This window comes from Schistocerca cancellata, chromosome 5, assembly GCF_023864275.1.
Source record: "Schistocerca cancellata isolate TAMUIC-IGC-003103 chromosome 5, iqSchCanc2.1, whole genome shotgun sequence".
Taxonomy (NCBI): domain Eukaryota; kingdom Metazoa; phylum Arthropoda; class Insecta; order Orthoptera; family Acrididae; genus Schistocerca; species Schistocerca cancellata.
In genome coordinates, this window is record NC_064630.1 from 12,295,351 (window position 1) to 12,439,529 (window position 144,179).

General features: G+C 43.0%; 1 protein-coding gene across 1 annotated transcript; it reads right to left on the reverse strand.

Annotated features, from left to right (window-relative positions):
- Positions 1–39,293: 39,293 nt before the first annotated feature.
- Positions 39,294–112,730, reverse strand: LOC126187747 (UDP-glycosyltransferase UGT5-like). The gene is made up of 5 exons (XM_049928999.1): positions 112,490–112,730; positions 71,355–71,935; positions 59,056–59,278; positions 45,411–45,630; positions 39,294–39,603 (listed from the first exon to the last, which is right to left on the reverse strand). Exons 2-5 carry the CDS (start codon positions 71,856–71,858, stop codon positions 39,294–39,296), a joined length of 1,257 nt encoding a protein of 418 aa, XP_049784956.1. The 5' UTR covers positions 71,859–71,935; positions 112,490–112,730.
- Positions 112,731–144,179: the final 31,449 nt, after the last annotated feature.

Consider the following 144,179-nt stretch of genomic DNA (forward strand, 5'->3'; position numbering starts at 1 on the left):
CATCTGAGTCTGCGCGTTAGGCCGCCACTCTGCTCGAGTTTGCTCATGCAGTGGTCATTGGCGGTTGGGAAGATTGGTTGGTCGGTCGCCCACTGAGACACAAGATGACTTGTTCGTCTTGAGCTCGGCGCATGTGAGGTCGCCACGTGAGTCCAGTGGGCCGCGGTGTATAGCGAGGGGTAGTGACTTCGCGGTCGACACGAGAGTAACAGGAGCCAACCCACGACATTGGTCTGGCCGGTGCGAGCTGCGACGCCGTGAGACGGGAGATCGGCGCGCCTTCCTGCGTCCGTTGAAGCGGCTGGCAGCGGACGGTCGGGGAGAGTGATTCGGGGGTGCTGCGCCAGGTCTGCTCGAGAAATCGCAGTTTATTGGAAGTTAACTGACTGGTGATATGTTGTTTGATTTACTCTTATTAAATTCTACTAGTTTTCTAAGTGAGGTCACCGGCCGTTTTGCTTTGGGGTAGTCCCACCATTCTTCTCCGTTTGCCCACCCGTGGGAAGGTGGTTGTTTATAAATTGGGTGGTCCGTTTTTCCCTTGTGGAGTAGGGGCGGGTTAGAGCAACCTGCGGTTCTGGTCATTCGGTAATGTCCCTATCAATCTACCGTACGTTAGTAACTGCCTCTGTCATGTTTGTCGGATTTGGTGTGTTAACGAATTTATTGCTTGGAATGTAATACCTGAAATATGTTTTGATCTTTGGAAACTTTGATATTATTGCCTATGATCTTGAGAGGTGGTATCTGTGTACTGTAGAGCATTTTAACTATTGTTTGGCCAACAATTTTATATAAGATTGCGTTTCATGGACTTATTTAAATGATCATTTTAGTATATAAAGTTGCCACCCTTTCACCGTAAGACTTTTCTTACAAGTTAAAATCAAGTTGCACCTTCGGTCGCAAGGTTAATATTTTAATTGTTAGTGTTTTGTACCATTTCCATCGCTCCTACGGAGGAGGCATAACTTGTGTGCTTGTGTAAATTGTTAAAACTCTTAGTTTGAATGTTATCTGGTGTGTTGCAGATTTGCACCAGTGTAGTCTTTTGGAGGCTGTTGTGAGCGGTCGTAACTACGGCCGTGTCAAAAGGGAGCAGCAAGGTTGTCTGCCCGAAAGCTCATACAGTCAAAACTTGTTTCTTTCTGCCTCTGAATAAATTGGAACTTTGATATTTAGAGGGTGGTTTCTGATTATAATTTTAAATCTGTTTCTTTTAAAAAATACTTTTAGGCACTATTAAACTGAATAAAATTCCCATTTGTTAAAAGGAATTTGGGTATGATTTCATCATTTACTCCCTGGCAACTTCTTCCATGCTAACATAGTGTGATTAAATGTGTTAATGTTCTTGATAAATCGCTAGTAAATAAAATAAATTCTTAAGAATATTCTTTGAAAATAAATCACGGTTCACTGGGTATAAGTGAATTTTAAACATCGATTTTAACAAGCAACACTCTGATCTCGATTCCATATTCCACAACTTTCAGGACTCCAACCTCTGATATGTTGCTACACTCCTGGAAATGGAAAAAAGAACACATTGACACCGGTGTGTCAGACCCACCATACTTGCTCCGGACACTGCGAGAGGGCTGTACAAGCAATGATCACACGCACGGCACAGCGGACACACCAGGAACCGCGGTGTTGGCCGTCGAATGGCGCTAGCTGCGCAGCATTTGTGCACCGCCGCCGTCAGTGTCAGCCAGTTTGCCGTGGCATACGGAGCTCCATCGCAGTCTTTAACACTGGTAGCATGCCGCAACAGCGTGGACGTGAACCGTATGTGCAGTTGACGGACTTTGACCGAGGGCGTATAGTGGGCATGCGGGAGGCCGTGTGGACGTACCGCCGAATTGCTCAACACGTGGGGCGTGAGGTCTCCACAGTACATCGATGTTGTCGCCAGTGGTCGGCGGAAGGTGCACGTGCCCGTCGACCTGGGACCGGACCGCAGCGACGCACGGATGCACGCCAAGACCGTAGGCTCCTACGCAGTGCCGTAGGGGACCGCACCGCCACTTCCCAGCAAATTAGGGACACTGTTGCTCCTGGGGTATCGGCGAGGACCATTCGCAACCGTCTCCATGAAGCTGGGCTACGGTCCCGCACACCGTTAGGCCGTCTCCCGCTCACGCCCCAACATCGTGCAGCCCGCCTCCAGTGGTGTCGCGACAGGCGTGAATGGAGGGACGAATGGAGACGTGTCGTCTTCAGCGATGAGAGTTGCTTCTGCCTTGATGCCAATGATGGTCATATGCGTGTTTGGCGCCGTGCAGGTGAGCGCCACAATCAGGACTGCATACGACCGAGGCACACAGGGTCAACACCCGGCATCATGGTGTGGGGAGCGATCTCCTACACTGGCCGTTCACCACTGGTGATCGTCGAGGGGATACTGAATAGTGCACGGTACATCCAAACCGTCATCGAACCCATCGTTCTACCATTCCTAGACCGGCAAGGGAACTTGCTGTTCCAACAGGACAATGCACGTCCGCATGTATCCCGTGCCACCCAACGTGCTCTAGAAGGTGTAAGTCAACTACCCTGGCCAGCAAGATCTCCGGATCTGTCCCCATTGAGCATGTTTGGGACTGGATGAAGCGTCGTCTCACGCGGTCTGCACGTCCAGCACGAACGCTGGTCCAACTGAGGCGCCAGGTGGAAATGGCATGGCAAGCCGTTCCACAGGACTACATCCAGCATCTCTACGATCGTCTCCATGGGAGAATAGCAGCCTGCATTGCTGCGAAAGATGGATATACACTGTACTAGTGCCGACATTGTGCATGCTCTGTTGCCTGTGTCTATGTGCCTGTGGTTCTGTCAGTGTGATCATGTGATGTATCTGACCCCAGGAATGTGTCAATAAAGTTTCCCCTTTCTGGGACAATGAATTCACGGTGTTCTTATTTCAATTTCCAGGAGTGTATATAGACTTGGTCCATATTCAGATTGGGGAGAAATGTGGTGCATTGTCATGACTTACGTCGTACTCCCAAGTTAGGAGACACAGACGTGGATGTGAAAAGTCGAGAGCGAGAGCCCATTCAAGACATACCAGAGCGGAGATTGGACCAGAGGGAAGGAACAGTCTGTTCACCGCAGGGAAAAGCAGCTGCCCCGTAATTCGAAAAAACCATAAGCTAACGCAAAATGGTTCTGCAGTTAATTGCCAGTTATGAGTGATACCAGAAACGAAATGGATATAAGATCGAACGGCCCGCAGCTCGTGGTCGTGCGGTAGCGTTCTCGCTTCCCGCGCCCGGGTTCCCGGGTTCGATTCCCGGCGGGGTCAGGGGTTTTCTCTGCCTCGTGATGGCTGGGTGTTGTGTGATGTCCTTAGGTTAGTTAGGTTTAAGTAGTTCTAAGTTCTAGGGGACTGATGACCATAGATGTTAAGTCCCATAGTGCTCAGAGCCATTTCAACCATTTAAAAGATCGAACGTCAGTTATTCAAATATATTCATCAAGAGAACTTTACCATTAATCATATTGTAGTGCATAACAATAAATAATCAACTCTTTTCAAGACTACCGGCGCCAGTAGCGAACACCATGTATGAAACGAACAGCCGACCGGTAAGGAGTGAAGTTCCGGCAAATAGCACAAAACAAACAGGATTGGATGTAATGATCGGCTCCACTGTACAAGTGCACAGCAATAGGAAATTTTCTGAAACCTGCTCACCAGATCGAGTACTTTTTGGATGACTGGGATCTATTCGAAGTGGTAACTGGTCGCACTCCTCTACTCGGCGATTCCTTTGCTCCGTGTTCAGCCGCTGCTCCGCCTCCCTCCTACACTTTCGCTTAGACTCCGTTTACGTGTTGCGCACTAGACCCCAGTCTGCTCTGGAGGCACCCGCTCACTATGTCCACTCACAATCGACTTCATGGTCCTGTTGCCAGGTGGAGCCTTCCTTATTGACCGCCAGACAGACAACCCTGTCTACGAGTCCAGTACACCAGTAAAGGGCTCGCATGTTACGCCAAATGTTTTCTTGTACGGCACACGCGAATCTGTTGCTGGGTAACAGCCAAAGAGTCTAGGTACTCGCAATATCGATAACGACCGACACGGTTCAATTTCCCCTTAAACTAAAACACCCCTGGAGTGAAGTTTACAAAATTTTAAGTAACAGTATCAGTCTTAACTAGATTTACGCGTACTCAGTTTATCTTACCGGTGGAATGGTCTTCAACCAGAATGTTTAACTGGGATGAGTAGTTCCACTATTTGCCAAACCCCAACAAATGAGTAACAGTTTATTTGAATTTTTTGTCGGCTTTCCCTTGGGCATCATAATTCTTAATAAAAACTATGTCTCCAATATTCAGTTTGGTAGGGTACCCATTCCAGTTGTACCGCTCCGCATCTCTTTGATTATTAATCTTCGCTCTTCTCCAGTTATCTGTAATGGCTTCAACAGTCTGCTGTAAAAAGAGGAGGCTGCTCACAGACCAAAGAATGGACAGAATAAGCAAACATTAAACACACTGGGATCGCCTTAAGGGCCTCGTGAGTATCAGTATTAAATGCTAGATTCCACAAAGGAATAGGTTGGCCCATTTTGTCTGAGTTTGTGTGTTATTAGAGGAGATGACGATTCACCCTTTCAGAGCAAGAAGGCCTACACTACCGAGGAATGGTTGGAATATGAAATATATTCCATTCTGAAAGCAAAGTCTCTTAAATTCTCTTGAAACAAAAGCAAGTGCAGTGTCAGTCATCATAGCCTCAGGTGTCTCAAATATGGAAAAGATGTTAGCAAGAGGGCTAATCGTAAATCCTTCTGATACTCTTCCAGTAGGTATTATCCACAAGAAATGCAAAAACGCATCAATGACGACAAGTACATATTAATAACCATTCTGCATACAAAGCAGTGCCCCTACATAATCAATGAACACATTGCCCACTGGTATCCAAGTCCATTGGAATGAAGAAAATCCTTCGTGTGTGTTGCAATCTGGTTGAGAAACTCACAATCTTGACACTGATTCACAAATCTCCTCACGTCTTCGATTAGTGATAGCCAAGTGAGATGTTCCTTAACTTTCTGAGTAGTCTTATATATCCCCAAGTTCCATCTGAGTGCCGAATTGTGGAAATATTTGAAAATTTCTGGCACCAGCTTCCATGGAAGGCAAGTTTTCAAAAACTAAGCCATACAGGCAGGGTGGCAGAGCAATCCCTTTAGTAGATAGTAACCAGGCACTTCCTCCACAGCAGTAAGTGACAGTCTCACCCCATGGTGGCTATGGTCCTGTTCTTGTCTTTCTTTGAGGGCTCCAAATAAGGAGGGGATCTCAGCTGAAACGTCAGAACAGCACCCTCGATGTCTTAGAGATTACCAAGATATCCAACATCATATTCCAATATGCGGCTTAGAGCATTGCACCGGAGTGTTCGAAACAGTTATGACTTTAAAAGAAGAACAGAATGCTGAAATACGAATGACCCAATGACAACGTGATCTGTTTTACGTGCTCGAGCTGGGACTCTTATTTCCCATTTCCAGGAAAAACTCTCGATGCTTAAGACAGAACTTTAATTTTTCTAGTGCGAACAGGATCGCCAACTTCCCTAGTTCATAGACCGAATATTTTACCTCTGCGGTAGGAAAAGATCTGGAGGCATATGCAGTAGGACCTCTGTCACCGTATTGTTAATTCCCTCGTGCCTGAATTAGATGCATCGAGCTGGCCTATGAATGGCCGATCAGAATCCAAGATAGCCAGAACAGGTGCGTGACACGAGGCGGATTTAAGTGCATGAAATGATGTAGCCTGCCGGCTTTCGGTCCAGTGAAACGCCTGCCCATTCTTCGATAACTGGCTCAATGGTGCAGTTAGGTGGGCAAATATAGGTACGAACTACCTAAACACTTTCACTGTTCCTACCAAGCGGTGATCCCGTTCCAATATTTAGCTGGTTGAAACTCTCAGTTCGGCTCATTTTACTTTCTGTCTATTGTAACTACACTGGCCACCAATAAACGTCCCAGAAAGGAGATTTCCTCACGGGTGAGTTTAACATTAGGCGGTTTTACTGTGGAACCAGCGACAGTTCTTGGTAGACATGTTTGAGATGCGCAGAAAATGTGTAACTATATATATCACAATTTCGCCCGGATCATTATAGACAGATTTAAATTCCATATCCCCCAAAAAAGAATTCTAGAAAGTAAAGGCACACCAGTAGATTAAACAAGAGAACCTGATGAAGTTCATGTAAGTTACTATCAGAGAGTTTAAGAACTCTCATGGATATGACGGGGTATCTAGCAGAATACTGAAGTATTGTTCTATGTATGTTAGCACAGTTCTCAGCCATATCTGTAATTTTTCCTTTAGGAGTTGTCGGTTTCCTGACCGATTAAAGTACTCGGTAGTAAAGCCACTTTATAAAAAGGGAGACATTGATAATGTTGACAATTTTAGACCTATTTCTATGCCATCGGTGTTTGCTAAAGTTATCGAAAAGGTTGTATATACAAGGTTACTGGAGCATTTAAATTCACATAATTTGCTGTCAAATGTTCAGTTTGGTTTTAGAAATGGTTTAACAACTGAAAATGCTATATTGTCTTTTCTCTGTGAGGTTTTGGATGGATTAAATAGAAGGTTGCGAACGCTAGGTGTTTTCTTTGATTTAACGAAGGCTTTTCACTGTGTTGACCACAAAATATTACTGCAGAAGTTGGACCATTATGGAGTAAGGGGAGTAGCTTACAATTGGTTCGCCTCTTACTTTAAGAACAGAAAGCAGAGGGCAATTCTCCGCAATATTGAGAGTGGTAGTGATGTTCAGTCCCATTGGGGCACTGTTAAGTGGGGCGTTCCTCAAGGGTCGGTGCTGGGACCACTGCTGTTTCTTATTTATATAAATGATATGCCTTCTAGTATTACAGGTGATTCAAAAATATTTCTGTTTGCTGATGAGACCAGCTTGATAGTGAAGGATCTTGTGTGTAATATTGAAACAGTAACAAATAATGTAGTTCATGAAATAAGTTCGTGGCTTGTGGAAAATAATTTGATGCTAAATCACAGCAAGACTCAGTTTTTACAGTTTTTAACTCACAATTCAACAAGAACCGACATTTTGATCAGACAGAATGGGCATATTATAAACGAGACGAAACAGTTCAAATTCCTAGGCGTTCAGATAGATAGTAAGCTGTTGTAGAAAGCCCATGTCCAGGATCTTGTTCAGAAGCTAAATGCTGCTTTATTTACCATTAGAACAGTATCTGAAATAAGTGACACTTCAACACGAAAAGTAGTCTACTTCGCATATTTTCATACGCTTATGTCGTATGGTATTATTTTTTGGGGTAATTCTTCTGATTCAAAAAGAGAATCTTTGGCTCAAAAACGGGCTGTTCGAGCTATATGTGGTGTAAGTTCGAGAACCTCTTGTCGACCCCTATTCAAAAATCTGGGAATTCTGACATTGCCCTCACAGTATATATTTTCTTTAATGTCGTTTGTTGTTAGCAATATTAGCCTATTCCCAAGAGTTAGCAGCTTTCACTCAGTTAATACTAGGCAGAAATCTAATCTGCATGTAGGATGCACTTCCTTAACTCTTGTGCAGAAAGGAGTGCAGTATTCTGCTGCATCCATTTTCAATAAGCTACCACAAGAACTCAAAAATCTTAGCAGTAGCCCAAACTCTTTTAAGTCTAAACTGAAGAGTTTCCTCATGGCTGACTCCTATTCTGTCGAGGAGCTCCTGGAAGAGCTAAAAAATTAAGCAAATTGCAGTGTTACATTGTTGATTGTCTTCATTTAAACTTACGACTTGTCTCCTGAATGTTTTTTTTATATTTCATTTTATCTGTTTCTAATATCATATTATAATTTCATGTACTGACTCTTTCCATGACCATGGAGACTTCTCCTTAATTTGGTCCCACGGAACAATAAATAAATAAATAAAATAAATAATAAAATCACTGCAAAAGACGGTACGAGCTTGCATGGGAATTCTGTCGCAGTCCTAGTATCCAAGGAGTCGGAGACTAGTTATAACAGTTCTGAAACAGGTTGCCTTAGGAGATAAAAAGGCTTTATGACATCCTTCCCAGTCGAATCATTGCATGCATGGAGCACAGAGGGGGTGCAATGTAATTCTGATGAATGTCTTCACTCTGCTTAGTTTTATAGAAATGTGATACTTCAGAGCGCTCCTCTTTGTGTCAGGCTGTGTGTGTGTGTGTGTGTGTGTGTGTGTGTGTTGCGGCGTTGCTGGGTTAAAATTCGCGTAACTGCTTACTGCTTCTCTCGTCGTATTGCCAACCACAGGAGTTCCACCTACCTCAGTACGGCGTCTGGTCACCAACCCGCGTCTCTGCAACGTATATATTGTTTTGACGATGTTAAAAGCACGGACTGGGTGGCCGTGCGGTTCTAGGCGCTACAGTCTGGAACCACGACACCGCTACGGTCGCAGGTTCGAATCCTGCCACGAGCATGGATGTGTGTGATGTCCCTAGGTTAGTTAGGTTTAAATAGTTCTAAGTTCTAGGCGACTGATGACCTCAGAAGTTAAGTCGCATAGTGCTCACAGCCATTTGAACCATTTGCTTTAGATGCCAAATGAAATAGGTGTCATCAGCCCGCATTTAAAACTAACAGCTAATTTCACTGTCCTCATCTCACAGCTCATACTACCCAGTACACATGCAAGACAGCCAGAAATGAACCGAAGTTCAACCCGAATTGTTAGGCGATTTTCACAGTTTATATTCAGCTACAATATGAGTTTTACATTCGGTCCTTTTCAGTGGATTTCTTTAAAAGAAGTTGCTCGCCAACTATTCCGTAAACGATTACGAAATATGCCACGTGTTTATCTCTCCTACTAATTCCTTCACAAAGTTCAAATTTTCACAATCTGCCCGTGAATACATTGCTTTCACGGCCATACAAACCGAACGCGAACAGCCAATCAGATAAGTCTTTCAAGATCATATTCTCGCCTAAATTGTTTTACTCTAGTCAACAATCACACAGGCATTTACGTCATTTTATGCTGCAAATATTGATGAAATGTTCCACCAAAACAAAACAAACGAAAACTAATCTTGAAATAACTTTAGAAAAACATTACTCTACAAATAACTATTCTGGCTGCCTTCTTACAGAAACAAGCACACTTGTACATACGTCAACAGGTAAGGGAAATTACAGCTTTCGTTGCAACAGTTTGTTGCACACTTTCCCAAGACCAAGTTACATAATGTTTAACAGGAGATAATATTGAATATTTACGTATGTCCCGCATACACTCATTTAATTACACAACAAGACAAATAGTTATTAAACGAATATTAATTCTTACTGAATTCTCTATTACGAAAACGAAAAATAGTGAACGTTATTTAAGTATAAGAACTCAAACATACTGACCTAACATTTTGTACACTTCAATGATGATTCCAACTGATAGCAAAGGACGAACTGTTATGCATCCGACGTGACTTTAATCTTACTGCTGTCCGTTTTTGATATTTTTGATAATTTTCTCTAATTTTGAAAGTATCTAAGCCAGAAAGATGAGATTTTGCAACCAGATTTTTTTATAACAAAAGGCTAAATATAAATTTTTTTCGAAATGGAATAAGATTTAGTATAGTTTACTTAGGTTGTTAAGGTTCTGAATATTCTGTCGCTGGTAGTGACACATGTAGCGCTTTCCACGGTCGTGCTAACGACAGGGGCGAGTGAATGACGCCCAAATACAAGCGACTGTCACCGCCACCGACTCCGACTCCAAAGCTACTTTGCTTACTGCAATAAAATGCTATTGGGGTTTGACACGTGACGTTACAGTGTGTGTGTGTGTGTGTGTGTGTGTGTGTGTGTGTGTGTGTGTGTGTGTGTGTGTGTGTCGGGGAGGAGAGAGAGAGAGAGAGAGAGAGAGAGAGAGAGTGTTTTGAAATGTTATCCTTTCTTTTATTCCAAATACAAACAAAATAACGCATTTTTTATGTCACTGTCACTGTCCAGGGCCAGACTGGCTACACTGGGCGCTGGTGCAGCCAGACGTGGCTCCCAATTCTGTGCTGCTTGTAATGAGTAAATCGGTTGTGGTCTGCGGCCCTGCTGCTCCTGTGGCTATACCTTGGCAGACCACCTGGCTCCTTGTACCGGCTGTCCCGCCAAACATCCTACACCGACATCGTGATGTGAAACGAGGTCATCAGTGTCCAAGAAATCGTGACGTCTCCGACACCACTATTAATCACGACCCTTCGTGCTGTCAATACACAATTTCTCCAATTCACATCCTTCTTCCCGTCTAATTTGAAATAACGTTTTGCCGCATCAAAGTTCCTAGTTTTACAGTTCGTCCTTACCAACTTTTGCGACAATCAAACTATGTTCTCTATCTTAGATTCGTATTGTCATTGAAACACTTTTAGTGAAATTCAAGCGAATGGCCGAGATATTAGATTACTTTCGAAATGCAGAACTGTCTAACACAGCAATCGATAAATGCAGCATGACCATTTCGTAAGAAGATGCCATATTGAGAGAAAATGGACACAGCTTGCACAAATGAAAGAAAGGTTGTAAGACGTAAGAGCATGTCATGCATCTTGTTTTATATTTCAGCCTTTGTACAAGAATTGATAATGGGGTAAAGCTGCTGTTTCCAATCAATTTCTTCGAGCTCTTCAGTAGATATGTTAACTATTTCCTTCGTCATATGTGTTGTGACTTGGCAAGACTGCCAAGCCACTATGATTGGTAGCCGAAAAGCACGCGTTATTGCTCACGCAGGCTGGCGTGAGGTCTGGAACAGGGCAATGTAATTAATATAGCCAATAAGGTACGTTGCTGCTGGAATACTTTAATCCACAATTGGTGTACATCGGTCTGACGGTACAGGCATCACAAGATAAATAGCAATTGATAATGGCGTCTTGCTAGGTCGTAGCAAATTACGTAGCTGAAGGCTATGCTAACTATCGTCTCGGCAAATGAGAGCCTAATTTGTCAGTGAACCATCTCTAGCAAAGTCGGCTGTACAACTGGGGCGAGTGCTAGGAAGTGTCTCCCTAGACCTGCCGTGTGGCGGCGCTCGGTCTGCAATCACTGACAGTGGCGACACGCGGGTCCGACGTATACTAACGGACCGCGGCCGATTTAAAGGCTACCACCTAGCAAGTGTGGTGTCTGGCGGTGACACCACAATATGTTGTTTGTATCAGGCACACTGTTAAAAACAGTAGTCTTTCTATAATAACAGGTACTAAGCTGATAATAAAAGAACTACCCTGATGCAGAGTTCACAGCTTTCACTGACCGATATTATCTCGGGTAGCCAATGACGTTCCCAGAATATTGGATTCATTTCTGCAGCATCTCGTGTAGCGTCTAAAATGATTAGACTGAAATTAAAGTGAGGATCATCGGATACGAAAATTTGTTGCTAATGGGCACACAGCGCCATAAGTTGTTCTTAGTGATAAGAGCGGATGCTCTAGTGTCATTAGAAACTTCCGTTTCGGTCATCGGTTTACCGACGTATCTTATGCGATCCGCCTCGACTTATTCCTCTACGTGATGCAAAAGATATAACCAGTGTTTTAACTAAAATGGATGTTTATTTATTCGTTGACTGGTTTCGAGATACGCCCATTCTCAAAACAACCAATATTTGCCAAGTAAAATGTCTTTCAGAATAGCAGTAAGCAAAGTGCATTTGATCCTACCTAGCGTTCCTCTATGCTAACCTTTTCATCTGGGGCTTACAGCCGGAACGAGTGGCCTAGGTTATTTGTTAGACATATTATTATCCGTCCTATCATCCTGTTCATTGCTTTAGTCAGTTTTTCTTCTTTTCTTGCAATTTCTGCGGAGTACCTCTCAGTATCTTATCAGCCCAATTTATTTTCAACATCCATGGGTAACAGTACATCTAAATCGTTTCGATTATCTCCTGCTTCCGATTTTTCGACATTCTATGATTCACTACCACAGATTGCTGTACTCCAAAGGTACATTATCGTAATTTATTCCCCAAATTATGCACACTTTTTTTGTAAGCAAACTTACATAAGTAAGAGAAGACATTTTACCTGTAACATTCTGCTTTCGATGTACTCCTTGCTTGGTCCGTCGACATGTTACACTACTGGCCATTAAAATTGCTACACCACGAAGATGACGTGCTACAGACGCGTGATTTAACCGACGACAAGAAGATGCTGTGATATGCAAATGATTAGTTTTTCAGAGAATTTATACAAGGTTGGCGACGGTGGCGACACCTATAACGTGCTGAGATGAGGAAAGTTTCCAACCGATTTCTCATAAACAGCAGTTAACCGGCGTTGCCTAGTGAAACGTTGTTGTAACGCCTCGTGTAAGGAGGAGAAATGCGTACCATAACGTTTCCGACTTTGATAAAGGTCGGATTGTAGCCTATCGCGATTGCGGTTCATCGTATCGCGACATTGCTATTCGCGTTGGTCGAGATCCAGTGACTGCTGGCAGAATATGGAATCGGTGGGTTCAGGATGGTAATACGGAACGCCGTGTTGGATCCCAATGGCCTCGTATCACTAGCAGTCGAGATGACAGGCATCTTATCCGCATGGCTGTAACGGATCGTGCAGCCACGTCTCGATCCCCGAGTCAACAGATGGGGACGTTTGCAAGGCGACAACCATCTGCACGAACAGTTCGACGACGTTTGCAGCAGCATGGACTATCAGTTCGGAGACTATGGCTGTGGTTACCTTTCACGCTGCGTCACAGACAGGAGCGCCTGCGATGGTGTATTCAACGACAAACCTGGGTGCACAAATGGCAAAACGTCATTTTTTCGGATGAATCCATGTTCTGTTTACAGCATCATGATGGTCGCATCCGTGTTTGTTGACATCGTGGTGGAAGCACATTGGAAGCGTGTATTCGTCATCGCCATACTGATGTATCACCTGGCGTGATGGATGGTATGGGGTGCCATTGATTACACGTCTCGGTCACCTCTTGTTCGCATTAACGGCCCATTGAACAGCGGACGTTACATTTCAGATGTTTTACGATCCCTGCGAAACCTTACATTTCAGCAGGATAACGCACGACCGCATGTTGCAGATCCTGTACGGCCGTTTCTGTGTACAGAAAATGTTCGACTGCTGCCCTGGCCAGCACATTCTCCAGATCTCTTACCAATTGAAAATCTCTGATCAGTGGTGGCCGAGCAACTAGCTCTTCACAATACGCCGGTCAGTACTCTTCATGAACTGTGGTATCGTGTTGAAGCTGCATGGGCAGCTGTACGTGTACACGCCATCCAAGCTCTGTTTGACTCAATGCCCGGGCATATCAAGGCCGCTATTACGGCCAGAGGTGGTTGTTCTGGGTACTAATTTCTCAGGATCTATGCACCCAAATTGCGTGAAAATGTATTCAGATGTCAGTTCTAGTATAATATATTTGTCCAATGAATACCCGTTTATCATCTGCGTTTCTTCTTGGTGTAGCAATTTTAATTGCCAGCAGTGTATTTTGCTCCCAAGGAAGCAGAGATCCTTCAGTTCGTTCACTACAATGTCCATAATTCTGGTGTAAAGCTAGTCGCTAATCCTAATTTTTTTCTACTTCTACCACTGACACAAGTCAGTGGGTCATGTAAAATGAATTATGGAGGTACGCAGCAGTCCTCTTCGCCGAAGCAACGTGCCCAATTTCAGTGCATCATTGAGTTCGAAGTACACAGATTGATCAGCCTCCTGGAAATGTGTGTGGCATACGAGCTTATCTCTCAGTTTCAATGGTGCTCGATTTTCAAAACGATGCATAAAAAAGCTGACGGCGTGGTGGTCATTAAAGTTAGTCGGTTGTATAGCATTTATGTGCCGTATCTAGCTCATTACGGGCTGTATAAATTCTCTCATGGGGTAAGTGAGAATAAAAGATATAGAACTCATTGAAATGGTAATTAAAAGCTCACGCTGGTTCGCACGCGGCACACAAACAGATACAAAAAGAAAACTGCTTTTTGTTGATATCGTGTATCGAAAAAATAACTATTGGTTAAAAAATTATGTATCAAAATTATTTGTGTTTCTCTGTTCAAGAGCTCACACGAACTGTTGCTCCCATACACTACGTTAAGTGATGATTGTGTACTGCGCCACCGTACGGGAACGACCACCCTCGTAGAAATAACAAAACGGTAAGGCACCACACAGGCATAGAGACAAGTGAGCAACGTCGCACAGCAGAAATCAAGACCTTAGCTTCGCTGCAAGAAGCACGACACAAGAATCCGCTATGTTACTTCCGTGGTGGAATTACGTTACTCGACTTCACAGGTAAGACTACGCCTAAGATATCCAGCGAGCGTAAGCTTCTGTATTGGAAATATAGTCTGTGCAATTCTACATGTAGACAATTTTACTTCCATGTTGAAATTTTTTCGATATAGACCACACTACGTACCACTACGAAGATGTTGTGCACTTCAGAATTATCACAGATACTACAGGATTCTTACGATAATGACACAACAGACGTGACTATCAAATGATCTACACGGTTCGTACGAATCACTACCACCAAACATGATCTTAGCCTCAACGGGCAAGAAATCAGATACTCAACACCACTGCTCACAGCAACGGAATAAAAACTTCCAGTGTGCGATTCTAATAGACGAAAACGGCGCTAGCTAAACAACGGCGTAACATTAATGTTCAATTCTTTAGTAAAAAAAAGTACGAGCTATCGTGCTCATAATACTATAAGAATATTAAAAATATCTCTCCAATTCAAAAGTGCCGTTTTAAATAATAATTATTTTAGGTCCCAGTTTCAGAGATATAATTTACTCTTGTGTAATTAACGTTATTAAACAGGGATCACTTACGTACATAGCAACCACGCTACAATAATTTCGTTGCATAATTTTAATACCAACGTATTAATTCGTTTTAAAATTCTCAAACTCTCGAAAATGAATAAATTATCTTTTGTTTCAACAATTAATTATCTTCCCCTTCAAATAAAATTCTGGAGATAATTTGTTTCCTTTACAATTTAAGAAAGAAAGAAAGAAATAATTCCTCTCTTTGCAAGTTAACAAATCTGAACTGATATTCTTATTTCTTTGGGAATTAATATCTTTGATTTTTATGACGTTGCAGACTTTTCTTTATCTAATTTTTAACTTCCTTTTACTACTTTACAATATTTACAAATTATTCGTTTGCTATAAAACTGAACTTTACTTTTAAAATTCGCTTGAAAACTAAATATATGGCACATGAAACTTCGGACACTATTTATATTTTTTAAGTGGAATCTTTTCTGTTTTTATTGTCTTGTTTTCTTTCATGTACAGATACAAGTCAGCTTTGATTTCACGATGTCTCAAGACCCTCTAAGAGGAAAAGTAAAAAACGAATGGAACAAAACTCATTGGTGCCGCCGCCACTTTTAAAATGCTTCGACTTTATAACAGACATAAAATTAATCCCACCTCAGTCGTTGGCATTCTGCGGTCCCACTACTATCGAAATAATTTAAAACAGCTCTCGCACAATAGGAGAGAGAATTAACGTGTCCTCAATAACAGTGGTTCTGGCTTTGTCGTTTAGGATTTTATAGGGAAAGCTACTAAATTGGAGACCGCGCGTGGAGATCTGCTACTAACTTAGATTGATGCTCAGTGTATCACAAACAACCGTAGGACGTCCATTCTCCTAATTACAAAGGCAGCACAGTGCGTATATCTATACAGAGATATCCTGACATTAACTAAAATACTTCCACGCTCACAATGAAGTCACAAAATAAGCCTGAACCCGATGTCGCAAAGTCTCACTTTAAAATCCACTAATACAACAACGCAGAGGCACTATTTTCTAAGAACGTGCTTTCTCCACCTTCAAATTCAAATAAAGGCGTCACGCATCTCGCACAACAAAATGGAAAATCTCCAATTTAACCGAGACACGGCTCGTCTGAAAACGACTGGCTTTCAAGCCAGTAACTGTTTTGGCATAAAATAACCAACCCTAAACTAAAATATACCGCAGCCACTGCTACTACCGCACACAAAATTCTAAGTTACCGCAGATCAATCACTTGACGCTTTTCGTCTCACAAGGTGAGATCAAAATTATCACAGATCGACGTAAATATATTTCAAACAAACCGTTAAAAATCTCACGGAATTCTCCTGAATGACAGTACCGTTTGACTCAAAACACTCCAAAGTTTCACCCCGATTCGGGCTGACCTTAGTCCGGTTACAAACCAACAACGACTGAGTTTCTCAAGGGAGAAATCAGGAACTCCTTAGGATGAACAATCATAGGACGCTAATTCTCCCTTGTAACAACAGTTGGTTTTTCTTTGCTCCTGTCGTTGGAATCACCGGATTCTGCAGCTCATATTTTCAGACGACTACCTATATAAAATTTTACAAAAAATCATACAAGAACACTCCCAAAACAACTAATTAAACGCTTTTCCTAACAGCAAATAATAATAATAATAAAATGAGGTGACACCTGCTAGTAATACCGATTTAACGCAATACAAATTCTGGTGCATTACAATTAGCATGCGTCAAATTCGACGTAAAGGAGGCTCAAATATCGCACCAAGAATTCCTTTCATGTTTCACAGTATCTGTACCACAAGAAACATCAGTAACGACGCATTTTTACATGTTGACGAAACAGGGTGTTACCTGTAGGATGCAGAAAATGATACACATTAGTCGTCAACTACAAAACATCTTAACTCAAAGGACTTAACTTCTGGAATTGTTTCCGGGAAGGCATCCTGCGCAAAATATTGCTTGGCAGGAGGAAATACATTTACGAGTATATTAGAGCCAGCTTTCTACCGTTTTGTTGTGAGTGCAACGGATACCTATGTCAGTACTGGGCTAATGTGAAATCTGTAAAGTGTTGCATTCTTCCCAGGATCAAGTAAAACATTTATACACCATCAAGCGATTGTATGTGCAACTAATGGTTGTTTCTTGTTATTCAGTAATACATGTACGGAGAATGCTGGAGAATGGAAGTAAATTTTTTTGATGACGAATCCTTTAAGTTCGTTTTCGTTAAGAACTACATCTCTTTTTCCAAAAGGGACATTCTTCTGTCACCTGCACCATTCCGAAAATCTTACACGGGCTTTAATACCGTATTTTTCCGTAGGGATGATGAAACAGAATTTCCCCACCCACACTTCCCCAGTATTGCTGTGAGGGGTTACCGTGGAGTTCCCAGGTGGCGCGTTCGGTCGCAAAGTGGTCGGTATGTTTTTCCGTCTGCTCCAGACGGAATCCAATAAAGCTACGAGTGAAGGGGAGCCACCATGTTTTTCGTGTGGCCAGCCAGAGTCTGGAAATTGTTACGACGTCCCCTCCCACCGTGTGGAGATGAGGAGTAGGAACAGGGGGGAAGTAAATGACGAAAGACGTCCACCCGCTGCACACAGGCTGACAGACATATGCTATAATCCAAGAAGAAACAGTTTTACAGCAAGCAAAAATCTAAACGATTACTTCACATGGTTCTGAAACTGTCTGAGAACGTGTTTGTTTCTCGTTAGGCAGTAAAATGGTTCAAATGGCTCTGAGCACTATGCGACTTAACTTCTGAGGTCATCAGTCGCCTAGAACTTAGAACTAATTAAACCTAAACAACCTAAGGATATCACACACATCCATGCCCGAGGCAGGATTCGAACCTGCGACCTAGTGGTCGCTCGGCTCCAGACTGTAGCGCCCAGAACCGCACGGCCATTCCGACCGGCGTTTGGCAGTAAGACAATTTCATAAATTCAGTGGAAAATCAATAAATGTATCAATGAGCTATGGTAATGGTTACATTTATTTTCTACAAGATAGCAGTAGAGTTTGTACATAATCACAATTGCCTTTCTGGGACTAATATTACACATCATCTACGCTTTACACTAACTGAGAATTGGGAGGAGAAAGGAGATGCAGTTCACTTTCATAATATGTAGTATCAGCAGTATATGTTCGTTTTGTGGTCTTATATTAGAAGGGTCGTTTGATGCAGGTCTTCACGCTATTCTGTCCTGTGCAACTCTCTTCATCTCCGAGTAACTACACTCTAAACAATTGTCTTCAGCAGACACTTTCTGAAACTTAAATTTTTATTCCATGTTAGCAAATGTCTCTTCTCCAAAAATGCGTTTTCCTTTCCATTGCCCGCCTGTATATATATATTTTATCCTCTATCTCGCCCAACATCTGATATTTTACTGCCCACACAGAAGAAGTCATTACTACTTTTAGTGTCTCATTTATCAATCTAACTCCATCATCAACACCTAATTTAATTCTATGTTCCTTTAGCTTTCCTTTTCTTTTGATGGTACTCGTTTTATAAGCTTTTTTCAAGACACTAACCACTCAGCTGAGGTGCTCTTTCAAGTATTCTGCCATCTCTAACGGTATAACAATGTCATCGGCAAACCTAAAAGTTTCAATTTCTTTTCTCTGATCTAAAGATCCCTTTCAAATTTTTTTTCTGGGCTTTCTTCACAAGATGCTGAGTGCACAGATCGGATAAAATGGGGGATAATCTATAACCATATACTACTCTCTTCTTCACTCCTGCTTCCTTTTCATAGACTTCGATATTTACAACTGCGGTTTCTTTTGTCTATAGGCTGTAGGTAACCTTGTCCTTGTGTTTTATTCATGATGCCTTCCTAACCTCAAAGAATGTCGTCCAGCCAACGTCGTAGAATGCTTTAAAACTACAAATGCTATAAACGTACGTAACCCATCATCTAAGTTAAGTCCTTGTACCACAGACGACTCGCGTTTTCCTGCATTTCTCCCGAATCCAAACTGCTCTTTCCCGAAGACTGCATCAGTTAGTGAACTATTTTGTAATTAATACATATCAGTATTTTACAACCTTGACTTTGGAACTGTAATTATTACATTCGTTGGTATTTCACCTTTATCGTGTATCTTGGAGAACAGGTGGAATAATTTTGACATAGCTGGCTCTCTCAGGGACCTCGGTAACTCTGAAAGAATGTTGCTATACTCTAGGGGACTTGTTTGGAGTCAGGTAAGCAACACGGTTATTAGGTCAGGGTGTTCAGTGCATTATACACAATCACACAGACTACTACGAAAATGAATTTTGTGGTTGGCAAACCAGTGACAACTTTGATCGAAGATTTTTTAGTGTTTTAAGATATTTCTGCCAAATTTATTTACGCTTTGTCTTTTTATTTGCCCTGTAGTATCAGCGGAGAGTTTCAGAGCATTCTCTTCAACTTGAGGTGGGAAACTACCCTTAATGGTGGAAGAATCAGCTACGATCTACGGTATGAGGCTGCAGAAGGCAATGGAAACCACTGCTTTAAAAACGAATAATATGTGTCCATTGGACATGTGGCCTATAGTTGAAAAATTAAAATGATGATCTCTCTATTGACTGAAGATTCCGGAACAGTCTCGCATTCGGATCTCCGCAGTTAACCATGAGAAAAATAGTGAATAACCAACGAAAGGATAACGTTCTACTAGCCGGGGAGTGGAATGTCAGAAGTTTGAACGCTGAACTAAATACAGAAAATCTGAAAATGGAAACCGCTAAGGATACAGTGGAGGTCAGTGAAGTGAAATGGAAAGAAGACAAGGATTTCTGTTCAGATGAGTACAGGGTAATATCAACAGCAGCAGAAAATGGTATAATGGGAGTAGGATTCGTTATGAATCGGAAGGTAGAAGTTAGGGCAGAGTTAGTTACTGTGCACAGTTCAGTGATAGGTTTGTTCTCATCAGAATCGACAGGAAACGAACACTGACAACAACAGATTAGGTGTAAATGCCGACATCGGAAGCCGAATTAATGGATAATTCAGTACGTAAAGGGAGATGAAGATGGCGGAACGGAACGTGGTTATGGGGGAAGCAGTAGAAAGAAGGATTATGGAAGGGTTTGGTGTTGGTACTAGGAATGAGAGGAGAAAGACCAATTGAGCTCTGGAATTAGTTTCAGCTAGTAATCACGAATTCTCTGTTCAAGTATCGCAAGGGCAGGAGGTATACTTGGAAAAGGCTGGGAGATACAAGAGGAATGGACATCTCTAAAAAAGGCAATCGCGGAAGTCAAGTAGAAAAACTTATGAGTAAAGAAAGTAACTGAAGAAACTGTGGGTAATAAACGAAGTATTTAAGTTGATCGACAAAGAAGGAAAAAATTGAGAAATGCAGCAATACAAGACACACAGGAATGTAACAAGCAGAAAGTGCAGAGAAGCTAAGGCGAAATGCGTGCATGAAAAAGTGAAGAAATCGAAAAAGATTTGATTGTCGGAAGGAATGACTCAGCCTACAGGAAAGTCAAAACAATATTCCGTGAAATTAAAAACAAGGGGGTAACATTAAGAATGCAAGCGGAAATCCACTATTAAATGCAGAGGAGAGAGCGATTGGTGTATGTACTTTGAAGGCCAGTGGGAGGTGAAGGAGCTGCCTGAAGACGTAATAGAAAGGGAAGCATGAGTTAATAGGGAACAGCTAGGGGACCAATTATCACCATCAAATTTTGAAACGGCTTTGTAAGACGTAAGGTCAAATATGGCAGATGAGACGGGCAAAATGCCAGCAGAATTTCTTAATCCATTGGGGGCAGTGGCAACGAAACGGCTATTCACGTTGGAGTGTAAAACGCATGATTCTGGCGATATACCATAAGAGTTTCAAAATACCATCAAAATTTCGAATATTATAAGGTGAGTATGAGAATTATCGCACAATCAGCTTAACAGCCCGTGTATGCAAGTGGCTAACAAGAATAATATACAAAAAAATGGAAAAGAGAATTGAGAATCTGTTAAATGACAACCACTTTGGCTTCACGAATTACAGAGCCACCAGAAACACAATCCTAATGTTGCGGTTTATATTGGAAGCAAAGCTAAAGAAAAATCGAGACACGTTCATTAGAACTACCACTGTGAAAAAAGCGCTCGACAATGTAATTGGAGCAAGGTGTTCGAAATTCTGACAAAGATAGGGGTAAGCTGTAGTGAAAGACGAGTAATGTGTAATATGTACAAAACCCAAAAGGGAACAATAAGAGTGGAAGACCAGAAACGAAGACATCGAATTAAAACTGGTGCAAGACAGGGATGTAGTCTTTTGCCACTACTGTTGAATACATACATCAAAGAAACAATGACGGAAATAAAAGCAAGGTGCAAGGATGGAATTAAAATTAGAGGTGAAATATCAGTGATAAGATTCGCTGATGAGACTTATCCTCAGTGGAAGTGAAGAAGAATTACAGGATGCCATGAATGCAACGTCTGAGTGACAATGTGCTGACCATATACCTAGAGAACTCATATGCAGGTAATATTGAGGCGTTGCATTTATTTGTTATGAAAAAACGAATGAGGAAATACAAATTGCTGTTGTCTTCTTATACAGAAACTGAGAAGTATCATTCGCTTTCACAGTCAACAATAAAAACCGGAACATACAACAAAAATAAATCAAAATAACGCCATACGTTGTCAATAAGTAGTTGATACTACAGGTCGCTCACTGAATACATATCCCCTCTTTTTTTTAAGTAAAGCAACACGTAATGGAAGTGTAACCATTCTCAAAACATTTTACGGCATATCCTTAAGGAAGCTCACAGGACAAATATTAGTCACGCAGAGATGAATATTTAAACCTTTACTGCTGGTGCAACGGTCGAATCAAACACTGAACCCGCGCGCGCACTGCCTTTACGTCAACATAGGGAGTATCGGTCAGTGAGACATTTCTGTTTCAAGAGGAAAGTCTACGGACACATCGCAAATGGAACGACGTGGCAGAGTATCAAAAAGCGACAATCGTGTTTGGCCGTGTCCATGACCATGCGGCGTCTGAAGTCGCTGCATTTTTTGCTCTTTTACGGAGGACTCTGCAGCGTGTCTATAAACAGTGGTACCACTCACGTGGCCACGAAATACGACGTCAGAGTGGCCGTCGGAAAAATATTCTGGCAAAGAGGGACCGGAGATACGTTTCACGAGTTGTGAATAAAAATCGCTTCCAGACCCGACAGGAAGTGCTGCAGGCAGTGAATGAAGGGCATCCGGCTAGCGAGAGAAAGTGTCGACAAGAGCTGCATGCAGTGAACATTTGGAGTCGGTCACCTCGCAAGAGGCCACTGCACACACAGGTACATAAAAACGGCAACAACGAAGTTCATGACTGTTTTTGATGAACAATTCGACACAATATTACGTCTCGATTGCCCTGTAAAGTCACCTAACTCGAACCCCCATGGAAAATCTTTGCCGAATCAAATCGGCTCCAAGACTTACATTTATTAGTTATACCTGACATTGTCAGAAGGAGAATATGATCATACATATATTTCTCAAACCTCCGGCTTGCGCGCCTAATGTTACCAGCGATGGAATATCTTAAAGTGGTGTCGCAATAACTCAAGGTTGCGGCATTGATAAGGCAAGAAAACAGCTTCAGTTATGCTTTATATGAGAACGCATCTGCTGGAGAGTTAATTTTTTTTTAAAATTGCCAACATCACGTACAGTGCGAAACATTATAATGTGATGACTAGTTTCAAGCGACTAAGCAACCACCTTCAGATGGTGGAAAAAAATTAACGCTATTTCCATTCTTTGCTTGTTCTCAGAATTGAAGATGATTAGTCAAATGAAATGGTCATCACATTTTAATGTATTGTACTGTACGCAGTCTAGACAGCTATAAAAAGATTATAAATAAATCTTTAATTTTAATACACTTATTTTTATACGGATTGTAAAATAGTAAATACAATTGACACCACGATATAATCCCTTCATTTATGTCACTGTGTTTTGGAGCCCAGCGTTGATAGAATACTTATTTCCATATTTTTATCTTTTCATGAATTCATAACATTTTGACGCCCAATGTAGGTAGATATGAATACTAATTTCCATAATTTCCAAGCTAATTTTCCAGTTTACGGCATCTTTCGAGGCCAGTATTGGGCGTTCTCATTTGTCATCTACTGTTCATTACATCGACAACAGAAAGTGAATGAAGAATGGCGACGAAAGAGCATCTACGTAACTGGGTTAAACGGCCGGCACTACTGCATCGTTTTCCGTGACGATTCACTTGTCGCCGCCCCTGCTGAGGGAGGCTTACCCAAAGAACAGCGGTGTGGGACGGTTCAGGATGTTTTTAATAACAATTGGCCGGATCTGATGCTGTGGTGAGTAATACGAACTGTTCTCAAGCTTATTTAGGATACAACATTTTGCTTGGGGGATCTGATTAATCGCTTCATTGAATAATGTAAGTAATTCGTACGGTAATTAAATTCAGTTATCGAAGGGGTTACGTAGACAAACTTTGCGTGTCAAAATTTTATTGGTTTTTTAATGTAGTTCTTGGAAGGTCAACCTTTTTTCTTTAGGCAGCACATTAGGATTTTTTTCATTGTGCTCCACGTATTTTCTTGAGAAGTATGAGTTTTTGACGGCAACCGCTCGCAGTTCGTAGGAATTATTCGTGAATTTATCGTACTTTCTAGCAATCTTTCTTCCACTGTTGTACCAAGTGCTTAGGTTTTTAACGCATTTGCAGGAAAATCGTGTCCCATTTTCCAATAGCACAACCGTTTGCTGACAGACTAATGTCCACAGAATTTGTTAAGAAATTAATCCCATTAAATAGCCATAACATTATTTTTTCATCTTAAATGCTTCTTGCCGGCCGTTGTGGCCTAGCGGTTCTACACGCTACAGTCTGGAACCGCGCGGCCGCTACGGACGCAGGTTCGAATCCTGCCTCGGGCATGGATGTGTGTTATGTCCTTAGGTTAGTTAGGTTTAAGTAGTTATAAGTTCTAAGGGACTGATGACCTCAGAAATTAAGTCCCATAGTGCTCAGAGCCATTTGAACCATTTTTTTTTTCTTTTTTTTGCTTCTTAAACTCTAGGAGAGCTAGTCTTCCATTCGTAAATAAGGAAATGAACCCGTGGGCTCATATTAATGGTCGGTTAAATTGGAATTTTGTTCCAATATACTGTTGTTATTCGTCATAAAATGTTCTTTTTCATGGAATGTGGTTCGCTAGTCTTTCTGCCTACGTGATTTCAACCACTCCTTTCCACCTCCTATGATTAGTCAGAATAACTGACCTGCTTGAGAAACGTCTTTTATAATTATCAATGGCATTCGTTCCCTGATCAGTTACAATGAAGACGTTGAGAGAGATTCCGTTCACGAGTTAGATACACCATGTATCAAAAACTCATTATATTCCTTTATTGACTTCAGACGCCATTGCAGACAGTGGAATTTGTCAATGGAGGTGCACTGCGTGCTCTTGGAAGGAAGCACAATAGCTCAGACAAGTCACTTAGATACGGCTTTAGGTGTAGCCCATATTTGGAATGGTGATAAAGTTCTGATTTATGGATACAATAAATTAAAAGAACAGAGCGGAACCTTTTAGTGAAAAAATTAGTAGCCGATGAGCTGTTGGACATCTACGCCTCACCGCAAACTGTGGAATTTGGAGGCTTTCTCGCTCACTCTAGGTGATACCTGTGGCAGGTCTGTTGACACAGTGCTGCGGCAGGCACAAGCATTTCAGAGCACTTCATTCAGCACGCAATGCTGAACACTGGCTTCTGCAACAGATGACCACTGCCTGTTTCTATATTCACCCAGCGACATAATCAGCTGTGATTCAAGTGGGCACATGGTCATTTATGTAAGTTATCATGCCACATGGATTGCTTTTGTTATTTATACACCAACATGTACATGGATGCTCTGCAAGGCAAACTTAAGTGCGTGGCAGAGGGCTCATCGAACCACCTTCACAATAATTCTCTCTTATTCCAATCTCGCCGGCCACGGTGACCGAGTGGTTCTAGGCACTTCAGTCCGGAACCGCGCGACTGCTACAGTCGCAGGTTCGAATCCTGCCTCGGGCATGGATGTGTGTCATGTCCTTCGGTTAGTTAGGTTTAAGTAGTTCTCAGTTCTAGGGGACTGATGACCTCAGATGTTAAGTCCCATAGTGCTCAGAGCCATTTGAGCCATTTCTTATGCCAATCTAGAACAGAGCGCGGGAAAAACGAACACCTGCATATTTCCGTGCGAGCTTCTATTTCCCTTATTTTATTTGATGATTGTTTCTCTCTATGTAGGTAGCATTCGAAGGAGAAAGTTGTAGATTTAAATCTCGTGAGAAGATTGCGCCGCAACGAGGAACCTCTTAGTTTTAATGATGTCCGCCACAAATCCTGTATCACGTCAGTGACATTCTCTCTCATGTTTCGCGATAATACAAAACGTGCTGCTCTTCTTTGAACTTTCTCGGTGTACTCAGTTAACCCTATCTGGTAAGGATCCCAGACAGCGCAACAGTACTCGAAAAGAGAACGGGCAGGCGTAGTGTAGGCTGTCTCTGTAGTAGATCTGTTACATTTTCAAAGTATTCTGCCAACATAACGCAGTCTTTGGTTTGCCTTCCCCATAACATTTTCTGTGTGTTCTCTCAAATTTACGTTGCTCTTAATTGCAATTCCTCGGTATTCAGTTGAATTTACTGCCGTTAGATTTGACTGATTTATCGGGTAACCGAAGTTTGAGGGATTCCTTTTAGGAATCATGTGGATGGTCGCACACTTTTTATTAGTTAGGGTTAACCGCCAGTTTTCGCACCATTCAGATATATTTTCTGAGTCGTTTTGCTATTTGTTTTGATCTTCTGATGACTTTAGTATACTATAAATGACAGCATCATTTGCAAACGACCTAAGACGGCTGCTGAGATAGAAAAAATGGCTCTGAGCACTATGCGACTTAACTTCTGAGGTCATCAGTCACCTAGAACTTAGAACTAATTAAACCTAACTAACCTAAGGACATCACACACATCCATGCCCGAGGCTGGATTCGAACCTGCGACCGTAGTAGTCGCTCGGCTCCAGACGGTAGCGCCTAGAACCGCATGGCCACTCCGGCCGGCTGCTGACATAGACGCCTAAATCGTTTACATAGAGAAGGAACAACAGAGGCCTGTAACATTACCTAGCGGAACGCCAGAAATCACTTCTGTTTTATTCGATATCTTTCCGTCAAAAGCCTTCTTTAAATCTAGAAACTTGAAATCCCTTGTCAGTAGTACTCAACAAGGTGTATGAGTAAAGAGCTAATTGTGTTTCACAAGAACGATGTTTTCTAAATCCGTGTCGACTGGGTGTCAATAATCAGTTGCCTTCGAGGTAATTCATAATGAAACTTCCTGGCGGATTAAAACTGTGTACCGGACTCAGACTCGAACTCGGAACATTTGCATTTCGCGGGCAAGTGCTATACCATTTGAGCTACCCAAGCACGACTCACGCCACGTCTTCACATCTTTACTTCCGCCAGTACCTCGTCTCCTTCCTTCAAAACTTTACAGAAGCTCTCCTGCGAACCTAGCAGGACTCCCACTCCTCAAAGAAAGGATATTGCGTTGACATGGCTTAGCCACAGCCTGCGGGATGTTTCCAGAATGAGATTTTCACTGTGCAGCGGAAAGACAAAAGTCCCGAGTTCGAGTCTCGGTCCGGCACACAGTTTTAATCCGTCAGGAAGTTTCATATCAGCGCACACTCCACTGCAGAGTGAAAATGTCATTCTGGTAATACATAATGTTCGAACACAATTTATGTTCTAATATGCTGCTGCGTATTGACATTAATGACATGGGTCTATAGTTAGCGGATTACTCCTACAGCCTTCCTTTACTGGTGTCTGTCCTTGTGTCTGGGTTTGCGGTCACACTCGCAAACGGTTGCTCGAAACACTGAGTGAATGCAGTTTAGTAGGAGTAGTATTATCCTCCGAGGTACATTCACATGTGATTGTGTGGGACGTACTGGAGTTATCAAAGACACCATTACAGCTGTGGGCTCCATAAACATTATGATAGACCACATGCACTCTTTAATACACGATGTCTTCCACAACAGTCCCTATAAGAAGGTCAGATTCGTGCTAAAAAGGTTCGACTGATGTCTTGGCAAGCAAGTTCGCTTAATCTGAGCACAATGGAAGAGATTTTGGACGCTATCGGGTGACTGCTCCAGTTGTACTGCCCTCACAGATGAGGGGTTGTAATGTGTCAGAATGACCGAGAGATATGGTTTGGGAAAGAGGGATGACTGACGTCGAAGCATGCAGAGAAACATAAACAAGTGTGTCATTATGTTTATTACATCTAAATTTACGTCCATACTCCGCAAGCCACCTAACAGTGTGTGGTGGAGGGTACCTTGAGTACCTCTATTAGTTCTCCCTTCTGTTCCAGTCTCGTGTTGTTCGTGGAAATAAACATTGTCTGTATGCCTCTGTGCGGGCTCTGATCTTTGTGATTTTATCCTCGGCCTCTTCGGGAGATATACGTAGGAGGGAGCAATATACTGCTTGATTTCTCGGTGAAGGTATGTTCTCGAAACTTCAACAAAAGCCCGTACCGAGCTACTGAGGCTCTCTCTTGCAGAGTCTTCCACTGGAGTTTATCTATCATCTCCGTGATGCTTTCGTGATTATTAAATGATCTTGTAACGAAGTGCGCTGCTCTCCGTTGGATCTTCTCTATCTCTTCTATCAACCGTATCTGGTACGGATCCCACACTGATGAGCAGCATTCAAGCAGATGGCTAACAAGTGTACTGTTACCTACTTCTTTTGTTTTCTGACTGCATTTTCTCTTCCAATGAATCTCAGTCTGGAATCTGCTTTACCGACTATTAATTTTATATGGCCATTCCATTTTAAATCACTCCTAATGCCTACTCGCAGATAATTTATGGAATTGACTGCTTCCAGTTACTGACCTGAGATATTGTAGCTAAATGATAAGGGATCTTTCTTTCTATGTTTTCGCAGCAGACCTCAGCTTTTCAAACTTTTAAAATTGTTGCATCACAAAATTACAGCTACTTAGCATGAATCTTTGTTGCTCATTGTCCCAATTGTTTACATTGAGATTCAATTGCCATTTTCTGCACCATGCGTCAACTCGTTGCAGGTCCTCCTTCATTTCAGTAGAATTTTGCACTGTTACAACCTCTCGATGTACTACAGCATCATCCGCAAAGAGCCTCAGTGAACTTCCGATGTTATCCACAAGGTCATTTATATATATTGTGAATAGCAACGGTCCTACGACACTCCCCTGCGGCACACCTGAAATCACTCTTACTTCGGAAGACTTCTCTCCAATTAGAATGACATGCTGCCTTCAGTTATATAGGAACTCTTCAATCCAATCGCACAATTGGTCTGATAGTCCATGTGGTCTTAGTTTGTTCATTAAACGACTGTGGGGAAGGTTCACACCGAAGGTACACAGCCGGCCTTGCGCTGAGCTCGGCTTTGGCGCCGCGCAGCGTGCGTGGGTCAGGGTCAACGAGAATGCAGAATCTGTAGCTTCGGGGTCTGGTTGCCCAGCCTTGCGGATGTAGGGGTCCTCCTCGCGCTACGGCCTAGTGGCCACCGCGTGCGTTAATTGCGCCTATGAATCAGAGCGTGGCTGACTGCTTCCTCAAGCGCGACTTGTAGACGCCATTTAGGGCGCCGAAGGGGAGCAGCCGACCGCCGTCGTCTCAGTGATCCTCAGCAGCTCCGGCCGTCCTCTCCTGTCATCTCGTTCAGTGCCCAAAGACAGCTCTGCCGTCGTGGTTGGAGGCAGCTTCAGCGGGCCGGTTGGACGCCGATTACCACCACCAAAAAATCATCATAGTTGGCCTGCAGGTTAAACAATCGTCGTTCTATCCGGATATAGGTGCAGACAAAATGGCTACATGACTGCCTGCTTTGATCCTTCCGGCTCACTTATTTCTACGTCTTTTCCCTATGTCTCTGACGTAGTTCCTCTCGAGAGTGCCCTTTGATAATTACAACGTCAGCTTTCCTCGGGCCACTTTGGCCCCTACACACAGGTCACTAGGCGCTATCGAAACTGCAACGTATGGGCCCTTCACAGCTCGGCGGCGTCCTGTGCTGCCCTGGATACTTCACATGTGTATACAGTGCCCATTCGTGCGTGCCTCCTAGCCTGCGAGTCGTGTCGTAAACCTGCCTCTCTAAACCGTTTGCAAAATATCAGCATCGCTCACGCCTGCCATCCCATCTACATCTACATTTATACTCCGCAAGCCACCCAACGTTGTGTGGAGGAGGGCACTTTACGTGCCACTGTCATTACCTCCCTTTCCTGCTCCAGTCGCGTATGGTTCTCCGGAAAGCATCCGTGCGCGCTCGAATCTCTCGAATTTTACATTCGTGATCTTTACGGGAGGTATAAGTAGGTATAAGTAGGGGGAAGCAATATATTCGATACCTCATCCAGAAACGCACCCTCCCGAAACCTGGACAGCAAGCTACACCGCGATGCACAGTGCCTCTCTTGCAGAGTCTGCCACTTGAGTTTGCTAAACATCTCCGTAACGCTATCACAGTTACCAAATAACCCTGTGACGAAACGCGCCGCTCTTCTTTGAATCTTGTCTATCTCCGCTGTCAACCCGACCTGGTATGGATCCTACACTCATGAGCAATACTCAAGTATAGGTCGAACGAGGCTTTTGTAAGTCACCTCCTTTGTTGATGGACTACATTTTCTAAGGACTCTCCCAATGAATCTCAAACTGGTACCAGCCCTACCAACAAGTAATTTTATATGATCTTTCCATTTCATATCGTTCCGCACGCATACTCCCAGATATTTTACAGAAGTAACTGCTACCAGTGTTTGTTCCGCTATCATATAATCATACAATAAAGGATCCTTCTTTCTATGTATTCGCAATACATTACATTTGTCTATGTTAAGGGTCAGTTGCCACTCCCTGCAGAAAGTGCCTATACGCAACAGATCTTCCTGCATTTCGTTGCAATTTTCTAATGCTGCAACTTCTCTGTATACTATAGCATCATCCTCGAAATGGCGCATGGATCTTCCAACACTATCTACTAGGTCATTTGTATATATTGTGAAAAGCAATGGTCCCATAACACTCCCCTGTGGCACGCCAGATGTTACTTTAACGTCTCCATTGAGAACAACATGCTGTGTTCTGTTTGCTAAAAACTTTTCAAGCCAGCCACACAACTGGTCTGATATTCCGTAGGCTATTACTTTGTTTATGTGCGAATCGGTCCCTTAACTACTGCCATCCAGCCATAGCTGCGTGAAATGTACAAAAATTCCCCAAATGTACGGTTCTACTTATTCGTGGCGCAGCACCGCACTCTCAAACGACCAGTCTTTAACGTGCAGTAATTGTGTAACGTGTAAGTAGACATCTGGGGCCATACAACTCCAGAACCAATCAAGTATTTCTGCAGGGTTCGCAGGAGAGCTTCTGTAAAGTTCGGACGGTAGGAGACGAGATACTGGCAGAAGTAAAGCTGTGAGTCCCGGGCGTGAGTCGTACTTCGGTAGCTCAGATGGTGGAGCACTTGCCTGCGAAAGACAAAGGTCCCGAGTTCGAGTCTCGGTCGGGCAAACAGTTTTAATCTGCTAGGAAGTTTCAATCAAGGATTTGTCAAAAGGCTGCTGTACTGCGTTCTAAAGTTGGATCAACACACCAGCGAGTTAGCTGGCCACAAGGTGTTGGATCGGCAGTGTGCGCCAGTATGTGACTCGCCCAGTGGGTACGGGAGCAGAAGAAAGAAGCTGCGCAAACAGACTGAGGTAAGTGAGACGATGGAGTTGAAGTCTCGATGCGGCCGCGTGTGAGGAGCCGGCCGGAGTGAGTACGGCCCAGACTGGCAGGGCAGGCGTCGCGGCGCTAATGGGTGGCGCGAGGCGTCGCCTCTGGCGTCGGCGGCGGCGTCGGCGTCGCTCCCCGGATTTCCCTAATGGGCGGCGGCGCGAGCGCCAGCCTTTCTCAGGGGAGGGCAATCTCCGGCGGAGCTGCTCCTCGCCGCCATTCAGACACCTAGCCTTCCTCTGCTGGCGCCCGTGGCTGTGGGCTCTCTATACGGCCGGAGGCTGCGCGTTAACATCCAGGAAGGACCCGTCACAAGCCACGGTCTCCTCGCGAGAGATGAGGATTATACGCGCCAGACGTACTCCCTCGACGACTCGAGCCCTCAGCGACCTAACGGGCGACATTAATAGGGCCAGTTTTCGTTATAACAACACTGGGACCAATTAGTAAACACTGAATCATTTAACAAGATTTAGATATGAGGGAGGAAAACTTCCCCATACAACCAGCTGTAAGTTCATAAACCCACCGTACAAAGCCTTTTCCGTTACCTGTGACTTCATTACCATAAGCAATTAAATTCGGAGCCGCTGCATACTACACCGCAAATCCATGTTATGGATTTCATCGATAACAACGATGAATGAAACATGGTTACAATCAGTTCCTGTGATCACAGAGATCAGATGTGCTAAAACTACTGTTCCACTAATCAACTAATAAGTCAAAACATTTATTGAAGGTACATGGTTTGTTAGCAAACACAATTCACAGACATTACTGTTCACTATAAGAACCATCGCTCATGTACCTATACTGCTACCTATTTGATTGTGGCACACCTTGAGAATAATAAAGTGTACGGAGCCGTAACGACCTACATCAACGTCAGGTGGAAATTGTCTATGGCTTCCTTCAAAAACCCGTATACAGACACGTCTCTCTCCACCAGGTTAGAGGACGTGGGGTCACAAAACCGAAGAATAGATATGCACTTCATAGTGCCTGGTGGTATGAACTATTTTCATCATAATACTTTTAACATGAAACAGACTGTCACTTGTGTGTCCAGTCAGTCTGAGAGCAAATATTTGAGTCAGATACTCCTTCCACGACTTGTTCTGCGTCGTAGCAAAATGAAATAAACGTAATTTTTACGAACTTTAGAATGACTGAATGACTGTCAGGTGATATGTAAAGTGTCTCATCTTAAAGCCACAGTGTGTTGATTCCAAAACTGGTCTCAGATTTTGTGAAACAGCAATATTTTCAAAGTTAGGAACAATCCCATATTATGATGAATATTTTGGTAAGATTAACCAATCTCATGTGTTTGGGCTCGAGCTGCATTTACAAAGCATTATCTTTTGTCCTGTAATACCATTTCAATGAACTTTACTTTTGAAAACATCGTTTAATTGAATTTAGACGTTGCATAACTGATCCTTTACTCAGTAAATGATAAAATTTACTGTTTAGCCAAAAGGTTAGGTAGCCCATGACAACCATTGTTGTCTGGTGACCTTTAATTGTTATAGATCTCCAAATGGGTAGAAGTATATGGGATAATGGCCTTGTACGGTTCCAATATTCTAAACGTGGATTTCTTAGTGAGATTTTAAAATACGGCTTCCGAAAGATCGTATGGTGCCTACGAAACCACGAAGCACTCTGCATTGTCGTGCTGTTTTTAAAAGCATATTTTAACTATAAGGAATATAGAATTTATGATTTGTCACTTTAGGTTAGGGTGTAAGATACTGTTCATAGAATTATTAAAAATGACTGCTCACTGGCAGGAGTTTAGCGTGGTTATATTGTAACCACCACTTAGAAGGCACCTGTGTTTGTACTTAGTAACTGATTTCAAATGTTTAACAAAATGTTTCGTACTCAGTGAGTTAGTATAATCAAATAACATCAATAAGGAATCTGTATGCAAGTTGTTGGAAAAAATGTGAAAATGAAGTTGTTACTCCAACTTATCTTCGATACAACAATTATTCAAGTGCAAGCTACATCAAGGAAAAATACGGTACAGTTATCATAAGGTAGGTTAAGCTAGAGGAAAACAAATTGAAGTGTGGAGAATAAGCTCAAGAGTCAGCACGAATTATGTGGCGGAAAATATTAAACTGGATATGAAAGAGAAAAACTGAGTGCGTGAGAAAATAATCTAGGTGCTACTTCGTAAGTTTCATGCAACTATCTCGATTCAATAATTTGACGTACTTTCCGTTCCACTTGTAAGAAACGAACGCTACACTCTTGAATAGGAATTTTTTACTTCCCGTCTCGTGATGGAGACCTAACACAGAAAACCAGGTAACTACATTCATTTAAGATAGACTTAATTACTTAGTAAGGCTTGTAAACCAAACACTCTTTTATTTTGTCCAACTTTGATTCCACAAGGAACCTTCGTGCACAGCGACCGTAAATTGTAAGGAGAGACACCCAGCGATGAGTCTCAGTCCCATTTGTTTCTATTACTCTAGCATATCTAGATTTTGGCTGTAAATAGTCATCTCCAGTGCTAAAATACAAGGAAAGTTACAGAATAAAATCGATCTAGTATGTAACTGTATTTTATCATGAGTATCTTCAACAATATCTTCTAAATGCGTTAATTTTCATTTCTAAAGTGACGCACTAATTTTGTATAAGATATTATATGAACAAATAATTGATCCTTTGTATAGGTATTCATGGATCGCTTCAACATAAAGATATTCGAAAGTACTTTGTAATTTGGCATTTCTTGAACATTTCAAAGTAATATAGAAATACGCTTCTTGATTTTAGATCTTATAAAAAATATAGAAAAAGGTGATTTAAACTATTGTATTGAAACAAAGCTCTGTTTGTTCGTGATATACTTGCACTACATGATGTCAACTAAGACCGTTCTACTTGTTGTAAACAACCGCCTCAGTTTCCTTCTGTCTATACACCTGTAAGAACGTAAGGTAAAATGCACTGCCGCGGGTCAGTTGAGTTGTAACGCAAATGGTACGTTGATCAGAATGGATTGCTGCTGCTGGATAACATGGTGTTTTCTTATTGTTCTATGTAAAGTAAATTAATTTTGATTCTGTTCTTTTTCTCGTGTTTTAGTGATGAAGATAGCTATTGTAGCCGAAACCTAGATTTGTAAGAATAATAAAAACTAATCCGATTGCTACTGACTGCTGTGCGCCTCTCCTTATAGTCTTCATTTCTTTTGCTCTTCGGGTTCCTTACGTTTTCTCTCATGTCCTTTAAATAACAGGCCAGTATCAACAGGCCGGTCGTAGTGGCCGAGCGGTTCTAGGTGCTACTTTCTGGAACCGCGTGACCGCTACGGTCGCAGGTTAGAAACCTGCCCCGGGCATGGGTGTGTGTGATGTCCTTAGGTTAGTTAGGTTTAAGTACTTCTAAGTTCTAGGGGACTGATGACCTCAGAAGTTAAGTCCCATAGTGCTCAGAGCCATTTGAACCATTTGGTATCAACAGTCATACCTGAAAATGGCAATCTTGATTTCAGGAACAGTTACCCCATTTCTTCGCTAAGGGGTGAAGGGAAGCTTGCGTCTGTCGCAAGGTAATGGGATCGGGTTTTCGTCGTTAATTGATAATCGGTTACCTAAATTGTGTATCATTCTTTTGGAGACATCAAATTCATCATGTGTATTGTCGCCTCTGTTCTTTGACGGTGGTCTCGGTTCAGTGAGGCAAAGTGCCCGCAAGTTTCTTCAAATATGTCGTATCCAGCCGAAGCCACAAATTTGTCATTATATTCAGCAGAGCTACCAAGGTAAGCTGATGGCAGCTTTTCACCCACTGATCGAAACCGAACAGATATTTCTATAAATTGGAGATAGCGTGATTTGTCGGGTCAGCTGAGGATCGATATGTCGGCTGGGTGTATGCACACAATCGTGTGAGGCCGGAAGTTGTCATCTTGGAAGACGGGAGTGTGCACAGCAAACGCACAATAGAGGTGTAAAATAAATGGCAATACCTGGGCATCGAATATGGTAAAATAATCCTACTGGTTCATGATAAAAGGTAACCTGAATTAAACTGCCGAGATCATGGTGCAAAAAGCACCACCAAAAACATCACAGAACCACTTTTGGGCTAAAGAACCGACACCAGACACTGAGGGTTAAACATGTTAATTCGGCCGCCGGAGCACACTACTCCTCGTATCATTTGAAAATAAGAAAAATTGGGATTTTACGGAACCACACTACACGTTCTCAGCTTTTGTCCAGATCAGCTTTTATGTTTTTCATCCCAATGAAAATGTGCGATTTTAAATCGCGCGCAGTGCATTTACATTCAGTGCGCTGCCCGAATCTAAATGTCCGATGCATGCAGATGCTCTCGGAATGTTCTCTCGGAAACTGGCTCACCTATGGTAGACAATTTTTTTTAAATAAAATGAGGGAGCTCCTTAGATAATTGACAAGAATTAAGGGAGACTGAGAACACGGCGAAATTTCATCAAAGGTCAAAGCAGCATTTGTAAAAGTTAACTAATTACACGTCGCAAATATTTACACAAATCATGCAACAGATTTTGCCTCAGTCAGTAGTTTTATATCATTTTTAGCAAATTCGGAGAATTCACTGCATGAATAAGGAAAATTCATGGCAACTTGCAGTTCAGATTTGATTGCGTTTGTAGTCCTACTCCTTACATCTGTCCACTTATTATTCATAAGAGAAAATACGCTCTCAGTGTCTACGTTACTTTCTAATGTGCTCATAACATAACCCACCAGCTTACCCAAATTTTCAAAAATCACATTTCTTGATTTCAAAGTAGTTAAAACTTTTTTAAAATTCTGACTAAGAGCCCATAAAACGACGACAAATTTAATTTGACCATTACAACTACACAATTTCTCATATAATTCACCTTCATTCACACAATCCAGCTTGACACATATCACAACTTTGTGCATGTCATTAAATGTTAATTTCCTTCTTAGACATTAGATTAAGCACTTTAAACTATCATCAAATCTGTTAACTAAGTAAGAATTTATAGAATAAATAAATTCAGTGAAGTTTTTCTCAACAGCAGATTTCAAATTTCAATCAAGAGCAGTGGCTAACAGTTTATCAGTATCACTACCAAAAATTTGCCTTCCTTCCTCTGTCTAACTTTACCAATTATTTTAACTGCACAACTTCAAGAGATTCCATAATACTAAGGTTGGAATTCTCCAAATGCTTTGCTTTTTGAATGAAAACATTTCCAATATTCACAGAGAAACTAATGTTAGTGTGAACGGTTGTGTCTACTTCTGTATTTACATTGCAAAAATACTCTATAAAAACTTTAGGACTTACGCTTTTAAAACAGTTTTTCAGAGGTTTCAAGTTTACTAGAAGCCTTTCTAAAATAGAAGTGAGAGATAACTATATAATATTTAAAAATTACTTTATGCAAACACAGTCAGAATTTTTTTTTTTATTTACCCAGACTTGTTTCGACACCTATGTGTCATCTTCTGTGGATGAAATTTTTATTTCTTAAAATTGCATCGCTAAATGTACTTCATTATTATACACTGGTATTTTGTGCTCTTTCTCGTCTTTTTTTTTTTTTTTTGGCAGCATGTCATCTGCGAAATTTTTCGTTCTGTTTCGTGTCTCTGGTTGGTGTCTGGACCAGCTGCTGTTCAGTGCACTGTTTCCAAACAGTTTTTCACTACATTTTCGCTCACTAGTTCACCTCCCATGAACTTTCACAAAATTTGTCGAAACGTGATCTGAACAGACACTTCAGACTCCATTCTCATTATATAAGTTACAGGAAGGAAAAGTGATGGACGTAATGGAAGAAATTGAAATTTACGTCCATCTGAAAGATCAGTCAGACAGAGTTTTAAAGGAGGAAAATGATCTGCGAAATGGGAAATTCCTAGACAACCAGCTCTACGACGAAGCATTACAGAAACATAGAATGTAAAATTATCCATACACCTATTAATAAGTATGACTGTATTGCGAAACATTAACCGACCATAAAGCAGTTTTTACTCGACTCTCAGTTTTCAGTAGTGATTCATTAGAGTACTGTGACAGATTCCATACATAATATCTTTGTACCAACTACTCACAAAATGACGTGCTCCAGAAACAAAAGAACAAATATTTATAAGTTATTTTTAAGAAATTAAGTAAAGCCATATTTACAGCAATGACGAACGGTAAGTAAACATAATTGAGAAGAAAAGCATATGCAGGTTTATTAACAAATTTCTGTAAAATAATTCTAATTTTCCTAGTGTTAGGTACTCTAACACATGGGCTTCATACACAAGAACTTTGCAGCAACTGCTCCTAAAATAGCGTGAAACATCTCGGATTTATTTTATGAGCATAACATGGAGTCATAGGAGCAACGTCATTCATAGCAAAGTTTACTACTAAAAAATCATCCATAAAGTAAGTTATAATGCGCCTAATATATCTACAGGTATGACTTGTTTCCACATCAAAATCGCAAGCTTCGGTAATGTATCCAACGTATAACGCTTCGGTTTTAGACACTTGAAAATGGCCTAAGGCCGAAATTGTACAGTCGTACTGTAACGCCGGAAATGCATATCCTCCTATTTCCATCTATTGTACTATAATTTTTTTCCTTGTTTTGTTACCTCAAGATATGACATTTCTGTCTCTTTATATATTGTAATTGTCTTACTGTTTGTATACATATATATGCATTTATGTCGACGTATAATTGGTTGTTTTGTAAATATTATTTGTATTTTTACGCTGGGTCTTGCCTAGGGAAAACTATGCTATCGAACGAATACGTCGATAGGTCGTGTGGAGAACCAGAGTATTTAGGATCTTTGGTAGTGTTAACTCTGCCGCGTGGAGCGCGGGCTGAGCAGAGAGAGTCTGGCTGGAGTAGCGAGTGGAGCGGGTGCGTTGTGTGACGCTCCCACGAGTTGCCGCACTTTCGGGGTTGGGCAGCACGTAATTGCGCTCGACTTGCTACGATAGTTTCTGACATGGTGTCGCTGATGGGAAGCATTAGCTGATGCACATCAAGAGCCCGTTTCATCTGGTGACCGTGTCGAGAAGAAGGCGCGCCAACATCCAGCTTCTGCAACAGCGACGGCCGACAATGAGTGACTGTCGCCACCTCCTCGATCGACGGCTTCAAACCTTCAATCAACCGACAAGGAAGACTGGACGCACGTAAAGTTTTAGAACTGTATGGCAGACCTCAGCTTTTAAAACTGTTCAAATCACAAAATTACAGCAACGTAGAAAGAACCTTTGTTGCTCATTTTCCCAATTGCATTACCAAGCAGGGTCCCTTCCTTTTCCGGAATGAACCCGAGTGTCGTTGAAATTCAAACGCCAGCATTAAAGCAATATTATTCTGTTTCACTGCTTGAATTTCAAAGTTCAGTTAAAGTATTCATAGCTGGCTACAATATTTAGATTACACAAGCACAAATTATGAGTGCGAGTTTTGTTACCGTATTTTAGCTTACCTGTGACTGCAGCTCAGCGTGGTACGTACTAAATTTTGCTATTGTTAATTGTTCAGAATCATTTAATTCAAGTTCAAAGTTAAATCTGTTATTTGTAAATTGTGTAGTTTCAAGTAGCTTTTGAAATGATTGTTGAGGTAGTCCAAGACTAACCGTATTGTACTGAATTTCGATGTGCTTCAGAAAGAAAGCTCACTATTAACTTCAGTCAGTAAATTAACTTTCGATTTTCCCGTTTTATTAATTCTTTTGCTAAATTAAGTCAGAGTGTTGTGAAATTTATTACTTCTGACAAACTTTCAGTTTTCACACTACACGTGTCAACCTTCAGTTGCCACGCTTCTAGTGCTAATTATATGTGTAATAACCTTTCTTTTTCAGTTACTATAGTAATTGTCCTTAGGACTGGCGACCATAATTTCCCCCAAATCTCAAATATCTAATTAACGCTAGTTAATTGTTAGCTTAACGGCCGCACATTTACTTTCTTTATTAATTTTACCCCTTTTCAAAATTAATTTCCACCAGTTTCATTAGCATTTTTCCTTTCATTAAGATGTAAGCCTTTCCTCCCTCTTTACCGACAGATTAACTGCGGTGACGATTGCTTTCCCCAAATTTCCATTAGGTACACGCGGTTTCATTTTTCACTGTCATTAAGGTCGATAAGTGAGGGGGAGGTTACAGTACGTCAAATAAAGAGAATGGCAGCTGAAGGCATCATGATATTTTTCAAAAAAATCTCTATGTATATTAACGATGAAATATGTCTGACTGTAATAAGCTGGTGTTGCTGTTTTAATTGTGAAACAATCCGTGGATGAATAAACAATAAGTGGATATGGTTTTCTGTCCAATGTTAAACCGCTGTCGTTGGAAGTCCATAGTTGTATAAACCCATTTTATTCGGTTGACTAGGAAATATACAAATCATATACACACAACAGATAAATAAATAAAAAGCCGTCAGTCCCTCTTGGTGGACTTGCTGCTAGACCTCTTAGCTTTGGATCCACCGTCAGTCCCCTTCAGTAGCCGCAGTCCAGCTTTGAACGCTGCCCCTGTGATGAGGAGCACCAGCAGTACCACGGCGAGCAGCGCCGCGACGACATCTAGCAGGAAGTACTGGTACCAGGCGAGGTCCAGCGCGGCGGACCTGAGGTGCGGCGCCCCCTGGTGCCTAATGACGTACTCTGTCCAGTAGACCGCCTCGTCCAGAGGCTTCCTGGGGCGATCGTTGAAGATGCGCGACAGGCTCTGGGCGTTCTCTCGGTACCTGCACACCGAGGGTCTACAGTTACACAAATATGGATGTCCAAATGAACTGCAGTTGCCAATACTGGTTTATATAGTTCGTCCACATCGTCCTGAACGAAAGGTTTCTAGTCCTGGATCGGATGAAGTCACTTCGACTTTGGGCGACGAGTGTTTTGTGCCCGGATGCTGCCAACATTGGGAACGTACGAATATATATGTGTATGTACCGTGGCCATTATGAAGTGATTATCACGCCACGCTCAATCAGCGAGCACATATGTACGGAAAGAGGAACTTCTTCCCTCCGACCACCCACTTTCCCCACGTCTGTCTATCTTCCTTCATCACCCTCTCCCCTACCCGCCCAGGAAACTCGGTCAGGGGCGTCAGGAATGAAATATAGAAGAATGACCATTGAGAGGGTGAACTTTCTGTTTCACGAGGTGTTCTATTAGATGCGGCAAAATACATCCCTTCCGTTTACGGCAGGTATATCATATATATTTTTTATGGCTCATATTCTGCAAAATTTTTGGACTGCATTTTTTATATTATCTAAGTTTCGATTAGTATCACTGTATCCCTTAATCTATCCTGTCTTGGACCGAGCGAGATGGCGCAGTGGTTACCACGCTAGACTCCCATTCGTGAGGACGACGGTTCGCAAGTCCGGCCATCCTTACGAAGGTTTCCTTGATTTCCCTACAACGCTTTAGGCAAGCTCCGGAATGGTTCCTTCGAAAGGCCACGGCCGACTTTTTTCTCTCCATCCTTCCCTAACCCGATAGGATTGATGCCTGCGTGTTGGCTCCCCTCCCCAAAATCAACCAAGCAACCAAGCAACCTGTCTTGCGGTATTCTTTTCTTATCTGCATAGGCACTACAGTCTATATCCCAATAAGTTCTTTTGAAGATCGTATTCCTTATTTATTACCATTGTCACCCTCTAGTGCTCATTGCAGCAGCGAGTTAGCACAAGTCTCTCCCCTCTAGTAACAGACTCCTATTGCCTTTCTTCAGCTATTCGACTATATAATTCTTCATTTAATACCTCAACTTTATTATTTATTTTTTTTTTTTTTTGAGAACATCACATTTGAGATGCTTCCATTTGCAGTACCCAGAGTTGAAAAGCATCTCACTCATTGTACAACGCTTTGGGCCTGCAACTCTGGACGACAGACGACTACAAGATAACAATATCCATTGGAGTTATGGATTTGTGAAATTTGCAGTGCCTGACAAAAAGAAAAGAAAAAAAGTGAAGCGCCCAGAAAGGACAAGAAAAGGAAAGGAAATTTCACAGGTTCGGAGGAAATACAGTGTTCCTTCAGTGATTATAAAATAGTGTAATGTTGACAAAATACTGGACAGTATGACCTCGTTTGTCGGTATGATACTGCACCCGTTCTGGCCAGGAACCATGCAGTGATTGGTTTGGGAAGGGTGTCATAGGGCCATTATACCTTGTCTTGAGCCCATAACTATTTTATCTTATCCACATTGTCCTATGCACTGGCATTGGGATGGAATTGACGCCCAAGTTAGTCACTCATACACTCCTGGAAATTGAAATAAGAACACCGTGAATTCATTGTCCCAGGAAGGGGAACCTTTATTGACACATTCCTGGGGTCAGATACATCACATGATCACACTGACAGAACCACAAGCACATAGACACAGGCAACAGAGCATGCACAATGTCGGCACTAGTACAGTGTATATCCACCTTTCGCAGCAATGCAGGCTGCTATTCTCCCATGGAGACGATCGTAGAGATGCTGGATGTAGTCCTGTGGAACGGCTTGCCATGCCATTTCCACCTGGCGCCTCAGTTGGACCAGCGTTCGTGCTGGACGTGCAGACCGCGTGAGAAGACGCTTCATCCAGTCCCAAACATGCTCAATGGGGGACAGATACGGAGATCTTGCTGGCCAGGGTAGTTGACTTACACCTTCTAGAGCACGTTGGGTGGCACGGGTTACATGCGGACGTGCATTGTCCTGTTGGAACAGCAAGTTCCCTTGCCGGTCTAGGAATGGTAGAACGATGGGTTCGATGACGGTTTGGATGTACTGTGCACTATTCAGTGTCCCCTCGACGATCACCAGTGGTGTACGGCCAGTGTAGGAGAACGCTCCCCACACCATGATGCCGGGTGTTGGCCCTGTGTGCCTCGGTCGTATGCAGTCCTGATTGTGGCGCTCACCTGCACGGCGCCAAACACGCATACGACCATCATTGGCACCAAGGCAGAAGCGACTCTCATCGCTGAAGACGACACGTCTCCATTCGTCCCTCCATTCACGCCTGTCGCGACACCACTGGAGGCGGGCTGCACGATGTTGGGGCGTGAGCGGAAGACGGCCTAACGGTGTGCGGGACCGTAGCCCAGCTTCATGGAGACGGTTGCGAATGGTCCTCGTCGATACCCCAGGAGCAACAGTGTCCCTAATTTGCTGGGAAGTGGCGGTGCGGTCCCCTACGGCACTGCGTAGGATCCTACGGTCTTGGCGTGCATCCGTGCGTCGCTGCGGTCCGGTCCGGTCCCAGGTCGACGGGCACGTGCACCTTCCGCCGACCACTGGCGACAACATCGATGTACTGTGGAGACCTCACGCCCCACGTGTTGAGCAATTCGGCGGTACGTCCACCCGGCCTCCCGCATGCCCACTATACGCCCTCGCTCAAAGTCCGTCAACTGCACATACGGTTCACGTCCACGCTGTCGCGGCATGCTACCAGTGTTAAAGACTGCGATGGAGCTCCGTATGCCACGGCAAACTGGCTGACACTGACGGCGGCAGTGCACAAATGCTGCGCAGCTAGCGCCATTCGACGGCCAACACCGCGGTTCCTGGTGTGTCCGCTGTGCCGTGCGTGTGATCATTGTTTGTACAGCCCTCTCGCAGTGTCCGGAGCAAGTATGGTGGGTCTGACACACCGGTGTCAATGTGTTCTTTTTTCCATTTCCAGGAGTGTATGTTCTATCAGGGAACAGATGTGGGGTCTTGCTGGGTATGGAGTATCTCAACACCTGGCACACAGTTCAGGGCGTCACGTGGCGTGTATGAACGAGCATTATTCTGCTGAGAAATGACACCACCGTACAGTCAGATTAGAGGAAACAGCTGAGCACACAGGATGTTGGTAACATAAAACTGTGCCGTCGGAGTTCTCGCAGTCACTACCAGGCTTGGGCTGTGGTCATACCCAGTGGTTTCCCACACCACGACGCCAGGAGCAACACAGCTGTGCCTCTCCAAAGTCATTGGAAGAGTGAGACCCCCTCACATTGCCACCATAGTCACCAACAGTGGACATGCACGATAGTGCAGTCCCTTGGTTCATAAACGAACACAATGCGGCACTATCCTCTGGCGTGACAAAAAATAAAAACACCTACAGCCGTCCTTATGATTTTATTTTGTCGCTACCAGTTTCAACGCTTCATTGTGTCATCTTCAGGCTCTTTTTGATGCGGTACAGGTTCATATGATCCCCATGCATAACCCATAAGTAGCCAGCATTACTGGATACATAGATAATGTGTCAGCACTGCACCTATCAACTGCGTATCCAGTAATGCTGTCTGCTGATGGGTTATGCATGGGATCATATCAACCTGTAGCACATCATAAAGAGCCTGAACATGACTCAATGAAGCGTTGAAACTGGTAGCGACAAAATAAAATAAAATCATAAGGACAGCTGTAGGTGTTTTTATTTTTTGTCACGATAGTAAACGGCCGTCGTCCCAGAGACCTCCTGCTAAAAGGATTGACATACAGAAGCTATTCACTGGCAGTCCGTGCTTCCTCGTTATGTCACCGGTACAAACACAGCTGTTCGTGTTGTGTGCACAATACGACTGTTCTCCCTTGTGGTGTTCTGTCGTCGCCGACCAGTAACTTGACAACGAGTATGCCAGCCCCCATGTTCCCAATGCAGTCCAACAACAGACCACTGCCACATATGAATGCCTCCTCCCTCAAAAATAAACAAATTAATTAATTACTTAATTAATCTAGCTAATGCACTCTCTGAGGTGCCAGATAAATGGAGGCATACAACGAGAGCCCTTTCAAAATCTGTTACTCAGTTCCAGCATGCTGGATGGCAATAGACTGCAACTTATTATGGTTCAGTGATATTATAAAACCGTGAAAATTGGACAGAAGTTAGATTTTTTGTGTAACTGACTTCCACTTTCGGATTCCTTCCCATTATCAGGTCATCCTCCAGAAAAGAGTGTACTGCGTTACAGGTAACGTATACGATACATAAGGTTAATAAAAGTGCAAATAAGTTCGACAAGATGATTACACATCACATACATCCTACCATAAGGTATCTAGCGTGGCCATATTGGTTGCACAAGTAGATAAGTTCAGGATACTACTTGCATACGGCAGTACAGAGCTGCGTACAGGAAATAAATTTGCGTGAGTACTGAACATCGTTAGGTAAACTCAGGTGGAGTCACTGAAGAGAGTGTGCCATTATGGGTTATAAGTAATCGTTATTTCGCAATTTTGCAAAATAAAACAAACAACCTCAACAGGGCGGAATTCCTGGACTAATGCCGTATGTAATCACCTTGTCAAATGCGGTTGTACTTCGATTGGCCTTATATATTGCATATGTAAATTGTAAGGTGGTACAGTCTGTTCTACAGCGTGGTTTGATAATGGATTAAAGTCTGAAACTGATCGTCATTAAAGAAATGAAACTTCCTGGCAGATTAAAACTGTGTGCCGGCCGAGACTCGAACTCGGGACCTTTACCTTTCGCCGCAAGTGCTCTACCACCTGAGCTACCCAAGCACGACTCCGGTCCCATCCTCACAGCTTTACTTCTGCCAGTACCTCGTCTCCTGCTATGCAAACTTTACAGAAGCTCTCCTGCGAACATTGCAGAACTAGCACTCCTGAAAGAACGGATATTGCGGAGACATGGCTTAGCCACAGCCTGGGGGATGTTTCCGGAATGAGATTTTCACTCTGCAGCGGAGTGTGCGCTGATATGAAACTTCCTAGCAGATTAAAACTGTGTGCCAGGCCGAGACTCGAACTCTGTACCTTTATGCCTTTCGCAGGCAAGTGCTGTACCAACTGAGCTACCCAAGCACACTCACGCCCCGTCCTCACAGCTTTACTTTAGTTCGAATCTCGGCCCGGCACACAGTTTTAATCTGCCAGGAAGTTTCATATCAGCGCACACTCCGCTGCAGAGTGGAAGTCTCATTCTATTAAAGAAATGTGTATGTGCAGCTTTGACGGTTTTAGAATTCCATTGCAGTTTCACTCCTTCATAGTCATTACTCACCATATAGCGACGTTCATGCCTCCTGTATACCAAACCAGTCCTGGTAACAACACTAATGCACTCTGGTGTCTGTCCTACCTGCGACAGAAAATTGCAGCTCTAATCATTTACACAGTCTCCTATGATATGTACGTGAACAAAGTTACATCGCCATTCAACCTTGTCTTTTGGGAGCTTCACTTTTTTTCGTCAGAGAGGCTATGTTATTAGCGGGAGCGTGAAATAGTCCCACTGAGCAGAGACTATAGATAGCTTTCGCGCTCCTTCCCATGCCATAAGCTGGCTTGGGGAGTGTAAACATATAGCAACACTAATCTCTAGGCACACAGCTATTTTTCGTAGGTAGTTGCAGGAAGAAAACATCTCCAGACTGGCGCAAACGTCAAACAATGAAAGATGTGGTTCAGTGTGTTCCAAACACAATAGTCACATTTATGTGCCAAATCAGTGCTCGCCATACTGCGAGGCTCAGCTTGCTTAAAGAGCGCCGGTTACCTGGGGACGCTGAGCACCTCGTTCAGCGCCCACTGCAGCGATGCCTCGGTGATGTTGCTGATGGCGAGCGTGACCGCGTAGCCCTGCCGCTGCGCCTGCGCCATGTTGAGCGACTGGTCGCCGAACACGGGGATTCCCACCAGCGGGACGCCCCTGGCCGTCGCCTCCTGCGTGCTGAGCAGCCCGCCGTGCGTGATGAACGCCCGCACGTTCTTGTGGGCTGCAACACAGGGGGAGCAAGGCCTGTAGCCGTCATGCTCGGCAGTACACAGCTGGTACACCGCAGTCGTTCTACTGTGTTGCCTGATGTAAACTGCAGCCGTGGTACGGTGTTGCCTTATTCCATCACACCGTCTCTACAACATCTCTCGACAACAAGAGTTGTTCATCCAAAAGACGATAGCCGTACAGTCACTTCCACTAGAAAGTGTACGCCGTTATCTGTACGAAAAAAGACACTATTATAAAAATATGTCAACATTAGAATACATGTTATTACTAACTGCGCAATTACCTAACAGTTAATCCAATCGCCACCATTATCAATCATTGCTTAGCACCTTTTTGGCATGAAGAATTTCCGCATATTCTCTCGATATCGATCTTCGTATCGTCCTGATTTCATATGACAGCTGCTTCAAAGTATACACTGAATATTTTTAAGCTTCATCTTAATATACGATCAAAGATTCCGATCGGATTTGCATCTGGAGACACTGCAGGCCAATCCATAGTCGACATCCCCTTTGTTTCCACGCTGTACAGAGACGGCTGCGATGTTTCAGGTCATTATCCTCTTCACCAACTATGCCTCGTTTGAACCAAATACCTACTTAACGGACCTCAGGAGTCATTTGTGATGAATATTTCACCTTTTTATCGTTTAAACTGGCTGTAAATAAGTGTAAATACCCAAAACTGAAACCGACAAGACAAAACATTCAAGTCTCACACTGTGTATCTACACACTGTGCAAAAGCACATTGAGTACAGATTCGAGACAGCTACCAGGAATCTCGCTGCGGACGTTACATTTAAAATTACGGTGTACACTTTCTTGTGCAACTGACTGTATAATGTAGGAAATTCTTTCGTCATTATAGCGTTGGGCTTTTTGAGAAAGCACTCCCCCCATGAACCATGGACCTTGCCGTTGGTGGTGAGGCTTGCGTGCCTGAGCGATACAGATAGCCGTACCGTAGGTACAACCACAACGGAGGGGTATCTGTTGAGAGGCCAGACAAACGTGTGGTTCCTGAAGAGGGGCAGCAGCCTTTTCAGTAGTTGCAGGGGAAACAGTCTGGATGATTGATTGATCTGGCCTTGTAACAATAACCAAAACGGCCTTGCTGTGCTGGTACTGCGAACGGCTGAAAGCAAGGGGAAACTATGGCCGTAATTTTTCCCGAGGGCATGCAGATTTACTGTATGATTAAATGATGATGGCGTCCTCTTGGGTAAAATATTCGGGAGGTAAAATAGTCCCCCATTCGGATCTCCGGACGGGGACTACTCAAGAGGATGTCGTTATCAGGAGAAAGAAAACTAGCGTTTTACGGATCGGAACGTGGAATGTCAGATCCCTTAATCGGACAGGTAGGTTAGAAAATTTAAAAAGGGAAATGGATAGGTTAAACTTAGATATACTGGGAATTAGTGACGTTCGGTGGCAGGAGGAACAAGAGTTCTGGTCAGGTGACTACAGGGTTATAAACACAAAGTCAAATAGGGGTAATGCAGGAGTAGGTTTAATAATCAATAGGAAAATAGGAATGCGGGTAAGCTACTACAAACAGCATAGTGAACGCATTATTGTGGCCAAGATAGATACGAAGCCCACACCTACTACAGTAGTACAAGTTTATATGCCAACTAGCTCTGCAGATGACGAAGAAATTGAAGAAATGTATGATGAAATAAAAGAAATTATTCAGATAGTGAAATGAGACGAAAATTTAATAGTCATGGGTGACTGGACTTCGAGTGTAGGAAAAGGCAGAGAAGGAAACGTAGTAGGTGAATATGGAGTGGGGCTAAGAAATGAAAGAGGAAGCCGCCTGGTAGAATTTTGCACAGAGCGCAACTTAATTATAGCTAACACTTGGTTTAAGAATCATGATAGAAGGTTGTATACATGGAAGAACCCTGGAGATACTAAAAGGTATCGGATAGATTATATAATGGTAAGACAGAGATTTAGGAACCAGGTTTTAAATTTTAAGACATTTCCAGGGGCAGATGTGGACACTGACCGCAATCTATTGGTTATGACCTGTAGATTAAAACTGAAGAAACTGCAAAAAGGTGGGAATTTAAGTAGATGGGACCTGATTAAACTGAAAGAACGAGAGGTTGTACTGAGTTTCAGGGAGAGCATAAGGGAACAATTGACAGGAATGGGGGAAAGAAATACAGTAGAAGAAGAATGGGTAGCTTTGAGGGATGAAGTAGTGAAGGCAGCAGAGGATCAAATAGGTAAAAAGACGAGGGCCAGTAGAAACCCTTGGGTAAAGGAAGAAATATTGAATTTAATTGATGAAAAGAGATTATATAAAATGCAGAAAATGAAGCAGGCAAAAAGGAATACAAACGTCTCAAAAATGAGATCGACAGGAAGTGCAGAATGGCTAAGCAGGGATGGCTAGAGGACAAATGTAAGGATGTAGAGGCTTATCTCACTAGGGGTAAGATAGATACTGCCTACAGGAAAATTAAAGAGGCATTTGGAGATAAGAGAACCACTTGTATGAACATCAAGAGCTCAGATGGAAACCCAGTTCTAAGCAAAGAAGGGAAAGCAGAAAGGTGGAAGGAGTATATAGAGGGTCTATACAAGGGCGATGTACTTGAGGAAAATATTATGGAAATGGAAGAGGTTGTAGATGAAGATGAAATGGGAGATACGATACTGCGTGAAGACTTTGACAGATCACTGAAAGACCTGAGTCGAAACAAGGCCCCTGGAGTAGACAACATTCCATTGGAACTACTGACGGCCTTGGGAGAGCCAGTCCTAACAAAACTCTACTATCTGGTGAGCGAGATGTAGAAAACAGGCGAAATACCCTCAGACTTCAAGAAGAATATAATAATTCCAATCCCAAAGAAAGCAGGTGTTGACAGATGTGAAAATTACCGAACAATCAGTTTAATAAGCCACAGCCGCAAAATACTAAGACGAATTCTTTACAGACGAACGGAAAAACTAGTAGAAGCCGACCTCGGGGAAGATCAGTTTGGATTCCGTAGAAATACTGGAACACGTGAGGCAATACTGGCCTTACGACTTATCTTAGAAGAAAGATTAAGGAAAGGCAAACCTACGTTTCTAGCATTTGTAGACTCAGAGACAGCTTTTGACAATGTTGACTGGAATACTCTCTTTCAAATTCTAAAGGTGGCAGGGGTAAAATACAGGGAGCGAAAGGCTATTTACAATTTGTACAGAAACCAGATGGCAGTTATAAGAGTCGAGGGACATGAAAGGGAAGCAGTGGTTGGGAAGGGAGTAAGACAGGGTTGTAGCCTCTCCCCGATGTTATTCAATCTGTATATTGAGCAAGCTGTAAAGGAAACAAAAGAAAAATTCACAGTAGGTATTAAAATCCTTGGAGAAGAAATAAAAACTTTGAGGTTCGCCGATGACATTGTAATTCTGTCAGAGACAGCAATGGACTTCGATGAGCAGTTGAACGGAATGGATTGTGCCTTGAAGGTAGGATATAAGATGAACACCAACAAAAGCAAAACGAGGATAGTGGAATGTAGTCGGATTAAGTCGGGTGATGCGGAGGGGATTAGATTAGGAAATGAGACACTTAAAGTAGTAAAGGAGTTTTGCTGTTTGGGGAGCAAAATAACTCATAATGGTCGAAGTAGAGAGGATATAAAATGTCCATTGGTAATGGGAAGGAAAGCGTTTCTGAAGAAGAGAAATTTGTTAACATCGAGTATAGATTTAAATGTCAGGAAGTCATTTCTGAAAGTATTTGTATGGAGTGTAGCCATGTATGGAAGTGAAACATGGACGGTAAATAGTTTGGACAAGAAGAGAATAGAAGCTTTCGAAATGTGGTGCTACAGAAGAATGCTGAAGATTAGATGGGTTGAACACATAACTAATGAGGAAGTATTGAATAGGATTGGGGAGAAGAGAAGATTGTGGCACAACTTGACCAGACGAAGGGATCGGTTGGTAGGACATGTTCTGAGGCATCAAGGGATCACCAATTTAGTATTGGAGGGCAGCGTGGAGGGTAAAAATCGTAGGGGGAGACCAAGAGATGAATACACTAAGCAGATTCCGAAGGGTGTAGGTTGCAGTATGTACTGGGAGATGAAGACGCTTGCACAGGATAGAGTAGCATGGAGAGCTGCATCAAACCAGTCTCAGGACTGAAGACCACAACAACAACAACATCAACTCTAATGTTCCAGTACAGTGCAGACAAAACATGTTTCCACTCTTCTCGAAATAGATTCAAGACTTGTGGATGAGCCCTTAGTCGATTTGACTTCGCACATACCACATACATACTAAATATATTAGATGGTGATCGAACATATTCTGAGCAAAGCAAACAAGCAACCTGTGCACAATGATTCTCGATTTGTAGACAGGGCAGTGGTATAGGCAAAGCCTAGTTCCAAAATATTACCACGGTTTTGGAAGAATTGTGCTGAAGCTTTTCATAAATACCTACATTACTTTTGTCACTGTCAAATATCTAATAATTTACAGTTTACACAACACTCCAATCATCCTACATATAAGTACTTATGATGAAACACTGTAATAACTACTGAAAATTTCATTCATTGATTGTAACAGATCTTTTCTATCAGTATCTGCTGACTTATGGGTACTTGATATCATACATGGTCACAATCTTGTTGTGTATTATTCCATTAGTTAACTATAGCTATAGTACATACATATCATGTACTCTCTAGCCTATAAAAAAATCCGCAGATTTGTCGGTTATCCGAATGGAAGGGAAAAGCACCAGATGTTCAGATCACCTACACTCAGTTTCATTGTTGCCGAAACATACACTACATAAACAAGGTGGGCGGCAAATCCATCAGATACACACATTGTAGAGTGGTATCAACACTTCATAAAATCATCTTTCAGTGCCTTACCTCTGTATGCAAAACTCTACTAAGTATCACACATACTCATTCATTTGAGGAACAGCTGCTACACAGCATCAAAAACACGAAATAAACTATGTCGCCTGTCGGTAGATGTGTTTTTCAGCATCTTGGTGTCACGTGTCTGTGATTGTGAAACACAACCAGCTCTCTATGTACATAAAGTAATGAGTGCTATCGACAGGGGATTTCAAATTGATTCCATATTTTTAGATTTCCAGAAGGCTTTCGACACCGTTCCTCACTGGCGTCTTGTAACCAAATTGCGTGCCTACGGAGTATCGCCTCAGTTGTGCGACTGGATTCGTGATTTCCTGTCAGAAAAGTCATAGTTCGTAGTAATAGACGGAAAGTCATCGAGTAAAACTGAAGTAATACCCGGTGTTCCTCAAGAAAGTGTTATAGGCCCTCTATTGTTCCTAATCTACATTAACGATATAGGAGACAATCTGAGTAGCCGTCTTAGATCATTTGCAGATGGTGCTGTCATTTACAGTCTTGTAAACTCATCAGATGACCAAAATGAATTGCAAAATGATTTAGATTATCTATCTGTGTGGTGCGAAAAGTGGCAATTGACCATGAATAAAGCAAAGTGTGAAGCTATTCACATGAGTACTAAAACAAATCCACTAAATTTAGATTACACGACAAGTCACACAGATCTGAAGGCTGTAAATTCAAGTAAATAGTTAGGGATCACAATGACAAGTAACCTAAATTGGAACGATCACTTAGATAATGTTATGGTAGAGCAAACCAAAGACAGCGATGAATTGGCAGAACACGTAGAATATGCAACAGATCTACTAAACAGACCGCTTACACCACACTTGACCGCTCTGTTCTGGAGTATTGCTATGCGGTGTGGGATCCGCATCAGGTGGGACTGGCGGATGACATCGAAAAAGTTCAAAGAAGGGCGGCTCGTTTTGTACTATCGCGAAACAGGGGAGTTAGTGCCACAGACATGATACGTGAATTGGAGTGACAATCATTAAAACAAAGGCGTTTTTTCTTCTCATGAAATTTCAATCACCGGTTTTCTCCTCCGATTCCGAAAACATTCTGTTGGTACCTACCTACATAGGACAAAATGATCATCACTATAAAGTAAGAGAAATCAGGGCTCGCAGAGAAAAAATTAATTGCTCGTTTTTCCCGCGAGCCATTCGAGAGTCCCACGGTAGAGAGACGGCTTGAAGGTGGTTCATTGAACCCTCAGCCAGGCACTTAATTGTGAATAGCAAAGTAATATCGTAGGTGTAGATGTAGATTATAGCCTATTATAGCCTACTAGGCGGTGTAGCAGGGTTTTCCTCAATGATGTACAAAGGAACACCCTCTGCCACAAATAAACCTCTTCAGTATCCTATATTTTCATAAAGTCTTATATCAGTAATGGTGAATAATTTTTTTTGTAGTGCCTTTTGGAGAAGCAAGTGAAGGGACGTTGTACGCGGAGAGTTGTACAGTTATGGAACAGGTCCAGTGCACCAGTACAGGGTCGGTGAGACCCACGTGGGGACAGTTTGAGTATTTTGTGCTGTTGTAGTTATTCTAATCAGACTTTATAGCGGAGATAAGAGGGAGCAAAACCACCTTGGTTACTTTGAGTTCGCGACTGGCGACAAAGAGTTGATTTTGGCAGGAACGGTCTGCCTAAGTAGAAAGTTAAACACATTGTGATGTGAGGTGTCCGATCAGCTACTCCTAATATCCTATAGATTCAGCCCCTCTCAGGACGTTAACTCATATTACACCTGAATTACTATTTCTATCAGAAACGTGTGTTCTTACTGTCATCCATTCTGCGAACTAATGATTCACTGGATAGTTGGCCTACCTCATTAACGGCTGGACCCTTGGCCTATAAGGAAATAAGTATTAATCAGTGACTTTTTCCTGTTATTAACCGAAATTCTCAACAGCAACTATTTGAGACACGGACCAGCTGCCTCTGGATAAACAAAGGAGTATATGTAAACGAACGCCGGCCTGTGTGGCCGAGCGGTTCTATTCGCTTCAGTTTGGAACCTCACGACCGCTACGGTCGCAGGTTCGAATCCTGTCTCGGGCATAGATGTGTGTGATGTCCTTAGGTTAGTTAGGTTTAAGTAGCTCTAAGTTCTAGGGGACTGATGACCTGCGATGTTAAGTCCCATAGTGCTCAGAGCCATTTGAACCATTTTTGTAAACAAACGTCTGTGTTAATCTCAATGTGTGATGAATAGCAGTGTGAAATGAGGTTTTTGAAAGACACTCACATAACTGGTAATTTTGTGAAGAAAATAATTTTGTCAAACAGAAGTTTATGGACATAGCTAACGGCTAATGAACAGTTACATGTATTGCCTAAGGTGGAAGACGTCACATTTGATTGGAACACAAATGCATCTGACGATACTAAACGGAATGGTATGCGAATAACCAAATTATCACCGAGGTGTGGCGAACCTACAGTTGTCGAATGCTCTGAGGACATTCTCATCACGACAAAGACATCCGTAGGAATACATTATTATCATGAAGGGGAAGTCGGCATAACTAGTACAACCTGGAAGTTGTTAACATATGTGCATCTCAGGACAGCAAACGCGAAATTTCACCCTGTGCAACAGGTAGGACTGAGGGCAGTACTGCATTGTAAAGATAGGTTTTAGTAACTAAGCATTAGGAATGTGGCATGTAATGTATTAATTAGTGTGGCTACAGATAACGTACAGCTGTTGGAGGAAACCAAATCCCTAATGCATGATTTAACAAGGCCAGGAGGGCAACGGAAGGGGAAAACTGTCAAAAGAATTGTAAGAAATACAGATCGCATATATACAGGGTGAAACAAAAATGCACAGCACAAACTGCGGGACTTTTCCCACATGTAGACGAATAAATTTTTATGTCAACATGGGTCTGGAAACGGTTTGTTTCCATGCTATAACTCATTTTCTCCAACTCATTAATCATGGGAAACACACAATAACATGGGGAACATGCACTCATAGTGACATCTGGTTAAATGTGCACCAGCAATGTTTTGTTTAAATGTCCCTGTTGGAAAGTGACGTACGTAATTGGTTTTTTACAGGTAACTTTAACTGTTCCAGCGATCAGTTCGACCGTTGTACGCACATGACCGTCCATCATGATGTCTTTCCTGCCTCGCTGCTTACAACCCCAATTTAGGCCATTTGACGATGGTGATGCTTGGCTGCTATGCAGACCACCGGCTTTGTTTTCCATCTTGTGTCTTTGTCGTCCTCTGAGCTTTTTCATACACTGATACATCTACATCTACATCTACATCCGCAAGCCACCTGACGGTGTGTGGCGGAGGGTAGCCTGAGTACCTCTATCGGTTCTCCCTTCTATTCCAGTCTCGTATTGTTCGTGGAAAGGATTGTCTGTATGCTTCTGTGTGGGCTCTACTCTCTCTGATTTTATCCTCATGGTCTCTTCGCGAGATATACGTAGGAGGGAGCAATATACTGCTTGACTCTTCGTGAAGGTATGTTCTCGAAACTTTATCAGAAGCCCGTACCGAGCTACTGAGCGTCTCTCCTGCAGAGTCTTCCACAAGAGTTTATCTATCAGCTCCGTAACGCTTTCGCGATTACTAAATGATCCTGAAACGAAGCGCGCTGTTCTCCGTTGGATGTTTTCTATCTCTCCTATCAACCCTATCTGGTACGGATCCCACACTGCTGAGCAGTATTCAAGCAGTGGGCGAACAAGCGTACTGTAACCTACTTCCTTTGTTTTCGGATTGCATTTCCTTAGGATTCTTCCAATGAATCTCAGTCTGGCATCTGCTTTACCGACGATCAACTTTATATGATCATTGCATTTTAAATCAGTCCTAATGCGTACTCCCAGATAATTTATGGAATTAACTGCTACCAGTTGCTGACCTGCTATTTTGTAGCTAAATGATAAGGGATCAATCTTTCTATGTATTCGCAGCACATTACACTTGTCTACATTGAGATTCAATTGCCATTCCCTGCACCATGCGTCAATTCGCTGCAGATCCTCCTGCGTTTCAGTACAAATTTCCATTGTTACAACCTCTCGATACACCACAGCATCATCTGCAAAAAGCCTCAGTGAAATTCCGATGAATATCCACAAGAAACACATAGAAAACATTTAGTTCTATAGTCCTTTGCATTATGTCCATACCTCTTATAGGCTGTTATTTTGGTACGGATTGCATGTGTATGCTCTGACTCATCACGATGGTAACAAAAATCTTTTAACTTACTCGCTCTTTTTGCCCAGTTTGGTGTCTACACCCATCTCATCTTGGTAGTCTTTCAGTGTCTGTTACAGTCTTTGGCTACATGGTCCAGATTACCACAAATGTAGCATTCCGTATCCCTTGTTTATTACTATTATTATTACACTGCCAATGATGTTGCCCTAGAAACTTCATTTTTTCTCCCGTGGATATTATAAAGGTCACCTCCTCTTGTGTTATTTCAGCTGAATCGCTTACGCTACTGTGTTCGCCTCTACTGTGCACCATGTTCTGTATTCTTAAAATTTTGTATTTATGGGGATCCACAGCCTCTAGATGTTTAACACACGTGAACATGGTCCGTAGTACGCTGTATTTTCTCATTTGCCATTCTCTGAATGAAACAAGCATAACGTAGTGCTTGAACTAACTCCACTGCACCTTTTAACTGCTTTCTTTCATCTACATCTACATCTACATCTACATTTATACTCCGCAAGCCACCCAACGGTGTGTGGCGGAGGGCACTTTACGTGCCACGGTCATTACCTCCCTTTCCTGTTCCAGTCGCGTAGGGTTCGCGGGAAGAACGACTGTCTGAAAGCCTCCGTGCGCGCTCTAATCTCTCTAATTTTACATTCGTGATCTCCTCGGGAGGTATAAGTAGGGGGAAGCAATATATTCGATACCTCATCCAGAAACGCACCCTCTCGAAACCTGGCGAGCAAGCTACACCGCGATGCAGAGCGCCTCTCTTGCAGAGTCTGCCACTTGAGTTTGTTAAACATCTCCGTAACGCTAGCACGGTTACCAAATAACCCTGTGACGAAACGCGCCGCTCTTCTTTGGATGTTCTCTATCTCCTCCGTCAACCCGATCTGGTACGGATCCCACACTGATGCGCAATACTCAAGTATAGGTCGAACGAGTGTTTTGTAAGCTACCTCCTTTGTTGATGGACACATTTTCTAAGGACTCTCCCAATGAATCTCACCCTGGTACCCGCCTTACCAACAATTAATTTTATATGATCATTCCACTTCAAATCGTTCCGCACGCATACTCCCAGATATTTTACAGAAGTAACTGCTACCAGTGTTTGTTCCGCTATCATATAATCATACAATAAAGGATCCTTCTTTCTATGCATTCTCAATACATTACATTTGTCTATGTTAAGGGTCAGTTGCCACTCCCTGCACCAAGTGCCTATCCGCTGCAGATCTTCCTGCATTTCGCTACAATTTTGTAATGCTGCAACTTCTCTGTATACTACAGCTATGGCAACTCTGAACGATCTGGGTACCTCATGTGTCCTATTTAAGGAGAAGGATATTGATTTCTCTGAGTGTAGTCAGGCTTGAAATAACCTACACGCATAAAATTCAATCGTTCTCTTGACAGAATAATTCTTCTCTAAAATGATTCATATCTCAGGCCAGTAACTCGTCGTATCTCTTACCGCCATCCCCAGTTGTTTTGGATTTGACATACCGGAATAAGAACGTCTCATTCTCGCTTTTTACTATTTCAAATGCGGCGTTCAAGTTCTCAATGAACTCTTGCATCTCCCTTTTGTTCGCCTCAGGTGTATTTGGTAATATGACTGGCTTATCCTACGCGCTTACACCGCTTCTTTCACTACTCGAGGACACAATTTTGTGCCATCACAAGAGACCTTTTATTTAATTTGTCAAAATGTCTTGACTGTTCTCATCTCTTCATGCTGATCTGTTGGACTTTGATGGTCTTCAGTGTCTTAGGCACCACTAATCGTATCACTCTTACTCTGCTGGGCTGGCCAGGTCACTCTCAGCAATGAAATGTCATGGCACCTGGCACTGCCCATTCACCTGGACCTTTGATCCCAGGGTGGGTGAGACGGACGACGCCAACGCACTGCACTAGAGCTTGATCAAAGGCGTGTTACTCTTGGGACTCATGGTATTCGATGTGTGTAGGTACATGTCTTCTGCCAGACATAGCACAAAGAGTTTACCGTGAGACCTTCGACTCCGGGTCGCGGTCGAACATCGGATTTTTATAGCGGCTAATCATGAAGCTTAACATAAGAGTGTGTTGCTGGTGGAGAACAGCCCGTAATAAAGTAAGAGGAGGCTAGGGAACGTCGAATATGATAAAATTTTCTAGATAACCATAGCTGGGAAGATGACCTCTATACCCGTACCTCACGGTGCATGCAGTGTTACATGAATGCGGCCGGTAGAAGCCGAAGCATTCGCTCACAAGCGTGCTCTTGAGAGGTGAAGAGCCGGAGTGGTTTTGATGTGAAAGAAGGAAGGATATGCCAGCATGGTCCAAAGAAGACATCAGTGCTTTAATTGCAGAATACGAACTAAAACTGTGATTTGGACTTCAGAAGGAAATATTACCTCAGCCGGTACAAACGAAATATTCCATCTGTTAAAAGAGTGTAATCTGCATATAACAGTGGTGAAAATTAACAACAAAATTATAACTGCTTGCACGGCGCTGTCGGAAAGGAATGTCATAGAGACCTCTCTATGAGAGATTGTGCTGGCAGTGATAACGTTTACGTGCCAGAAAGTATAGTTTCTAGACAGAAACCGATTCAGTAATGACATGAAATACGAGGGTTATTCGGAAAGTAAGAAACGATCGGTCGCGAAATGGATACCCCAGTGAAAATGCGAAGAAGTTTTGCACAGTTGTGTTGGGCAGTGTCTCTGGTATGCCCATCAATAGCGTTACGTCGTTCTTCTATTTAGATCTGAACACACAGGGAGCACATAAAGATACCTAGAACAATAGTGTCTCCCGCCAAGTATGAGGACCTGGTGAGAAATTTCGCCTGAAGCTATGCAGCCAACATTACATAACTGTCGTGCGTTTTCTTTTTCAAGACAATTCTCAGCCGCATTCTGCAGGAGCAATGAAGATGCTCCTGCATCGTTTTGAATTGGAAATGTTTGATTACCCACAATACAGCCAGTAGTTCCCTCCCTCTGAGTTTCATCTCTGCTCGCGTGAACCGCTGCTTATGAAGATACATTTTGGCACAGACAACGAGCTCTAGGCCAGCGTAGAACAGCGGTTCCCAACAGGTGGTCCGCTGACCCCTCAGGGGTCTGCGAGCTGTGCTAGAGGGGTCCGCAAGGTGCTACTAGAATAAAAAATATATTAAATATATTTCGTATGATAACATATTTTTCGTTTTGGCTGCTCAATATGTTTTCAATAATGAATATGTTAATGTTTTTTTCTAAGTACCAAAAATAGAAAACGTATAAAAAGACTCTTAATTTGGCTTTTTGGCTACTTGAAACTGTCATATGACAAGGTACCAATCATGCTCGATGAGGGGGTACTCGAGAAAATTTTGTTGGGAAACTCTTGCGTAGAGAATTGGCGGAAAGCACTGGCAGCGGCTTTCTGTAATGAGGGTACTGAAAAGGTGCTACAACGCTACAACAAACGTCTAAGTCGGATCGGCGACTATGGAGATAAGTATCTGGAAGTTGTAGCTAACTGTAGCAAATAAAACAGTTTTGGTTTTCACTGTGGTTTCCATTTCGCGACCTATCGTTCCTTACGTTCCGAATAGCCCTCTTATCATGGTATCGGGTAACTTCTCGGATGACGTAATTGTTTTCCGCGTTACAGAGTCTTACTCTGCATATTTCTGGAGCTAATAGTCCAGTAGAAATTAACAATAATCTTCGTCCACATTCAGTTTATCCCGAAACAAGTATTCGTCGTCTAAAATATGTTACTTTCGAACACATATCAAGCTTCCACTAGACTATAGTTTCCTTGTCCATTTCTTCTCCTTATTACGGCTTCTTTCCTCTTTTTGAGCTGTCCACTGCGGCCGCAGAGAAGGGAAGAGAATTTAGTGTTCTATTTTTTAATTCATGACTCTTATGACCGGTTTGATGCGGTTCTCCACGAACTGACCCCCTCTGCCAAGCTCTTCATTCCTGGAGTACCACTTGCACGCTATGCCTTCAACAGTTTATTGTATATATGAGCATTCCGATCTCTGCCTTCCTCCGCGGTCTTCACCCCCTGCACTTTCCTCACGTATCGTAGCATGGTTGTTATTCCTTGATGACTTAACTAATCTCCTGTCACACTGTTCCTTCTTGTCAATGTTTTCCACATCTTTGTACAAGTGTAAATAAAAAAGTACCATATAAAAGGTGTAATGGCTACCGCTGCTTACTTATTGCGTCGTGGTCTGGTTCAAGAGGCGGTGCGACTCACCCAGTATGTCGGACTGCGGCAACCACTTTCCCGTCTTCACGTTGGGCGGCTGGCCGGGCATCGAGTCCGTCTCCCACTTCCACAGGACTCGCTGCTTCAGCTGCGAAAACACCTTCAGGAAGGCGGACCGCTTCTCCTGAGGCCAGTGAGCACTTTGCAGGTTAGAGCCCATACTGAAGTATATCGCTCCGTCCGTGGCCTCGTCCAGAAACTTTTGTATATCCTGCATCAGAGGGAAGTTATTTCAGCAGAATATCTACATATTTTCACAGCTAGTGATAGGTACATATTTATCTGTTGGACGCTTTAATATTAACTGCAATTTTACCTGTGGTGCTGGGTTTAATGTGGTATACGTTGCAGGAGATGCGTACACTTTGCAACAGAATCAGAGGATCGCTTTTCCCAAATCTGGCAATTTCCTTCCATTATGACGCATAAGTTTGAAATTTGGCTCGAAGGTACCTACGGCCTTCCTTTGTGACACTGCAGAAGCGCGGCGCCCTGGTCCGTTGACGCTTCAAACGCCGAGGTGTCGACACGTGTGAAACAAAGGCCACAGCTCAAAAGATCAAGTTAACTATAACATGGATCTGTGATGTCACAAGGGCACCAAATTTCACCAACAATGTGTAACACCATGGGAAGATCTTCACAGCTGCTCTTATCCGTTTCACCACTTCTTTGGACGCCTCTGCGATGAGGTCAGAGCCGTGACACCCAGGGTTAAAATCACGCGGGTTTCTTATGGGTGGCAGAGGAAAACATTTCAGACACACACACAGTGTGTCCAATAAAAGGCGTCAATGAAACCACCTCATTTCCCTGGGAGTTGATTCCTACACCGTTCGCTGTTGAAAACGACAGATCGCAGTGTGATGCCCAAGAGGAAGATGTTGTTGACAACCTTAAATACTGCGTAGTTTTCGGACGTTTCCACACTTCTCTAAGGACTCTGTGGGGCTACATCCACACTGAACGTGGACGCACCCATTTGGTGTGCAAAGTGACCGCCGCCTTTGTATCGCTTGCAACACTATCATGTGGGTGGGTAAAGCAGTGAAGTGCCCTCTAAGAAGCCGCCTCCCCCCCCCCCTGCCCGCCAAGTTCGACAGTACCCTCGGTGCACCCACGCAACTTTGTTGAGAAAGTTACGAATGTGCCTCTCAGACACTTCGACACCAGCCTGGCACGTGCTCTAGCGCCGGAAATTGGCAAAAGCAAATAAAAAATTAAGAGTAAAATGATAACTTGTTGTACGACAGCGTGGTGCCTGTTCTTTCGCTGGTGATTCCGCACAAAGTGCCGATGCAGGTTAGTTAGTTAGTCAGTTACGCGTTCTATTAAATTAGATTAGATTAGATTTACTTTCATTCCAATTGATCCGTAGTGAGGAGGGCCTCCAGGATGTGGAACATGTCAGAAAAACAACAATACATGACAAATATTTACAAGTAGAACAAATAAGCTAATGTACCATTCCACAGGTCCCAAGTGGAATGATCGTCATTTTGTAATGAACACTAAGAGTCATTTTACAAATACTAAAGAACTGAATTTAAAAAAAAGTTTTTTATTTATTTATAAGGTAATAAACATGTAATACAACTACTGTAATACTTATTTACAATGAACACATTACTGCACTGAAATGGTGCAGAAGTTAGATTATACTTACACACAACCACACACACACAGACACAGACACACAAATTTTCAGTGAACACATTACTGCACTGAAATTGTGCAGAAGTTATGTTGTACTTAAATACAAATCACTTGGTTTTACTAAGATATTCATCAATGGAGTAGAAGGAGTTGGCCACCAATAAATCCTTTAGGCTTCTCTTAAACTGAATTTCATTGGTTGTTAAGCTTTTTATGGCTGCTGGCAAGTTATTGAAAATGTGTGTTCCTGAATAATGCACACCTTTTTGTACAAGACTAAGTGACTTTAAATCCTTTTGAAGATTATTCTTATTTCTAGTACTGATTCCATGAATTGAGCTGTTGGTTTGAAAAAGTGATATATTTTTAATAACAAATTTCATTAAGGAATAAATACACTCCTGGAAATTGAAATAAGAACACCGTGAATTCATTGTCCCAGGAAGGGGAAACTTTATTGACACATTCCTGGGGTCAGATACATCACATGATCACACTGACAGAACCACAGGCACATAGACACAGGCAACAGAGCATGCACAATGTCGGCACTAGTACAGTGTATATCCACCTTTCGCAGCAATGCAGGCTGCTATTCTCCCATGGAGACGATCGTAGAGATGCTGGATGTAGTCCTGTGGAACGGCTTGCCATGCCATTTCCACCTGGCGCCTCAGTTGGACCAGCGTTCGTGCTGGACGTGCAGACCGCGTGAGACGACGCTTCATCCAGTCCCAAACATGCTCAATGGGGGACAGATCCGGAGATCTTGCTGGCCAGGGTAGTTGACTTACATCTTCTAGAGCACTTTGGGTGGCACGGGATACATGAGGACGTGCATTGTCCTGTTGGAACAGCAAGTTCCCTTGCCGGTCTAGGAATGGTAGAACGATGGGTTCGATGACGGTTTGGATGTACCGTGCGCTATTCAGTGTCCCCTCGACGATCACCAGTGGTGTACGGCCAGTGTAGGAGATCGCTCCACACACCATGATGCCGGGTGTTGGCCCTGTGTGCCTCGGTCGTATGCAGTCCTGATTGTGGCGCTCACCTGCACGGCGCCAAACACGCATACGACCATCATTGGCACCAAGGCAGAAGCGACTCTCATCGCTGAAGACGACACGTCTCCATTCGTCCCTCCATTCACGCCTGTCGCGACACCACTGGAGGCGGGCTGCACGATGTTGGGGCGTGAGCGGAAGACGGCCTAACGGTGTGCGGGACCGTAGCCCAGCTTCATGGAGACGGTTGCGAATGGTCCTCGCCGATACCCCAGGAGCAACAGTGTCCCTAATTTGCTGGGAAGTGGCGGTGCGGTCCCCTACGGCACTGCGTAGGATCCTACGGTCTTGGCGTGCATCCGTGCGTCGCTGCGTTCCGGTCCCAGGTCGACGGGCACGTGCACCTTCCGCCGACCACTGGCGACAACATCGATGTACTGTGGAGACCTCACGCCCCACGTGTTGAGCAATTCGGCGGTACGTCCACCCGGCCTCCCGCATGCCCACTATACGCCCTCGCTCAAAGTCCGTCAACTGCACATACGGTTCACGTCCACGCTGTCGCGGCATGCTACCAGCGTTAAAGACTGCGATGGAGCTCCGTATGCCACGGCAAACTGGCTGACACTGACGGCGGCGGTGCACAAATGCTGCGCAGCTAGCGCCATTCGACGTCCAACACCGCGGTTCCTAGTGTGTCCGCTGTGCCGTGCGTGTGATCATTGCTTGTACAGCCCTCTCGCAGTGTCCGGAGCAAGTATGGTGGGTCTGACACACCGGTGTCAATGTGTTCTTTTTTCCATTTCCAGGAGTGTATATTGGGAAGCTGTAGTTAGTATCCCTAGTTCCCTAAACAGGCTTCTGCAGGATGTTCTTGAGTTCACACCACATATAATTCTTACTGCACGTTTTTGTGCCCGGAAAACGTTAGCTTGGCTTGATGAATTACCCCAAAAAATAATCCCATATGACATTATGGAATGAAAGTAAGCATCACTCTCACGGTTACCGTTATGTTGTGGAACGTTTCAAGTGCATAAGAAATGCACACACGAACCAAGGCTTCCTTTTTTTCAGCTTAAAATTTTTATTAACTACCCATTCCCTTAAATAGCACAAAATTCATGTATTACACCTATAGGTTTATTTATTCCTATTCAAGATTTCACCTATGGTATGGAAATTGTCAAGGAGTGTCAATTTATTTTTCAAACTGTTACTGCTGGCTCTCAGAAATTTTATTTCATCTGCTAATTTATCGAAAAGTTTTATAGCACCGTATTTTACCCCATTCTGCGCCACATATAGGTTAAGTAGGGGATAGTGTCTTTCTTTCTTCTGGTATTATAATCATGAATGTCACTGTTTTCTTTTTCTTATTTTTTTCTTTTTTAACTCGTCCATGTTGTTGAGGACAAATTCCAAGTGACATCGACAGCCCCTTCTCTTCCCTTTCCTTTCTCCCAACGCCACCTTCAGTTTATACTGGTATAAATGATAATGTGTTCATTAATGTTAATTAAAATTATTCGTTCCACAGTTCGATAAAGAATCGTTGCAAAGATTGCGAGTCGCCGCTGGTTGAGGAGAGTTTGTACCTCTTTAATTTAGACGAATCTTGTATGAGAACGAGACATGCACTCGACCCCCTCCATATCTACCAGCTAATTAATTACGCTCACAACGGTAACGGAAGGAAATGATGGTGGAGCCTGCTAGTTGGTAAAATAAGGAGTGCACACTCACAATAATTTATTAAAAATCGTAATCTAGTCAGAAACAGAACTTTATCATAATAAACAACCGGAAATGGGATTCTGCTTATATCTACAAAGTGATATGCGGATTAAATATTACAATGAGATTTATTATACATCAGAACATAAATGTACATGGTTGTCGACACACACACTAGGTTAAAGGATAGGGTATACTGAAATATTATCAGAATAAGTGTTGGAGAACAAGGGGCTCCTTCTCTCTGTGATGCAATAGATTGATGATAATGAGTGGAGGTCCTAATGAACCAAATATTAATCTCCCAACTATATACCAGTTTCACAAATAGTAGTGAGAGCTCAAATGGGATCACATGGAGAAACAAGCGAGGTGGACTTGTAGCAAAGCGAGTACGTGTGCTGCTGAGGGATTCAGTATAAAATTGATAAGGTCCTGCAATGCTGGAGCCGCAAAATACTGTACCCGTACTGAAACCTGCAGCACGTCATTGGTAGGCAGCGTCCTGATGACGTAGGCCCCGACTTCTGCCGTGCAGCAACACTATTTCAACCCCTGGCCTCGAAGGCTGTCCGTGAATTTTAAGTTTTTCCGAAAAAGAGCGACCAAGTCGCAAGACTGTCCGACCCCGACGAAGATCAGATCCCGAATTCCGCACTGTGATGCAATACAAGAGCGAAGCCAGCATTGCTCAACTCCCTACTCTCCTCGAAAACCGCGAATCAGCATTCAGTGCTGATTTCCCCCACACTGTCTCGGAATATCATTCGCGCCAATAGCGACCGTTCCCTGCGGTTTCGAGCAGCCTCAGTTTAAGTCGACAAATCATGCCTCTACTATTCAGCTGAGGGCACTGAACCTGCTACGAAAACAACCTGCCTAGACCACTGGCCTTCCTGGCGCCAGACAGTCGCGCCCAGCAGGGCACGGTCCACAATTCTGAGAATCAAGAGGACAATGCAGTCAGTCGGTGCCAGGAATCTTCGTTCCTGACGCGCCAGAACTGTAAATACATAAACTGCGGCGAACCTCAGATGTCTTTGCAAAAACAGACAAAATGTCTTGTGGGACAACAGCAATCAGCGATTTTATAATGTTACTTAAAATCCGTCTTGATTGCAAAAATTTTTTTATTATTCATATGACCGGTTTCGGTTCATTCAGAACCATCTTCAGATCTGTAAAAATAATTATACTAATTTACTATTTCACGGAAGCAAATGTTTTTCATCCTATCTAATCAACATCAAATGTACCAGAACGTACCTGATATTTCAGTTACAAGAGTAAACCGTCCAAATCCAGCAACTTTCACATGCTACGTCACATAAAATTGGTTGGCAGAGTGCACGTCATTTATATTAATTATAACACTATTACCGACAGGTGGCGTCTGGTACATTTGTTACATTCCATTTGTACATACTGTCCTTTGTACAGTCTGTCCTATATATTGTTTACATCAGTCATTACATTTGATCTTATATACACATGAATCCTGAAATTAGGACAGACTGGTAGGAACTTTGAAACCAGATTCAGGGAGCACACCTACTCTCAAAACAAAACAGCTTTTGGGGCGCATATGGCTGCGACAAAGCACTCAGTCACGAATATTGAAAACAATTTAGAAATCCTGCATAGAGCTCATAAGGGGCGGTTTCTTAACATCTTGGAAGAGATCGAAATATACACCCACAAAAATAAAGATCCGAATTTAATCCTCAACGATCAAAACGAATTCAATCATAACGCCTATTTTAGCATTTATGACGACCTACTAAGATGACAACTGTTGCGTGTGGAGATCCAGGCCGAGGGATGAGAGATGGTGTGCGGTGGAGAAGCCGGAAGACGCGTGCAGCGCCTGGCGTCGTTGACGGGGCCCTCCTGTGCGGCCCTCTTGCCCGCGGCGATGGACATCAGACGACTGAGCGCACCGCGGCACAACACCAAAATGGCGGGAACCACGGAAGCAGACCGTAGAGGAAAACTAGTTCACACCAGCACCATAGATATATAAATCACCCTATGCTTTTAGATCGTATAAAAATGATAATTTTACTGTTTTTAATCCTGACAAGTACAGATTTTAACTTTGACGTCTACATATTTTAAACAAATATTTTTAATATAAAAAAGATCTACTGAATACAGTATGTACAAATGGAATGTAACAAATGTACCAGACGCCAGCTGTCGGAAGTTGCTGGATTTGGACGGGTTACTCTTGTAACTGAAATATCAGGTACGTTCTGGTACATTTGATGTTGATTAGATAGGATGAAAAACATTTGCTTCCGTGAAATAGTAAATTAGTATAATTATTTTTACAGATCTGAAGATGGTTCTGAATGAACCGAAACCGGTCATATGAATAATAAAAATTTTTTTTGAAATCAAGACGGATTTTAAGTAACATTATAACTCAGTTGTCTCGCAAGTCGTTTCGCCCTGCATACAATAGGTGAAACTCAACCGACGTCAGTCGTTACGCCAGGCGCTTAAGCCTATTGTACGAACCTCTCAGAATTCAGGGCAGTGCAGCCCCCAACCGGAAATGCAGTGTGCCGCGTCCTCCGATGCTCGCCTCGCGCAAGCCACCCAGGGAAGTAAAACAACATGTTTAGGAATCGAGTGAAAAGTATTTTTTGAGCTCTCAGTACAAATACTCTCATTACAATAACCTTATTCGGTCTGTTATTACCATGCAATGACATAGAACATTAATGAAATTGATTAAAATGAAAGGACACATGCAAAAGAGGGCATGGAACCTCTCAAGATCTGTGGAACATGTAACTAACCCTACCCAGGAGCAGTCTAAAAGGTTACCTAACCTGCAGGTACATAACTAATGTAGAGGAACTGAGGGTATTTCCGAATATATCCGAAACTGGAGGGCCTTAGAGGGACCATTTGCCGTTTTATTCACGCACGTCTTAAGGGGCTCCGGAAAGGCTCAAAATCATGAAAAGTTCAATTTTTACTTTTTTGCGTTTTCTGAATCTGCATACTATTACCTTTTAGTAGATATATAATTTATTCAATTCCGAAGACTACAACTATTTTTAAATTTTTTTTTGAAATGTGTTCTACATGGGCGTGACCCGCTGTGGCGCTGTTAAACTGCTGTCAAATGGTGTTATTATTAACGTCCGTGTTCATCAGGTACATTTTAGTGATGTGAGATAAAGTATGTGTTGTGGCTAACCTGTGATGGTTCAATATATATCGCTGGTGTGATTGTCGATTGTTTCGTGTATATTTACTCTGTCGTTATCTCGAAAATATTCGTAATTAATTCTGTTTCTTCAGTCTCTGTTTTGTTGAAGTATAATAATGAGTAAAAGTAAAGTTATTAGAAATCCTCTGAAGGCTTTTAAGAAAAGGAGAAATGTTGGAAAGCCAAAGGTATGTGTTATTACTGTAAATAATAACATTCTAACATGGTACGAGCGATGCTTGCTTTAGACAAGGTACGCCTTCGGGCTGCAGACAGGGCTGTAAAGAGTCTAGAAATACAAGCAAGAGTAAACAGGAGGAGGAACAAGAGGAAGCTGGAGGAGGAGTTTGCAGAGGATGAAGATAATCCATCCTATGGACCTGGAATGCACTAAAAAGTTAATCCAATCTTCGTCGCTCGATTCCCAAAACTTTTATTTTCTCATACTAATTACATGTTTTCTAAGGATCTTCCAAACATATTTGTTTCAAACGTTCATTAAATGTTACACAGTACCTTCTGCATAATTTAACACAGCCTTTTTCCAAAAAACTGTATATTTCTGAATATGTAAATAAAAAATTGCAAAAAAATTTTGCGAATTTTCATTACAATTGAAAAAAAAATCATCTTTAATAACTGAACTAAAGTTTTGTAAAATCCCTGTGTTAAGTTGTAGCCCATATTCCAATAAATGACCTGTAAAAAGTTCAACTTCCTACCTCAAATACTTTGTGAGGAAAGATGTAATTTATAAGCGTTATTTTAACATTGCAAGTATAGGGCGTCCCGCAGCCTCTTAATGTTGCACTTCCATACTATAACGCCACAGCAGGGCGGGAAAGAGGAGGGTTGAAAAACCATCAGTACCTTTTGACGTTTCTGAACACGTTCAAATTATGTTGACTGGTTTTGAAAGTGAGACAAAAGTTGCATTTGCGTTGCGCTCCCAGGGGTTACGACCACGTTCGATCCTGATGCAGCCCACAATGTCCTTAGAGAAGGGTTTAAACGTCCGAGGCGATCAGCTATGTCAAAGGCTGTCAAGAAGCTGCTGCTCATCGCACTTCGATCTGTCGTTTTCAACGGAAAACTGTGTGGGAATCGACTAACCACGGAAAGAGGTGTTTCATTGAAACCTTCTGCGCCTTCTACTCAGGTGTTTCCGAATCGATTCTGAACGTCTGTGTGTCTGAAACGTTTTCCTCGGCCATCCGTAAGGAAACTGCGTAATTTCAACGCTGGGTGTCGCGGTGGGCGCCACGATTTTGCATCATTACACAAGAAAGTTGTAGGCACCTTTTACACAAATTTCAAACTTACACATCGTAATGGCAAGCAGGTACGAAATTTCGAGATAGTGATCGTTCAGTTTTGTTGCGTAGTGTATGATACCATCAAGTTTTTGAACATAGCTGATATGACGAGTGTGTCTTGCTAACAAGAAGAACGCTCGGAAGCCATCATAATCAGGAAACAACTGACGCTTCATCATGCAGACGCTTCTACTTGTTGCCAGTGGTGTCCGTGGGCATCATGAAGACGAATCAGCCGCTTAAAGCTCGCTTTGCCATATACGGCAAAACAGCTGTATCACCTAGGAAATTCATCTACATCTACAATGGTGCTCTGCAAATCACACTTAGGTGCCTGGCAGAGAGTTCGTCGAAACAAAATGGTTCAAATGGCTCTGAGCACTATGGGACTTAACATCTGTGGTCATCAGTTCCCTAGAACTTAGAACTACTTGAACCTAGCTAACCTAAGGACATCACACACAACCATGCCCGAGGCAGGATTCGAACCTGCGACCGTAGCGGTCGCACGGTTCCAGACTGAAGCGCCTAGAACCGCACGGCCACACACGTCGAAACACCTTCACAATAATTCCCCATTATTCCAATTTCGTACAGCGCGCGGAAAAGCGTAGACCTATATCTTTCCGCGGGGGCTCTGATTTCCCGTATTCTATTATGATGATCGTTTCTCCCTATGTACAGGGCTATTACAAATGATTGAAGCGATTTCATAAATTCACTGTAGCCCCATTCATTGAGATATAGTCACGACAAACTACAGATACGTAGAAAAACTCATAAAGTTTTGTTCGGCTGAAGCCGCACTTCAGGTTTCTGCCGCCAGAGCGCTCGAGAGCGCAGTGAGACAAAATGGCGACAGGGGCCGAGAAAGCGTATGTCGTGCTTGAAGTGCACTCACATCAGTCAGTCATAACAGTGCAACGACACTTCAGGACGAAGTTCAACAAAGATCCACCAACTGCTAACTCCATTCGGCGATGGTATGCGCAGTTTAAAGCTTCTGGATGCCTCTGTAAGGGGAAATCAACGGGTCGGCCTGCAGTAAGCGAAGAACCGGTTGAACGCGTGCGGGCAAGTTTCACGCGTAGCCCGCGGAAAATTGGCTCATGCCACAACTGGAGACCGACAGCGCCGACTTCATATTTCAACAGGATGGTGCTCCACCGCACTTCCATCATGATGTTCGGCATTTCTTAAACAGGAGATTGGAAAACCGATGGATCGGTCGTGGTGGAGATCACGATCAGCAATTCATATCATGGCCTCCACGCTCTCCCGACTTAACCCCATGCGATTTCTTTCTGTGGGGTAATGTGAAAGATTCAGTGTTTAAACCTCCTCTACCAAGAAACGTGCCAGAACTGCGAGCTCGCATCAACGATGCTTTCGAACTCATTGATGGGGAGATGCTGCGCCGAGTGTGGGAGGAACTTTATTACCGGCTTGATGGCTGCTGAATCACTAAAACGGCACATATCGAAAATTTGTGAATGCCTAAAAAAACTTTTTGAGTTTTTGTATGTGTGTGCAAAGCATTGTGAAGATATCTCAAATAATAAAGTTATTGTACAGCTGTGAAATCGCTTCAATCATTTGTAATAAGCCTGTAGACCTGCACCAACAAAATATTTTCGTATTCGGACGAGAAAGCTTGTGATTGGAATTTCGTGAGAAGATTCTGCGCAACGAGAAACGCCTTTGCTTTAATGACGTCCACCCCAAATCCTGTATCATTACAGAGACACTCTCTCCCCTGTTTCGCTATAATACGAAAGTGCTGCTCCTCTTTGAACTTTTTCGAAGTACCCCTTCAGTCCTATCGGGTAATGATACGACACCGCGCAGCAGTATTCTAAAAGAGAGCGGACAACTGTAGTGTAAGCAGTATCCTACTAATAAAACGGAGCTTTTACTTACCATTTCCCATAATATTTCCTATGTATTCCTTCCAATTTATATTGTTAGTAATTGTAATTCGTAGGTGTCTGGTTGATTTTACGGCCTTTAGAGCTGACTGATTTATCGTGTAGTGGAAGTTTAACAGATTCTTTTTAGCACTCGTGTGGATGACCTCACACTATTCGTTATTTAGGGTCAATTGCCAATTTTTGCACCATACAGATATCTTTTCTAAATCGCTTTGAAATTTGTTTTGATCTTGTGATGAATTTACCAGTCGATAAACGACAGCATCATCTGCAGGCAACCTGAGATGGCTTTTCACATTGTGTCCCAAAGCGTTGATATACATAATTTCAGTTTTATGGGTTGACGTCGCTAGCGGAATGTATTTATCACATTTCCTGTCTGAATATTTTCTTATAGAGTCATTTACTTTCTGTGAGGTTCATTACCCGTTTCAAAACGCGTTACATGACATTCCCGGCAGTATTTGATATTGAGTGCTTAAAGATGCCTAACGAAATTGACTCATTTGGTGACAAGGTTATTCTATGAACCAACAGATTCCGTATATTCTTTTAAGATGCAGACGAAAACGAAGTAGGCACACAAACCGTCGTCGAAAACGAACATAGGAGCCTGTTAAAAAGATACCGTGGCTCAAAGGGTGGATTTTCGTCATATTAGCCATTGTATACTTTCGCAAGTTCAATATTGGTTCAAATCGCTCTAAGCAGTATGGGACTTAACATCTGAGGTCATCAGTCCCCTAGAACGTAGAACTACCTAAACCTAACTCACCTAAGGGCATCACACACAGCCATGCCCGAGGCAGGATTCGAACCTGCGACAGCAGCAGCGGCGCGGTTCCGGACTGAAGTGCCTAGTAGCCTCGCTTGGCCACAGAGACCGGCCTTTCGCCAGTATTTTACTGTTTAAGGATTCGTTTTTTCCGTCTGCGCGAGTCTTAATTAAGCTTACAGGTTTTTAATAATGAAAAAGACATCCCATAGGTGAAGACAGATTATCTACACAGAGCTGTTCCATGTATGAAGCAAGTAAATGCGTATGGAGTTAGACGTATTTCAATAAGAGGCATTTAAGCCAGAAGAAGTGCCGGAGGAAACTAATTTTAAAGAGGTACTGTAAGAGAAAGCTAATCAACAAAAAAATGGCTCTGAGCACTATGGGACTTAACATCTGAGGTCATCAGTCTCTTAGAACTTAGAACTACTTAAACCTAACTAACCTAAGAACATCACACATATCGATGACCGAGGCAGGATTCGAACCTGCGACCGCAGCGGTCGCGCGGTTCTAGACTGACGCGCCTAGAACCGCTCGGCCACACCGGCCGGCGCTAATCAACAGAGAAGGTGTATTATAACTACATATCCAGATTCGTTAAGATTTTGTATTCGAGTTAATGTTGCCATAACTTACCTCGGGTAGCTTCTTTGGTTGCCTGACATGCAACCCTCCAACTTCCACCATGTTGGGTACAAGTGGTCGAGGACATCCGTGGGTAAAGTGGTAATTAACCAGGAGAAGCGACGTCTGTCTTTCGATTTCGGACAATGAAGGTAGTGACGGATCTTTCAGATACGTCTGTAAAATTGAATCCAGCATTGGCAGATACAGAAACTGACGGATGACTTTTCCTCCTATACTTACAAGTGTATTCTGAAGTCGCTCGATAAAACTCATGTGGGTGCCTAACGCGAGGAATGGGTTCGGTACATAAGAGTACGGGGCCGGATTTCCCACCATGTCGGCCATCCAGTCCGTTCCCGCGAAACTGGAGAGCACAATTACAGGCGCTTTCAGGCCATGAGCGTATCCGTGTACACATTCTGTGAAAAGGTTCTCCAGAATAATGACGTCAAATTTCTTGCCCGACTTGTGCAACTTCTGTACATTTTCGTCCCTCAGAAATCCGTGACACATTTTTTCAGCAACCACAAGGAACTCCTTCGGCAAATCCAAGAGAGTTGTCGAGGCCGCTTCGAATACGTTGAGATTACCTGAAAAGAAAAAGGAAGCAGTGAGCTGAATTGCGTAGCCTGTTCATCCAGGCGAGATGTCTAGTTTCAAGAATGATCAAGTTTAAAGTCGAAATTTTTACTATTGGTGGACTATACTGAGACTCCATGCAAGGTCACTCTGATATTATGTCACAAAACTGCCCGTAGGCCGTTTATATCAGTGCTAGAACAGTAGTTACTTCCTTAAGCGATTCCGCTCAGTAATTATTTCTTAAAAAGCCGAATAAGCAGATTTCATTTCCATTTGTATGGCAGATTCACTGATCATATTTGATAGTGGTATATCCCAAAGAAAGCAGGTGTTGACGGATGTGAAACTTTCCGAACTATCAGTTTAATAAGTCACAGCTGCAAAATACTAACGCGAATTCTTTACAGACGAATGGAAAGACTGGTGGAAACCGACCTCGGGGAAGATCACTTTGGATTCCGTAGAAATATGGGAACACGTGAGGCAATACTGACCCTACGACTTATCTTAGAAGAAAGATTAAGGAAAGGCAAACCTACATTTCTAGCATTTGTAGACTTAGAGAAAGCTTTTGACTATGTTGACTGGAATACTCTCTCAAATTCTAAATATGGCAGGGGTACAATACAGGGAGCGAAAGGCTATTTACAATTTGTGCAGAAACCAGATGGCAGTTATAAGGGTCGAGGGACATGAAAGGGAGGCCGTGGTTGGGAAGGGAGTGAAACAGGTTTGTAGCCTCTCCCCGATGTTATTCTATCTGTATATTGAGCAAGCAGTAAAGGAAACAAAAGAAAAATTCGGAGTGGGTATTAAAATCGATGGAGAAGAAATAAAAACTTTGAGGTTCGCCGATGACATTGTAATTCTGTCAGAGACTGCAAAGGACTTGGAGGAGCAGTTGAACGGAAAGGACAGTGTCTTGAAAGGAGGGTATAAGATGAACACCAACAAAAGCAAAACGAGGATAACGGAATGTGGTGGAATTAAGTCGGGTGATGCTGAGGGAATTAGATTAGGAAATGAGACACTTAAAGTAGTAAAGGAGTTTTTCTATTTGGGGAGCAAAATAACTGATGATGGTCGAAGTAGAGAAGAAATAAAATGTACACTGGCAATGGCAAGGAAAGCGTTTCTGAAGAAAGAAACTTGTTAACATCGAGTATAGATTTAAGTGTTAGGAAGTCGTTTCTGAAAGTATTTCTATGGAGTGTAGCATATATGGAAGTGAAACATTGACGATAAATAGTTTGGAGAGGAAGAGAATAGAAGCTTTCGAAGTGGAGTGCTACAGAAGAATGCTGAAGATTAGATGGGTAGATCACATAACGAATGATGAAGTATTGAACAGAATTGGGGAGGAGTATGTGGCACAACTTGACAAAAAGAAGGACCGGTTAGTAGAACATGTTCTGAGGCATCAAGGGATCACAAATTTAGCATTGAAGGGCAGCGTGGAGGGTAAAAATCGTGGAGTGAGACCAAGAGATGAATACACTAAGCAGATTCAGAAGGATGTAGGTTTGCAGTAGGTACTGGGAGATGCAGAATCTTGCACAGGATAGAGTAGCATGGAGAGCTGCATCAAACCAGGCTCAGGACTGAAGACCACAACAACAAGAACACACGTTGAATAAAAGCTACCAAACTAATACTCTATTAGGACCATGCCAGTGCCATACGTTGATTAAACTTTCATTCTTATGCGAGCGTACGAGAGGCATTCATTAAGGTAACGCATCACTTCTTTTTAAATGTTTTGTTTTATCCGGGATACCAATACTCATTTGGCTATGAACCACTATTTTCCAACACAATAATCGTTCAATGCGACGATCTTATGCCATGACACTGGGAGGGCCTGCATGCCCACTTGTCGACGACTGAGCCAACACCTTGCTACGGCAGTAACGTGCTCATGGTCCACGTACTACTTCCCGTGGGGTGCATCCTTCATTAGGCCACACAGATGGAAGTCGGAACATGCGAGATCCAGACTGTATGGCGGGTGAGGAAGAGCAGTCCAATGAAGTTTTCTGAGCTCCTCTCGGGTGAGCAGACTTGTCTGAGGCCTTGCGTTGTCATGGGGAAGAAGAAGTTCTTTCGTACTTTTGTGGCGTCGACCACGCTAAAATTATTTCTCCAAATTCCTGATGGACGGACAGTACACTTCAGAGACGATCGTCAGGCAATGAGGAAACAACTCTTCAGCGTCGCCTTGTCTTTACCAGCGGAGGGTGCCCTTCGATCTTTTCCTTCTGAGGAGAGGTGGTGTGATGCTACTCCATGGAATAAGGTTTGGTTCGCCTCGTAATGGGCCAGCAGTTCGGCACAAATGGTCCTTCGTTGCTATTTACGATCTTTTCTTAGGCGGTGGCGAAGCCAGCAGGCACACCCGTTTATGTACAACTGGTGGACGAGTGTTCACTACTACTTGTATAGACGACTATTTGAGCAGCGACGTGATTATGATCCATCGATCACCTCAAATCAGAGTGTCAGCACGTTCCAACATTGCAAGATTCGCAGCTGAGTGTGGCCGATCACCACGAAGGAGATCGGACAGGTTTGATCGACTTGTTGTGATGCTGGGAGGCGCCTGGCCCAACGACTCACCGCGCTTTTGTTCACTGCTGGATCTCTCTACATATTCTGAAAGCGGCTGTGAATTCCGCGATGCTCTGGTTTTCCGCAAAAAGAAATCCAGTGAGAGCTCCCTGTTTGGACTCACCTCTGTTTCAGAAATGGTTCAAATGGCTCTGAGCACTATGGGACTTAACAGCCGTGGTCATCAGTCCCCTAGAACTTAGAACTACTTAAACCTAACTAACCTAAGGACATCACACACATCCATGCCCGAGGCTGGATTCGAACCTGCGACCGTAGCAGTCGCGCGGTTCCGGACTGCGCGCCTAGAACCGCAAGACCACCGCGGCCGGCTCTGTTTCAGACACCATTTGGAAGGCTACATGTAAGTGCCGCCACCAATTGGAACTTCATAAAACTATAGCGGCTGAAGATGTGACAAAAAAAATTCCGCAATTTTCACCCCAAGCTGGCCAAGATTACATGAGTTGCATCACTTTTCGAGCGACTCTCGTATGTTCAGTACAGAGTAAACCTATTCCTACAGATAATAAGTGTTGTGGGCACTTGATGTCTGTTAGGTGTTTCTGACGTCAGTGGTGCTTCTCAGGTGAAAATTGTAACACACTATGCACAGGGACTTGGTTACGATACTTGCCTGCGCAACCTTCGTTGAACCGTGATTCGTATACTTACTTAAAGGTATAGTCCTCTTTGAAAATTTGAGATTGTCTTTTTTATGCTTGATACGTTCTGCGGGATGTCTACTTGGGTAGAGAAACAATTAAAATCGCTCAAAAGAGGGAAGGCCTCTGGACCTGATGGGATACCAGTTCAATTTTACACAGAGTACGCGAAGGAACTTGCCCCCCTTCTTGCAGCGGTGTACCGTAGGTCTCCAGAAGAGCGTAGCGTTCCAAAGGATTGGAAAAGGGCACAGGTCATCCCCGTTTTCAAGAAGGGACGTCGAACAGATGTGCAGAACTATAGACCTATATCTCCAACGTTGATCAGTTGTAGAATTTTGGAACACGTATTGTGTTCGAGTACAATGGTTTTTCTGGAGACTAGAAATCTACTCTGTAGGAATCAGCATGGGTTTCGAAAGAGACGGTCATGTGAAACCCAGCTCGCGCTATTCGTCCACGAGACTCAGAGGGCCATAGACACGGGTTCACAGGTAGATGCCGTGTTTCTTGACTTCCGCAAGGCGTTCGATACAGTTCCCCACAGTCGTTTAATGAACAAAGTAAGAGCATATGGACTATCAGACCAATTGTGTGATTGGATTGAGGAGTTCCTAGATAACAGGACGCAGCATGTTATTCTCAATGGAGAGAAGTCTTCCGAAGTAAGAGTGATTTCAGGTGTGCTGCAGGGGAGTGTCATAGGACCGTTGCTATTCACAATATACATAAATGACCTGGTGGATGACATCGGAAGTTCACTGAGGCTTTTTGCAGATGATGCTGTGGTGTACCGGGAGGTCGTAACAATGGAAAATTGTACTGAAATGCAGGAGGATCTGCAGCGAATTGACGCATGGTGCAGGGAATGCCAATTGAATCTCAATGTAGACAAGTGTAACGTGCTGCGAATACACAGAAAGATAGATCCTTTTTCATTTAGCTACAAAATAGCAGGTCAGCAACTGGAAGCAGTTTGTAACGCCGGAAATGCATATCCTCCTATTTCCATCTATTGTACTATTTTTTTTCCTTGCTTTGTTACCTCAAGATATGACATTTCTGTCTCTTTGTATATTGTAATTGTCTTACTATTTGTATATTTATGCATTTATGTCGATGTATAATTGGTTTGTTTTGTAAATATTATTTGTATTTTTACGCTGGGTCTTGCCTAGGGAAAACTGCTATCGAACGATTACGTCGATATATCGTGTGAAGAATCAAAGTGTGTAGGATCTTTGGTAGTGTTAACTCTGCCGCGTGGAGCGCGGGCTGAGCAGAGAGGGAGTGTGGCGGGGAGTAGCGAGTGGAGCAGGTGTGTTGTGTGACGCTCCCGCGAGTTGCCGCGCTTTCGGGGTTTGGCAGCATGTAATTGCGCTCGACTTGCGATGATAGTTTCTGACATGGTGTCGCGGACGGGAAACATTAACTAGCGCACATCAAGAGCCCGTTTCGCCTGGTGACCGTGTCGAGAAGAAGGCGCGCCAACATCCAGCTTCTGCAACAGCGACGGCCGACAATGAGTGACTGTCGCCACCTCCTCGATCGACGGCTTCAAACCTTCAATCCACCAACAAGGAAGACTGGAAGCAAGTAAAGTTTTAGAACTGTATGGCAGACCTCAGCTTTTAATCTTGTTCCATTTGCCTCGCAAAATTACAGCAACTTAGCATGAACCTCTGTTGCTCATTGTCCCAATTGCATTACCAAGCAGGGTCCCTTCCTTTTCCGGAATGAACCCGAGTGTCGTTGAAATTCAGACGCCAGCATTAAAGTAACATCATTTCACTGCTTTAATCTCAAAGGTATTCAGTTAGCTGGCTACAATATTCAGATTACACAAGCACAAATTAAGAGTGCGAGTTTTGTTACCATATTTTAGCTTACCTGTGACTGCAGCTCAGCTTGGTACGTACTAAATTTTACTATTGTTAATTGTTCAGAATCATTTAATTCAGGCTCAAAGTTAAATCTCTTCTTTCTACATTGCGTAGATTCAAGTAGCTTTTGAAATGATTGTTGAGGTAGTGCAAGACTAACTGTATTTTACTGAATTTCGATGTGCTTCAGAAAGAAAGCTCGCTATTAACTTCAGTCACTAAATTAACTTTCGATTTTCCGGTTTTATTAATTCTTTTGCTAAATTAAGTCAGGGTGTAGCGAAGTTAATTACTTCTGACAATCTTTCAGTTTTCACACTACGCGTGTCAACCTTCAGTTGCCACGCTTCTAGTGCTAATTATATGTGTAATAACCTTTCTTTTTCAGTTACTATAGTAATTGTCCTTAGGACTGGCGACCGTGATTTCCCCCAAATCTCAAATACCTAATTACCGCTAGTTAATTGTTAACGTAACGGCTGCACATTTACTTTCTTTATTAACTTTACCCCTTTTCAAAATTAATTTCCACCAGTTTCATTAGCACATTTCCTTTCATTTAGATGTAACCGTTTCCTCCCTCTTTACCGACAGGTTAACTTCGGTGACGATTGCTTTTCCAAAACTCCCATTAGGTACACGCGGTTTCATCTTTCACTGTCATTAAGGTCGGTAAGTGAGGGGGAGGTTACACGTGGCGACCTGGTGACAGGACAATCTTCGGATTTGAGGTTGTTCTGGACACGAATTTTGCATTGTGCAAATCTCGTAACAAAGTACTGGTTACGTACAGGCCGTTACGTCAGCGAGAATAAGTAGTGGGAGTAATCCTAATTATATTTGAGGTTTGGCATTTATATTGAAAATTATTAAAATGAGTGAAGGCAACAATTGCCTAAATTTGGTAGACTTGGATACGGAACAATCGGTCGAACAGTGGGAAACGCGCACCGCGGTACCCATTGTTCAGGGGCAGGCGGCTAGCACGAAAGACGCGACCGCCGAAACGCAACAAAGAGCAGAAATGGAATTCCACACTTTAGAAAATGTTTCGGAATTGGAAGTGAAAATCAAATGTGAATCCCTTGATGACGAATACGGGGGGACAATTAAAGAGGAAGCCGCTACAGAAGTAAAACCGGTAGTTTCCGGGAATTTAACTGATTTATTGAATGTTTTGATTAACGAAATCAAGAGTCAATCGGCAGAAATTAAAGCTCTGTCTGCCAAGCAAGAAGATCAGGCTGCCAAGCAAGAAGCTCAGGCTGCCAAGCAAGAAGCTCAGGCTGTCAAGCAAGAGGCTCGGGCTGCCAAGCAAGAAGCTCAGTCTGAAAAAATTGAACGGATGCTACACAATCAGAACAAAGCTATTAACGTTGTTAACAACAATGTTGGAGTTGTTAATACAAAAGTTGATAAAATCAAAGAAGATATTGTTGTAATTAATACCGAAATCGGTAATCTTAAACAGGAAATGATAGGCGTTCAGGCGGAAATTGCGAGCATAAATACTCGTTTTGATTCCGAAATTAGCAGAATCGAGAAAAGTGTAGGAGAAGCAGTTGCTCCGATCATCGAGAATAAGGTGACGGAACAAATTCAATTAGTGAAAAAAGAGGATCAACAGAAGGTGGAAACTTTAAAGGCTTTAGTGTCCGAAGTAGACACTAAAGTGAGGGAGCAGGCGAAGAGAAAAAGAGGGAAGTGGAAACGCTTGCGACAACCACTTGCCAAGTAATTACGAGAGTGTCGGAATTAGAAAAGAAACTTGACGAAAAACAGAGCTATGTGCCAATCTGTGCACATAGTTCGGAATTGTTGACGAAAGAGGAGCGGTTCGACCCCTTGAAAAAAGGCGGTATACACGCGACGGATTTCATTAAAAATTGTGAAAGAGTTTTACCCAGATCATGGACTAATAGAAAAATTAATGCGGTTATTGATGTGCTGGCTGGTGATGCCAAGCGTTGGGGCTTAAACCTCAACATTACGAACCTGACTTTTGACGAGTTTAAAAATTTGTTTCTGGCTGAATACTGGTCAGAGCAAAAACAGTAAAGTGTCTGGCGCGAATTTGTCGTATCGAGGCCTTTCGATGCGAATTCGCGCGGCTCGATGAAGGAGTTTTGTGAGGTCTGGATCCGCAAGTTGGAATATTTGCGTGATCGCCGTACGGAATCCGAAATAGTCTGGGAACTCTACAAGAAGCTTCCAGATGATACAAAACGCTACGTAGGAAGCAATTATAGGACAGTGAATGATTTCCTGGAAAGAGTTGAGGACGAGGACAATTGGCGCAATAATCGCGACAGTGGTAGAGGCCGTGGTAACAACAACGAGTACCACAGCAACCACAACAATGATAACCATGGGAATAATGCATACCGCAGCAATAACAATAATGGTTCGGACCGTAATAACAATCGGTACAATGCAAATAATAACAGGAATGACAGAAACCAGTATCATACTAACATGATTCGGGCTTCACAGAATAGTAATAACGCCAGAGGGTGTGATCAGCCGCCTCAGCAGCATCCGGGGAGCGTATCTGCTGGGATGAGACAGGGAAACCATTAGCCGCGCCGGTGAGGGGCCGAGCGGGCGTGGGAAATTTTGGCGGCCCAATAACAAGAGAAAACCCAGGTGTCGCCGTTATGAAAATTCCGTGTGGAATAATCAACGGCGGGAGTGTGTGCCAGTGTTAGGAGAAAGGAGTGCGCCCACAAGTAGTAGATCAGCTGTATACACGGCAGTAGAAAATACATTCGCTGTCAGTGAGAACAATTTAAGTAGTGTTCCGGAAATCGATCATAAAGTGGCAGCTGTAATACCCACAGCGGAACTGGAGATTGAGTTTAAGAATGATTCGCAATTGTTGAGAGAAGATCAGATGTCGGATAACACGTCCGTCATCGAGCGAGGGTCTGCAGAGAGGGATGAGGTCTGGTTAAGGCAGTTCGGTCGCTTATACGACGAACTAAGAGATTATAGGGGTCTGTATGGGAGAAGTGTTTATGGGGAGCGCGTGCAGGATTTGCCGCGTCTCGTCCCGCAGGAAGATAGTGTTTGTGAAGTGATAGAAAGTTCTGGCCCTAACCGGCAGACTTTACTAGAAATAGTTGATGTTAAGGGGGAGCACGAGCAAGATTCGTCGTGTTTCGTCCCGCAGGAGTTAGATGTTGAAGTAGTAACGGAAAGTTCTGGCCCTAACCGGCAGACCTTACCGAAAGTTTCAGTGGTAGAAGTAACCGACCCACCCGACGCAAACCTCCAGTTTAAACATTGCGAGAGTATTAAGGAGAAAGATTGCGAAAATTTTAGTGATAGCCGGACACGATTGGTAGAAAAGCACATAGATTACAACGTGTATGAGGTTAGAGCTGACATTATACGGTCAGACGATAGCAGTGTGGGTTGCGCAGATCTAGCGGAAGTAATTGCAGAAACTATTGGACACATTCCTCCAGGTAGATTGGCGGATGAGATTAATCTGACCAAAGTGGAATCAACGAAGGTGACGATTAATGAATTGATAGCAAAGCAACACTCACTAGTTGACGAGTTACAGGAAAAGGTTTCGGTATTGGAGGCGAAGCGACAGGCTAAGCCTCAGGACAAACGTGTTGAAATTAAAACTGTATGTGAACAGAGGCTGAAAAAGCCGCCAGATAAGCAAGATTTAGGGTCAAATCCGGATGGTTTTTTCTGGAATGACCTGGATATAGAAGAGGATTTACTGTGGGAAAATAAAGAAACAGCGAAGACAAGTGTAGACAAATAGTAGTGTCGGTTAATATGCACGACCTACAACTAAACGTGTTGATTGACACCGGTGCAGAATTGAGTGCTGTATCTGGGAAAATATTTGAGTTACTGAAAGACAGACCTGGCATCGTAGTTATGCCAGTAACAGGAGTGAAAATTATCGGTGCTACTGGGAAGGCCAGTAAACCGGTCACAAAACAGATTTTTGTCCACTTCGAGGTATGTGGGGCACGATTTGAACAAGAATTTGTCGTCGTGCCAGACTTGACTACGGAAGTAATTATCGGGTTAGATTGGCTATTAAAGTACCGTGCAGTGATTAATTGCGAAAGCAAAACTTTGACATGTACGTCACAAGATAAAACAATAGTAGTTAGTTTTGACGAGGCAGGAGACGGTGTGCATAGGCAATACTAGCCTATACACATTGTTAACTGGCCGGATGCTATTGACGTAGGTATGAATTTGAACTACTGTAATGTGAGGAATCTCGGCATTGACAGAAGTAAAAGTTTAGTGGAAGAGATAATCAAATTCCCTCCACGGATTGACATTAGTATTGGTGTGAAAAAAGATCGTTTGCGAGAAGTAATGAAGCTAAAAGCCGATGCTCGCATACGTCGTCATGACGCTAAAACGCGTTTTGCTAAGTTTGCAATCGGAGACTTAGTACTTGTAAAAGCTCATGAGAAATCGAGCGAGATTGACAATGAAATCTCTAAATTTAAGTTTGTTTATAATGGACCATATAAAGTCATTGGTATACCTCACACAAATGCTTATTGCTTAGAGTATCCAAGCTCTGGAAAACGATTAGGTATACGGAATATTGTAGACTTGAAATTGTACCAACCTAGGATCGATTAATACCACACAATGGGTAATTTGTACAGTATGTAAATATAGAGTGTAAGATTTAAGGATGTGCCATGTTGCGATGCTTTTGCTTGACCTAGAGGTCATTAAAGAAGTTGTCATTAATAAGTAATTAATTTTGATTAATCAATTTAATTTTAATCAATTTAATCATGATCTAATCAACTGAAAAATCCAAGCTGCTAGTTTAAGTTTTCAGCTAGTCACAGTAGATTAAGCAATGTAAATATGATTTTTGTAACTTTCTGTAATATTTCATGAATGTGTGTTTTTATTAGTCATTGCCGATGTACTTAGACACTGTTTTAAGTTTCAGGCTAGTACATGCGTGTGATGATGGACAGTGTTGAGTTATCCACTGTGATAGTATTAAGGGACTCCTTGAGATTACTCGGGAGTGAGTTTTTCCTAAAGAATTCAGTGAAACGGACGTTCTGGAAACCCCGTTACAAGGGCGAGTGAGATCAAACGTGCCGCACAGGCGGGCGCAACAATACTTGCGAGGCGAAGCCGCTGTCGGCTCTGTGCCGCTGTCGGATCTTGTGCCGCTGTCGGCATTCTTTGTACTTGCGGGTACGGAAGGCGGAACTGTTTTTCATCCTGGACAGCTGAAAGAATTCTACTGTCAATATTTATGTTTTATTTTATCTGCTGTATATTATTTTCTTGTTTAGCGTTAATTGGACATGACGAGAATATTAATTATGAAAAGGTTACATAAAAATGTGTATTCTATATAATTAATTACTAGTTTGCGTATTTTGATATACCTGTTTTTTATGACCATGTACTCTGATCAATTTTGCAAATAGTATTCCATTTCTTATAGTGTTACGAATTTTAATGATTTTGGAATAGCTAAACCATTTTCTATGTTTTCTATGAATTTTGATATGTTGTCAACCTGTTTTATTTTGTGCAAGATGACAGAGTGGAATAAGATTAGGAGTGTCTCCACTCAATTATTATTGCCTAAAAAATTGGGTTATGGTTAATTAGACGAATGCTAAATTTTTTTGATGTTTTGAGCATATGCATTTCCGCTGTTTCTTTTTTGGGACATTTTCTGAGTCTGTTTACGTTACACGAACATCCTCGGACAATGTGGGGCACGTGTAACGCCGGAAATGCATATCCTCCTTTTTCCATCTATTGTACTATTTTTTTCCTTGCTTTGTTACCTCAAGATATGACATTTCTGTCTCCTTGTATATTGTAATTGTTTTACTATTTGTATATTTATGCATTTATGTCGATGTATAATTGGTTTGTTTTGTAAATATTATTTGTATTTTTACGCTGGGTCTTGCCTAGGGAAAATTGCTATCGAACGATTACGTCGATAGGTCGTGTGAAGAATCAAAGTGTGTAGGATCTTTGGTAGTGTTAACGCTGCCGCGTGGAGCGCGGGCTGAGCAGAGAGGGAGTGTGGCGGGGAGTAGCGAGTGGAGCAGGTGTGTTGTGTGACGCTCCCGCGAGTTGCCGCGCTTTCGGGATTTGGCAGCATGTAATTGCGCTCGACTTGCGATGATAGTTTCTGACATGGTGTCGCGGACGGGAAACATTAACTAGCGCACATCAAGAGCCCGTTTCACCTGGTGACCGTGTCGAGAAGAAGGCGCGCCAACATCCAGCTTCTGCAACAGCGACGGCCGACAATGAGTGACTGTCGCCACCTCCTCGATCGACGGCTTCAAACCTTCAATCCACCAACAAGGAAGACTGGAAGCAAGTAAAGTTTTAGAACTGTATGGCAGACCTCAGCTTTTAATCTTGTTCCATTTGCCTCGCAAAATTACAGCAACTTAGCATGAACCTCTGTTGCTCATTGTCCCAATTGCATTACCAAGCAGGGTCCCTTCCTTTTCCGGAATGAACCCGAGTGTCGTTGAAATTCAGACGCCAGCATTAAAGTAACATCATTTCACTGCTTTAATCTCAAAGGTATTCAGTTAGCTGGCTACAATATTCAGATTACACAAGCACAAATTAAGAGTGCGAGTTTTGTTACCATATTTTAGCTTACCTGTGACTGCAGCTCAGCTTGGTACGTACTAAATTTTACTATTGTTAATTGTTCAGAATCATTTAATTCAGGCTCAAAGTTAAATCTCTTCTTTCTACATTGCGTAGATTCAAGTAGCTTTTGAAATGATTGTTGAGGTAGTGCAAGACTAACTGTATTTTACTGAATTTCGATGTGCTTCAGAAAGAAAGCTCGCTATTAACTTCAGTCACTAAATTAACTTTCGATTTTCCGGTTTTATTAATTCTTTTGCTAAATTAAGTCAGGGTGTAGCGAAATTAATTACTTCTGACAAACTTTCAGTTTTCACACTACGCGTGTCAACCTTCAGTTGCCACGCTTCTAGTGCTAATTATATGTGTAATAACCTTTCTTTTTCAGTTACTATAGTAATTGTCCTTAGGACTGGCGACCGTGATTTCCCCCAAATCTCAAATACCTAATTACCGCTAGTTAATTGTTAATGTAACGGCTGCACATTTACTTTCTTTATTAACTTTACCCCTTTTCAAAATTAATTTCCACCAGTTTCATTAGCACATTTCCTTTCATTTAGATGTAACCCTTTCCTCCCTCTTTACCGACAGGTTAACTTCGGTGACGATTGCTTTTCCAAAACTCCCATTAGGTACACGCGGTTTCATCTTTCACTGTCATTAAGGTCGGTAAGTGAGGGGGAGGTTACAAGTTAATACCATAAATTATCTGGGAGTACGCATTAGGAGTGATTTAAAATGGAATGATCATATAAAGATGATCGTCGGTAAAGCAGATGCCAGACTGAGATTCATCGGAAGAATCCTAAGGAAATGCAATCCGAATACAAAGGAAGTAGGTTACAGTACGCTTGTTCGCCCACTGCTTGAATACTGCTCAGCAGTGTGGGATCCGTACCAGATAGGGTTGATACAAGACGTAGAGAAGATCCAACGGAGAGCAGCGCGCTTCGTTACAGGATCATTTAGTAATCGCGAAAGCGTTACGGAGATGATAGATAAACTCCAGTGGAAGACTCTGCAGGAGAGACGCTCAGTAGCTCGGTACGGGCTTTTGTCAAAGTTTCGAGAACATACCTTCACCGAAGAGTCAAGCAGTATATTGCTCCCTCCAACGTATATCTCGCGAAGAGACCATGAGGATAAAATCAGAGAGATTAGAGCCCACACAGAGGCATACCGACAATCCTTCTTTCCACGAACAATACGAGACTGGAGTAGAAGGGAGAACCGATTGAGGTACTGAAGGTACCCTCCGCCACACACCGTCAGGTGGCTTGCGGAGTATGGATGTAGATGTAGATGTAGATGTAGATGTAGTGTTCACCCAAACTTCGCCAGAAACTCTGTTCTCAGGTTACAAGCCAATTTGGGAAAAAGTGTCTCCGAAAACTATTCACAGCGGTAGAGACATACTTGACAAGTAATTTCAGCGAAGGACTGACAGGCATTTTTAAAATTATGAACGTGCTTGAATTTGAGTGCTACAACTTCTGCACGAAAGCGAAGGTAAAGCGTATCGAGCGAACGGAGCAGCGGATGGCAAAGTGTGCCAAAGAGGTTCGCAGGACAACCGCTACGACGAAGATCTGAAAGGACTGCTGTATCGTCCAGGAATCGCTGACCAGCGGTGTGTTTCTTATGGAACCATATTTTTCAAACTGCCAGGAAACATACCTCGAGAACGGTAGATGAGATTTTTTGATTGGATTTTGATGCTGCCATTCTGAACTGAATTCTCTACTAGTGTACGTAGCCGTTCTGCGATATCTTCAAACGTCTATTTTCTGTTCACGCTTCTGTCTCAATTTTGTGGGCAAGGAAAGTGACATTTGTTTCAACATGTTACAATTTTGTTAGAGCTTATATTTTTCAATTATCTTGTGAATACTAACAGTAAGTGTATTGAAAATGACTTACTCAAAATTAATTTGTTACGGACCAAATGGGAGAGAACACCTACCGATAAATAACGTTCCAGCTGCAAGGGGGCCTTCTTCGTGGTGCAGCAGTTACATGGAGTGTCCGATGTGTATACAAAGATGAATTCTTAAAGACAAAAGTGTAGGGAATAAAACTATATCATCAGACTTAGAATTACATTTCAGCTGAAAATAAAATTACGAAATCACATATTTATCATGCGTTCAAAGAGATCTACCCCATAAGCTCGCGGACTGCCTTGTCACACGACGCGACAGCAGCGCTCCTGTAACACGAAGCCAAAACTATAGGAACGTACGTGACGCAAATGTTTGTCGGATGACATACCGACCTAACGGCACCTCTCTGTTCAAATCGGCGCATTTTGCGAACAGTCAACACCTTTCGTGCAACTGTCGCCCATTATCATGGTTTGTGATCGAGCAGTGACTAGCACAGATAAAAGCAGTAAGCAGTTAAGTGACGTGTAGCTCTTCGACGCAGAGTTCTTTGCCCCCAGACTCCAAACTCAGATGAGCACATGGGGTGTAACTTCCCGCTCGCAATGGAAACGTGTTGTTCAAATCCAGTGGCGGCGAAATGGCATTCCCATGCGCGGAGCAAGCAGTACCTTCACTTAATAGCGTCATAATTCCGAAATATGAGGTGAAGCGAGCGTCGGTGGAAATATCCGGAAATCAGTCCGGGCCAAGGTACACTGCGAGTGTGTCACTGTGTCCCCCAATTTTTTTTTTTTTTTTTTTTCGCCGGCCATTTAGGCCTCTTAGAGGGAGTCAGGACCAGATCTTTAGCTTACGGCAAATAATGGAGAAGTGTTATGAGTGGAACAGGGAATTGTATCTATGCTTTATAGATCTAGAAAAGGCATATGACCGGGTTCCTAGGAGGAAGTTGTTGTCTGTTCTACAAGATTATGCAATAGGAGGCAAACTTTTGCAAGCAATTAAAGGTCTTTACATGGATAGTCAGGCAGCAGTTAGAGTTGATGGTAAATTGAGTTCATGGTTCAGAGTAGTTTCAGGGCTAAGACAAGGCTGCAACCTGTCTCCATTGTTGTTCATATTATTTACGGATCATATGTTGAAAACAATAGACTGGCTGGGTGAGATTAAGATATGTGAACACAAAATAAGCAGTCTTGCATATGCGGATGACTTAGTTGTGATGGCAGATTCGATTGAAAGTTTGCAGAGTAATATTTCAGAGCTCGATCAGAAATGTAAGGACTATGGTATGAAGATTAGCATCTCCAAAACGAAAGTAATGTCAGTGGGAAAGAAATATAAACGGATTGAGTGCCAAATAGGAGGAACAAAGTTAGAACAGGTGGACGGTTTCAAATACTTAGGATGCATATTCTCACAGGATGGCAACATAGTGAAAGAACTGGAACCGAGGTGTAGCAAAGCTAATGCAGTGAGCGCTCAGCTACGATCTACTCTCTTCTGCAAGAAGGAAGTCAGTACCAAGACTAAGTTATCTGTGCACCGTTCAATCTTTCGACCAACTTTGTTGTATGGGAGCGAAAGCTGGGTGGATTCAGGTTACCTTATCAACAAGGTTGAGGTTACGGATATGAAAGTAGCTAGGATGATTGCAGGTACTAGTAGATGGGAACAATGGCAGGAGGGTGTCCACAATGAGGAAATCAAAGAAAAACTGGGAATGAACTCTATAGATGTAGCAGTCAGGGCGAACAGGCTTAGATGGTGGGGTCATGTTACACGCATGGGAGAAGCAAGGTTACCCAAGAGACTCATGGATTCAGCAGTAGAGGGTAGGAGGAGTCGGGGCAGACCGAGGAGAAGGTACCTGTATTCGGTTAAGAATGATTTTGAAGTAATAGGTATAACATCAGAAGAGGCACCAAAGTTAGCACTGAATAGGGGATCATGGAGGAACTGTATAAGGGGGGCTATGCTCCGGACTGAACGCTGGAAGGCATAATCAGTCTTAACTGATGATGATGATGATGATGATGATGATGATGACCACACTGAAACCAAATTGCGTGCCGGATGCCCACCCGAGGCGTAGAGCTTGGGGCAGCTGGGACACAGTGGCTGCCCAGCAATAGTTCTCACTTCCGTCCGTGGCAGTCAGATCGGCGTGATCGTGTCTGTGGACAGCCTATTGGAAGGTCACAGGTGGCAGCCATACTCGACACCTATCCCTCTTCCGCTCATGGAATCAAGGTGTGAGGTGTTATTGGACATGACTAGAGAATTGATCTGGTAACTGATGAAAGGATGTTGAATGTTCGCCAGTGTGTTGCACAAATGTTATACCCTGTTGTCACATATCTCGTGGACAGAATACCAAGGCACTATACATCACCCCACACCACACTGTAAACGCGTTGAGGAATGTGTGGATCCTTGATTGGCTTATCTAATCCCCTCATTGAGATGCCACTGGGTCACGTATACTTCCTCACAAGCCTCCAGTCAGCAAAATCCTTGTACATACTCTGCAAGTGTTTCAAGCACGGTCAGAAACGTCTCAAAGAATTCAAGAGTGCTTTTATGCAGCTGGAAGTTTACATCTACATCAAGATCTTCATATATACGGGCCACCGAACGGTGTTTGCCAGAGGGTACCCTGAACCACTACTAGACATTTCCCTTCCTGTTGCATTCGCAAATAGAGTTAGGGAAAAACGACTAGTACAGGCCTCTGTACGAACCCTAATTTCGACATAAATCTTTTATGTCGACAGACTCTGGCCGCGGAAGCCTACGCAATTTGTAAGTAGGCTGTTTAGGTTCTTATATTGGTAACGCCACCGCCACGTAGCGCTCTGTACGAAAATCACTCGCTTTGCTGTGTGCAGTCTGTGGCTGGTTTTCATTGTTTGCTATTGTAGTGTTGGGCAGTTAGTTGGCTGTTAACAGCGCGTAGCGTTGCGCAGTTGGAGGTGAGCCGCCAGCAGTGGTGGATGTGGGGAGAGAGATGGCGGAGTTTCGAGAGCGGATGATCTGGACGTGTGTCCATCTAAGACGGTAAATTTGTAAGAGTGGATGTCATGAACTGCTATATATATTATGACTTTTGAACACTATTAAGGTAAATACATTGTTTGTTCTTTATCAAAATCTTTCATTTGCTAACTATGCCTATCAGTAGTTAGTGACTTCAGTAGTTACAATCTTTTATTTAGCTGGTGATAAGTAAAGGGGAGCGGAGGTGGGATAGTTTTTAATTTCACAGTAACACAACTGGGCTGTTTTTATCATCTTGAGTTTTATTATGGGCTCTAATTTTTAGTACTGTGCTATTTAGCTGTGTATATTTAGCTGGCAGTAGTGGCGCTCGCAGTATTGCAGTAGTTCGATTAACGAAGATTTTTGTGAGGTAAGTGATTTGTGAAAGATATAGGTTAATTTTAGTCAGGGCCATTCTTTTGTAGTGATTTTTGAAAGTCAGATTGCGTTGCGCTAAAAATATTGTGTGTCAGTTTAGTGTTGATCAGAATAGGTAAACAGCGAAATGTCTGAGTACGTTCAGTTCTGCTCAGCTATTTGAAAATCAAATAACGTAAGGGGTTTAAGGGGACGTTTCAAATTATATGAGCCCTAATTTCTCTGAATTTATTTTTGTAGTCCTTACGCGAAATCCACGTTGGCAGCAGTAGACTCGTTCTTACAATCAGCCTCAAGTGCCGGTTCTCTAAATTTCCTCAGTAGTGCTTCACGAATGGAATGTCGCCGTCTCTCCAGGGATTCCCATTCGAACTCACGGTGGATTTCCATAGTATTTGAGTGTTGATCGGACATTCGAGAAGACTCAAGAACGGGTCGCGCTAGTGCTCTATACGCTTGTCTCCTTTACTGATCAGCTACGCTTTTCCAGAATTCTCCCAATAAAACTAAGTCGAGCATCTGACTTTCCCGACTACCAACTTTACGTTTCCTATCCTTTTCATACTGCTTTACCATGTTGCGCTTAGAAATTTAATCGATTTGATTGTGTCAAGTATCACGCTGCTTATGTTCTATCGGAACGTTACAGCATTGTTTCACCTACTCAAGAAGGAAACATAGTAGGTGAATATGGATTGGGGGGAAGGATTGAAACAGGAAGCCGCCTTGTAGAATTTTGCACAGAGCATAACTTAATCATAGCCAACACTTGGTTCAAGAATCATAAAAGAAGGTTGTATACCTGGAAGAATCCTGGTGATACTAAAAGGTATCAGATAGATTATATAATGGTAAGACAGAGATTTAGGAACCAAGTTTTAAATTGTAAGACATTTCCTGGGGCAGATGTGGATTCTGACCACAATCTATTGGTTATGAACTGTAGATTGAAACTGAAGAAACTGCAAAAAGGTGGGAATTTAAGGAGATGGGACCTGGATAAACTGAAAGAACCAGAGGTTGTAGAGAGTTTCAGGGAGAGCATAAGGGAACAATTGACAGGAATGGGGGAAAGAAATACAGTAGAAGAAGAATGGGTAGCTCTGAGGGATGAAGTAGTGAACGCAGCAGAGGATCAAGTAGGTAAAAAGACGAGGGCTAATAGAAATCCATGGGTAACAGAAGAAATATTGAATTTAATTGATGAAAGGAGAAAATAAAAAAATGCAGTAAATGAAGCAGGCAAAAAGGAATACAAACGTTTCAAAAATGATATCGACAGGAAGTGCAAAATGGCTAAGCAGGGATGGCTAGAGGACAAATGTAAGGATGTAGAGGCTTGTCTCACTAGGGGTAAGATAGATACTGCCTACAGGAAAATTAAAGAGACCTTTGGAGAGACGAGAACCACTTGTATGAATATCAAGAGCTCAGATGGCAACCCAGTTATAAGCAAAGAAGGGAAGGCAGAAAGGTGGAAGGAGTATATAGAGGGTTTATACAAGGGCGATGTACTTGAGGACAATATTATGGAAATGGAAGTGGATGTAGATGAAGACGAAATGGGAGATAAGATACTGCGTGAAGAGTTTGACAGAGCACTGAAAGACCTGAGTCGAAACAATGCCCCGGGAGTAGACAACATTCCATTTGAACTACTGATGGCCTCGGGAGAGCCAATCATGACAAAACTCTACCATCTGGTGAGCACAATGGATGAGACAGGCGAAATACCCTCAGACTTCAAGAAGAATATAATAATTCCAATCCCAAAGAAAGCAGGTGTTGACAGATGTGAAAATTACCGAACTATCAGTTTAATAAGTCACAGCTGCAAAATACTAACGCGAATTCTTTACAGACGAATGGAAAGACTGGTGGAAGCCGACCTCGGGGAAGATCAGTTTGGATTCCGTAGAAATGTTGGAACACGTGAGGCAATACTGACCTTACGACTTATTTTAGAATAAAGATTAAGAAAAGGCAAACCTACGTTTCTAGCATTTGTAGACTTAGAGAAAGCTTTTGACAATGTTAACTGGAATACTCTCTCAAATTCTAAATATGGCAGGGGTAAAATACAGGGAGCGAAAGGCTATTTACAATTTGTGCAGAAACCAGATGGCAGTTATAAGTGTCGAGGGACATGAAAGGGAAGCCGTGGTTGGGAAGGGAGTGAGACAGAGTTGTAGCCTCTCCCCAATGTTATTCTATCTGTATATTGAGCATGCAGTAAAGGAAACAAAAGAAAAATTCGGCGTGCGTATTAAAATCCATGGAGAAGAAATAAAAACTTTGAGGTTCGCCGATGACATTGTAATTCTGTCAGAGACTGCAAAGGACTTGGAGGAGCAGTTGAACGGAAAGGACAGTGTCTTGAAAGGAGGGTATAAGATGTGTTGTTGTTGTTGTGGTCTTCAGTCCTGAGACTGGATTGATGCAGCTCTCCATGCTACTGTATCCTGTGCAAGCTTCTTCATCTCCCAGTATCTACTGCAACCTACATCCTTCTGAATCTGCTTAGTGTATTCATCTCTTGGTCTCCCTCTACGATTTTTACCCTCCACACTGCCCTCCAATGCTAAATTTGTGATCCCTTGATGCCTCAAAACATGTCCAACCAACCGATCCCTTCTTCTAGTCAAGTTGTGCCACAAACTTCTCTTCTCCCCAATCCTATTCAATACCTCCTCAATAGTTACGTGATCTACCCACCTTATCTTCAGCATTCTTCTGTAGCACCACATTTCGAAAGCTTCTATTCTCTTCTTGTCCAAACTAGTTATCGTCCATGTTTCACTTCCATACATGGCTACACTCCATACAAATACTTTCAGAAACGACTTCCTGACACTTAAATCTATACTCGATGTTAACAAATTCGTCTTCTTGAGAAACGCTTTCCTTGCCATTGCCAGTCTACATTTTATATCCTCTCTACTTCGACCATCATTGGTTATTTTACTCCCTAAATAGCAAAACTCCTTTACTACTTTAAGTGTCTCATTTCCTAATCTAATTCCCTCAGCATCACGCGGCTTAATTTGACTACATTCCATTATCCTCGTTTTGCTTTTGTTGATGTTCATCTTATATCCGCCTTTCAAGACACTGTCCATTCCGTTCAACTGCTCTTCCAAGTCCTTTGCTGTCTCTGACAGAATTACAATACCATCGGCGAACCTCAAAGTTTTTACTTCTTCTCCATGAATTTTAATATCAACTCCGAATTTTTCTTTTGTTTCCTTTACCGCTTGCTCAATATACAGATTGAATAACATCGGGGAGAGGCTACAACCCTGTCTTACTTGTTTCCCAACCGCTGCTTCCCTTTCATGCCCCTCGACTCTTATAACTGCCATCTGGTTTCTGTACAAACTGTAAATAGCCTTTCGCTCCCTGTATTTTACCCCTGCCACCTTCAGAATTTGAAAGAGAGTATTCCAGTTAACATTGTCAAAAGCTTTCTCTAAGTCTACAAATGCTAGAAACGTAGGTTTGCCTTTTCTTAATCTTTATTCTAAAATAAGTCGTAAGGTCAGTATTGCCTCACGTGTTCCAACATTTCTACGGAATCCAAACTGATCTTCCCCGAGGTCGGCTTCCACCAGTCTTTCCATTCGTCTGTAAAGAATTCGCGTTAGTATTTTGCAGCTGTGACTTATTAAACTGATAGTTCGGTAATTTTCACATCTGTCAACACCTGCTTTCTTTGGGATTGGAATTATTATATTCTTCTTGAAATCTGACGGTATTTCGCCTGTCTCATCCATTGTGCTCACCAGATGGTAGAGTTTTGTCATGACTGGCTCTCCCGAGGCCATCAGTAGTTCAAATGGAATGTTGTCTACTACCGGGGCCTTGTTTCGACTCAGGTCTTTCAGTGCTCTGTCAAACTCTTCACGCAGTATCTTATCTCCCATTTCGTCTTCATCTACATCCTCTTCCATTTCCATAATATTGTCCTCAAGTACATCGCCCTTGTATAAACCCTCTATATACTCCTTCCACCTTTCTGCCTTCCCTTCTTTGCTTATAACTGGGTTGCCATCTGAGCTCTTGATATTCATACAAGTGGTTCTCTTCTCTCCAAAGGTCTCTTTAATTTTCCTGTAGGCAGTATCTATCTTACCCCTAGTGAGACAAGCCTCTACATCCTTACATTTGTCCTCTAGCCATCCCTGCTTAGCCATTTTGCACTTCCTGTCGATATCATTTTTGAAACGTTTGTATTCCTTTTTGCCTGCTTCATTTACTGCATTTTTATATTTTCTCCTTTCATCAATTAAATTCAATATTTCTTCTGTTACCCATGGATTTCTATTAGCCCTCGTCTTTTTACCTACTTGATCCTCTGCTGCGTTCACTACTTCATCCCTCAGAGCTACCCATTCTTCTTCTACTGTATTTCTTTCCCCCATTCCTGTCAATTGTTCCCTTATGCTCTCCCTGAAACTCTCTACAACCTCTGGTTCTTTCAGTTTATCCAGGTCCCATCTCCTTAAATTCCCACCTTTTTGCAGTTTCTTCAGTTTCAATCTACAGTTCATAACCAATAGATTGTGGTCAGAATCCACATCTGCCCCAGGAAATGTCTTACAATTTAAAACCTGGTTCCTAAATCTCTGTCTTACCATTATATAATCTATATGATACCTTTTAGTATCTCCAGGATTCTTCCAGGTATACAACCTTCTTTTATGATTCTTGAACCAAGTGTTGGCTACGATTAAGTTATGCTATGTGCAAAATTCTACAAGGCAGCTTCCTCTTTCAATCCTTCCCCCCAATCCATATTCACCTACTATGTTTCCTTCTCTCCCTTATCCTACTGACGAATTCCAGTCACCCATGACTATTAAATTTTCGTCTCCTTTCACTACCTGAATAATTTCTTTTATCTCGTCATACATTTCATCTCTTTCTTCATCATCTGCAGAGGTAGTTGGCATATACACTTGTACTAGTGTAGTAGGCATGGGCTTTGTGTGTATCTTGGCCACAATAATGCGTTCACTATGCTGTTAGTAGTAGCTAACCCGCACTCCTATTTTTTTTATTCATTATTAAACCTACTCCTGCATTACCCCTATTTGATGTTGTTTTTATAACCCTGTAATCACCTGACCAAAAGTCTTGTTCCTCCTGCCACCGAACTTCACTAATTCCCACTATATCTAACTTTAACCTATCCATTTCCCTTTTTAAATTTTCTTACCTACCTGCCCGATTAAGGGATCTGACATTCCACGCTCCGATCCGTAGAACGCCAGTTTTCTTTCTCCTGATAACGACGTCCTCCTGAGTAGTCCCCGTCCGGAGATCCGAATGGGAGACTATTTTACCTCCGGAATATTTTACCCAAGAGGACGCCATCATCATTCAATCATACAGTAGAGCTGCATGTCCTCGGGAAAAATTACGGCTGTAGTTTCCCCTTGCTTTCAGCCGTTCGCAGTACCAGCACAGCAAGGCCGTTTTGGTTAATGTTACAAGGCCAGATCAGTCAATCATCCAAACTGTTGCCCCTGCAACTACTGAAAAGGCTGCTGCCCCTCTTCAGGAACCACATGTTTGTCTGGCCTCTCAACAGATACCCCTCCGTTGTGGTTGTACCTACGGTACGGCTATCTGTATCGCTGAGGCACGCTTGCCTTCCCACCAGCGGCAAGGTCCACGCTTCATGAGGGGGGGGGGGTATAAGATGAACACCAACAAAAGCAAAACGAGGATAATGGAATGTGGTAATTAAGTCGGGTGATGCTGAGGGAATTAGATTACGAAATGAGACACTTAAAGTAGTAAAGGAGTTTTGCTATTTGGGGAGCAAAATAACTGATGATGGTCGAAGTAGAGAAAAAATAAAATGTAGACTGGCAATGGCAAGGAAAGCGTTTCTGAAGAAAGAAACTTGTTAACATCGAGTATAGATTTAAGTGTTAGGAAGTCGTTTCTGAAAGTATTTCTATGGAGTGTAGCCATAAATGGAAGTGAAACATGGACGATAAATAGTTTGGACAAGAAGAGAATAGAAGCTTTCGAAGTGTGGTGCTACAGACGAATGCTGAAGATTAGATGGGTAGATCACATAACTAATGATGAAGTATTGAATAGTATTGGGGAGGAGTATGTGGCACAACTTGACAAAAAGAAGGACCGGTTAGTAGAACATGTTCTCAGGCATCAAGGGATCACAAATTTAGCATTGGAGGGCAGCGTGGAGGGTTAAAATCGTGGAGTGAGACCAAGAGATGAATACACTAAGCAGATTCAGAAATATGTGGGTTGCAGTAAGTACTGGGAAATGAAGCAGCTTGCACAGGATAGAGTAGCGTGGAGAGCTGCATCAAACCAGTCTCAGGACTGAAGACCACCACAAGAACAACACACGTTGAATAAAAGCTACCAAACTAATACTCTATTAGGACCATGCCAGTGCCATACGTTGATTAAACTTTCATTCCTATGCGAGCGTACGACAGGCATTCAATAAGGTAACGCATCACTTCTTTTTAAATGTTTTGTTTTATCTGGGATACCAATACTCATTTGGCTATGAACCACTATTTTCCAACACAATAATCGTTCAATGCGACGATCTTACGCCATGACACTGGGAGGGCCTGCATGCCCACTGGTCGACGACTGAGCCAACACCTTGCTACGGCAGTAACGTGCTCATGGTCCACGTACTACTTCCCGTGTGGTGCATCCTTCATTAGGCCACACAGATGGAAGTCGGAACATGCGAGATCCAGATTGTATGGCGGGTGAGGAAGAGCAGTCCAATGAAGTTTTCTGAGCTCCTCTCGGGTGAGCAGACTTGTCTGAGGCCTTGCGTTGTCATGGGGAAGGAGAAGTTCTTTCGTACTTTTGTGGCGTCGACCACGCTAAAATTATTTCTCCAAATTCCTGATGGAAGGACAGTTCACTTCAGAGACCATCGTCAGGCAATGAGGAAACAACTCTTACAGATTGAGATTTTCACTCTGCAGCGGAGTGTGCGCTGATATGAAACTTCCTGGCAGATTAAAACTGTGTGTCCGACCGAGACTCGAACTCGGGACCTTTGCCTTTCGCGGGCAAGTGCTCTACCAACTGAGCTACCGAAGCACGACTCACGCCCGGTACTCACAGCTTTACTTCTGCCAGTACCTCGTCTCCTACCTTCCAAACTTTACAGAAGCTCTCCTGCGAACCTTGCAGAACTAGCACTCCTGAAAGAAAGGATATTGCGGAGACATGGCTTAGCCACAGCCTGGGGAATGTTTCCAGAATGAGATTTTCACTCTGCAGCGGAGTGTGCGCTGATATGAAACTTCCTGGCAGATTAAAACTGTGTGTCCGACCGAGACTCGAACTCGGGACCTTTGCCCTTCGCGGGCAAGTGCTCTACCAACTGAGCTACCGAAGCACGACTCAGGCCCGGTACTCACAGCTTTACTTCTGCCAGTACCTCGTCTCCTACCTTACAAACTTTACAGAAGCTCTCCTCCGAACCTAGCAGAACTAGCACTCCTGAAAGAAAGGATATAGCGGAGACATGGCTTAGCCATGGAAGGTAGGAGACGAGGTACTGGCAGAAGTAAAGCTGTGAGTACCGAGCATGAGTCGTGCTTCGGTATTTCAGTTGGTAGAGCACTTGCCCGCGAAAGGCAAAGGTCCCGAGTTCGAGTCTCGGTCGGACACACAGTTTTAATCTGCCAGGAAGTTTCAACTCTTTCAGAGCCTCGGGAGTCCGTCGCCTTGTCTTTACCAGCTGAGGGTGCCCTTCGATCTTTTCCTTCTGAGGAGAGGTGGTGTGATGCTACTCGATGGAATAAGGTTTGGTTCGCCTCGTAATGGGCCAGCAGTTCGGCACAGGTGGTACTTCGTTGGTATTTACGATCTTTTCTTAGGCGGTGGCGAAGCCAGCACGCCCACACGTTTATGTACCTCAACTGGTGGACGAGTCTATTTGAGCAGCGACGTGATTATGATCCATCGATCACCTCAAATCAGAGTGTCAGCACGTTCCAGCATTGCAAGATTCACAGTTGTGTGTGGCCGATCACCACGGAGGAGATCGGACAGGTTTGCCCGGCTTGTTGTGATGCTGGAAGGCGCCGGGCCAAACGACTCACCGCGCTTTTGTTCACTGCTGGATCTCCCTACATATTCTGAAAGCGGCTGTGAATTCCGCGATGCTCTGGTTTTCCGCAAAAAGGAATCCAGTGAGAGCTCCCTGTTTGGACTCACCTCTGTTTCAGAAATGGTTCAAATGGCTCTGAGCACTATGGGACTTAACAGCCATGGTCATCAGTCCCCTAGAACTTAGAACTACTTAAACCTAACTAACCTAAGGACATCACACACATCGATGCCCGAGGCAGGATTCGAACCTGCGACCGTAGCAGTCGCGCGGTTCCGGAACCGCAAGACCACCGCGGCCGACTCTGTTTCAGACACCATTTGGAAGGCTACATATAAGTGCCGCCACCAATTGGAACTTCATAAAACTATAGCGGCTGAAGATGTGACAAAAAAAAAATTCCGCAATTTTCACCCCAAGCTGGCCAAGATTACATGAGTTGCATCACTTTTCGAGCGACTCTCGTATGTTCAGTACAGAGTAAACCTATTCCTACAGATGATAAGTGTTGTGGGCACTTGATGCCTGTTAGGTGTTTCTGACGTCAGTGGTGCTTCTCAGGTGAAAATTGTAACACACTATGCACAGGGACTTGGTTACGATACTTGCGTGCGCAACCTTCGGTGAACCGTGATTCGTATACATACTTAAAGGTGTAGTCCTCTTTGAAAATTTGAAATTGTCTTTTTTATGCTTGATACGTTCTGCGGGATGTCTACTTGGGTAGTGTTCACCCAAACTTCGCCAGAAACTCTGTTCTCAGGTTACAAGCCAATTTGGGAAAAAGTGTCTCCGAAAACTATTCACAGCGGTAAAGACATACTTGACAAGTAATTTCAGCGAAGGACTGACAGGCATTTTTAAAATTATGAACGTGCTTGAATTTGAGATCGGACCAGTCTGCTACAACTTCTGCACGAAAGCGAAGGTAAAGCGTATCGAGCGAACGGAGCAGCGGATGGCAAAGGGTGCCAAAGAGGCTCGCAGGACCTGTGCGACCACGAAGATCTGGAAGGACTGCTGTATGGTCCAGGAGTCGCTGACCAGCCGTGTGTTTCTTATGGATCCGTATTTTTCAAACTGCCAGGAAACATACCTTGAGAACGGTACATGAGATTTTTTGACTGGATTTTGCTGCTGCCATTCTGAACTGAATTCTCTATTAGTGTACGTAGCCGTTCTGCGATATCTTCAGACGTCTATTTTCGGTTCACGCTTCTGTCTCAATTTTGTGGGCAAGGAAAGTGACATTTGTTTCAACATGTTACAATTTTGTTAGAGCTTATATTTTTCAGTTATCTTGTGAATACTAACAGAAAGTATATTGAAAATGACTTACTCAAAATTATTTTGTTACGGACCAAATAGGAGAGAACTCCTACCGATAAATAACGTTCCAGCTGCAAGGGGGCCTTCTTCGTGGTGCAGCAGTTACATGGAGTGTCCGATGTGTATACAAAGATGAATTCTTAAAGACAAAGGCGTAGGGAATAAAACTATATCATCAGACTTAGAATTACATTTCAGCTGAAAATAAAATTACGAAATCACATATTTATCATGCGTTCCAAGAGATCTACCCCATAAGCTCGCGGACTGCCTTGTCACGCGACGCGACAGCAGCGCTCCTGTAACACGAAGCCAAAACTATAGGAACGTACGTGACGCAAATGTTTGTTGGATGACATACCGATCTAATGGCACCTCTCTGTTCACATCGGCGCATTTTGCGAACAGTCAACACCTTCCGTGCAACTGTCGCCCATTATCATGGTTTGTGATCGAGCAGTGACTAGCACAGATAAAAGCAGTAAGCAGTTAAGTGACGTGTAGCCCTTCGACGCAGAGTTATTTGCCCCCAGACTCCAAACTCAGATGAGCACGCCGGCCGCGGTGGTCTAGCGGTTCTGGCGCTGCAGTCCGGAACCGCGGGACTGCTACGGTCGCAGGTTCGAATCCTGCCTCGGGCATGGGTGTGTGTGATGTCCTTAGGTTAGTTAGGTTTAAGTAGTTCTAAGTTCTAGGGGACTTATGACCTAAGATGTTGAGTCCCATAGTGCTCAGAGCCATTTGAACCTTCAGATGAGCACATGGGGTGTAACTTCCCGCCCGCAATGGAAACGTGTTGTTCAAATCCAGTGGCGGCGAAATGGCATTGCGCATGCGCGGAGCAAGCAGTACCTTCACGTAATAGCGTCATAATTTCGAAATATGAAGTGCAGGGAGCGTCGGTGGAAATATCCGGAAATCAGTCCGGGCCGAGGTACCCTGCGAGTGTGTCACTGTGCCACCCAAATTTTTTTTTTTTTTTTCGCCGGCCACTTAGGCCTCTTAGAGGTTGTCAGGACCAGATCTTTAGCTTACGGCAAATAATGGAGAAGTGTTATGAGTGGAACAGGGAATTGTATCTATGCTTTATAGATCTAGAAAAGGCATATGACCGGGTTCCTAGGAGGAAGTTGTTGTCTGTTCTACAAGATTATGGAATAGGAGGCAAACTTTTGCAAGCAATTAAATGTCTTTACATGGATAGTCAGGCAGCAGTTAGAGTTGACGGTAAATTGAGTTCATGGTTCAGAGTAGTTTGAGGGGTAAGACAAGGTTGCAACCTGTCTCCAATGTTGTTCATATTATTTACGGATCATATGTTGAAAACATTAGACTGGCTGGGTGAGATTAAGATATGTGAACACAAAATAAGCAGTCTTGCATATGCGGATGACTTAGTTGTGATGGCAGATTCGATTGAAAGTTTGCAGAGTAATATTTCAGAGCTAGATCAGAAATGTAAGGACTATGGTATGAAGATTAGCATCTCCAAAACGAAAGTAATGTCAGTGGGAAAGAAATATAAACGGATTGAGTGCCAAATAGGAGGAACAAAGTTAGAACAGGTGGACGGTTTCAAATACTTAGGATGCATATTCTCACAGGATGGCAACATAGTGAAAGAACTGGAACCGAGGTGTAGCAAAGCTAATGCAGTGAGCGCTCAGCTACGATCTACCCTCTTCTGCAAGAAGGAAGTCAGTACCAAGACTAAGTTATCTGTGCACCGTTCAATCTTTCGACCAACTTTGTTGTATGGGAGCGAAAGCTGGGTGGATTCAGGTTACCTTATCAACAAGGTTGAGGTTACGGATATGAAAGTAGCTAGGATGATTGCAGGTACTAGTAGATGGGGACAATGGCAGGAGGGTGTCCACAATGAGGAAATCAAAGAAAAATTGGGAATGAACTCTATAGATGTAGCAGTCAGGGCGAACAGGCTTAGATGGTGGGGTCATGTTACACGCATGGGAGAAGCAAGGTTACCCAAGAGACTCATGGATTCAGCAGTAGAGGGTAGGAGGAGTCGGGGCAGACCGAGGAGAAGGTACCTGGATTCGGTTAAGAATGATTTTGAAGTAATAGGTATAACATCAGGAGAGGCACCAATTATAGCACTGAATAGGGGATCATGGAGGAACTGTATAAGGGGGTCTATGCTCCAGACTGAACGCTGAAAGGCATAATCAGTCTTAAATGATGATGATGATGATGGCCACACTAAAACCAAATTGCGGGCCGGATGCCCACCCGAGGCGTAGAGCTTGGGTCAGCTGGGACACAGTGGCTGCTCAGCAATGGTTCTCACTTCCGTCCGTGGCAGTCAGATCGGCGTGATCGTGTCTGTGGTCAGCCTACTGGAAGGTCACAGGTGGCAGTCACACTCGACACCTATACCTCTTCCGCTCATGGAATCAAGGTGTGAGGTGTTATTGGACATGACTAGAGAATTGATTTGGTAACTGATGAAAGGATGCTGAATGTTCGCCAGTGTGTTGCACAAATGTTATACCCTGTTGTCACGTATCTCGTGGACAGAATACCAAGGGACGACACATCACCCCACACCACACTGTAAACGCGTTGAGGAATGTGTGGATCCTTGATTGGCTTATCGAGCCCCTCATTGAGATGCCACAGGGTCACGTATATTTCCTCACAAGCCTCCAGTCAGCAAAATCCTTGTACTTACTCTGCAAGTGTTTCAAGCACGGTCAGAAACTTCTCAAAGAATTCAAGAGTGCTTTTATGCAGCTGGAAGTTTACATCTACATCAAGATCTACGTATATACGGGCCACCGAACGATGTCTGGCAGAGGGTACCCTGAACCACTGAAACGTCCGCTTAGAACAATTATACACGACTGTGCTTAAACTGACACAATATTTTTAGCGCAACGCAATCTGACTTTCAAAACTCCCTACAAAAGAACGGCCCTGACTAACATTAATCTATACCTTTCACAAATCACTTACCTCACCAAAAACCTCCGTTACTCGAACTACTGCAATACAGCGAGCGCCACTACTGCCAGCTAAATAAAAGATTCAAACTACTGAAGGCACTAACTACTGATAGGCATAGTTAGCAAATGAAAGATTTTAATAGAGAACAAACAATGTATTTACCTTAATAGTGTTGAAAAAGCATAATATACATAGCAGTTCATAATATCCATTCTGTACTCAAAAATCCGCCATCTCATTTCCCACATCCACCACTGCTGGCGGCTCACCTCCAACTGCGCAACGCTACGCGCTGTTCACATCCAGCTGCCGCTGCCCAACACTACAATGGCAGACAACAATGCAAACTAGCCCCAGACTGCACACAGCACAGCCAGTGATTTTCATATAGAGCGCTACGTGGCGTTACCAATATAAGAAAACGTAAACAGCCTACTTACACCACTACTAGTCATTTCCCTTCCTGTTGCATTTGCAAATAGAGTTAGGGAAAAACGACTAGTACAGGCCTCTGTACGAACCCTAATTTCGACATAAAACTTTTATGTCGACAGACTCTGGCCGCGGAAGCCTACGCAATTTGTAAGTAGGCTGTTTAGGTTCTTATATTGGTAACGCCACCGCCACGTAGCGCTCTGTACGAAAATCACTCGCTTTGCTGTGTGCAGTCTGTGGCTGGTTTTCATTGTTTGCAATTGTAGTGTTGGGCAGTTAGTTGGCTGTTAACAGCGCGTAGCGTTGCGCAGTTGGAGGTGAGCCGACAGCAGTGGTGGATGTGGGGAGAGAGATGGCGGAGTTTTGAAAGCGGATGATCTGGACGTGTGTCCATCAGAGACGGTAAATTTCTAAGACTGGATGTCATGAACTGCTATATATATTATGACTTTTGAACACTATAGTTTGTTCTTTATCAAAATCTTTCATTTGCTAACTATGCCTATCAGTAGTTAGTGACTTCAGTAGTTACAATCTTTTATTTAGCTGGCAGTAGTGGCGCTCGCAGTATTGCAGTAGTTCAATTAACGAAGATTTTTGTGAGGTAAGTGATTTGTGAAAGATGTAGGTTAATGTTAGTCAGGGCCATTCTTTTGTAGTGATTTTTGAAAGTCAGATTGCGTTGCGCTAAAAATATTGTGTGTCAGTTTAGTGTTGATCAGAATAGGTAAACAGCGAAATGTCTGAGTACGTTTGAAACGTCCCCTTTGAAAAATTGTACACGACTGTGCTTAAACTGACACACAATATTTTTTAGCGCAACGCAATCTGACTTTCAGAAATCCCTACAAAGGAATGGCCCTCACTAACATTAACCTGTACCTTTCACAAATCACTTACCTCACCAAAAATCTTCGTTACTCGAACTACTGCAATACAGCGAGTGCCACTACTGCCAGCTAAATAAAAGATTCAAACTACTGAAGGCACTAACTACTGATAGGCATAGTTAGCAAATGAAAGATTTTAAAAGGGGACGTTTCACGTTCAGTTCTGGTCAGCTATTTGGAAATCAAATAACGTAAGGGGTTTATCAGCACAGTAATTCATTATTATTTCTAAGGGGACGTTTCAAATTATATGAGCCCTAATTTCTCTGAATTTATTTTTGTAGTCCTTACGCGAAATCTACGTTGGCAGCAGTAGACTCGTTCTTACAACCAGCCTCAAGCGCCGGTTCTCTAAATTTCCTCAGTAGTGCTTCACGAATGGAATGTCGCCGTCTCTCCAGGGATTCCCATTCGAGCTCACGGTGGATTTCCATAGTATTTGAGTGCTGATCGGACACTCGAGAAGACTCAACAACGGGTCGCGCTAGTGCTCTATACGCTTGTCCCCTTTACTGATCAGCTACGCTTTTCCAGCATCTGACTTTCCCACTACCAACTTTACGTGTTCTATCCATTTCATACTGCTTTACCTTGTTGCGCTTAGAAATTTAATCGATTTGATTGTGTCAAGTATCACGCTGCTTATGTTCTATCGGAACGTTACAGCACTGTTTCACCTACTCAACCACATTAATGAATATTTTTCTACATTTACAGCTACCTGCCATTCGACACATCAGCTAGAAATTTTGCTTACGACGCCTTTCGTCCACCTGCTGTCACTTAACGACTCCTTCCCCCACACCACAGCATCAGAGCAAACATCCGCTACTCACTCTGTGTGTCAGATAATGAAGTCCCATACTCCTTAACAGAGCGTAGGGGAAAAATACGGGAGACCCGCACCGCCGTACTAGCCAAGGTCCTAGTGCCTTCCTTCGACCGTAATGGGGATGGATGATGATGAATACGACGCAACAATACCCAGTCATCTCGATGCATGTAAAAATCGCTGACCCAGCCGGGAATCGAACCCAGGACCCCGTGCTCGGGAAGTGAGAACGCTACCGCGAGGCCACGAGCTGTCCGTCAGATAGTTAACGTATATTTCATTATATACAAAGAATAACAGGTGTTCTATAAAAATCCCCTGGGCGCTCCTGACAATACCACTGTTTCAGATGAACACCCACCGTAAAGATCTACGCACTGAGTTCAGTTACTTAAGATGTCTTCGAGATGAGTATCTGAGAGCCTAATCCATACGTTCTGACCATCGTCAACTGTCTTCAGTGGGGCTCCGTGTCAAATGCTTCCCGGAATTCCCCTATCTTCATCTGCTCATAACACAGTACTAAAAATGAGAGCCCATAATAAAACTCAAGATGATAGAAACAGCCCAGTTGTGTTACTGTGAAATTAAAAACTTTCCCACCTCCGCTGCCCTTCACTTATCACCAGCCAATCAGAGCAAGGTATTACAAACTAAAGTTCAATCAAAAAATTCGGTCAAAAGAGAGGAACTGTGTTAGAGGGATGCTAAAAACCCTGTCGTGCCACCTCTTCTCCTGTTTTCCCCAGCCAATCAAACTGAAGTATTACAAAGGTGCCTAAAAATTGTGTCAAGTTACATTTTTTCCGAAAGATAATTGTGTACCCACTGTACTTTTCAATCAATATTGTGAAATTCACACACGCACTTCTTCAATACAACATTACAGTACTTCGGTATATTCTCAACACATAACTGATTCAGTATACCCTTGGTATCACATTCAGATCGAACAGCTAATTCGGTAAATGCACCATCACCGCATTTAAATTCAGAATTAAACGGAATATCACTAGAGGTCATAGCATAACACACAAGCTTGCGTTCATGTTGATACTGGGTAAATCTACATGTACGACGACGACTGCATCAAAATTATGCATAAAAACTGTGTCAAGTTCCAGAATTTGTGTGCACATACATACATTCAGGTTTTGTATTAAAATATGAAGGTCTTTTACATAAACATTGTCTACTAGTACATACCTCTGGCGTAATATTAAAATGACTCGACTGTCAAAGACATGCATTACGTACGAAAAATGGGGCACTGATTTGTGTATATGCACACGTATCTCTGTGTTTCATGTTAAAGGGGAGAGAGAGGGAGAGAGAGAAAGAGACGCTTGCTGAATTTATGTTGCGTAGGCTGAACGTAAACAAACTAGAGAGAAAGTATTATAAATACACACTTTCCAAGATCGTCAACCAAAGATGCCAGTAAATACTGATCTTTGAATGTTTAATAATTACCACGGTGCATTATTTAAGCACACAAATGCACTCTACGAAGAACGTCGGAGGTTACAATAACTCTACCTTAGAGGAGAGTGACACTACTGTGTGCAGCGTAATCGGCTGGAGAGATTTAGTGGGAGGTAGTAGATGAGAGTGGAGGAGGTCTTATGGAGGCGTCACCGATAAGGCTGATTACTTCACTGCCGGCCGCTGTGGCCGATCGGATCTAGGTCCTTCAGTCCGGAACCGCGTTGTTGCTACGGTCGCAGGTTCGAATCCTGCCTCGGGCATGAATGTGTGTGACGTCTTTAGGTTTAAGTACTTCGAAGTCTAGGGACTGATGACCTCCGCTGTTAAGTTCCATAGTGGTTGGAGCCATTTGAACCATTTGATGACTTCACTGACAGGAGTTATAACATCATGATTTGTAATGTTGCTTAAAATTCGTCTTGATTGCAAATTTTTTTTTATTATTCATATGACCGGTTTCGGTTCATTCAGAACCATCTTCAGATCTGTAAAAATAATTATACTAATTTACCATTTCACGGAAGCAAATGTTTTTCATCCTATCTAATCAACATCAAATGTACCAGAACGTACCTGATATTTCAGTTACAGGAGTAACCTGTCCAAATCCAGCAACTTTCACATGCTACGTCACATAAAATTGGTTGGCAGAGTGCACGTCATTTATATTGATTATAGCACTATTACCGACAGGTGGCGTCTGGTACATTTGTTACATTGCATTTGTACATACTGTATTCAGTAGATGTTTTTTATATTTAAAAATATTTGGCTAAAATATGTAGATGTCAAAGTTAAAATCTGTACTTGTCAGGAATTAACAAACAGTAAAATTATCATTTTTATACGATCTAAAAACATAGGGCGATTTATATATCTATGGTGCTGGTGTGAACTTGTTTTCCTCTACGGGGCCCTCCTGTGCGGCCCTCTTGCCCGCGGCGATGGACATCAGACGACTGAGCGCACCGCGGCACAACACCAAAATGGCGGGAACCACGGAAGCAGACCGTAGAGGAAAACAAGTTCACACCAGCACCATAAATCGCCCTACGCTTTTTAGATCGTATAAAAATGATAATTTTACTGTTTTTTAATCCTGACAAGTACAGATTTTAACTTTGACATCTACATATTTTTGCCAAATATTTTTAATATAAAAATATCTACTGAATACAGTATGTACAAATGGAAAGTAACAAATGTACCAGACGCCACCTGTCGGTAATAGTGTTATAATTAATATAAATGACGTGCACTCTGCCAACCAATTTTATGTGACGTAGCATGTGAAAGTTGCTGGATTTGGACGGGTTACTCCTGTAACTGAAATATCAGGTACGTTCTGGTACATTTGATGTTGATTAGATAGGATGAAAAACATTTGCTTCCGTGAAATGGTAAATTAGTATAAATATTTTTACAGATCTGAAGATGGTTCTGAATGAACCGAAACCGGTCATATGAATAATAAAAAAAATAAAAAAATTTTGCAATCAAGACGGATTTTATGCAACATTATAAAATCACTGATTGCTGTTATCCCATAAGACATTATGTCTGTTTTTGGAAAATCATAATTTGTGACTGAAACGCAGGGTCGGGCTTGCAACGTTATGAGTAGGGCACTGACCCGGGTCACAATGTCACAAAATGGTAGTGCCTACAGTGTTAGCCAGAACGTTATGACCAGCCGCCTACTGTCTACATAAACCCGTCCAGACGATAGCAACTTCACCTGCTAGTCAGACACAAGCACGGTGTATGTTATATCGGTGAGTGCGCTGTCCATGTGTAAAATGGGGAAGACGCGCGATCTGTCTCGAGTTTGACTCAGGGCAGGCTGGGATGGCCCAGCGGCTCGGCACGAGCATTCCTGGAACTGCACGACTTGTGCGGTTGGGCGTGCACCTCATTATATATGTCGGAGTCGTGGACTGGGCAGACTAGTAAAACAGGACAGGCGGCGAACTGTGGCGGAACTAAAAACAAAAAATGGTTCAAATGGCTCTGAGCACTATGGGACTTTACGTCTGAGGTCATGAGTCCCCCAGAACTTAGAACTACTTAAACCTAACTAACCTAAGGACATCACACACATCCCTGCCCAAGGCAGGATTCGAACCTGCGACGGTAGCAGCTGCGCGGTTCCAGACTGTAGCGCCTAGAACCGCTCTGCCACTCCGGCTGGCGGCAGAGTACAGGTGTGTCTGAACACACAGTGCACCGAACACTCCTAACGATGGGCCTCCGCAGCCGACGAACCATGCATGTGCCTACGTCATCACCATGACATCAGCAGCTACGACTGAAAATGGCACGTGACCATCGGCACTGGATGTTCTACATCTACATCTATATTTATACTCCGCAAGCCACCCAACGGTGTGTGGCGGAGGGCACTTTACGTGCCACTGTCATTACCTCCCTTTCCTGTTCCAGTCGCGTATGGTTCGCGGGAAGAACGACTGTCTGAAAGCCTCCGTGCGCGATCTAATCTCTCTAATTTTACATTCGTGATCTCCTCGGGAGGTATAAGTAGGGGGAAGCAATATATTCGATACCTCATCCAGAAACGCACCCTCTCGAAACCTGACGAGCAAGCTACACCGCGATGCAGAGTGCCTCTGTTGCAGAGTCTGCCACTTGAGTTTGTTAAACATCTCCGCAACGCTATCACGGTTACCAAATAACCCTGTGACGAAACGCGCCGCTCTTCTTTGTATCTTCTCTATCTCCTCCGTCAACCCGATCTGGTACGGATCCCACACTGATGAGCAATACTCAAGTATAGGTCGAACGAGTGTTTTGTAAGCCAGTGCAGTGGCAGAGCGTTACATGGTGTGATGAATCCGGATACCTTCTTCATCATGCCCATGAGATGACGCCAATCCATCGTCTTCCAGGAGAACAGATCCTTGGCACCCGTGCGATGGAGACAAGCTGACGGCGGCTCCGTTATGCTCTGGGGAAGATTCACCTGGGCATCCGGGAGTCCAGTGGAGCCCGTGCGAGGTACCATGACGGCCAAGGAATATCGTACACTGGTTGCAGGTCACCTAACCCGTTCATGACGGTCACTTTTCCTGACGACAGTGGCACTTTTCAACAAGGAAATGCGCCATGTTAGAATGCCAGGAGTGTGATGGAGTTGTTCGAGGAACACAGTGGCGAGTTTCAGTCGATGTGCTGGCTTCCAAACTCGTCGGATGTGAACCCATCTTGGATATGATTGAACGTGGCGTCAGACTTCACAGCCCCCCTCCCCATAATTTACGGGAATTTGGTGACTCGTGAGACTAGATGTGGCGCCAACTACCTCCAGCAACCTACCAACGCCTCACTACTTCCATGCCACAAAGTGTCTCAAATTACCCGTGCCACAGGCGGACATACCGGTTAATAGGTTGTTGTTGTGGTCTTCAGTCCTGACACTGGCTTGATGCAGCTCTCCATGCTACTCTATCCTGTGCAAGCCTCTTCCAGTACCTACTGCAACCTACATCCTTCTCAATCTGCTTAGTGTATTCATCTCTTGGTCTCACTCCACGATTTTTACTCTCCACGCTGCCCTCCAATGCTAAATTTGTGATCCCTTGATGCCTCAGAACATGTCCTACCAAACGGTCCCTTCTTCTAGTCAAGTTGTGCCACAGAGTCCTCTTCTCCCCAATCCTATTCAATATCTCCTCATTAGTTATGTGATCTACCCATCTAATCTTCAGCATTCTTCTGTAGCACCACACTTCGAAAGCTTCTATTCTCTTCTTGTCCAAACTATTTATCGTCCATGTTTCACTTCCATACATGGCTACAATCCATACAAATGCTTTCAGAAACGACTTCCTGACACATCTATACTCGATGTTAAATTTCTCTCCTTCAGAAACGCTTTCCTTGCCATTGCCAGTCTACATTTTATACCCTCTCTTCTTCGACCATCATCAGTTGTTTTGCTCCCCAAATAGCAAAACTACTTTACTACTTTAAGTGTCTCATTTCCTAATCTAATTCTCGCAGCATCAACCGACTTAATGCGACTGCGTTCCATTATCCTTGTTTTGTTTTTGGTACATTCTCTTTTCAAGGCACTATCCACTTCGCCCAACTGCTCTTACAAGTTCTTGGCTGTCTCTGAGAGAATTACAATGTCATCGGCGAACCGCAAAGTTTTTATTTCTTCTCCATGGATTTTAATACCTACTCCGAATTATACTTTTGTTCCCTTCACTGCTTGCTCAATATACAGATTAAATAACATCGGATATCGGCTACAACCCTGTCTCACTCCCTTCCCAACCACTGCTTCCCTTTCATGTCCCTCGACTCTTATAACTGCCATCTCGTTTCTGTACAAACTGTAGATAGCCTTTCGCTCCCTGTATTTTACCCATACCACGTTTAGAATTGGGAAGAGAGAATTTCAGTCAACATTGTCAAAGGCTTTCTCTAAGTCTACAAATGCTAGAAATGTAGGTTTGCCTTTCCTTAATCTTTCTTCTAAGATAAGTCGTAAGGTCAGTATTGGCACACGTGTTACAATATTTCTACGGAATCCAAACTGATCTTCCCCGATGTAGGCTTCTACCAATTTTTCCATTCGTCTGTAAGGAATTCGTGTTAGTATTTTGCAGCTGTGACTTATGAAACTGATAGTTCGGTAATTTTCACATCTGTCAACACCTGCTTTCTTTGGGTTTGGAATTATTACATTCTTTTTGAAGTCTGAGGGTATTTTTCCTGTTTCATACGTCTTGCTCACCAGATGGTAGAGTTTTGTCAGGACTGGCTCTCACAAGGCCGTTACTAGTTCCAAAGGAATGTTGTCTACTCCGGGGGCCTTGTTTCGACTCAGGTCTTTCAGTGCTCTGTCAAACTCTTCACGCAGTATCGTATCTCCCATTTCATCTTCATCTACATTCTCTCCCATTTCTATAATATTGTCCTCAAGTACATCGCCCTTGTATAGACCCTTTATATACTCCTTCCACCTTTCTGCTTTCCCTTCTTTGCTTAGAAATGGGTTTCCATTTTAGCTCTTCATATTCATACAAGTGGTTCTCTTTTCTCCAAAGGTCTCTTTAATTTTCCTGTAGGCAGTATCTATCTTACCCCTAGTAAGATAAGCCTCTACATCCTTACATTTGTCCTCTAGCCATCCCTGCTTAGCCATTTTGTCGATCTCATTTTTGAGACGTTTGTATTCCTTTATGCCTGCTTCCTTTACTGAATTTCTATATTTTCTCCTTTCATCAATTAAATTCAATATTTCTTGTGTTACCCAAGGATTTCCCCTAGCCCTCGTCTTTTTACCTACTTGATCCTCTGTTGCCTTCACTACTTCATCCCTCAGAGCTACCCATTCTTCTTTTACTGTACTTCTTTCCCGCACTGCTGTCAACTGTTCCCTTATGCTCTCCCTGAAACACTGTACAACCTCTGGTTCTTTCAGTTTATCCAGGTCCCATCTCCTTAAATTCCCATCTTTTTGCAGCTTCTTCAATTTTAATCTGTAGTTCATAACCAAAAGATTGTGGTCAGAGTCCACATCAGCCCCTGGAAATGTCTTACAATTTAAAACCTAGTTCCTAAATCTCTGTCTTACCATTATATAATCTATCTGATACCTTTTAGTATCTCCAGGGTCCTTCCATGTATACAACCTTCTTTCATGATTCTTGAACCAAGTGTTAGCTATGATTGAGTTATGCTCTGTGCAAAACTCTACCCGGTGGCTTCCTGTTTCATTTCTTAGCCCCAATCGATATTAACCTACTACGTTTCCTTCTCTCCCTTTTCCTACACTCGAATTCCAGTCACCCATGACTATTAAATTTTCGTCTCCCTTCATTATCTGAATAATTTCTTTTATCTCATCATACATTTCAACAATTTCTTCAACATCTGCAGAACTAGTTGGCATATAAACTTGTACTACTGTAGTAGGCGTGGGCTTCGTGTCTATCTTGGCCACAATAATGCGTTCACTATGCTGTTTGTAGTAGCTTACCCGCACTCCTATTTTTTTATTCATTATTAAACCTACTCCTGCATTATCTCTATTTGATTTTATATTTATAACCCTGTATTCACCTGACCAAAAGTCTTGTTCCTCCTGCCACCGAACGTCACTAATTCCCACTATATCTAACTTTAACCTATCCCTTTTTAAATTTTCTAACCTACCTGCTCGATTAAGGGATGTGACATTCCAAGCTCCGATTCGTAGAACGCCAGTTTTCTTTCTTCTGATAAAACGTCCTCTTGAGTAGTCCCGCCCAGAGATCCGAATAGGGGACTTTTTTTACCTCCGGAATATTTTATCCAAGAGGACGCCATCATCATTTAACCATACAGTAAAGCTGCATGCCCTCCGGAAAAATTACGGCTGTAGTTTCCCATTGCTTTCATCCGTTCGCAGTACCAGCACAGCAAGGCTGTTTTGGTTATTGTTACAAGGCCAGATCAGTCAATCATCCAGACTGTTGCCCCTGCAACTACTGAAAAGTCTGGCTGTTAGGTAGGTGGTCATATTGTTCTGACTGATGAAGTGTAAACAAAGGGCGTTAGGGTCGCTATCGATATACTGGTGTCTTGTATAGCTGATCAGCACAGTTGAGACATAGGCAGTGCCAGGTGACTCGTCACTATCCGTCTGCAGTTAGAAATGATGTCATCTGGACCTGGGTGAGGACTAGTATTACTGACAATTTATCAGAAACATGTTAATAGGCTCTCGGAATCGTTAACATAGCGAGTTGTTCTTACAATGTTGACAGAGTAATGAGTTCGTCAGACTGTTTTTTGTGCTGGACCACAAGTTTGATTTCTTTCTTGTGCCACAATTATCCGCCTCCGTAGCTGAGTGTTCAGCGCGGCAGAATGCCATGCAAGAGGCCTAGGTTCGATTTCCAGCTGGGTCGCAGATTTTCTCCACTTGGGGACTGGTTATTGTGCCGTCTTCGTCATACCTTCATCCCCATCGGGACGCGGATCACCTAAGTGGTACCAACTAAAAAGATTCTCATCCGGCGTCCAGTCTACCCGACGCGAGGGCTTAACAATTCGCACATTTCTTTTCATCATAATTTAAGCCATTTGTAGTAACTGTTACATTAAGACGCAAACTAGCTACTCGCGATACTCCAAGTCAATATTACTTTGAGAGCTAAAGTTATTCACCTCTGAGGCTTGGGTATTGAGGTTCCAAAGCAAAAACACGAGCTTGTGAAAAAAAAAAAAACATTGTGACTTCCAAACAGACGTAGGTAGCGTGCCAGGCAAGAAATTGTTTTCTCTACTAACAGGTGCCTCCTTCAGGCCGGAATGCAAAGAAGGCTCTGTTAATGCGTGAGATGCTCACCGTCTTCGTTGACAGGGTTCGGTATGAGGATCTCGGTCCAGTTGGCCGCGGTGCCGCCCTGGCTGGAGGGGAACGTGGTAACTGCGGTGACGCGGTGGCCGCGCCGCTCCAGCGCCCTCAGGTACGTCTCCGCCAGCAGCCACTGGCTGCGCCCCGGCGACTGGAACAGCCCCAGCACCTCGGCAGCCTCCAGGCCCGGCAGCAGCGGCGCTGACGTCACCAACAGCAGCAGCAGGACAGCCCTGACCTGTAACAGCGGTAGGTAGGACTGCACATGTAGTAAACGCAGCTACCGAACCAGGTGACCCACATGGAGCGAAACTCGGAAAATACGTACTAAATCAGTTTTATGTGCTAAGCCAAAGATCCACTGTGTCATGTATCACTGTCTATTTAGCATCGTCGAAGTATTGTTATCACTCAGTTTGAAAAATAACTGAGGCTGTATAGACACATGAATAGCATCTCCCTTGTTCTGTCCACCTCCATGCAGCGGGCCGATGTGGCCGAGCGGTTCTAGGCGCTTCAGTGCGGAACCGCGCTGCTGCTACGGTTACAGGTTCGAATCCTGCCTCGCGCATGGGTGTGTGTGTGATGTCCTTAGGTTATTTAGGTTTAAGTAGATTTAAGTCCAGGGAACTGATGACCTCAGGTGTTAAGTCCCATAGCGCTCAGAGCCATTTGAACCATTTGAACCTACATGTAAGGACGCATCCTCTTGTTGGTGTCAGTTTGTTTGTTGTTTCTTTGTAATTAATGGAAATTAAAGTTTCATTCCAATCTTGGTGAAATTTTGCACGCTTAACGTTCAAGACAACAGGAGATCACTGTCAATATAACATTTTGTAATCTCACTTGTAATATTTACGTATATATAAAAGGGGAACGATGTTACTAAAAATCTCTAAACGTTCTTGGCGGACATACTTCAAGATTCTGTACGATCCCTTAACGAACATTTGGACGGACACAAGCTATATATATTTTTAATATACGCAGTTTATAGATATATATCTATATGAAATAAATAAAGGAGAAAAGTTGTCACCAAACGTTTCAAAAAATAGTTGACTAGTTTAATTCAAAGTTCTTGGCTGATTTACATCAAATCTCTACATTGAGATGAAACAGTGAACATAATTAATGACAGATTAAATTCCCAACCAACGACATATATTGTGGCAAAAACACTGTAAATCCTGTCACGAGATTAAATTGCAGCGGCAATAAAAATGGTGGTCACAGTATCGTCAGACATCACGTGATCGAAGGACCAGCGAAGGCTCGAGAATTTGACAGAAACACGATCGAAAACTCGTATTTATTGATTAGGGGCTGTTGTCAGACATATAAACTACAAGATGTTTTAGTTCATGTTTCATACTTTTATATTAATAAAATCCGCAGGGCCATGCAAATACTAAGACGGATTATGGATACAGTATGATATTTTAAGTAATCAGAGGTTCTTTAACCCTGGTGTCTGTAAATATGTACTAAAATTGTAAAAAATTATTAATAGACGTGTGAAATATCGATTCATTAAACATTTGCACATATTTTTAGTCAAACTATTTCTTTCAGAAAATTATGTGTGTTGAAATCATAAAAGTACCTATTTTACAGTTAGATTTTACGTACATTATGCATTACAGATATATTACTTTAATTCAAATGGCTCTGAGCACTATCAGACTTAACTTCTAAGTTCTACATCTACATGTACATTTATACTCCGCAAGCCACCGAACGGTGTGTGGCGGAGGCGACAATGTTGTTCAGTGAGAGATTCCCCTATAACTTAGAACTACTTAAACCTAACTAACCTAAAGACATCACACACTTCCATGTCCAAGGCAGGATTCGAAACTGCGACCGCAGCGGTCGCGCGGTTCCAGACTGTAGTGGCTAGAACCGCTCGGCAACCCCTGCCGGCTATTATTTTCATTTGTAATTTAAAAAGGAATAAAAGCATAATCTATGTTATAATTATTATTACCAAGCTTTTGGTATGGTAGCGGTGCATCTTTGCAAAAGTCAGTGAGATGTCGCACGCCACTCTCTCACTTAACAACATTGTCAGTCAAATAACCATTCATATTTCGGGTCATGATCTCGGTGTTCACCAGTACTACATTTGACTTTTTTACGTGGGGAAATTGTGGGAAAAATGTTATTGTAACTGCACGTGTAACCTGTAAGAGAACTTATACGAGAGGACCTGTAGTGGAAGCAAGACAGTGTTACCGGCGTAAAGTCAAGAGCCGGCACCACGGGCAAGAACGTTGGAGCAGAGCCAATAGCACGCTGATCGACCCCCTTCTAGGACAGCGAGACAGTAGCGCCATCTAGACGAAGAGGACACAAGCGCCGCGCCGCCTGGAAGCGGCCCAGTTGAAGGCGAACCGTTCTACGAACTCTGTAGCAGCGACTTTTGGCCCATATTACTTCGCTTGAATTACGAATTGTATATACTGAAGAGCTTGCTTATATTTGTTTCGTAATTAACTGCTTGCGACACTTCTGTATTTCACAAAAGTTAACTATTGTCAATTATATTACTGTAATAAAATCTCATTAATACGATTTGCTTGAATTGTTGTCTAGCGATCGGAGAAAGCAGGTTCCCTAGGCACCACATATTAGACGAGTGGCCAGGATGCTGCACTCCCCCCCACCCCTCCCTCCATCAGACCACGGCTATGGTGTGTTATCTTTGTGCCGCCATTTTGGTTCAATGGCTCTGAGCACTATGGGACTTAACATCTGGGGTCATCAGTCCCCTACAATTTAGAACTACTTAAACCTAACTATCCTACGGACATCACTCACATCCATGTCCGAGGCAGGATTCGAACCTGCGACCGTAGCGGTTGCGCGGTTCCAGACTGAAGCGCCTAGAACCGCTTGACCACAGCGGCTGGCCATCAGCTAATCCGGATGAGATATACACTCCTGGAAATTGAAATAAGAACACCCTGAATTCATTGTCCCAGGAAGGGGAAACTTTATTGACACATTCCTGGGGTCAGATACATCACATGATCACACTGACAGAATCACAGGCACATAGACACAGGCAACAGAGCATGCACAATGTCGGCACTAGTACAGTGTATATCCACCTTTCGCAGTAATGCAGGCTGCTATTCTCCCATGGAGACGATCGTAGAGATGCTGGATGTAGTCCTGTGGAACGGCTTGCCATGCCATTTCCACCTGGCGCCTCAGTTGGACCAGCGTTCGTGCTGGACGTGCAGACCGCGTGAGACGACGCTTCATCCAGTCCCAAACATGCTCAATGGGGGACAGATCCGGAGATCTTGCTGGCCAGGGTAGTTGACTTACACCTTCTAGAGCACGTTGGGTGGCACGGGATACATGCGGACGTGCATTGTCCTGTTGGAACAGCAAGTTTATAACACTCCCTGTCAGCTACTACTGTACCATAACCTCAATGCCAGAAGCAGGTTGTAACAGAAAACAATTTTGTAAAAGAAACTATGGCACAAAGCAACAGAGCAGTGTTACCCTCTGAGAGAAATTTTGTTAAGTTGACCGTATTGTTCCTAATGGAAGTGGCTTATCGGAAATGAAAGTCAGAATTACGTTAATATTGGAATAATGACAAACAAAATTTTGCCTAGCTATACTATTCCTAGAGTAATGGAAACGGTCGCCAGCCTAATTAGGCAAGAGAAAGATTAACATTCTCGTTTATGAAAGTAGGTATAAGTAACTATAATGGACAACACAACAGACACAACCTAGACTTAGTAACACGCGAGTGCAATGAACTCTGACACACACATGTTTTAAGATTGAAACTAACAGTTAGAGCAGCATGAACTATTTTCAGAATTATAACAGATACCGAAACACACTATTACTTTCAGGGTTTACACAAAGTGAATGGTCTTTATAACATTATTATTAATGTGCACTTCTAATACACAAGAGAGACAAAAACTTGGCAAACATGAGAATGTAACGTTTCACAACTGCAGCTTTCTCACTTTTACTACAACGAAACACAATGTTGACAAAATTGCAAGAAACTGACTCTCCTTTTAGAATTTACTACAAGCAACAATGTGTTCATTTACTTTACTTAAGGACTTTTAATTTTACCGTTAGCAACAGTACTTTGATAAGCAGTTTTACTAGGAGAATTGTTTTCAGCAATTATCATTGACTTTAACTTTCTCTTTAATAAGTTCAAGAGGCATTATTTAACAAAGCTCTAGGCTTCAACGTGCTTTCAGTAAGGACACTCGGTAATCACTTTACTTCAAACGGAGAGGACCCTGAGAGGTGTTATGATGAGGAGTAAAATCAAGGCAGGTAAATAAATTCCGATATGAATTACCTTATGTTTCAGCACACTAACACATCCATTAGGCTGATCCTTCACTGTACATCAATATAGTATTACGTTACAGTGATTGCGCAACGTGGTGGCAACTGCATGTTGGTAGGTGGATTCGCAGACAGAATTGCTGGACTCTGTCATTTCTTCGTGGCGATGATTCATACAAATTCCAGTTCCAGCTATTTGTCCATCCATCCGAGGCCTTGGAAAGAAGCAGGAAAAGCCTCTCTCTGAATCATCACAATATGCACCTTTATACTAGCAGTGCACGGACTCGTGGCTCGTCTCCGACTGCTGACTAGTCTCCGACTGACTATCAGTTCCACCTTTTCCACCTATGCCAACCACAATTTGCGCGCGCTACACATCCCGTTCCAGAGGGGAACCACTACACCATTTACATACAAACTAACTAAGAACCCTAAGTGAGGATCAGCAATTTACATAACAGCAAACAAATACATTAAATAAAACAGAACATTTTCACATATTGACACTTCTACAAAAAATTATTCACACAAAATTACAATTATATACAATAAGTTCTGTTCCCTCCAAATGGGACAAAGAACTTTAAATTACAGATACACTACTTTGCATAGAATCAAAACATCACTTCAAAGTTTATATAAGGAAAAGAGTACACAATTTTATGTTATCGATTTAAACACATTCACAGACGATTAACAATGTGACATTAAATAAAGCAAAAGCAAAATAAATCCATACAGCATAAGAGCTGTGGTGTTACAAGTTCCCTTGCCGGTCTAGGAATGGTAGAACGATGGGTTCGATGACGGTTTGGATGTACCGTGCACTATTCAGTGTCCCCTCGACGATCACCAGTGGTGTACGGCCAGTGTAGGAGATCGCTCCCCACACCATGATGCCGGGTGTTGGCCCTGTGTGCCTCGGTCGTATGCAGTCCTGATTGTGGCGCTCACCTGCACGGCGCCAAACACGCATACGACCATCATTGGCACCAAGGCAGAAGCGACTCTCATCGCTGAAGACGACACGTCTCCATTCGTCCCTCCATTCACGCCTGTCGCGACACCACTGGAGGCGGGCTGCACGATGTTGTGGCGTGAGCGGAAGACGGCCTAACGGTGTGCGGGACCGTAGCCCAGCTTCATGGAGACGGTTGCGAATGGTCCTCGCCGATACCCCAGGAGCAACAGTGTCCCTAATTTGCTGGGAAGTGGCGGTGCGGTCCCCTACGGCACTGCGTAGGATCCTACGGTCTTGGCGTGCATCCGTGCGTCGCTGCGGTCCGGTCCCAGGTCGAGGGGCACGTGCATCTTCCGCCGACCACTGGCGACAACATCGATGTACTGTGGAGACCTCACGCCCCACGTGTTGAGCAATTCGGCGGTACGTCCACCCGGCCTCCCGCATGCCCACTATACGCCCTTGCTCAAAGTCCGTCAACTGCACATACGGTTCACGTCCACGCTGTCGCGGCATGCTACCAGTGTTAAAGACTGCGATGGAGCTCCGTATGCCACGGCAAACTGGCTGACACTGACGGCGGCGGTGCACAAATGCTGCGTAGCTAGCGCCATTCGACGGCCAACACCGCGGTTCCTGGTGTGTCCGATGTGCCGTGCGTGTGATCATTGCTTGTACAGCCCTCTCGCAGTGTCCGGAGCAAGTATGATGGGTCTGACACACCGGTGTCAATGTGTTCTTTTTTCCATTTCCAGGAGTGTATATTGTTGAAGTTAGCTGTCACAAAACTTAAAAAATATTTTACCGCCTTGTTCGTACTATTTTGCAATAGTAAGAGCGTAGGTAAATGCTTTATTTTATATTTGGGACAGTAGTATGTCACCAACAACTCTCACTCTCTCTCTCTCTCTCTCTCTCAGTCACACACGGAAATACACACACACACACACACACACACACACACACACACACGGAAACACACACACACACACACACACACACACACACACACAAAAACACACACGGGAACACACACACACACACACACACACACACACACACACACACACACGGAAACACACACACACACACGGAAACACACACACACACACACACACACACACACACACACACACGTGGTGCCGGACTGAAGCGCGTAGAACCGCTCTGCCACCGCGGCCGTCCCGCCATTTTAGTACAGTGTTTACAGTGAGTGTTCAGTGTTGTGTGCCTTCTCCGAAGTGTTGCGAATGGACATCATACTGTCGCTGTGTGTGATTTTATATTTTGCGAAGAGAAACCAGACTGTCGCCATGTTTTTTTAATTGTCTGTCTACTACGTTACCTGTCTGCTTCCTGTGTATTTTATTAGCTTTGCCAACTCTTTCCTTTATGTTTTAACTTTCGTCAATTTTCCGCCGTTTTACAATATCAGTCACCGTTTTATCGCCTGTTTTTATTGTTTCTTATCTCCTTTCTTACGTTTTAAAACGTCTGTAGGCTGCAGAGGAGCGTAATAAGCTGCTGCCAGCCCGCCCCCTTCGGGGGGAATCGAAATATAATAAGGGAAAGAAAAGGAAAAAAAGACGCAACACTAAGGTCTTGACGACTCCGTCTGTCCTTCTCTCGCTCTGATATACAGTTGTAGAATCTTGAGTAACCTCACGCGGTCTAACCACTATCCCATACTGACCACTCTAACAGCAAATTCGCATTCGCCGATGTATCTGGGTGAACCCAATGAAACTGCCACAACGCCGACGGAACAGTATGAGAGCAGGATAAAAATCGATTTCACCAATCTCCCACACGACCACACTGGATGAAATATAAGGTGGAAGACGCAATTCTGTCACCGTGTTGCTTTGAGATGGTCCCCATTAAGCAAGTTTAGCCAGCAGTTGCGGCGTGGCGTGGTTTTACTCTGCTTTGCAGGCTGCATATTAGAAATCACCTACCTCAGCATGGCGTCTGCTTGATATCCCTCCACTCGGTAACGTAGATACATACAAGATGATGTAAAAGCTGCGTTGATAAAAAACACCAATCTATTATCTACAATTACTGAGGCCGCGCAACTCTAGTGATGAAATAAATTTCTGTAGAAAAAATGTCATTATATTTTTTTTTATCGGACAGTAAGAAAGTGGAATGGCTTCTGAAAAATAATGTTCGAAATTTCCCCACAAAAAGGTTTATTTTTGTCCATCTAGCCAAAGAAACAGTACTATTCAGTCCACATTTAAACTATTGGCTATTTTCTTCACGTTCACAATGTTTACCCTCATTTCACACGCACGCAGCCAGATATCTGTCTAAATCTGACCCGAGCTAAGCAACGTCTCCACAGTCATTAATTCCACCACTAACATGAGTTATTACATTCGGTCCTTCTGGTGGATTTCAAAAAAGAAATTGCTCTCAAGAAATGCTTAGTGGTTGAATACCGGAACATGCCACGCGGATACAACGAAGGCCAAATTTTCACACTCGAATATCATTCCAACAATACAGTTCTAAAACTTCCAAACTTTACAACACTGTCCGTAATTACGTCAGCGTTAGTCACGACACATACCAAACGCGAGGAACCCAGTATTCCTTCATTTTACACATTATTTTGACTCACAGTAGTAACATGACCGTCCGCGTTCAAAGCTAGCAAGAGACTCCCTCCTTGTGGCCTCACCCCCAGTATAACCATCAGGTAACGAGTGGGAGTCGTCTCAGTTCTGATTGGCTGACCATACTCCCTGCCAATCGGAATGCTCGCTCATGGTCATACTCGCGCCAAAACTGGCCTACACCAACTCTTACGTACAGACGCATCTACGGCATTCTGATATAAAAATATTGAAGTAATGTTTAATAAACGAAAACGGAAAGGAAGTAAATCTGGAAATATCCTTTAGATACGGATAATACTCCAACTGACATTCTGGCTGCTCTGTTGCAATAGGAATCAGACCTAGACATACGTCATCAGCAAAGTGGGTAAATTCCCTAAGAACAGTTCCCCAAGACAGGCATACGTAACTCTTGTAGGTTACTTAAGAAAGTATATAATGCAAGATTACAATTTGGCGATTGTCCCACGTACAGACGCTCATTCACTCATATTTACTCCCTCAATAATATTAGATACAAATAATAATTTTGTCTGACTTTTATATTATGTAAACGAAAAATAATTAAAGTTTTTAGTATGAAAATCTCAATTAATTAATTCTGCACCCTGCGAATTCTGTTAATATTTTTAAATAATACCAAAGTATACACTCTTACATTTTCTAATTGAATTTAGTTTCCTAAGTGTCGGTTTTTGACTTTTTTTTGCAATTTTTGTATTTCAGAAACTATGATAGTTATAAAGCTGAAATTTGGGTACAGTGTTCTCCTGAATGTCAAAAGGTAGTGTACCGATTCTGAAAATTATTGATTAATATTTAATATCATTTACTTAGGTTCTCATAGGTGGTGAATGTACGCGTCCAGTAAGAGACACTGGATAGCTCTCCCACGACAGGTAGTGACAGATGCGCGTGTGTCTCCCGGTTAGGCCGGCAGATGTCAGCCCCCGAAGTTACATGAGGCTAGCTATCCTAAAACAAACGTTCGCTCGGAACAAACTCGCAAGGTTACACAGTGCACATAGGGAATGACCCGTTTACTTAACAGTACAATGACGCTCGAACCCATGCCAAAGTGACTCTAGAAAGTCGATCTGTGTCTCACTGACGGTAGGTGCTAGGATGTGGGCGAAGAGTCTAGACTCTAGAGGCTGAGAAGCAAGGCATATATGCACAGGGTAGGACATGTTCACCGGCTAGATGGAAGATTTTGTGGACACAATCAACCCTGTATGTATTGGCCGTCATTTGGACACAGTCTGCTCAACATCTGTGAGGTCTCATGCTACTTTGTTTGATTCTGGGGTGTAAGCGCGCTTTCGATGTGCACCCGATACAATGAGGAAATTTCTGCTGGTACTTAGGTAAATCTTTCACCAGGCTTTCAGGACTGGAAACATTTGTTACCCGATTATTTACAGCAGAGCCATTGTGACATTTCCTATCAATATTCGGTAAAATGTGCCCTATAGAATAGAACTCAATGATGTAAGCCACCAAAATCAATGCAGATCTAGGTAAATACTGCGGTAATGACTGTGCTGATCTCTGAAACTAACTGTTAAAACATTACTGGAAATGGGGCTGGAATACATTTAGTTGCTCCAGAACAGCCAATAGGATTTTTAAAAAGTAAAGCGATCGTTTTGCGAGCTGACTCACCACCTCTACTTGGGAAAATTATTCAGAACGTATTGGTTCTTGGATTTGTTGGGGTTCTGGGACTAGAGAACGACCCTAACGACGAAGTATGTGCTTCTGTCATAGGCGTCGGTCGCCCTACCGTGTAGTTCTTCCGTAGCAACTGCATCATCACCCTACAACACGTGTGTTAGACAATCAACGATTACGTGCACGAAGTTTGGCATATGCTGTAACAGCTAAGAATAACTAGATACGTTAAATAAATTGAATTAAAATTCAGTGGAAACAAAACAACAAAGAAGGTAGTCAACGTCTTGGCGAATTTAAGCTGAATGTTGAATATCGTTCGTTCAAAACACAGATGTATACATGATAGCCTTAAATGAATTTGTTAAATACGAATAGTCTTACACATCAAGGTTAAAGAAGTATGATCGTAGCAGCAGTTAAGATTGCGTGAATAGTTAATGACATTAGGCCGAATCCTCAGTTAGATCGCCTGCCGTGAAACCGGAACCAAAATCCTGGCTCCAGTCACGCGTCATTAGTAAAGTTTACCAGTGAGTCTGCTTCTGTCCGCTAAAGTTCATCACAGTCTAACATTGGGCAAAAGATAATACCTCAAATAGCGAAAACAGACAACACTCGAAACCAGCGTGACAATGTCTGAGACCCCAAGCGCTGTTTAAAAATTGCGTCACCCGTAAAATTTTCATGTGTTGGAACGATGCAGCTGAACTACCATCCAGAGATGAAGCTGACCTCCTGTCAAAAGTTACGCAGACCCACCACAATCTGCCCTCCAGGTCCGACTTTCGAAAACAGCTGACTCTCACGAAACCGCACCATGCTACACATAGGCAAATGTTTTACAATCTTACATCGAGAGACCATCAAACCATCACTGAAAGTATGTCACTTTCTTTAGACTAAACTTATTCAAATGAGTGTTTCCCCACGCTGATCACTTTTCGATCATACCTAACATTCGTTCATTCATATTATGTTAATTATTAATGAGAACAAGTTGTGGTGCCAGCGCGCAAAACTTTTAAAATAAGCAAATACGGGTGAATATTTTTATATACTTAAGAGTGTCATATTAGAACATAGCGCAGTTTCCTGTTCACGTGGGACTTTTTTTTAATACAGCACACACCAAACTTGATTTACAGATGATTTAATTGGAGGTCTGTCACAATCAAACATCATAGCACTTAATTCGGAACAGAAATGTCTTACATATCTCAAAAGGGTAGACCTGTAGATTGAAACCCTGACCTCATAATACGTGTAAGTGTTGGATACTTATGATTTTGGTCAGCGTAAATGAATGCTTTTAATTATATTCTGCCGGCTGGAGTGGCCGTGCGGTTCTAGGCGCTACAATATGGAACCGAGCGACCGCTACGGTCGCAGGTTCGAATCCTGCCTCGGGCATGGATGTGTGTGATGTCCTTAGGTTAGTTAGGTTTCATTAGTTCTAAGTTCTAGGCGACTGATGACCTCAGAAGTTAAGTCGCATAGTGCTCAGAGCCTTCAGAACAAATTATATTCCTGACGCTTTGGATCTAAGCCAAGTTGCAGACAAACTGTGGCACCATGCATTCAGTACACAACGAAGCACCTGTTTAACAAATCGTTTATGATTGTGGCAGTTTCGGTTTATCGGTAGAGAAATTTAAAATTTAATTACAGCCATTGGTTATAAAAGCCAGTTTGAAAACTAGACTTTGCACACTATGGCGCAATGCTGCGTATAACATTTGACGCCACGATGCACAATTTGATTTTCTTATTTATCATGCAGGTCCATTATATTCAATTTTAATATTTTGCTACGTAATATTTCGTAGCTGAATTTTCGCTCCTTGCCACTCGGCCGTGCATTTGCAGCTGGCATATAAGGATACCGTACAAATTCACCTCGTAGGATTTAAACATATGTAAACGGGAAGACGTAACTCTCAAACGTTATCGAGAAAATCGAGTTTCAAATTTTTGGCCGACCGCAGCCAGTGGAGCAAGCGCCTACCTTCATAAGCATGAGGTCTGTGAAACCTGTCTTGCTGCTGGTACTTTTATTAATTCCCACCTAATTCTAACAACAAATTTACCGTGCCTTTGCAAATTATCAGCATCTAGTGACTCACTTATCATTTTCGTATCTTTACGCTGAAAGATAGATACTGCCTACAGGAAAATTAAAGAGCCCTTTGGATATAAGAGAACCATTTGTATGAACATCAAGAGCTCAGATGGAAACCCAGTTCTAAGCAAAGAAGGGAAAGCAGAAAGGTAGAAGGAGTAAATAGAGGGTCTATACAAGGGCGATGTACTTGAGGACAATATTATGGAAATGGAAGAGGATGTAGATGAAGATAAAATGGGAGATACGATATTGTATCAAGAGTTTGACAGAGCACTGAAGGACCTGAGTCGAAACAATAGGCCCCCGGAGTAGACAACATTCCATTGGAACTACTGACGCCCTTGGGAGAGCCAGTCCTGACAAAACTCTACCATCTGGTGAGCAAGATGTATGAAACAGACGAAATACCCTCAGACTTCAAGACGAATATAATAATTCCAATCCCAAAGAAAGCAGGTGTTGACAGATGTGAGAATTACCGAACAATCAGTTTAATAAGCCACAGCTGCAAAATACTAACACGAATTCTTTGCAGACGAATGGAAAAACTGGTAGAAGCCGACCTCGGGGAAGATCAGTTAGGATTCCGTAGAAATACTGGAACACGTGAGGCAATACTGACCTTACGACTTATCGCAGAAGAAAAATTAAGGAAAGGCAAACCTACGTTTCTAGCATTTGTAGACTTAGAGAAAGCTTTTGAAAATGTTGACTGGAATACTCTCTTTCAAATTCTAAAGCTGGCAGGGGTAAAATACAGGGAGCGAAAGGCTATTTACAATTTGTACAGAAACCAGATGGCAGTTATAAGAGTCGAGGGACATGAAAGGGGAGCAGTGGTTGGGAAGGGAGTAATACAGGGTTGTAGCCTCTCCCCGATGTTATTCAATCTGTATATTGAGCAAGCAGTAAAGGAAACAAAAGAAAAATTCAGAGTAGGTATTAAAATCCATGGAGAAGAAATAAAAACTTTGAGGTTCGCCGATGACATTGTAATTCTGTCAGAGACAGCAAAGTACTTGGAAGAGCAGTTGAACGGAATGGATGGTGTCTTGAAGGGAGGATATAAGATGAACATCAACAAAAGCAAAACGAGGATAATGGAATGTAGTCGAATTACGTCGGGTGATGTTGAGGGTATTAGATTAGGAAATGAGACACTTAATGTAGTAAAGGAGTTTTGCTATTTGGGGAGCAAAATAACTGATGATGGTCGAAGTAGAGAGGATATAAAATGTAGACTGGCAATGGCAAGGAAAGCGTTTCTGAAGAAGAGAAATTTGTTAACTTCGAGTATAGATTTAAGTGTCAGGAAGTCGTTTCTGAAAGTATTTGTATGGAGTGTAGCCATGTATGGAAGTGAAACCTGGACGGTAAATAGTTTGGACAAGAAGAGAATAGAAGCTTTCGAAATGTGGTGCTACAGAAGAATACTGAAGATTAGATGGGTGAATCACATAACTAATAAGGAAGTATTGAATAGGATTGGGGAGAAGAGAAGTTTGTGGCACAACTTGACCAGAAGAAGGGATCGGTTGATAGGACATGTTCTGAGGCATCAAGGGATCACCAATTTAGTATTGGAGGGCAGCGTGGAGGGTAAAAATCGTAGGGGGAGACCAAGAGATGAATACACTAAGCAGATTCAGAAGGATGTAGGTTGCAGTAGGTACTGGGAGATGAAGAAGCTTGCTCAGGATAGAGTAGCATGGAGAGCTGCATCAAACCAGTCTCAGGACTGAAGACCACAACAACAACACGCTGAAAAAAAGAGACGTTTCTTCCTTCCTTAAGCAGATTTGAAATAAAAAAACTGTACACGAGTTTCTTTCCATCAAATCAATATAGTCATATCATTTATATTATTGTATCTACATGTGTGGAGTGTATAATGTGTAAGCTGTGGAACACTGCTTGAACCAGGATCGTAGAAACATGTAAAACAACAATTTTTGCGACGTACTGCACGTCTAATGAACGCTGAATTTTTTGCATGTACATGGTTTTTTCATTGTGCGTATTGTAAAACAAACTTGGTTAATATTAGTAAATGGTCCTCGGTCATCACAGGGTTTCGTGGGTTACCAGTCATCTGAAAGCATATCACCGAATATTGGTGTACACAGCTGATGTTGTACGACTGATTGATTAGCTATACTTTTGGTGTATTCGTAGATGTACTGGCAGTTTTGTAATCGTTTTACAAGATTATTTACTTGCATTCACGCCGGCAAACTGAATGCAAAGAGTTAAGGTAGTTCATTTTGTTTTTAGCCGGAAAATTACGAACGGGATATAAGAAAAGAATTTTGTGATCACCTTCAACAAAGAAGCTACTGTCCATGCCAGTCTGCGGGATGAAGACTCCAAACACTAAAGGGGAAAGAATGTAGAGAGTAGGGATGCAAGTGAAAAGATAAGAAGTCAGCGGGTAAATAATTAACATTCAAATTAATTCCAACTCAGATATTACTTTGACATGAATTAATTTCCATAAATTTTATTTTTCACACCTTACTGCATTATCTGCAACAGTTAATGAATAGGAAATATATAAATTATGTTGCTTAGGTTTATTAGGTTTTGCTCCTGGATGTTATAGCTTCATTTCCTGCAGAATTAGCTGTTAATTTTTTCCTATTCTAAAGACATTAACTATTTCAATGCAGTGGCAGCTGGCCATCATGTGCTAATGTGCTATAGCACACTGTAAATTCCGACTAAAATTGTCTGTGAATGCGAGCCAGAAATCGTACTAATATTACAGCACTTCCCTTTGAATGTTTAGTGGTATACAAACAAAACAGACAACAACATCTCTTGTAGTGCTTTCTGGGCCACAACTAGGAACCACAGCGCCGAGTACTGAAATAATTTCAGCTGCACTACGGTCCTCTATGTTCGTTTCAGCACGCTACGTTGTGGCATCACCTACACCAGTACTAATAGAGTTTCGTACCTTCAGCACTTCAGTACAGCAACAACCACCTCCCAGAGCAAGCGGTAGAAGGTAAGTACTCGTCGATATTCCGAGGCAAAAGAAGTATGCGGTAGGATTATGAGAAAATCCCATGATCGTTTCCAAGCCCTACATCATCTAGACGCAACAATGCTTTTAAATTCCTCAAGTTTGAAAAAAACTCAAGATGTTTCCCAAAGAAAGAACTTATTGTCGTTGTCCAGGCTTACAATATGTAGGAGAAACGGAGGCTAAAGGCAGAGCTGTCGGTATTGTATCAACGACTAGACTTCAGGAATATCTACATCTACATGGGTACTCTGCAAATCAAACTGAAGTGTCAGGCAGGGGTCATCGAACCACCTTCAGAATAATTCTCTATTATTCCTCTCTCGAACAGAGCGCCGAGAAAACGAACACTTATATCTTTTCGAGTGAGCTCTGATTTCCTTTATTTTATTATGATGATCGTTTCTCGCTATGTAGGTCATTGTTAACAATATAGTTTTGCATTCGGAGGAGAAAGTTGCTGATTGAAAGTTCGTGAGAAGATTTCGCCGCAACGAATAACGCCTTTGTTTTAATGGTGTGCATCCCAAATCCTGTATCGTGCCCATTGACACTCTCTCCCCTGTTTCGCGATAATACAAAATGTGCTGCCCTTCTTTGAACTTTCTCAAAGTACTCAATTAATTCCATCTGCTAAGGATCCCACACCGTGCAGTGGTACTCCAAAAGAGGACGGACAACCGTGGCATACGCAGTCTCTTCAGTAGATCTGTTACATTTTCTAAGCGTTCTGCCAATAAAACGTAGTCTTCGGTTTGGCTTCCGTACAACAATTTCTACGTGTTCTTTCAAATCTAAATTCTTCGCAGTTGTAATTCCCAGCTATTTAGTTGAATTTACGGGCATTAGATTAGACTGATTCATCGTGTAACCGAAGTTTAAGGGCTTCCTTTTTGCACTCATGTGCATGACATCACACTTTTCATTATGTAGGGTCAGTTGCCAATTTTCGTAGCATTGAAATATATTTTATAAATCATTTTGCAAATTTTTTTTAAATTTCTGATGAGTTTACTAGACGATAAACGACAGCATAATCTGCAAACAACCTAAGACGACTACCCAGATTGACCTAAATTGTTTATATAGATGAACAACAGCAGAGAACCTATAACACTACCTTTGGAAACGCAAGAAATCACTTCTGTCTTACTCGACGACTTTCCGTCATTTATTACGAACTGTTATCTCTCTGACCGGAAATCACGAATCCAGACACATATATTCCACAAGCACGCAATTTCACCATAAGCCGCTTGTGAGGTACAGAGTCAAAAGCCTCCTGCAAATCGAGAAAGACGGAATCTATTTGAAATCCCTTGTCAATAGCACCCGATACTCCGTGTGCGTACAGAGCTCGCTGTGTTTCACAAGAACGATGTTTCACAAATCCGTGTTGACTGTGTGTCAATAAACCGTTCTCTTCGAGGTAATTCACGATGTTCGCACACGAAATATATTCCAAAATCCTGCTGCATATCGACGATAATGATATGGGCATGCAATTTAGTGGATTATTCCTACTACCTTTCTTGAATATTGGTGTGATATGTGCAACTGTCCAGTATGGATCTTTCGTCGAGGCTGTATCAATACTGCATTTCGAGAAACAACCTGCAGGATATTTGCTCTCACATAACAAGACCTCTGAAAATAGTTGTGATAAGACTGATGACACCTGCTGAACCTGAGAGACATTTTTTATCTCTGAAGAGGCGTGAGACCTCTCTTTGAAATACCATGTCAGAACAATGACTTAACGGCTCTCCACTGTGATGAATATGATGACCAACGTTGAGGGTCGCAACTCCAAGGCTACAGATAAATACTACATCAGAAAACAGTGATTATGGACTTCATTATTTCGTCAATAAGTGAGTTTCAAGTTTTATTTTAATATATTTTTTGTGAATTTGTTTGCTGTATCTTTTCGTAATATTGCAGCACACTGGTAAAATTTTGCACGAGTTGCCACTGTTTCATTGCGAGAATATAGAACGAATCGCAGCTGAACTCTTGCATCCACAGATTTTGTAACAAGAAGAGGAGAGGTCACCAGAGGTGGGGAAACCATCTACAGTTACAGTTCCGGGTATCACACCCTGCAGTCCTTCAAACAAAACAAGAATGACAGGAGGGGACAGTTAGAACAAATAAAAGCATCAATGAAACAATTAAACAAAACAGCAAAATATTAAAAATAAGAAACTACATTAAACCTAAGTAATTAAATAAAAATAAGGATGAAACTCATTCCGATAACGATTTAAAAATAAAAAAAAATGAGATTCAGACCCACAACATGTATTGTGTGAGAAATTTATCTTAACGACTACACAACACCAGCACTTCGATTCCTGGATTTAATAGATGTACTAATTGTGTGTGATGACTCAATGATCTCAGTTGTTCTTCCTGATGTAGAAAAATGAAGAGCACGCAACTTTGCATTTAAATGTCAAAAGTGAAATAAAAGAATCTATTGCAGATTGGATAACAATTACATCTATTGGATGTCTTAAGGTTTAAGCAACAGCACGGACAAACAAAGTCTCACATTTTGGACCAGAATTGGCCGCTTCTCTTGGAATCAGAGTGTGCAAGGAAAAAAGTTTAAAAATCCTGTGCTCTATTTTGGAAGAAAGGTCTACTGAGTTTCATGACATATATATATATATATATATATATATATATATATATATATATATATATATATATATATATATATATACAGGAACAATAACTTTTAAAAGAATTAGTTACCAGAATCATACAATTAAGCTGAAAGCCATGAGCCATGAAGCAATGAGCCACAAGGAGAAAACAGCTGTTGGTTGCCTCTTCGTCTGTATCTTTCATCTTAAATATCATTTGTCCTAAGGTATAATACAGGGTTATTACAAATGATTGAAGCGATTTCACAGCTCCACAGTAACTTTATTATTTGAGATATTTTCACAATGCTTTGCACACACATACAAAAACTCAAAAAGCTTTTTTAGGCATCCACAAATGTTCGATATGTGCCCCTTTAGTGATTCGGCAGACACCAAGCCGATAATCAAGTTCCTCCCACACTCGGCGCAGCATGTCCCCATCAATGAGTTCGAAAGCATCGTTGATGCGAGCTCGCAGTTCTGGCACTTTTCTTGGTAGAAGAGGTTTAAACGCTGAATCTTTCACATAACCCCACAGAAAGAAATCGCATGGGGTTAAGTCGGGAGAGCGTGGAGGCCATGACATGAATTGCTGATCATGATCTCCACCACGACCGATCCATCGGTTTTCCAATGTCCTGTTTAAGAAATGCCGACCTGGCATTCTGCTTTAGCCTTTTCCGTAAGATTTTCCAAACCGTCGGCTATGGTACGTTTAGCTCCCTGCTTGCTTTATTCGTCGACTTCCGCGGGCTACACGTGAAACTTGCCCGCACGCGTTCAACCGTTTCTTCGCTCACTGCAGGCCGACCCGTCGATTTCCCCTTACAGAGGCATCCAGAAGCTCTAAACTGCGCATACCATCGCCGAATGGAGTTAGCAGTTGGTGGATCTTTGTTGAACTTCGTCCTGAAGTGTCGTTGCACTGTTATGACTGACTGATGTGAGTGCATTTCAAGCACGACATACGCTTTCTCGGTTCCTGTCGCCACTTTGTCTCACTGCGCTCTCGAGCGCTCTGGCGGCAGAAACCTGAAGTGCGGCTTCAGCCGAACAAAACTTTATGAGTTTTTCTACGTATCTGTAGTGTGTCGTGACCATATGTCAATGAATGGGGCTACAGTGAATTTATGAAATCGCTTCAATCATTTGTAATAGCCCTGTACATCTGTCATTCCGCTTGATTTAATTTGTCTGTGTGATGTGGCCTGTTTACGAGACAGCCGCGAGGAGCTTGCCTCCCCACTGTGACGTCAGATGTTCCAGCCAATACCAAGCGTTTTCGCCAGAATGGCCCTCCACGATGCCAGGAGACAGCGAGGCTCGTATACTCAGTGTGTGACCATCAGATAGTAGTAACAGCTGACAGCTGACGCGCGTTTGTATAGTTCAACCTCCTCCTGGACATCTGCCTTGATATCTCAGCTGCTTACGATGATGTACAAGTCTCTACACTATCAATACGTTTCGAGCCTTTAGAATACTAGAGATCCTTATCACAGGAATGTACACGCTGCTTACACCTATCGGGGGTACAGTAGGTTGGTGGACACACTGGCTTACACCTGACTTGTTTGCTATGGGGTGTTGCAGCACACAGTCCAGAGGTTCCCTCACACTACTAAATGGCTTGGCTGTGTGCTGCTGTCTGTACTGAACCGTATATCATGGCTGCAGCTCTACAAGCCAGTATTGTGGTTAACCATTTTGTAACATGACGCGCTTTCAATGGCTGCCTGTTTCAAGCTATTACCTGTACTTATATAACGTTTAATTTTTATTTTATTTTATTGTACATCAGGCCAGCCACAGACTGCTGATAACATTATATGAATGTAATTCAAAACATATAGACAACAGTTTAAATATTGTAAATGCTATTTTACTTTGTTTCTGCACTGGTTTTATTCTGCTAACTGTAACGAATTGTTATTTTGTATTCTCATCATATTTTTCCTAGTATTCATGCTGTTGCTTCGGAATGGCTATGCAGCTAAACGTAGTAGCACACAAAATAAAATAAAAAATAGAAACGTCAGACTACCGATACAGTACATTCATATCTTTCAGGATCAGTCTCTCTGGCTAGTAAATGAGAAACTACAGTACACAAAATGAAAACCAAACCTAATCGCCATGGTCCTGTTATCAGTGGTTGTGCGTGTACAGTGCGTATTTTGTATGCAGTGTGTGGTGCTGAGCCATGAACGAACGGTTTTAGCTTTTCAAATTATGAAATATTTTTTTGGAGAGTGTGTACACAAATCAGTATCTTGTACACTAAGGATTACTCCGGTTAGGTTACACTGTTTTTAACAGAATGGGTTTGCATTGGGGGTGATGGAGCCTGGTCATTTTGATTTGTATATTTTGTGATTTTTCCTAAATTACTTCACGAAAGACCCGGAATCGTTACTAACACACGCATAAACGCGACTGCCCATCCCGTCCTCGCCAAACTACGCTTGTAAGTACACTGAAGTGACAGAAGACACGGGATAGCGATATGAACACACACGGATGATGGTAGTATCGCGTACGCAAGGTATAAAAGGACAGTGCATTGGCGGGACTGTCGTTTGTACTGAGGTGTTTCATGTGGAAAGGTTTCGGACGTGATTATGGCCGCATGACGGCGATTAACAGCGATCAAACGCGGAATGGTGATTGGAGCTACGTGCTTGGGACATTCCATTTCTGAAATCGTTAGACAGTTCAATAAGTTAGGAAAGTGCGGCACAATTCGGCATTGATGCCAGCAGGCGATCGACGCGAGTGCCTCTGCTAAGAGCACGACATCGCCTGCAGCGCTTCTCCTGGGATCGTGGCCATACCGGTTGGACCGTAGGCGACTGGAACCCATAACCTGGTCAACAAGTGCCGATTCCAGTTGGTAAGAGCTGACGGTTGGGTTCGAGTGTGGCGCAGATTCCACGAAGCCGTGGTCCCAAGTTGTCAAGAAGGTATTGTGCAAGTTGGCTCCATAATGGTGTGGCCTATGGTTACATTGAATGGCCAGGATCCTCTGGTCCAACTGAACCGATGAGTGAGTAGAAATGGTTACGTCTGGATATTTGGAAACCATCTGAAATTATTCATGGATTTCATGTTAGCAAACAACGACGGAATTGTCCCATGCTACAGTTGTTCCTAATAGCTTTGAAGGAAATTCTGGACAATATGAGCGAATGATTTGGCCACCCAGATAACCCGACATGAATCCCATCGAACGTTTGTGGGGCATAATCGAGAGGTAAGTTTGTGTACAAAATACTGCTCCGGCAACACTTTCGCAAGTATAGACGGCTGCAGAAGCAGTATGCCTCAATGTTTCGACAGTGTACTTCCAGCGACTTGAGTCGATGTCACATCGAGAGGCTGCATCAGGCAGGGAGAAACGACGTCCAGCACGATATCGGGAGATATTCCACGACTTTTGTCACCTCGGCGTTCGTAAATTTTGTGTATATGAAGTACCTTTTCTCTTCTTAAATTTAAATACTACAACACTCTCTTATCTCTTTAACAGTCAACCACCAATGAATAAAACTATTTCTATTACTGCTATTACTACTATCGATACCACTGCCACTACAACTACGCCAGACGCTATGACCGAGCGGTTCTAGGCGCTTCAGTCCGAAACCGCGCGACTGCTACGGCCGCAGTTTCGAATCCTGTCTCGGGAATGGATGTGTGTGATGTCCTTAGATTACTTAGGTTTTAGTAGTTCTAAGTTCTACGGGACTGATGACCTTAGAAGTTAAATTCCATAGTGCTCACAGCCATTTGAATTTTTTAACTACAACTACAGTCACAGCATGCAGGGGAGTAACATGAAAGGAGGCAATAAAAATGCTAATAATAAGGCACTTAGCAGACACTGAATAATTCGCCCTGCTTACTGCAACGCAACTTCCCGCAAAACTGTTTACATACTTTTTACAAAAATGTGTGTGAAATCTTATGGGACTTAAGTGCTAAGGTCATCAGTCCCTAAGCTTACACACTACTTAACCTAAATTATGCTAAGGACACACACACACGTCCATGCCCGAGGGAGGACTCGAACCTCCGCCGGGATCAGCCGCACAGTCCCCCATGACTGCAGCGCCTAACACCGCTCGGCTAATCCCGCGCGGCTTACATACTTTTTCAAGAACCCATCAACGTACTTAAGTTACATTATTTTAAAAGCTTAGGAATTGATGAACTTATGTGTAATACCAAACGCACTCTTACTCTTATGCACAAAGATCTGGCATTAGTATACAACCAGACAAATTGTAAGAATAGAGATTCGATGTAGGTCGCATTAGTGATTCGAAGTATAGAGTAACATGGAGAGCTGTATCAAACCAGTCTTCGGACAGAGGTCCACAACAACAACATGTGGGAGGAACTAATATGTTGTCCGATACTTAACGGAAAGTACTCTCTCGAAATTTCAGTAGTAGAAGCCTCCGTGACGCAAGGAGACGTTAGGTACGCCCGTCCCTGCCACTGTAGTATTTTTGTAACGCTGTCACGCCGATTAAACGATGCTGTGACGAAACGCGCCGCTCTTCGTTGAACAATCAACATTTTGTATAACCTTAAACCTGCCAAGATAACATTAACTGTTACGGACTCTTAGTATACCACAGATATGACGACACTTGGCTCTGTACGTGGACGACTAATTCTCGAGTCACGAGCTCCAAGGAATTTCATGCTATAGACACAGTCACGATTAATATTACTCCTAATCTTTCTGTGACTTTAGCATCATAACTCCGTCGTTTTTCTTTACGTTTCCTTCCCATTTGTAATTAGCATTTCTCCAGATTTAACACACAACGTATCTTATGAGCTCATTTCCACAATGTAGACTCATTCGGCAACACTACGTACACTGAAATACACACTCTGCTGCTGCAAGAGAAGCCAGTTTCAACACACTAATTTTCTGACGCAGTGCTGCCAACTTACTCCCATTGTGCGTCGATATTCCCGTGTACGCCTTCAGTCTAGGAGCGCGAACCGCACTGGCGCGTTGCGTTGGTACTGCTGAAAGAAGGCGCACCGGCCTCCCACGTGACGCCTCTCTCGCCGGCCGTGTAAACTGAGCTTGCCAGATAAAGGAGCCGTCTCAGGCGCTTGACACATCGGCGTTACACTCACGAGAGGCCGCGATAGCGAAACTGCTTATCACGAGCTGACTCAACGATAAGATCTGCGGCTGGCTTGTGAAACGGGTTAGCTCCCTTACTTCTCTCTGTTGTCTCCTGCTGGGAATTAAAAACTCGTTTGCTGATTATTTGTACGTCAATTACCGCCCGTAAAGACGTTTAAAAGTTGTATACTAGTTCTGACACGTCGTGGTATGGGAAAACTTAATTAAAACGTAAGGCAAGCAGAGATAAAAGGCTGCAGGGAGTGATAGTGTAGACCCAAATGAGGTTACAGTTTCAAACATAATTTAATTTTATATATCACAAAACACAATAAAATTTTTTAAGCTGCAGGCCTGAAGGGCCGCTGAACATTCACAACTGCAATGTCAAAACGACAACCTTAAGATTCAACATAAGGAGATAATCACGGTCTGAAGAACCCATCACCTTTGATTAATTATTGACCAATACAATAAGTTACTGAAAGGACTGACTTTAATCATGCGGGCCGGCCGGATTGGCCGTGGGGTTCTAGGCACTACAGTCTAGAACCGAGCGATCGCTACGGTCGCACGTTCGAATCCTGCCTCGGGATGTGTGTGATGTCCTTAGGTTAGTTAGGTTTACTTAGTTCTAAGTTCTAGGTGGCTGATGACCTCAGACGTTAAGTCCCATAGTGCTCAGAGTAATTTCATTCGGCCAGAAGGGCCAATCAAATATAACCACAAATGCTGTTTCGATAATGCTACAAGAATGTAAAACCAACAGTTAATTTACTTCGTCCAAAGAAGCAGTAAAGACCAAAAGACAAATTCATATACCAAAGGTTTTTTTGTGAAAAAAGCCAACAAGATAAAATTAATAACCAAAAAGTGGTAGTGACGTCGCCACTCGGCCTGAAGGGCCTGCATATCAGCAGTAACGAATATTTCAGAATGGCTGAAGTTAGTGAGTTAGCACTTAAAACCAGCCCGTGCTCCTCACCACAAGGAAAAATTTACAATCAGCTGTGCTAGGACTGCCTGCTTTAGCAATATGGCACAGACCAGCAGAACAACTATAAACTTCACCAACGTGGCGAATCGTCCACATAGGGCATGGCAGCAACTCTCTATAACACATAAAATAAAAATTACTAAACATTGAAAGAGATGGTTCAAAATATAACGCCTATCTAGGCAGGAACTGTTAATCACGCCCACTGCCCTTCGTAAATCTTCGACTTAGTAAATTTGACGGCCAGTACGAAATAATAATACCACTCAACAAATTGTAAAATACAAGATCGTTATTGCACTTGGGTCAGAATAAAATTTCAACTACAGATAATATTTTAGGTTCAGTTATTAAGGCACAGAGAGTGAACACTCTTTTCTAGTGATAGTTACACTTGACAATATAACAGCATACCATTGAATCGGGATTTCGGGCACTCCTGAGCCTACTAAAATTGCGAAACACTATGGCGCACGACCTTAGAGCAAAACACACCCGACGACACGGGCAGAAATTGAGTGAGACTCATCAAGTCAAGAAATTCTCACCGTTAGTCCAGAAGGCAGACAAGCATTCGGCGACAGGTTGCAACCAGCACCAAGTCGAGTTATTTCAATCGCCCCAGTTCCGCCACAGCAACGCGGACACGCCGCGTCAACAGCTGCCACGCCGAGCTTCCTTATCACACAGCCCGTCCAGAACGACAGCCGCCGTCCCGAGTACACACGCTCGTAGCAATCACGTGCGTTCACAGGAAGTTGTACCACCTTTCCCGCAACATTGCGCTGCCACACAACCGGAAACTACACTCCCCGTCTCACTCCGGCAGCAGCACTCGATACTCGGTCTCTCCACAGAACGCAGCGCCTTCCGAAATTTAAAAGCAAACGGACCAGTCGCGGCAGAGCAATGCCAAGGCTCCGGAAGACGACACACCACACCTGGCAAAGATGAGGATGATACGGTTCAAGTTGATCAGCTACCTTTCTCAGCTTATATACGGGTGTGAATACGAAAATTTCGTTCATGTGCCTACCTCTTCCTCTCAGCGTGGCACTTGCAAACTACGTTCTCAGTTATTTGCTGGATGTATTCCAGTCTCTGTCTTCCTCTACAGTTTTTGCCCTCTACTGCTCCCTCACGTCTTGACGGATGTCCTATCATCCAGTCCCTTCTCCTTATCAGTGTTTTCCACATATTCCTTTCCTCTCCGGTTCTTCGCAGAACCTCCTCATTCCTTACCTTACCAGTCTACCTAATATTTAACATTCGTCTGTAGCACCACATCTCAAATGCTTCGATTCTCTTGTGTTCCAGTTTTCCCATAGTCCATGTTTGACTATTGTACAATGCTGTATCCCAGACGTACATTTTCAGAAGTTTCTTCCTCAAATTACGATCCTTGTTTGATACTAGTAGATTTCCCATGGCCAGGAATGCCCACTTTGCCATTGCTAGTCTTCTTTCCATGTCCTTACTACGTCCGTCATTCGTTATTTTACTGCTTATGTAGCAGAATTCCTTAACTTCATGTCCTTAGTGACGATCGATAGTGATAAGTTCCTCGCTGTTCTCATTTCTGCTACTTCTCATTACCTTCGTCTTCCTTCAACCCATGTTCTGTACTCGTTAGATTGCTCATTCCATTCAGCGTATCATGTAATTCTTCTTCACTTTCACTCAGGATAGGAATGTCATCAATGAATCGTATCATTGATATCCTTCGACCTTAAATTTCACTTCTACTCCTAAAGCTTTCTTTTATTTCCATCACTGCTTCTTCGATGTACAGATTGAACAGTAGAGGCGAAAGAGTACATCCCTAACATACACACTTTTTTATCCGATCACTTCGTTTTTGGTCTCCCACTCTTATTATTCCCTCTTGGCTCTTGTCCTTATTGTACACTCCTGGAAATTGAAATAAGAACACCGTGAATTCATTGTCCCAGGAAGGGGAAACTTTATTGACACATTCCTGGGGTCAGATACATCACATGATCACACTGACAGAACCACAGGCACATAGACATAGGCAACAGAGCATGCACAATGTCGGCACTAGTACAGTGTATATCCACCTTTCGCAGCAATGCAGGCTGCTATTCTCCCATGGAGACGATCGTAGAGATGCTGGATGTAGTCCTGTGGAACGGCTTGCCATGCCATTTCCACCTGGCGCCTCAGTTGGACCAGCGTTCGTGCTGGACGTGCAGACCGCGTGAGACGACGCTTCATCCAGTGCCAAACATGCTCAATGGGGGACAGATACGGAGATCTTGCTGGCCAGGGTAGTTGACTTACACCTTCTAGAGCACGTTGGGTGGCACGGGATACATGCGGACGTGCATTGTCCTGTTGGAACAGCAAGTTCCCTTGCCGGTCTAGGAATGGTAGAACGATGGGTTCGATGACGGTTTGGATGTACCGTGCACTATTCAGTGTCCCCTCGACGATCACCAGTGGTGTACGGCCAGTGTAGGAGATCGCTCCCCACACCATGATGCCGGGTGTTGGCCCTGTGTGCCTCCGTCGTATGCAGTCCTGATTGTGGCGCTCACCTGCACGGCGCCAAACACGCATACGACCATCATTGGCACCAAGGCAGAAGCGACTCTCGTCGCTGAAGACGACACGTCTCCATTCGTCCCTCCATTCACGCCTCTCGCGACACCACTGGAGGCGGGCTGCACGATGTTGGGGCGTGAGCGGAAGACGGCCTAACGGTGTGCGGGACCGTAGCCCAGCTTCATGGAGACGGTTGCGAATGGTCCTCGCCGATACCCCAGGAGCAACAGTGTCCCTAATAAATTGGGAAGTGGCGGTGCGGTCCCCTACGGCACTGCGTAGGATCCTACGGTCTTGGCGTGCATCCGTGCGTCGCTGCGGTCCGGTCCCAGGTCGACGGGCACGTGCACCTTCCACCGACCACTGGCGACAACATCGATGTACTGTGGAGACCTCACGCCCCACGTGTTGAGCAATTCGGCGCTACGTCCACCCGGCCTCCCGCATGCCCACTATACGCCCTCGCTCAAAGTCGGTCAACTGCACATACGGTTCACGTCCACGCTGTCGCGGCATGCTACCAGTGTTAAAGACTGCGATGGAGCTCCGTATGCCACGGCAAACTGGCTGACACTGACGGCGGCGGTGCACAAATGCTGCGCAGCTAGCGCCATTCGACGGCCAACACGGCGGTTCTTGGTGTGTCCGCTGTGCCGTGCGTGTGATCATTGCTTGTACAGCCCTCTCGCTGTGTCCGGATCAAGTGTGGTGGGTCTGACACACCAGTGTAAATGTGTTCTTTTTTCCATTTCCAGTAGTGTATATTACCCGTCTCTCCCTACAGCTTACCCCTATTTTTCTCAGAATTTCGAACATCCTGCACCATTTCACACTGTCTAACGTGTTTTCAGGTGGAAAAATCCTATGGAAGTGTCTTGATTTTTTCTTTACTCTTGCTTCTTGTATGAACCGCAATATCAGAATTGCCTCTCTGTTGCCTTTATCTTTTCTAACGCCAAACTGATTGCCATCTAGCACATCTTCAATTTTCTTTTGCAATGTTCAGTATATTGTTCTTTTCACCACCTTGGATGCATGAGCTCTTAAGCTGGTTGTGCCATAATTCTCGCACTTGTCAACTCTATCAGTCTTCGGAATTGTGTGGATTATATTTTTCCGAAAGTCAGACTCATACAATCTACAGACCATCGTGAATAGTTATTTTGTTGCCACTTCCCCCAACGATTTTAGAAATTCTGATGAAAAGTTATCTATCCCTTCTGCCTTATTTGATCTTATATGATTACAAAATCGAATGTAGTTTAGAAAGATCTGTTGATCTCACCTATCAGTATGACACTGCTCTCTTGCTTGCGTGTAGTAATTTGCCTGGGAGAGGTGTCATACAGACGTTGTATCCTCTCCTGAGGAAACTTGGTATACAACCGTTGGTATCGGGACAGAGACGACATCCGATCTTATCCCACACATGTCCTATCGAGGACGGATCTGGGGATACTGCTGGCCACGGGAATACCGCAGCAAAACATAGACAGTTCACAGAGACACGAGTGACTACTTAATGAGCGTTGTCCTGTTGAAAAATGGCTCCACGTCGCTGTTGCATGAGAGGTAATACATGAGGGCACAGGATAACTGTGATCTAACGCTGTACTGTGTTCCCTTAATCACTCCCAGCCTTGACCTGGAGCCACACCCGATGGCTCCCCACAATATTCCACCATGAGTAACACAGCTTTGCCTCTCCAAAATATTTGAAGAATGGCATCTCTCCCCAGGTCGCCGCCATGGTCTTCCTGAGTAGTGCAGAATCCGCGATTCATCGGTGAACACAATGCGACGCCATTGATCAGCATTCTACGATTCCCTATAATGGCACCACTCCATACGCAGCCGTTTGTGTTGTGACGCTAACGGCAAACTACACACGGAGTCGTAATTCCATAGTGAGGCTGCCGTTAGCCTCCAACCAGCGACACAGTATGACACAGAATTCAGTGAGACTGTTCCTTGTTGAACGTGGATGTCCAAGCACTCTTTCATTTTTCTTGCATGTCTTGTCGGGTAAATGTGACTATTTCCGCTTCTCTTGTGTCGCCTAAAATCATTTACACGCTGCAACGATGGTTTTGTTTGTGCGTTTTTATACCTTTGGGAAGAGATTATGCATGGCGCGAAAAAAATTATTTACTTATTTATTTAATGAGCAACAACCAACTATCTGTCCTTATCCACAACATTTTTTTTTTTTTGGTCATCAGTCTACTGACTGGTTTGATGCTGCCCGCCACGAATTCCTTTCCTGCGGTAACCTCTTCATCTCAGAGTAGCACTTGCAACTTACGTCCTCAATTATTTGCTTGACGTATTCCAATCTCTGTCTTCCTCTACAGTTTTTGCCCTCTACAGCTCCCTCTAGTACCATGGAAGTCATTCCCTCGTGTCTTAAGCAGATGTCCTATCATCCTGTCCCTTCTCCTTATCAATGTTTTCCACATATTCCTTTCCTCTCCGATTCTGCGTAGAACCTCCTCATTCCTTACCTTAACAGTCCACCTAATTTTCAACATTCGTCTGTAGCACCACATCTCAAATGCTTCGATTCTCTTCTGTTCCGGTTTTCCCACAGTCCATGTCTCACTACCATACAATGCTGTACTCCAGACGTACATCCTCAGAAATTTCTTCCTCAAATTAAGGCCGGTATTTGATATTAGTAGACTTCTCTTGGCCAGAAATGCCTTTTTTGCCATAGCGAGTCTGCTTTTGATGTCCTCCTTGCTCCGTCCGTTATTGGTTATTTTACTGCCTAGGTAGCAGAATTCCTTAACTTCATTGACTTCGTGACCATCAATCCTGATGTTAAGTTTCTCGCTGTTCTCATTTCTACTATTTCTCATTACCTTCGTCTTTCTCCGATTTACTCTCAAACCATACTGTGTACTCATTAGACTGTTCATTCCGTTCAGCAGATCATTTAATTCTTCTTCACTTTCACTCAGGATAGCAATGTCATCAGCGAATCGTATCATTGATATCCTTTCACCTTGTATTTTAACTCCACTCCAACCTTTCTTTTATTTCCGTCATTGCTTCCTCGATGTACAGATTGAAGAGTAGGGGCGAAAGGCTACAGCCTTGTCTTACACCCTTCTTCATACGAGCACTTCGTTCTTGATCGTCCACTCTTGTTATTCCCTCTTGGTTGTTTTACATCTTGTATGTGACCCGTCTCTCCCTATAGCTTACCCCTACTTTTTTCAGAATCTCGAACAGCTTGCGCCATTTTATATTGTCGAACGCTTTTTCCAGGTCGACAAATCCTATGAAAATGTCTTGATTTTTCTTTAGCCTTGCTTCCATTATTAGCCGTAACGTCAGAATTGCCTCTCTCGTCCCTTTACTTTTCCTAAAGCCAAACGGATGGTCACCTAGCAGATTCTCAATTTTCTTTTCCATTCTTCTGTATATTATTCTTGTATGCATGAGCTGTTAATCTGATTATCCCAATTCCATTCAGTAACCCCTCATTAGTTACACGATCTACCCATCTAATCTTTCCTTCTGTAGCACCACATTTCAAAACCTTCTGTTCTCTTCTTGCCTGAACTGTCTTCCCACTCTTCCTGAACCTTGCACGAATAGTGCCAGTCTACAAAGTGTCCACGTTTAGACCATTTTCAAAAATCGCAGTTTTAGCTAACTGTATGGAATCTGCGCTGAAACACCAGATACTAAGTTACTTTGAAGACAAAAAACTCTTCCACGGCACATAGCATGCTTCTTGCAAAGTGAAGTCAACAGTTACAGCAGTACCAGACTTAACTATAAAGATAAAGCATGGGTCTGAGGACTGAGAAAGTGTGGCGCTGGCGCTCTGTGAACTCAGCGAGATATTTGACTGCTTAATACGCTTAAGTGTTACTGTGCTGGAGGTGTTGTTCTGGAAACTCTTTACTCTTGTCTTGAAAAGCTCAGGTAGGTAGTTAAAGTGCACTGAGCAATCTACCAAGAACAAAAATTGGAGAATGAGGTGCCTAAGAGATCCGTCATAAGAAATCTCCTGTTCTTTTTTATGTCAATGGCATAGACTGTACTAACCATATATTACAGTTTGCCGATGGCACCACCCTTTTCGCCATAGAAAAAATTGCTGCACAGGCTCTGCATGTTACAGATTTGTTCTTTGAAAACATCAAAGAATGATTCATCAAAAAAAGAAAATGTACGAAGAAAAAAATACACCGTCTGATATACAACATCAGCAGCGTTGCATACCAAGATAATAAGGAGGCACTCAAAGTACTGGACTTAAATGATTAACAGGAAACTCATTGAATGAGCACACGGTGGAAATGTGCTCCAACCTCTCGCGTGTAATGTCCTGAGGAAACAAAAGGCTGTGTCAACTCATCTGTGAAGTGTACATGATAAACAAGATGGAGTCAAGATCATCACTGCAAGCAAAACATTGGAGCAATGCTGGCCTGTATTCTCGCGGTCAGGAGGATTGATAATTTTCAAGTAGTATGTGCTTTACTTCCTTAATAGTATAAAAGAAACAAGCATGAGTCAAGAAGTACATAATTATGATATGCGCCACCTGAGGGACATCGAAATACCAAGATGCCAAGATGCTGACAGTCTGGAACGCAAGGTAATTTTACAATGGTTGCTCTAAAATGTTTAACGCATTGTCTCGAGAAGTGCAATGTCTACCGCAGGATTATTCGAAAGGAAAATTGCAGCGGTCGTTAGACAGCATCCGTTATACTCTATTGGAGAATTTTTCAAGAGTGACCAAAGTGACTAGACGAAATAATAATTAATGATGTTTCGATTTGTACTATATGTCCTTATTGTGAAAAATTTTCTTCATATGTTACATGAAAAATTACAAGCAACTGACATTTATTCGTACATGTCCGATTTTTTTGTGAGGATAGACAATTGTTGTTTTGATATGTGTTCGGGAGAGTTTTTTTAAAAAAAATGTTCAAATGTGTGTGAAATCTTATGGGACTTAACTGCTAAGGTCATCAGTCCCTAAGCTTACACACTACTTAGCCTAAATTATCCTAAGGACAAACAAACACCCATGCCCGAGGGAGGACTCGAACCTCCGCCGGGACCAGCCGCACAGTCCATGACTGCAGCGCATGAGACCGCTCGGCTAGTCCCACGCGGCGAGAGTTTTTCATCTCGAATCCTGGAATTGGTTCAAGTAATTCTCGAGAATGATACTATTATTTGAGTTCTCCCTTTTTCTGTACAGACATGGATCCTGTGCTATCAGTACTGGTGCTGCTTCACTAGAGAACCATTGATTTAAAACCAGTTCTCTCTGCTGTTTGCAAGTATGACAATACTGGACTTAATTAATTCCTTGGTACAAGCAGGTCAATAATTTCAAGTAATGTGGCTGGTGCAGAACTCAGTCTTTTTTGCAAAAGCGTGATCAGAGGTAGAGCCCTTAGCTACTGCTCGAAATCTCGAAGCGAGTTGCGTATTTATAACACGAACTTTAAATTTTATTTGTTTATTACCGAGTAGGAGCTTTGCGTGGTTCTACCAG

Coding starts and splice junctions, on each gene's coding strand:
- LOC126187747 (XM_049928999.1), bottom strand. CDS start 71,858: ATGTGTCACGGATTTCTGAGGGACGAAAATGTACAGAAGTTGCACAAG. Junction 59,279..71,354: donor AACCAAAGAAGCTACCCGAG/GTAAGTTATGGC, acceptor CCTCTGATGCAG/GATATACAAAAGTTTCTGGA. Junction 45,631..59,055: donor GCCGCAGTCCGACATACTGG/GTGAGTCGCACC, acceptor CCTGTGTTGCAG/CCCACAAGAACGTGCGGGCG.